The 144,179-nt window shown below is 41.9% G+C and overlaps 1 protein-coding gene across 1 annotated transcript; it reads left to right on the top strand.

Annotated features, from left to right (window-relative positions):
* The first annotated feature begins 33,958 nt into the window (after positions 1-33,958).
* Positions 33,959-102,221, top strand: ngfrb (nerve growth factor receptor b). The gene is made up of 6 exons (XM_024387193.2): positions 33,959-34,399; positions 41,731-41,872; positions 53,506-53,868; positions 91,798-92,038; positions 96,677-96,843; positions 99,633-102,221. The coding sequence occupies exons 1-6, from the start codon at positions 34,364-34,366 to the stop codon at positions 99,974-99,976; spliced, it is 1,293 nt and encodes a 430-aa protein (XP_024242961.2). The 5' UTR covers positions 33,959-34,363; the 3' UTR covers positions 99,977-102,221.
* Positions 102,222-144,179: the final 41,958 nt, after the last annotated feature.

The raw sequence follows: 144,179 nt of genomic DNA on the forward strand, positions 1-144,179 counted from the left end.
ACAGAAATAAACACTTTTCAAAAACAAGGTCTAAATCATGTTTGATGCAGTCTGGATGTATTTTTTTTTTGCTGTACTGTTTATTCAGGATGATATGAACACTGTGGACAATTTTCAGCAAATTTCAACATTGAAATACTGAAAAAACACTTTTCCAAAAACAAGGTCTAAATCATGTTTGATGCAGTCTGGATGTAATTTTTTTGCTGTACTGTTTATTCAGGATTATATGAACACTGTGGACAATATTCAGCAAATTTCAACATTGAAATACAGAAATAAACACTTTTACAAAAACAAGGTCTAAATCATGTTTGATGCACTCTGGATATAATTTTTTTGCTGTACTGTTTATTCAGGATGATATGAACACTGTGGACAATTTTCAGCAAATTTCAACATTGAAATACAGAAAAAAACACTTTTCCAAAAACAAGGTCTAAATCATATTTGATGCAGTCTGGATGTATTTTTTTTTGCTGTACTGTTTATTCTGGATTATATGAACACTGTGGACAATTTTCAGCAAATTTCAACATTGAAATACAGAAATAAACACTTTTCCAAAAACAAGGTCTAAATCATGGGTGATGCACCCTGGATAATTTTTTTTGCTGTACTGTTTATTCAGGATGATATGAACACTGTGGACAATTTTCAGCAAATTTCAACATTGAAATACAGAAATAAGCACTTTTCCAAAAACAAGGTCTAAATCATGTTTTATGCAGTCTGGATGTAATTTTTTGCTGTACTGTTTATTCAGGATGATATGAACACTGTGGACAATTTTTGGCAAATTTCAACATTGAAATACCGAAATAAACACTTTTCCAAAAACAAGGTCTAAATCATGTTTGATGCACTCTGGATATAATTTTTTGCTGTACTGTTTATACAGGATGATTGGAACACTGTTTACAATTTTCAGCAAATTTCAACATTGAAATACCGAAATTAACACTTTTCCAAAAACAAGGTCTAAATCATGTTTGATGCAGTCTGGATGAAATTCTTTTTGCAGTAGTTTATTCAGGATGATATGAACACTGTTTACAATTTTCAGCAAATTTCAACATTGAAATACAGAAATTTACACTTTTCCAAAAACAATGTCTAAATCATGTTTGATGCAGTCTGGATGTAATTTTTTTGCTCTACTGTTTATTCAGGATGATATGAACACTGTGGTCAATATTCAGCAAATTACAACATTGACAAACAGAAATAAACACTTTTCCAAAAACAAGGTCTAAATCATCTTTGATGCACTCTGGATATAATTTTTTTGCTGTACTGTTTATTCAGGATGATATGAACCTGTGGACAATTTTCAGCAAATTTCATCATTGAAATACTGGAAATAACACTTTTCCAAAAACAAGATCTAAATCATGTTTGATGCACTCTGAATATAATTTTTTGCTGTACTGTTTATACAGGATGATATGAACACTATGGACAATTTTCAGCAAATTTCAACATTGAAATATAGAAAAAAACACTTTTCCAAAAACAAGTTCTAAATCATGTTTGATCCACTCTGGATATATTTTTTTGCTGTGGTTTATTCAGGATTATATGAACACTGTGGACAATTTTTAGCAACACTTTTCCAAAAACAAGGTCTAAATCATGTTTGATGCACTCTGGATATATTTTTTTGCTGTACTGTTTATACAGGATGATATGAACACTGTGGACAATTTTCAGCAAATTTCAACATTGAAATACAGAAATTTACACTTTTCCAAAAACAATGTCTAAATCATGTTTGATGCAGTCTGGATGTAATTGTTTTGCTGTACTGTTTATTCAGGATGATATGAACACTGTGGTCAACATTCAGCAAATTTCAACATTGACAAACAGAAATAAACACTTTTCCAAAAACAAGGTCTGAATCATGTTTGATGCAGTCTGGATGTAATTGTTTTTGCTCTACTGTTTATTCAGGATGATATGACCACTGTGGACAATTTTTAGCAACACTTTAAAAAAAAAAAGGTCTAAATCATGTTTGATGCACTCTGGATATATTTTTTTGCTGTACTGTTTATACAGGATGATATGAACACGGTGGACAATTTTCAGCAAATTTCAACGTTGAAATACAGAAATAAACACTTTTCCAAAAACAAGGTCTAAATCATGTTTGATGCAGTCTGGATGTAATTTATTTTGCTGTACTGTTTATTCAGGATGATATGAACCTGTGGACAATTTTCAGCAAATTTCAACATTGAAATACAGAAATAAGCACTTTTCTAAAAACAAGGTCTAAATCATGTTTGATGCACTCTGGATGTATTTTTTTTTTTGCTGCACTGTTTATTCAGGATGATATGTACACTGTGGACAATTTTAATCAAATTTCAACATTGAAAGACAGAAAAAAAACTTTTCAAAAAACAAGATCTAAATCATGTTTGATCCACTCTGGATATATTTTTTTGCTGTACTGTTTATACAGGATGATATGAACACTGTGGACAATTTTCAGCAAATTTCAACATTGAAATACAGAAAAAAAACACTTTTCCAAAAACAAGATCTAAATCATGTTTGGTCCAGTCTTTATGTAATTTTTTTGCTGTAGTTTATTCAGGATGATATGAACACTGTGGACAATTTTCAGCAACACTTTTCCAAAAACAAGGTCTAAATCATGTTTCATGCACTCTGGATATATTTTTTTGCTGTACTGTTTATAGAGGATGATATGAACACTGTGGACAATTTTCAGCAAATTTATACATTGAAACACAGAAGAAAAAAAACTTTTCCAAAAACAAGGTCTAAATCATGTTTGATGCAGTCTGGATGTAATTTATTTTGCTGTACTGTTTATTCAGGAATATGAACCTGTGGACAATTTTCAGCAAATTTCAACATTGAAATACTGGAAATAAACACTTTTCCAAAAACAAGGTCTAAATCATGGGTGATGCACCCTGGATATTTTTTTTTGCTGTACTGTTTATTCAGGATGATATGAACACTGTGGACAATTTTCAGCAAATTTCAACATTGAAATACAGAAATAAGCACTTTTCCAAAAACAAGGTCTAAATCATGTTTTATGCAGTCTGGATGTAATTTTTTTGCTGTACTGTTTATTCAGGATGATATGAACACTGTGGACAATTTTCAACAAATTTCAACATTGAAATACAGAAATAAACACTTTTCCAAAAACAAGGTCTAAATCATGTTTGATGCACTCTGGATATATTTTTTTGCTGTACTGTTTATACAGGATGATATGAACACTGTGGACAATTTTCAGCAAATTTCAACATTGAAATACAGAAAAAAAACACTTTTCCAAAAACAAGATCTAAATCATGTTTGGTCCAGTCTTTATGTAATTTTTTTGCTGTAGTTTATTCAGGATGATATGAACACTGTGGACAATTTTCAGCAACACTTTTCCAAAAACAAGGTCTAAATCATGTTTCATGCACTCTGGATATATTTTTTTGCTGTACTGTTTATAGAGGATGATATGAACACTGTGGACAATTTTCAGCAAATTTATACATTGAAACACAGAAGAAAAAAAACTTTTCCAAAAACAAGGTCTAAATCATGTTTGATGCAGTCTGGATGTAATTTATTTTGCTGTACTGTTTATTCAGGATGATATGAACACTGTGGTCAACATTCAGCAAATTTCAACATTGAAATACTGAAATAAACACTTTTCCAAAAACAAGGTCTAAATCATGGGTGATGCACCCTGGATATTTTTTTTTGCTGTACTGTTTATTCAGGATGATATGAACACTGTGGACAATTTTCAGCAAATTTCAACATTGAAATACAGAAATAAGCACTTTTCCAAAAACAAGGTCTAAATCATGTTTTATGCAGTCTGGATGTAATTTTTTTGCTCTACTGTTTATTCAGGATGATATGAACACTATGGACAATTTTCAGCAAATTTCAACATTGAAATATAGAAAAAAACACTTTTCCAAAAACAAGGTCTGAATCATGTTTGATGCAGTCTGGAAGTAATTGTTTTTGCTCTACTGTTTATTCAGGATGATATGACCACTGTGGACAATTTTCAGCAAATTTCAACATTGAATTACAGAAGAAAAAAAACTTTTCCAAAAGCAAGATCTAAATCATGTTTGATGCAGTCTTTATGTAATTGTTTTCCAGTGGTTTATTCAGGATGATATGAACACTGTGGACAATTTTTAGCAACACTTTTCAAAAAAAAGGTCTAAATCATGTTTGATGCACTCTGGATATATTTTTTTGCTGTACTGTTTATTCAGGATGATATGTACACTGTGGACAATTTTAATCAAATTTCAACATTGAAAGACAGAAAAAACACTTTTCAAAAAACAAGGTCTAAATCATGTTTGATCCAGTCTTTACGTAATTTTTTTGCTGTGGTTTATTCAGGATGATATGAACACTGTGGACAATTTTCAGCAACACTTTTCCAAAAACAAGGTCTAAATCATGTTTGATGCACTCTGGATATATTTTTTTGATGTACTGTTTATACAGGATGATATGAACACTGTGGACAATTTTCAGCAAATTTATACATTGAAATACAGAAATAACCTTTTTTCCATAAACAAGCTCTAAATCATGTTTGATGCACTCTGGATATCCAATTTTTGCTGTGCTGTCTATTTGAGATGAAATGAACATTGTGGACAGGTGTCAAACACACCTCATCTGTGGCAATCTCGAAGAAGATATTGAAGTCCTATGGTCACTGAAGCCAGGGGAACTGAAGACTGATGGAACTTGAATCAACTAAATGAATGTCACTGTGTGAATAAAATGGTCATGTTTATATTGTTTGAAGAGTTCATAGGTAAAACAATTGTAAAATGTTTCATTGCACTGTAAGTACGATGGACTTATTGTTACAGAGACACTGTTTTATTCTGTTCGTCGGACGGCGCATAGTTCAAAGAGGAGCGACACAGGGATGCACACAGGGATGCACACGTATAATTTAGATTAACATTGTGATGATTAGATCCAAGACTGTATGTGTTATTTTCATGCCTTTGTTTTCATGTTTTGGGCCATGTAAAGGGATTTTAATTATATGATGGGCGATACTAATATCGCAAGACGCAAGATATTAGCTCTTTGTTCATTAGCCTCTTAATAATTGCATAACGATTAACCTAGACACCTGCATCTTATAGCATTCTGAGTGGTGACGCAAGGCTCGCAACTTTGGCTACACCCACTGGATACAATTAGGGGCCTATAGCCTTCGAATAATAATGGAGTCAGTTATACATCATATTTTAGGATATTAGACCCTGTACACTAATTCTCTGTCATCCTCAGTTTCCCTGGCTAATTCCCTACTTTTCACACTGACACGGTATAAACAGCTATACAGGCTTCACTGTCATGGTGCACAGTAAGTACACAACACTATGATCATCATGTCTTAGCAGGATCATCATTCTGTCTGTACAGAATAAAGTGGAAAAGTGGACAAGGCAGAAGCTTCAAAGTTTGAAACTACTGTATTCTAAGGAAGTCTGACAAACCTCTAAAGTTTATTTCCAAACTGTATCAAGGGTTGATAGAGGCTTTTCCCGATGACACAAAACATGTCAAACAAAAATGTGAGGAAGACCTGGGAGATCCTATTGATGATGATGAATGGATCCTCATTTAAAAGTTGCGAGCTTACACCGCAGGACTTAGAGGTACCCAGCGCCATGGCTTCATTGCTCCAGACCACCACAAGGAGGAGTTAGAGCACTCATTCTGGATTTGGTTCCCAATGTTTTTATATGACCAATCATATCGAGAGGTTCCAATCACGAATTTGACGCGAGCCACCCATCCCTGGTGACTTTCTTCAGCAAAGATGGCTGACAAAACACTATGGTGGAAGCAAATGTAAGTAGTTATAACGTCGTAATGAGTGAAGCAAAACATTTACAATTGAGAGGAATATGTTAGTTAATGAAGAGACAAACATTTGAGCATATTGTTTTGTCATAAAGTTAATTTATGAAAATCGCTATACAGCAAGTTGGCTGACTAGCTAACATTAGTCAGCTAGCTAGCTAGTGTTATGACATGACAATGAATTTGTAATTCGTGTTGTTTAATGTTTAAGGGACTCCTGAGAAAACCAGCAAACCAGGCTGTCGTGAAACAGTGGATGTGAAGAATCTATCTAGCTGAAGCATTTACTGCAAATTGAATGTACAATTGTGTTAACTTGCCTTACTTATATTTTCCATGCAATACAGCTGAAGTAGCATAGCTAGCTATCTATTCGTTTGCTTATTGTGTAGTGGAGGATAAAAATAACTGTATACCTAGCTTCACTTTGAAATTATGGAGTCCTTTGTGCAATTCAGATGTCAATGTAGCCTGCATAAACCCAACCTCACTCTGGATTTCCTTTAAGTTAAAGGAGTTACCTTCAACTATTCAATGTTATTTAGTTAGTCTACACAAATGAGTATGGAAGCTGATCAATGTCTGAATGTGCTGACATGATAGCTCAGCAGAATTGAACACAGCTTGTTTCAAAGCTAAGCAGTGTACATACAGGAAAGCTAAGCAGTGTACATACAGGTAGGCATCTGTATGGTAGACTTGTTCTCACTAAGTGTGTTACCCTGCATATACCAGTAGGAGTCCATGTCTAGTCAAACTCAACATCATTTCAACCACCAAATATATATGGGATTTTCAACATGAGAGAAGAGGGATAAATCACATCATTCGTAAAGGTACGTAGAGGGACGAGTCTTGTTCCTCATAGGCCATGGCATTGCATTGGAGAGAGATAGACCTAAATTTAAATGGAATTCTGTTTTTACTCTTCCTCACGTGACTTACCACATCGAGCGAGAGATCTGAGAGCTACTGACATGTTTCTCAAGTTCTCAAGTCCTCTAGTCCGTCAGTTTTTGACAAGTCAGCAATTTTTTCATATACTTGCAATACATCACAATATATGGCATAGAAAAGAGCGGGAAATCAAAGTGACATTACATTTTTTTAAGTGAATCTGAAAGGCAGGGGTTCTACTTAAGGCCCCTATCAGCGTTGAGCGCCCCTCAGCCCATCATAAAACTGTAATCTACAGTACATGCAGCCTCTGTCAGTGATCTCACACACAGAACAACATACAATTGTCACCTGACATTGTAGATAAATGCTGGAGGAAAAATGAACAAACATGTTCTCTGAGCCTACACCACAATTGTTTTACTGACTATCGGTTGTTGAGGTTTGTGTTATCAGGTACTTATTAAAAATCTAAAAGCATAGGTTTTAAGGAAAATAATAATAGGTTTAAAATAGTAAACTAATATAGAGCACGGAATATTTTAAGTATCTACACACTGGGAAAATGTCTCATGTTGAGGGTATTTCAATAATTACACCAGATTATTAATAAATAGTTACAATTTGGTTTGAGAGATATTCAATTAGACATTAATTTGCAAGTCATTAAATAAACAGATCATTCTGCGTTCTTTAGATAATTCATAATTTGCCTGGAAACAATATATAATATATTATTACACTTTTGTCATAGAACAGAATCATGAATTTACAGGGCTTCAGACTGCACTTCTACAACCCAAAGGCTTAATAAGTAAATAATACAATTAGATCAAATTGATCCCATCTTACCCGGTGAGAGGTAATCCAGATGTGGCAAAGTGCCAGAACGTTCAAATGATTCAGAAGGCGCAAGTCTGTGATCAACGACCATAATGCACAAGGGTAGAAACACCCACCCCTGGGGTATTCCTCTCCAACTTTTACATTATGCACTGACCTACAGTCAGTTTATAGTCTTTTGATCCTAGATCAGTGCTCAGGGGGATCTTTTCAATAGCCTGGGGCTCGTGAAATGGTAACACCCCCCTCGACCACTTTGTTCTTCCCACCCCCATAGCCATCCATGGATGAGGACAAGATAAACCTCTGTCCAGGGTACACAGTTTTATCGCCCATCCACATCTGGTTGAGTCAGGGGGATATCCCACCACAGATCATCCCCTCCCTAACCCCTCCAAGGGGCCATAGGTTGGACCCCTACACGACAGACGCACAACTGAGTGACAAGAAAATAGGCCAACAATGTATTCGTTTTAGTCAATGGGGAGGTTAGATTGAGAAATGGGGGTAAAGTAAAGAGATAGTTACATCTTAATGTTTGGTTATGACATACTTTGGCACTGGCCCATGTTTTTGGGGATTCCCTTTTTGAGGTGGACCAGGGGCTTAATTTAGCAACGGTGCACTTGCACTTAAAACACTCTACTGCCTCGAACACACGTACAGTGTCATTGCGCAAAATGGTACGCAGCATCATCTGGATATGTGTGCAACAAAAGTTCAACATTCACCTTCTACTACCATTTCTGTCAAGCCATACAATTTGATGCATACATTTGATTTATACAACGTATGCATCACACAGAACATACTGCAACTGCAAAGCAATGCTACAAGGCAAACACAGCGTTACATTGGAAATTAATGCACTGCTGGTGTACCAAAAGGCAATGATGCTGTAGGTGTGATCGAGGTGTAAACCTTGCGTGTGCCAGTTTCCCCTCAAAGGTTGGTATTTATACATTTTGTGCATGTGTGTGTATCTCCAAGCACAGCTAAGACCATGGGTGTGTCGCGATACGAAACCTTCAGCCCCGCCCCTTGGCCGGCAGCGGGGTGCCAGAGGTGGTTAGCGTCCCAGTTCCCTGGATTGGACAGGGCACTATAGATACTTCAGGCTATCTCGGTATGAACAGGACCGCTCGCGTATCCCTGCCTCTCTTTCTTTATCGATACGTTGTCCGCGTAGAGACAACGTGTTGCCTTGTCACTCTCAACAGTCTAGCTCTAGCTGGGATGTGTGAACCCCACGTTTATCCTCTAGACTCCTTTTACACCACTAATGGATCATTGAGTTGTTATTAAGCCTTCTTCCTACCAGTCTCTATATGATTTCCCTCAGGTTGAGTATTTCCCTTCTGTGATGTATCTAGTTTAAAGTGTGAGGACCTTTAGTCAACTTAGTCTCACTACTCTGCCCGTCAGCTATGTATCGCTTGGATAATAAAACTTAGATAGATCGATAAGACAATTAATGAATCACTACTGGACACACCTTCCTCCTTGTCTTTTATTGGTAACTCACTTTGTCATAGAGTATTAGTCTCCGTTTCCAGTGTCCCGGTAGGGGGGAGTGTCAGAGTTGTTATCTCCCGTGCCGTTAACTGTCTTGGGAGGGCGTTTTACTCGAGACAAAATATGGCTACCGTTTATTTTTGGAAACACTCTGTTTTTTGTCTTTTACAATCAAACACACTTCAAAATACACAATTTGTTACTTGGTTACACACAGCGTTAATCAAAAACATGCAACTGCCTTAATGCTCTATAATGCCTGGTACAATGATAACACTTATCTCCAATAAAATTTAATATTTCAACTTAATTACCTTTAAAAGATGACAGGGAGACCCACGGTGTCCGGAGCAGAGTTTCAGTCGGTCAGAGTTCTTTTAAGAATTTAGGTAGGTGGTGACTCCCCTCTACTGGCTGAGAGGTTGAATTGGAGTCGGTGCTTTACTAAATTTAGAGATTCAAGTTTGGACTGGATGAGAGAACCCGCTGGTGATTCCCTGCCCCACTGGAATATCGAATAGTCTGTGCCATGCAATGAGGGCGAGGTACTGAGCTCAATCGAGAGGTTAAGTTTCTGAGACTTTCTCTGGATGTAATTTGCATCAGTATACACACACCAAGGCCGCAGGCGACAGAACAGCTGTTCAATAGTTAAACGGTATATCGGAGAGACACTTCTCAGATCCAACAAGTTAGAATCTTTAAGTAATTTGAGTCAGGGGGCAATTACCCGAAGTCAAATGGTTGTCTAAATGAATTCAGAATTCAAGAAGGCAGCGCCAACGTATCGACAGTTTCTCTATATATACCTTTTTTATCTCTCACTCGAGGTCACGTGAGTGTCCTCCCCTCTACAAACTTGGAGGACACACAGCTGCATTACCACATATTAACAACAGTTGATATATGGGCATCCGTTTATGACAGTGCCCTTACTCTATCACCAATGAGTCTAACAGCTGTTCCCATTCAGAGGTGTCACTTGAGGCAGAGGGTGGTTCTTCCTGACACCAGTCTTGTTCAGTAGTGGGTTGGCTTGAGTCATCTTCTGGTGACGCTGTCCAATCCGGCATTTCAGTAGGCGTGGTCATCTCTGTCTCTACCATTGGTGGGTAAGGCAGGGGAAGAGGACCAGGAGGTAGATCCATTTGGCGTTTTACTACAGGTGCACACAACTTCTAATGGTTGATCAATTGTATTGCAAGCAAATATGGTTCTCATGGGGTAAATGGAGGTGTTTGATGCACAGGAAATATAATAATGGTATGCTAATAAAAACATTAAAACATGGGCCTAATGATTAAACAGATGCATTTGCCATTGCCTGTACTGAACAAAAATATAAATGCAACATGTAAAGTGTTGGTCTCGTGTTTCATGAGCTGAAATAAAAGATCCCAGAAATGTTCCATATGCAGAAAAAGCTTATTTCTGTAACGGTTCTCTTCTTCCTCTTCCTCTGAAGAAGAGGTGTAGCAGGGATCAGACCAAGACGCAGCGTAGTTATAATTCATGGTTCTTTTTAATAACAAAGCTATACATGAAATAGACTACAAAACAAGAAACATGAAAACCCGAAACAGTCCCGTGTAGTACAAACACTGAAACAGGAGACAACCACCCACAAAACCCAACACAAAACAGGCTACCTAAATATGGTTCCCAATCAGAGACAATGACTAACACCTGCCTCTGATTGAGAACCATATCAGGCCAAACATAGAAATAGACAAACCAGACACACAACATAGAATGCCCACCCAGCTCACGTCCGGACCAACACTAAAACAAGGAAAACACACAAGAACGATGGTCAGAACGTGACAGTACCCCCCCCAAGGTGCGGACACCGACCGCACAACCTAAACCTATAGGGGAGGGTCTGGGTGGGCATCTGTCCGTGGTGGCGGCTCTGGCGCTGGACGTGGACCCCACTCCATAATTGTCTTAGTCCACCTCCTTAGCGTCCCTTGAGTGGCGACCCTCGCCACTGACCTTGGCCTAGGAACCCTAACAACGGGCCCCACTGGACTGAGGGGCAGCTCGGGATTGAGGTAGCTCGGGACTGAGGGGTAGCTCGGGACTGAGGGGAAGCTCGGGACTGAGGGGAAGCTCGGGACTGAGAGGAAGCTCAGGCAGGTTGATAGATCTGGCAGATCCTGGCTGGCTGGTGGTTCTGGCAGATCCTGGCTGACTGGTGGTTCCGGCAGATCCTGGCTGACTGGCAGTTCTGGCAGATCCTGGCTGCCTGGCAGTTCTGGCAGATCCTGGCTGACTGGCGGATCCTAGAAGATTGGTTTGATTGCATAATTTCTTTACATTTTTTATTAATTTATTTGCCAAGTATATTATTTATTCGATGACATCCACAAATTAATTGTGAGAGCCAATAATATAATTTCCCTCCAAAATGCGGTTTTGGAGCGAAATGCAATAATAAATAGTCAAGATAGCAGAGTAGGCTCTTTCAACAATGAGACCAACGTTGAGGAAGGTGGTCTTGATCGCGCTGTTGGGCCGGGACCAGCCCCGCCAAAAGCGCAGGTCTGTGTGGGTCCAGAGATGGTTAAAGTCCCGAAAGCAGGCAGGGGAGTTCCACCGTCTCATTCAAGAGCTTCGACTGTTTGGAGAGGAATTCCGAAGTTACTCTCGTCTGGACCGAAGCCAGTTCGATCACCTGCTCCAGATGGTTGGAGCCAGGATCACCCGGATGGATACCAACTACCGGGAGTCCATCAGCCCAGTTGAACGCCTGGAGATTTGTCTCCGGTAAACTACACTCTAGTACATTTTTAAAGCCTTTGATACCATAATTGATTGATATGATACATTGTTTTTATGTGCAACTTAGCTAGCTAAAGGGCTCTAGTTAACAGTCCCTATTTGACATTAGATGTATTTTTACAGAATGTTCATTGGGACTATAACTTTTCCCAAAGTTGGTTTATAATCCTTTTTGAATTATGCAATGTTACCAAATGAAAAGAAAGGTGCCTTCTGCCCTGATGAAGGTAGGCTAGTCTTCTCCAGGACCCATTGTTGTTCAAGACAGTTACAGTAATTCATTACATTCTTATTGGACTCACATAGACTCGTAGAGAAAAAGGTTCCAAAAGTGTCCTTCTGCGTTCCCCATAGGATAACCATTTTTAGATCCAGGTATAACCCTTTGGGGAAAATGTTATACATGGAACCCAATAGGGTTCTACTTGGAACCTGGAACCAAAAAGGGATCTCCTATGGGGAGTATATAGTACTAGTTGGCCTGGGCTACAGTTTATTGATATAGTCATAGACTAAATTGTACTGTTTCAAGGCATTGTTAATGATGGTTGATGAGTAATACAATATAATTAGTAGAGCATAATAAACAGTAATGAGGTGGCTATATGAGTAGATATAATATGCGGGTGGAATTCAAGTTACACACAATATTGATAATTATATTTCAGATTCTTGGCGACAGGGGACTCCTGTCCTACAGGACCATTGGATTCAGCTTCCGAGTTGAACGGTCCACGGGGGCAGGCATTGTCCCCTCTTTGGCACAAGCCATTTGGGACTGTCTGGTTGGTGAATACATGCCTGTCCCCAAGGAGGAAGACTGGAGGACCATCGCTGCCGAGTTCCTGGAGACGTAGAATTTCCCCAACTGTCTTGGCTCCATTGATGGGAAACATATAGTAATCCAGGCTCCACCGTGCTCAGGTTCGCAATTCTACAACTACAAGGGTACATATTCAGTTGTATAGTCGTTGAATGCGCCTTTGGGATTCTGGCAGCCCGGTGGAGAATGTATTGGAGAGTGCTTGGTCTCAGCCCCTCAAATGTCAATGCCTGCGTGAAGGCCACATGTTCTCTATAACTACCTGCGGAGGTCATTCCAGGAGCCGCTCTGGATGGAGATGGGGAAGCCAAATGGTCACCTACCTGATGTCACCAGGGCAGGTGCCAATAACGCCCCCAGACAGGTACTCCAGGTGAGGGAGAAGCTGACCACCTACTTCTCATCGCCAGCAGGTGAAGTCCCATGGCAGTATGCTAATGGAGTGAAACGGCTCTTTTAAGAGCCCCATAACACAAAGGTTATTTTAAGAACCATCCACCATTGTCCATAACGTTGCATTTTTCCCCCAGATTACTTTTTGTATCATTGTCTCTCTTCATTTGGAAGTTATATTTAAGTGAAATTGGGGAGTAAAGACCACACCTTAACCCCTTCCCTCTCCCATTAACGTCAGTATTATACACACCTGGCATGGTACACCAGGTGAGCGGGAGCACTAATTACAGTTATACGACATACAGTTAGTATGATAACAAAGGGAAAGGGTAACCCAGGGTCCATACAAATAGTACAGTTTACCACCATGTTCACTGGCCTGACAAAATAAAGGTGGAAAAAAGACGAATTAGGAAGAGAATGTGTTTTTACTTTCATCTTGTCTTAGATCTGCAAAGGTGTAGGGAAGAAATAAACAGATTAAGTCTAAATGAGATATTAATAAACAACTGACTATGAAAACTGTCACGAATATTACCGAAGGTGACTCCCCTTCTTGTTCGGGTGGCGCTCGGCGGTCGTCGTCACCGGTCTACTAGCTATCGCCGATCCGTTGTTCTGTGTTCCTTTGGTTTTGTCTATTTGGTATCACCTGTTTCTCGTTTGGTTGTTAGGGTAGGGTTATATATAGTTTGTTCAGCCCGCTTCTGTTTCGTGCGGGCTTGTTAGTCTGTTTTGTTGTTTGAGTGTATTTTTGTTTGTATTTGGGTTTCACGCTGTCTGTTTATATTTCTGATCATTTGTTTTTCTACTTTTGGTTCATGTTATGTTTCCGGGACATTAAAGCGTGTTTTTTCCCACATCTTTTGCTCTCTGCGCCTGACTCCACACCTCCTCACTCATTTATCGTAACAAAAACATAATTTAATAAGTATTCAAGTACAGGAAAGAACATGACAGGTATTGTAAAAATGTTTTTTTTTAAATTAACTATTGAAAGAGATGTGTATGTGCGTGTAATTTTTTTTTAAATGAATGCCTGTAATCTGTAAGAGAACAACAAGAGCATGTATTTTTGGCACAACTGCAGATCGATACAGGGACTACTCATAAAGCCTAGACGTAGTAGGGGAACTTCAGACATGGCCATACAGAGAAAGAGGGCAGGGCACTGGAGATCTGAGGGACAGAGAAGAGTGGATAAGAGGTGTGTGTCTCTGTAAAAAATAGAATAATGTGTAGCCATAACACAGCTAAACAAACAAATTGCCCCTGGACGTCACGGACCAGTCAATGGAACATAACTTCACAAACAGTTTCAACACCCTGGTTTTAAGTGGTTTTAAATTAAAGAAATATATTGACCTTTAGTCTCGTAAGACACCAACAAGAGCATCTGAATTCTCCGGTGTATGAGTTTCAATTCAGAAATCTATGTAACACTAATAATGAATGCTATCCTAAAACTTTATAAACAAATGACTTTATGAATTGACTGAATTGAAACAGAACTGACGTATGTAAAAAGAAAGGTACACTGAGGGAGGTCAAAACAACAACCAGACAACTCCTCTCCTCTTCCTGTCCTTCCTGTGAGCTGGTCGGCTAAATTGACTCCATTTCTGAAAGGGAAGAGAAAAACAACACATACAAGCTTAACATAATATGACACCATAAAAGGTGAGATTTATGTTAACTAAATACTGCTTGTATAGTGTAGTTAGTGGCATAAATAGGAACAGTGTGATAAAGTTGGTAATACTTGCTGTTAACTCATGGAATTTGTATTTCCGATCAAAAGATGAATGTGACAGTCAAATATTTAGACAGCAAATTGTTGCTTTAGGATATTTTCTAACCCACAAACAGCTATACATTTGCCTCATATTAATACTTTGATCTGAAATACCAATGAACCTACATGACTATACTGTAAAAATGACCTACTTTACTCGAAACATTTATGGTGTTGTGGAGAAAGAAAAGAAAGTAACCTTGAACTCGGCTTCGAAAAGCAGCTGATACATTTGAATCTTGGCTGCTGTTTTTCTTTGCTGAGGCAGCCTCTTCAGTGTTGGCACCAAGCTCATGGCAAAGAGGGTCTCTTCATCCTCCTTCCCGTGAGCATCAGGTTGGGCTGCATCCCTGTCGACGGCTTGGAGGAGCCTCTGATGAAATGAGGTGAGTGGATCTGGGGGCTGGTACCTCCGATGACGCCTGGTGTGACGTTCCTCTTCGTTTCTCTCTCTGTTTCTCTCCACGGCCACATCCTGTAACGATTGTCTTCAGGTGAAAGAGAGGAGGACCAAGATGCAGCGTGATGATAATCCATATTTAATGGGAATACTTAAACACCGAACAAAAACAAGACAACCGAAATTAATAATAAATGTATGTATGTTATATTAAACATAGAGGAGGGAGTCAAATGTTGGCAAGCAATAAACATTTCAGAACAACTATGGCTGAATTATTATCCTTACACTTAAAAAAAAAATTCTAGTCAAATAAGACATGAGAGAGATGACGAATTTTGGCAAATACAAAATTAGTAGCGGGTTTAAGTACGGGCGACATGCGCAGCCGCCCAGGGTGGCATCTTGCCGGGGGCGACACCGGGCGCCCCCAGGTGCACGCGGGGTCGGGCGCAGGCGCGGGCGAAATACAAGTTAGAACAGCCGCATACACTTGAAACAAATAGCCAAACCGACAACTGCAGACAAAAATGCTTTCTGCTACTAAGATCAGTGAAATGTAGGCTAAACTGACAACTGACTGAAGAGCAGAAATCTCAACTAGCGAGCAAGCAATGAAGAACGCGAAGGGGGGATAATTCTGTCAGCGGGGAGATTTTCGGCACAACACCGGCTGGTGTTTTTTGTTTGCGCGACATTGTAGCCTGTAAATACCAATGCCTGGCCATTGCTGTGGTTAGAGAGAGAAGCGCGCCTGTATCTCTCACAGAACTAGATTGAGATTCATTTTCTATGTTCTCCTTTTTCCTCTCTCTGCTCTGATAGACATGCTCTTGCAATTTTTTATCTCTCCAGCGTTGCACTTCATAATTGATTTTAGAATCATACATTAAGAAATAAGGGTGCTATCTACAACCAACAAGGCTTCTTCGGCTTTCCCCATAGGAGATCCCCTTTTGGTTCCAGGTAGAACCCTTTCCACAGAGGGTTCTAAATGGAACCCAAAAGAGTTCTACCTAGAACAAAAGAGGGTTCTACCTGGAACCTAAAGGGTTCTCCTATGGGGACAACCGCAGAACCCTTATGCTGCGGGAAGGGTGCTGGAGGTGCTGCATCACCCCGGGAAAAAGGTTTACATTTGCCAAAGTTGTAGAATTACTGCTGTCTGTTGGGAAAGAAATGAGATCATTTAGAATACTACACCATGGGTATGCCTATAATTTAGCCACAGAGGATCAACATTTATTTTATTTTTAAACAGCCTAGCTGCAGATTGTGTGTAGCCCAAGCACAAGGCACGCCTACAGTCTGGAACGCCCTGCAAATCTGAGTGAACAGCTTGCAGCCATAACAGGCTTTTGCAATATTTCAAATAGCCAAATATCACTGGAAAACACAGGTTTGAAAGCAAATGGATTCTGCTAAAAAGAGAAGACTAACCTGTCTGTAATATATTATCAAAATATGTGTACAACTTTCAAATAGGCCTACTGACCGAAAAGCATGGCTTTACAAAGTAAACGATGCGTTACAAAGTTAAACAAGAAAGTTAGGCTTTTGGCACGAGCGCATCCGTCATCGCTGTGTCTGAAACTGGAAAGCTTTTTTAGGACTATAATTTCCTTCTCATTTTGTACAATATGTGTGTCTCCACACACCTAGGCCTAGGCTATTGATGGATTCAAGACATGTTCGTTTTTATTGATCTCAGATTCTCAATTTGTGTGGTATTAAAAAATATTCAGCTAAAATCTCCAGTCATCTAAAATGATGTAGAATTGCATGTGTGCATCTTCTGCAAACGCTTATACCCTACTGCTCTATGCCGGCACGCAAATGATATGCAAATGGTGATATGCATGCAATGCTCTGTTATAAAGGAGATTTTTTTTCCACTTCATGCGTTCCAGTACCTCTGAACCCCCCAGGTCAGCCCTCTCTCGGCTCACTTTTTGTTCCGGCACCTCCCAATTTACAAATTAAGCGCTGAATATCCGAACAACTTAAAAGTAGGCTAAAGGTAGGCTAAAAGTTGACTACAGCCCACACTTCTATGCAAAATATGAATTGCTGTTCAATAATTTGTTTATCAATATATGATTGTGTTTCTATATCCTGCCTTTGTTTAGGCTCTGATATTAAATTGGCTATGATGTTGAGCTCCTACCGCACAGCAATATTGTAGCCTACCCATACTGCCAAATATTTGAAATAGGCTCTGTCTATTTAAATTTGAGCATGGTTAGCTATTTGTAACTTTGTCTCAGAGACTTTCGTATTATCATGTACATAAACCAAGGCACGCCATTTAGTATGAACTGTTATGTTTCATATAATATGTCACGTTTTGTATGGTATGTATTCATTTGTGGATGTCTATCACTCATTTCATATAAAGTTGCAAATTACAATTCGGATTATATGTTCCGAATTTGCAAAATGTACAATATGTTACGAATTTTAAAATTGTACTATATGTTAGGAATTCTAGCTAGGTGGCTAATGTTAGCTAGCTCGCTAACGCTAGCTGGGCTAGGGGTTAGGGGTCTGTCTAATGTAACCATACCAAATGTAACATATCATACTGCAGCGTCTCGAATTTACTTACAGAATAATACGACATGCTCTGAGACCGGGCTGCTATTTAATGAGCAATGGATAAATGGTAGCCTGATTTTTATTGTGTAGTGGGAATAAAGCAGTCATGTCAGAAAAGGAGAGCCATGCCCTGCAATATGATTATTATTTAGGCCTATATAATGAAAGTAAAATAAATAGGCCCATATGAATTAGACAACATGCTGCAATATACAGTATATGCAGAAATGCGATCTCCTCACCAAAGGCAAATGCGTCTGTTTTATCATTAGGCCTACATGTTAATGTTTTTAATAGCATACCATTATTATAATTCCTGTGCATCAAACACTGAAAAGAAGGTATGGCTTGTGGAGAAGAAGCAGACATGAAAATATGATTGAGAAATTGTTCTTACGGTGACTAAGTTACTTCATTACGCCATCACATAACATATTCATTTCATTATCATTGGACCAACCCTTGAAATAGTGTAATTAGGCAACTCCTCCATCTTGAAAACTGAAGATTTTGTAAACAATACTGGTTACTGTCAATTGGGGCACATTTAAATTTTTGTTTATAGCTACTTGTTTTATAACCCAGGGCTACAATAGTTACTAGCCCAGCTTTGAAAGTCAACATGAAAGCAGGCCTGTCCGAGATTTCAGTCAGAAAAAAACATATTGGCATGATATCAGTATAACTGTGTGCATCATACTGATATGAAGGCCTAGTAAAGTTATTTTGGGAGCATAGTTGCAGAGACATCTCACCTAAACATGCTAACATGAGCTAATTGGCCAAGTGCCAGGGCAGAGACTATTTGTTGTCCATTTACAATAAATAATAGATGACTAATTTTACTACTGCTTTTATCACATAATAGAAAATTCATTATTACAAGGTGCATGGTAAGTAAATAACAGAAAATTATAATCAAATAATTGAAAAATCTAAATGATTGGTGTCATAGTCCAAGTGTGGGTGGCAGGCCAACCAAATTTAGGCCTACTATTTGAAATTAGATTTTGATATTGTGGAACCCTTGTAGAAGTCTTCATTGATGTGTTGCATTCCATTTATTTCCAGTAAAGATGAATGGACATTTGATGATATAGCCACAGAATAGAGGATTTGATATAAACATTTATGGAAATAGTGATGATTGAAAGCTGCTGATATTGTTCACTGGAACACCATTTCCCCTGCAAGTTGTAATGCAATTAGACTTTAGGTTTAAAAACATGACAGAGACGTTGCTCTGCGTTAGAGAGGAAAGTGGGTTTTGATGAGTGCACTAGTGGAAAAAAGACATGTGTTATCACTGGTGATGAAAAATGTGAGTTGGCTCTCAGTACCATGCATGTGGTGCTTATTCCAAAGGACACTATCTGGCACAGAAAGAGGGTGTGTGTGTGTGTGTGCGTGCGTGCGTGCGTGTGTGTGTGTGTCACAACACCAGAGGTCTACACACTCAACTCCAAGACGACCATGTGGAGACCATGCTTGTTTCCATTATACAATTACAATAGCAAAAAATGCAAGATACAGTATATGTTCCAAAATTGCCGTTTGAATGTACTATGCTACAGTACTATACATTACAGTACATTACACTGTTATCCTATTAGGCAATACCTTTGCACTACCCATTCAAATGTACTGAACATAACATTTCCATAAATTCTATTCCATGTGTGATCATTGAAGACATCTTTCACAATCATTAATGCAAAAAATAAATGTATTGTTCAGATATAATTACAACATGGGTCTACTGTAATCAAAAAGACCCCATCAAAAAGTCCCCAGCGACATGTAATGTAACTTATCATTTCTAAAACTACAGAACTACAGAACAACAATCTTTTTATAATCTATACACAAATGTAAAATATGGACAGAGTTTGATATGCTAGTTCTGATTTGCTGATTCCTTTCATGACTATAGGAGGTAAACTTTTCCCCGGGCACAGAAGACGTGGATGTCGATTAAGGCAGCCCCCCGCACCTCTCTGATTCAGAGGGGTTGGGTTAAATGCGGAAGATACATTTCAGTTGAAGGAATTGAGTTGCACAACTGACTAGGCATCCCCGTTTCCCTTTAAACATACATGATTACTAGTGGGTAATGGATTCTATCCATAAAAAAAGAGGGGACCAAACAGCAGAGGGCAGTACCGTATTACTAATACCAAAACATGACATTGTCATGAGCAACTGGAGGGATACACACAAACGGCAGTTAGAGTGGTGCGTTCATAACATGTTGGAAACCTGGAAATACGAGCTTCCAAGTGGGAATAATCAATTTGAACGGCCCACCAACTCATAATTACTTCTCCGACATGCTGAACTCTGACTTCATCTACTAAGGAAATTACTTTGACGACAGCATTTTCAGCAGTTAAATACAACAACAAAAGGTTATTTTATTTTTAAAAAATATCTATTTATATGATTATTGAACACTATAATTTGTTTAAGAGCATATTAGCTGTACTTTCGTTAATGGTTGACTCCGCTAGTTTGCGTAGGTACGTCAACCACTCTGACGTAGCTAGAATTCAAGCAAGTGAATACACACAGTTTGTTGCTACGAGTTTAGAAGATGGATTTCCAAACATTCTGACTGATTTATAATTATATAGAGCAATATTTCCATTGTGTACCTTTCAGCAATCAAAACACAGGAGAGTTACTTGAAGGAAGGAAGGCAAGAAGGATTTATGTTAAAATAATTTGATCTGGGCCCCAATTTAGCCGTTCGGGGTCGTTTTTTGGATTGTTGAAACAAAACAGACACAGTTTCCTTGACAATGATGACAAAAGACATTCAAGCCAGTGAAAATGGACGGAAAACTGTTATAAATAAATGCTCAGTGTTGCAGCTTTTGTACTAAATATTATTTTGTTTTGCAGATATGATATGAAGTGAAGTGTCACTACTTTGTACTTTGGAATAAAAACATTATTTGTGAGTCTGTACGATTTCAGCATGTTCTCATCTGACAGGGGAATGTGGTGTACAGCATCTCTCTCTCCTCCCCTCTTTTCTCTCTCTCTCTCTCTTCTCTCTCTCTCTCTCTCTCTCTCTCTCTCTCTCTCTCTCTCTCTCTCTCTCTCTCTCTCTCTCTCTCTCTCTCTTTACCCCTGTCTCTCTCCAACCACCCCATTTCCTGGAACACAGAAAGATTGCGGTTTGGTCACTAGGTCATAGTGAACTCTGATATCCTCCTGGATCACAATGCGCTAATGCAACCCTGATTAACTTTGAACCTTGAACCCCAACCTCAGTAAGAGGATGGAATCAATGACGCATTGTGGGCCATACCAAAGGCCACTGGCTGATGGGTCAACGTGGGGATGGCAAGAGCGTCACATCATCATTTGACATTTGTCTCATCCTGTTGTCCCTCTATCTCTTTATCCATCTCCCACTCCAACTCTCTTTCTGCGCTCTTCTTACCGCACACAGTGTCTCTTGAAATTGTCCCTAGCCATGTCATACATACAACAACATATGCATCCCACTGGGCACAGACGTAAATTCAACATCTATTCCATGTTGGTTCAATGTAATGTAGTTGAAATGATGTGGAAACATCGTTGATTCAACCAGTGTGTGCCCAGTGGGATGAGTACACAAATTCAATCACAGGAATAGGACTTTGAAATAGGAAAAGGAAAAAAAAACAAATGAATCTTGTCTAATGAAAGAAGGATGGATGAAAAGAGAAGAAGGGATGAAAAATGAGAGAACAATAATGGGTGTTGGGGGAGCTCCAGGTACAAGATGAACAGAGGAACAGAACAGGAAGAGGAAGCTGTAATCAATGCTGATACATTTTTTATAGCTGCAGCCAGGCTTCAATCTACTGTTCCATGTATTGATTCTGAGGGTTGAAACACTGCCTTGAAGCGGAAAGGTGCTTCTTGTAAGTAATCGTGTCAAAATGGTGAGGAATAAAAGGGAGGGGACGGGAAGTTAGTCTTTGGTGCATCTGTCTACTGTATAACAATCACCTCATGGCCAAAGAGAAAGGCAAAAAATACAGTGAAATATAACAATAAAGAGTATAATATATACTGTACTTTCTTTATATGTAATCTACAACAGTGTGTATACATACAGGTAACTGCCAAAATAAAGGAAACACCAACATAGTGTCTTAATAATAGGGTATTGACCGCCAAAACAGCTTCAATGCTGTTGGAGGGATGCGACGCCATTCTTCCACAAGAAAGTCCATCATTTGGTGTTTTGTTGATGGTGGTGGAAAACGCTGTCTCTGGCATCGCTCCAGAATCTCACATATGTGTTCAATTGGGTTGAGATTTAGTGACTGAGATGGCCATGGCATATTGTGAAACATAAGCAAGTTGAGCAGTCTTTGTCACTGAAACTCCTGCCAAACGTGCCCCAAAGATCACCCCTCTTTCAAAGTTGAGTGACTCTTCTTCTAGCCACGATAGCCAAAATTATGGGTAACTGGGCCTGCCTAGCATTTTTTACATGACCCTAAGCATGATGGGAGGTTAATTCCACACCTGTGTTGAAGCTCCTGCTTTCAATATACTTCGTATACCTCATTTACTCGTGTTTACTTTATTTTGGCAACTACCTGTAAACAGTACGCTGCATTCGGAAAGTATTCAGACCCCTTGACTTTTTACACATTTCGTTACTTTGCAGCCTCATTCTAAAATGGATTTAAAAAATTCATCAGCAATCTACACACAATACCCCATAATGACAAAGCGAAAACAGGTTTTTAGAAATTTTTGCACATTTATAAAAAATAAAAAAAATAACAGAAATGCATTATTTACATAAGTATTCAGACCCTTTGTTATGAGACATGAAATTGAGGTCAGGTGCATCCTGTTTCCATTGATCATCCTTGAGATATTTCTACAACTTGATTGGAGTCCACCTGTGGTAAATTCAACCAAACTGAGCAATCGGGGGAGAATGGCTTTGGTCAGGGAGATTACCAAGTGTTACGTGTGCTCCCTCTCCGGACTCATGGTCACCAGGCTGCTCGTTATGGCGCACACCTGTCACCATTGTTACGCACACCTGCACATCATCAGACTCACCTGGACTCCATCACCTCCTTGATTACCTTCCCTATATGTCACCCTTTGGTTCCTTCCCCAGGCGTTGTTGTTTCTGTTCCAGTTTCCTGTCTGTGCGTTGTTCGTGTTTCTTGTTTCGTTCATTAAATTATACACTCCCTGAACTTGCTTCCCGACTCCCAGCGCCCACGTTACACCAAGAACCCGATGGTCACTCTGACAGAGCTCTAGAGTTCCTCTGAGGAGATGGGAGAACCTTTCAGAAGGACAACCATCTCTGCAGCATTCCACCAATCAGGCCTTTATGGTAGAGTGGCCAGATGGAAGCCACTCCTCAGTAAAAAATAAATAAGGAAAAAAAAGCTAAGCCCCTCGTTTGTGTGGCCGTTCAAGGTTTTCGGGAGGATCAACGAGGTGACGTATAGGTTACAGCTTCCCAGTGACTACCGTATCTCACCTTCTGTTCATGTTTCCCTTCTCAGGTTCCTGGTCCCCTAGCTGATGCTGGCCTATGCCGCCATAATGGGGTTATATGCACGACCACATAATGACAAAGCAAAGCATTTTAAGAATTCTTTGCAAATTCATAAAAGAAAAAAACTAAAATCACATTTGCATAAGTATTCAGACCCTTTCCTCAGTACTTTGTTGAAGCCCCTTTTGGCAGTGATTACAGCCTCGAGTCTTCTTGGGTATGACGCTACAAGCTCGGCACACCTGTATTTGAGGAGTTTGCCCATTCTCTGCAGAACCTCTCTTGCTCTGTCAGGTTGGATGGGGAGAGTCGCCGCACAGCTATTTTCAGTTCTCCCCGGAGATGTTTGATCGGGTTAAAGTCTGAAACTCTGGCTGGGCCACTGGAGGATATTCAGAGACTTGTCCCAAAGCCACCCCTGTGTTGTCTTGGCTGTGTGCTTAGGGTTGTTGTCCTGTTGGAAGGCAAACCTTTGCCCCAGGCTGAGGTCCTGAGCGCTCAGGAGCAGGTTTTCATCAAGGATCTCTCTGTACTTTGCTCTGTTCATCTTTCCCTCGATTCTGACTAATCTCTCAGTCTCTGCCTCTGAAATACATCCCCAAAGCATGATGCTGCCACCACCATGCTTCACCATAGGGATAGTGCAAGGTTTCCTCCAGATGTGACGCTTAGCATTCAGGGGAAAGTTTTCAATCTTGGTTTCATCAGACCAGAGAATCTTGTTTCTCATGTACTGAGAGTCCTTTAGGTGCCTTTTGGCAAACACCAAGTGGGCTGTCATGTGCTTTTTACTGAGGAATGGCTTCCGTCTGGCCACTCTACCATAAAGGCCTGATTGGTGCAGTACTGCAGAGATGGATGTCCTTCTGGAAAGTTTTCCCATCTCCACAGAGGAACTCTAGAGCTCTGTCAGAGTGACCATTGGTTTCTTGGTCACCTCCCTTACCAAGGTCCTTCTCCCCCGATTGCTCAGTTTGGCCAGGTGGCCAGCTCTAGGAAGAGTCTTGGTGGTTCCAAACTTCTTCCATTTTAGAATGATGGAGGCCACTGTGTTCTTGGGGACCTTCAATGCTGCAGACATTTTTTTGTACCCTTCCCCAGACCGGTGCCTCGACACAATCCTGTCTCGGAGCTCTCCAGACAATTCCTTCGACCTAATGGCTTGGTTTCTGCTCTGACATGCACAGTCAACTGTGGGACCTTGTATAGACAGTTGTGTGCCTTTCCAAATCATGTCCAATCAATTGACTTTACCACAGGTGGACTCCAATCAATTTGTAGAAACAAATGATCAATGGAAACAGGATGCACCTGAGCTCCATTTCGAGTGTCATAGCAAAGGGTCTTAATACTTATGCATGTATGTTTTTAATTAATACATTTCCAAAATGTTACATAAAATAGGTTTTCGCTTTGTCATTATTGGGTATTGTGTGTATATTGATGAAGAAAGAAAATGTTTTCAATCCATTTTAGAATAAGGCTGTAACGTAATAAAATGTGGAAAAAGGGAAGACGTCTGAATGCTTTCCGAATGCACTGTATATGCCACATAGCAGACGTTTTTATCCAAAGCAACTTAGTCATGCGTGGATACATTTTACATATGGGTGGTTTAAGGAATTGAATTCACTACGCTGGCGTTACAAGCTGAAATGGAAATGTACAGTACACATCACACATATTGAAAATGCATATCGTATTAATAATGTACTAATACAATACATATTGTATTCATGTAATTTAAACACATTTTTTGTACTGCAAACACAAAGCTGTTTTGAAATGTATTTTCTAAGAGTGTAAATTGAAATGATGTTGTGAACACATTGGAATGGCAAATGGAACATATTCATCTTGTAAAGTTCAGAGGGGTACAGCAGGGTAGTGAGTGCAATAAAGCATTTTCAGCCAGTATCTTCCCACAAAAGTCCCCAAATTTTCAAGAGGTGAATGAATTTGCCCTTTCAATTTGACCACTCATGAAACACCCTCTTAGGCGCTGACCTCGTCTGAACCTCATAACTGTCTCAGTGTCCCGCTTCACTTTATTTCCATAGTGACTATGTCATACTCATAGGGGGTGAGATGACAGGGGAGGAAGATAGACCAAGTATACTTACTAGACAAGAGGAGACCTCTTTCTTTCTCCCCAGTTGAAAACAATAGGGAATGTGTTGTTTTGGGCCTGTGGTGTCTCTGCAGTCTCTGGTTATGTCCCAAATGACACCCTACTCCCTACATAGTGCATTAAAGGTAGTGCACGATGTAGGGGATAGGGTGACATTTGGGATGCAAAATCTGCATAATCAGGGGCTAGTGGGGCTCCTGACTTGTAGCTTTGTCAATGAGTAGCATTTTGGGGGAACAGCCACAGGCATTGATCAGATATCATCATCAGACACAGTGCAGTTTAACACGTTGCCCAACACTGACCCCTCAGGCACTGAAGAAGGCTGGCTCGGACTGGGAGAGTCAATGCAGCCCTTTATACACATGCAGAGTCACACACCCTGGCACACAAGTATATGAGTGCACAGGAGTACACACACACACATATGCTCATGACCGCATTCGTAACCATGTACAACATGCACGTGCGTGCACGCTCAAACATGTATGACACACATAAACACAAGCACACAGCCACACATGCATGCACATTCACTCACTCACACACACACAAACACACACACAAACACACCCAATTCATATAGGCACACACCCAACACATGCTAATGACCTTCAGTGCACTGACAGTGTAGAACATGGGTCAAGAATGTTGCATTTGTATTCATCCCCCATGTCTTCGTAAGTGCTTACTAGCACAGCAGTAGTGGCCCGGACATAACATTCCATTCCTTGTAGTCCGTGTCATGCCAAACATGTTTTGCATGACAAGGAGTGAAAAGGAGTGGAATGATAGCTAAACAGACTGGTACCCAGGCTACTGTTCAGTTGGCTGTTGAATTGAACAGGAAGTATTTTATGTTACATCATTGCACAGGAGTAGGAGCCACTAGTGCATGGTGCTCTTTGTTTTATAACTTCCAAAAAGAAAGAGCTCTGCTTCTGCTCTCAGATTTGGCATGGGTCCCCATATCCTTAAAGTTCTACAGCTGCACCATTGAGAGCATCCTGACCGGTTGCATCACCGCCTGGTATGGCAACTGCTCGGCTTCTTACTGTAAAGCGCTACAGAGGGTAGTGCCATCCAGGACCTATATAATAGATGGCGTCAGAGGAAAGCCCATGCAATTGTCAGTCTTCAGTCACCCAAGTCATAGACAGTTTTCTCTGCTATCGCACAGCAAACAGTACCCGGAGAGCCACGTCTAGGACCAAAAGGCTCCTTAACAGATTCTAACCCCAAGCCATAAGACTGCTGAACAGTTAATCAAATGGAAAATGTCAAATGCAGGTAGCCTAGTGGTTAGCACGTTGGGCAAGTAACCAAAAGATTGCTGGATCAAATCCCTGAGCTAACAAGGTAAAGCTCTGCCGTGCTGACCAAGAACAAGGCAGTTAACCCACTGTTCTCCAGTAGGCTGTCATTGTAAATAAGAATTTGTTCTTAACTGACTTGCCTAGTTAAAACTTCTTGCGTCGAGCCATCCCGGATCTGGGATCGTGACTACAGCCTCAAGCCCATTACCATAACGCAACGTTAACTATTCATGAAAATCGCAAATGAAATGAAATAAATATGCTAGCTCTCAAGCTTAGCCTTTTGTTAACAACACTTTCATCTCAGATTTTCAAAATATGCTTCTCAACCATAGCAAAACAAGCATTTATGTAACAGTATTGATAGCTAGCGTAGCATTTAGCGTTAGCATTCAGCAGGCAACATTTTCACAAAAAACAGAAAAGCATTCAAATAAAATGATTTACCTTTGAAGAACTTCGGATGTTTTCAATGAGGAGACTCTCAGTTAGATAGCAAATGTTCAGTTTTTCCTGAAAGATTATTTGTTTAGGAGAAATCGCTCCGTTTTGTTCATCACGTTTAGCTACGAAAACAACCTGTATCCAGGAGTGTAAATCCATTCGCAAGCTCATTAGCATAACACAACGTTAACTATTCATGAAAATCGCAAATGAAATGAAATAAATGTGCTAGCTCTCAAGCTTAGCCTTTTGTTAACAACACTGTCATCTCAGATTTTCAAAATATGCTTTTCAACCATAGCAAAACAAGCATTTGTGTAACAGTATTGATAGCTAGCGTAGCATTTAGCGTTAGCATTCAGCGGGCAACATTTTCACAAAAACAAGAAAAGCATTCAAATAAAATCATTTACCTTTGAAGAACTTTGGATGTTTTCAATGAGGAGACTCTCAGTTAGTGTCACACTCTGACCATAGTTTGCTTTGTATGTTTCTATGTTTTGGTTGGTCAGGGTGTGAGCTGGGTGGGCATTCTATGTTACATGTCTAGTTTGTCTATTTCTATGTTTGGCCTGATATGGTTCTCAATCAGAGGCAGGTGTTAGTCATTGTCTCTGATTGGGAACCATATTTAGGTAGCCTGTTTTGTGTTGGGTTTTGTGGGTGGTTGTTTCCTGTCTTTGTGTTTTCTGCGGTACATACCAGCTCCTCGGATCGGCCGGGCTAGAGTGGGCATCGAGCCAGGTGCCATGAAGCCGGCTCTACGCATCTGGTCTCCAGTGCGTCTCCTTGGGCCGGCGTACATGGCACCAGCCTTGCGCATGGTGTCCCCGGTACGCCTGCACAGCCCAGTGCGGGCTATTCCACCTCGCCGCACTGGCAGGGCGACCGGGAGCATTCAACCAGGTAAGGTTGGGCAGGCTCGGTGCTCAAGAGCTCCAGTGCGCCTGCACGGTCCGGTCTATCCAGTACCACCTCCACGCATCAGCCCTCCGGTGGCAGCTCCCCGCACTCGCCCTGAGGTGCGTGTCCTCGGCCCAGTACCACCAGGGCCGGCACCACGAACCAGGCCTACAGTGCACCTCGTCTGTCCAGCGCTGCCAGAGCCTTCCTCCTCTCCAGCGCTGCCAGAGCCTTCCTCCTCTCCAGCGCTGCCAGAGCCTTCCTCCTCTCCAGCGCTGCCAGAGCCTTCCTCCTCTCCAGCGCTGCTAGAGTCTCCCGTCTGTCCAGCGCTGCTAGAGTCTCCCATCTGTCCAGCGCTGCTAGAGTCTCCCGTCTGCCAGGATCCTCCAGAGCCATCAGTCTGCCAGGATCGTCAGGGTGAGGGTCGTCACTCAAAGGACGCTAAGGAGGTGGACTAAGACCATTATGGAGTGGGGTCCACGTCCAGCGCCAGAGCCGCCACTGCGGACAGATACCCACCCAGACCCTCCCCTATAGGTTAAGGTTGTGCGGTCGGAGTCCGCACTTTGGGGGGGGTTACTGTCATGTTCTGACCGTAGTTCTTGTGTGTTTTCCTTGTTTTAGTGTTGGTCAGAACGTGAGCTGGGTGGGCATTCTATGTTGTGTGTCTAGTTTGTCTATTTCTATGTTTGGCCTGATATCGTTCTCAATCAGAGGCAGGTGTTAGTCATTGTCTCTGATTGGGAACCATATTTAGGTAGCCTGTTTTGTGTTGGGTTTTGTGGGTGGTTGTTTCCTGTCTTTGTGTCTTCTGCACCAGTTAGGACTGTTTCGGTTTTCACGTTTATTGTTTTGCATTCTGTTCATGTTGAGTTACCTTATTAAAATAACATGAACTCTAACCACGCTGCGTTTTGGTCCGCCTCTCCTTCCCAGGAAGAAAGCCGTTACAGCTACACATGTTTTATTTAATGTATGATTTTATGCCCTGCTTTGTATGTACGCTATAGTGAGTTTCCAAGTGTATCTAAGGCTTAGAAAAGGAGCTAAGTTCCTCCCAGACCAAGGCATCCAGCTCCATGTGCTTTTTGGTCACTGGATGGGGCTCAGGGACAAGTCCAAGCACATGCTGTGGTCTGTACCATATGATGTCGTCTCTCATTGGCCATTTACACACGTAGTTCTCTGCAAAGTCAACATGCACAATGATCTCCTCTTTCCCCAGATTCTCTTTTAATTCTCTCCGTTTGGAGTATTGGTGTCGAATGTTGTACAAGTGTTTCCCCAACTTCTCTTTCGATCCTTTGGAGAAGTCCTCCAATCCAATCTGCAGTGTGCCACATACCTTTTCTTTTACTGTCAAATGTACAGTGAACTTCTCCATGTTTCCCTCTTTGTTTTTCTCCTCTCGCTTCAGCTTTGTTTTCCCACTCAAACCACCATGTCTGCTCACCAGCATCAATGTCAGATGTTTTAAGCTCTTTTTCTTGGCAAAGGCAGCACTCTCTATACATGCACTCTTTCTCCAGGTTCTCACAGCACAAAGACTCAATGGATTTCTCAATGTTGCTGCAGCTGATCACTTTGTGATGCTGTAGTTTGTCCGCCATGAACTGAAGGTTGGGCGTGGGTTTTGCAGAGGCATGTGTCCCTATCCTGGACTGTTGGCTTGACAACCCAAAAAGGACATCTTTTGCAGAATTCACAGTAGGAAATTTGAATTTCTGAATATTCCTTAAACTTCTGATAAAGGTGATGTGCCATTCATTTTCGCCCTGTTGTTGCTCTGCTGTTGTCATCACATTCATCGAATCTAGTGATTTTCTCTTCTGTGGCAGTGCTAATTCTGTTACACTGATTTATCCTTGAGTATTGAAGACTTGATGGCCTGTTTTCATTTGCCCTCATTGCTTTTGCTGAAAATCCAAATTCTTTGTTTGTGGCATTGACCAGGCCATACTTTCTCAGGATGTTGCCTCTGAGCATTTTTGAAGCCACTTGTTTGACCTTGACACTACACATTTTTTAAATATTTTTGTTTTAACTCTGCAATGATGGCATTTTGAAACAATAAAATCCTTGTCAAGTTCTTTGGAGTTCCCTTCATTTGCTGTTTTGTCTTTGTCTTTGGGGAATCTTGTCTCCATTTTGTTCATCAGTCGATCATACCTTTTTTTTCTTCTCAGCTTTCCGTAAAGCATTATCAAGTTTGACGTTTGTCATACTAAGATCTCTGTATGCTTTTCAGCGACCTCTTCCAACCTTTTTCCTTCCAGCAAGTATTCGACTTCTCATTCCTGTTGCAGACGATGAGGAAAGGGTATCAGGGTGTGCATCAGGGGCAGGTAAGTTAGGGGCAGGTATGTTAGCCTCATGTTCTGGCTGCAAGTCATCTGGTGACTGAGGTGGTGTGTTGCCTGATAGGTAGGTCTCCATTGCAACCGTTCTCTTTAAAGTTTGTCTTCTATTCCGTTGGTTCCATTTCCATTGCCTTCTCTTGTTTCTTTGTTCTCTCTTTGTAAGCTCAGAGATAGATATCACTTCTCCCTTCTCTTTGTTTCTTCCAGTATCTCTCCCTGTCTTTTTTCAGATGTTCCTGGTATCGTATAGGATCATTTTCTATTTTGTTTCTATATGTCTGTGAACCCTGTGCTGTTTTATGTGGCATATTCTAAGAATAAATACAAATACTACTTATTTTTCAACTTGTGAAACCTTGGAGCATTTTCTAGATTAAATTCATTTAAAACATGATTAAATAATCCTAAAGTTTTTTTTTAAGAGAAAAAAATGTAAAAATGAGTAAGATAATGGATTTGTGTCATTTCCACCACACTTAAGTTTGTGACGGAAATGACTGTGATGGAAATGACACTTTTACAGTGTCTGGAGAAAATTGACAGATTGCTAAGCACGCTTTGGTTAGGATTACAGCTAGCATATTGTTTACACTAAATGCATAAAATATAAAAACATTTCAAAAGTTCTACCACAAATTAAAGAAATTAAGGCCTGTTTGGAAATGACTGACAATTAAAATATTCTCTACACAAAGCAACATTTACCTCGATTTTTCTTAAACGTCTGGACATCACATCTGGAACAACTGTCCACTGCATCCATGTGCTTCAGTGTCACAATATGTTTCAATGGTAACTAAATTAACATTCTCTTGAAAATACTTGATTTAATGAGGAATTTGTCCTCAGTGGTGGAAATGACACCACTCCCAAAAGACAGGTATATTTTGTGTAAAAAACAATATAAAGGGCATACTCACAATAAATATTGATATAGATGTTATTTAATTGACTCTTTCTGTGGTACATAACATTATATAATGTGTAATTATTCATGTTTTCTCATAGAAAAACTGTAGAAGCTTAAGTCTGGGTCAGGGACAAGGCCAAAATAGTGAAATTAAGGTATAAAATGCACCTGAAAAGTAGCTAAAATACTTGATACAGAGGTGTTTAAAAAAATATGGGGTGATTCCAGTGTGAACTTAACATACAAATATTTGTTTTATTTTTAATAAAATCCCCAAATTTGACCCGAGGACATAAGTGCCCCTAGTTGAAGAATCACCCAGCTACTAAATCATTCTTATCTGTGTGCGATTTTAAAATCTGTTCAAGTACATACATCTTGTGTAATAAAAGCAATTATTCGTACCATGATTGTCTTTGAATTTCTATTTTTATTTACACAAAGATTGACTACGAAGATTTACATTTTCCCCTTCACTATAATGGGGTATCTTGTTTTCTGCAAACAATGCCTACAGTACCACGGTCGGCCTTGAACTTATTGGCTTCAATCAGAGGGGGCAGTCATTCTCCCCTGAGTTATACGCGTCATCAACACATGAACATCAGTGATGTACTGTACTGACAATCGTCAATAGGTGTATAATTATTTGAATCAATAAAGCATCAGTAATTTGGCACGAATAGGCACCCATCACTAGCCAATAGACTTCATAGCTGCACCGACTCCATTGCCAAGCTTTGTGGTCCCCCATCTAAAATAATTTTGGACGTATTCAAATTCCAATTGAAAGATTTGGTGTAGGCTGCATGTAGCCTATTATTCCGAGGGTCTTTGCCCCCTGCTAAAAAAGTTAAACGAATTGGAAACACTATCTTTCCGGCTGAACTCCAAATCAATCATTGGATGTGTCTGAAATGGCACCCTATTCCCTATGCAGTGCACTACTTTTGACCAAAACCACGTGCGAAACCTGGTCAAAAGTTGTGGACTACATAGAGAATAGGGTGTTGTTTTGGACGCACACGTTCTCTTTTACCTTATTAATCAGTGGGTTATGGAGGATATCCAACATACTGCTGGACATAGGATGTTGATGATACACTGCCTGAAAGGCTACAGGATCGATACTGAGTCTGTTCGGGCATCCATTGGCCCATGGAAGAAACCTGAACCTCTTCCTTCAGCATCAAAATACTTCCTTGTCCTTCAAGGGTTTTCTGTGAAGCTGCACAGCTGCATCTATATTCTTCACTCAGCTCCAACCTCAATGAGCCTCTTCAATCAACAACATCGCACGCAGATACTTTTTGTAGGGCATAAAGGGATGATAACTTATGATACTTGACTTCTCAGATGAAAATGCCCTTATTTTTAAAGATTGAGTAGGCCTCGCCTATTTTTGTATTATGACCATCGGCCAATTCGTGGTTAATTCGCAGTAGCACGCAGGTAATACACAATAGCTAACATAAACCACACGGGTAAATATTCTGAGCTGGAATGATGTTGAATGAAACAATTGTTGGTAAATATACAGATGTGTAATAGAATGTCTTACGTTGTACCTGACACATCTGGTTTCTGTGCTCAAAGGCATGGCTATGTGGTAAAATAGTGGTAAAATAGTGCACAGAAGACATTATTGATGCTCTGACCAGCACATGAGCTGAAATACTTCTTACCTGTGCTGTATGCACCTGTCTTCTTGTAGGTAAGCCTACGATGATGTTGGTAATGCCTTACTCACGAAGAACTTGTGTATTTAATACCCTGAAACGTGTTTTAAATCACTTCAATATTTGACCTGTGCACCAAGGCAAGTGAGTATTTAACCTATGTTGCCCTCTAGTGGAAGTCTTTATCAGACATTCATTTACAGGAGGCTAAATGGAGACAATACCTGTCAACAACAAACAAAAAAGTCTAGACAACGTTTATTAGGTCTCCTTTCATTAGGCAAGACACAAGTGCCTGTTATAACATCAATCACAAAGGTACAGCCTGAATAAAGGCGATAAATAATGTCACAATTGGTAAGCCTACACTACAGTAGTCTATAACCGTAGTATGTCAATTCCCCTATGATAAAGTTGTCTCTGCACTGAATGACCTAAACTTTAATTTGTTACGCAATTGGCAATAGTAAATTGGCATAGACTATTTGGGAAAATGGAGTCACAAGCCTGTAATTATTTACTTATGGGCGGTAATCTAATCAGACAATAAATATGTAAATAGCCGCATTTGCAGAGATGCCACGGGGCCGCTGGAAGGGAAAGGGCGGTGAAAAGTTCCAGGTTTGTTGTTTTGTAAAAGCAAAAAAAACAGAAAGTGTATGTTGGAGTAGTGGGCGTGCCCTTAGTCCATAAAACAAGCACAGCTGTCATATGAGAAGCTGCACTGGAGCGAGAATATACTTCCTATCAGTTGTACATCTCTCTGTTCCGCGCTGTGGGCTGTTCTCTCGCAAGTGCGCCCGGACTGCCCCGCAACATATGCTACTGCATGAGTAAATCTCTGCAGGTTGCTTGCTGAGGATAATTATTATACAGTGACTCCAATACATGGACTGACTCAGTTATTTTGGAGACTTCGGAAACATAAGAGAATTGGAGCCGGACGAGACGTATGAGGATAAAATAGAGACGTATATTTTTATGCATGGGCATTATGTATACTTTACCCGCGAAATAAATGATGTTCTTATTTTTTAGTGCTTTTCTCGTCAGTCCGTTGACATATTGGAAAAACACATACATTTCGAAGAAGTGACGGGGATTCAGAATGCGTACTCTGTTCTTAACAGTTCTACTCGGAGCGGTAGGTGTCAATATACTTCTGTAACATTCATCTTGTGTTTTTGCATGGTCAATTTTTTATTAAGTTGTTTGAACTACCTCGTGCATATTCACGCCGCTGTATGTGCGACAGCACTGTCACTTGCGCATCCAGGTAGGACGGTGTAGGCTAGGCCACTTGCGCATCCAGGTAGGACGGTGTAGCCCAGGCTAGAGTGCAGGCTAGAGTGCCAGGCTAGAGTGCCAGGCTAGAGTGCCAGGCTAGAGTGCCAGGCTAGAGTGCCAGGCTACGAGTTGTGATTTCTACAGGCTTCTTTGGTGAAGTAATTTCATCTTGTAGTACATGTTAAAGTTTGTTCATTCATACACTTTAACACGCACTACGTGAGTCTATCTCATTCATAGACTCTTTCATCCAATACTCTGGAAATAACCTCATTCACTCTGTCAAACCCACCCCATCGTCCTATTGTTCGCCTATTTGGAGACAACCCTCTTCGCAGATCCACCACGCACGTAAAGTAACCATTTAACATGATATCAACGTAATTATGAAGTGTATTCGGATCAGGGTCTATCAATTGACCATATTGAGCAGGGACTATCAATTGACCATACGTAAAATGTATGCACGCATGACTTTCGCTTTTGGATTAAAGCGTCTGCTAAATGGCATATATTATAGCCTATACACAGTTTCATCCTGCATATTAATTTTCCCGTTCCATTTATGCACAACGTATAGCTGCGAACCTTGGAAACAACATCCGTCTCGATTACATTATAGACACTCAAATAAGTATGTTAGGTTACATTTGGTATGGTTACGTACGACAGATGGTTACTTAATGGTGGGGTGGACGGATGGGCATGTAACGCAACACGTCTAGCAACCCGAAGGTTGTGAGTTTGAATCTCTTCACGGACAACTTCAGCATTTTATTTAATTAGCAACTTTTCATCTACTTACTACTTTTGTTTTGTTTTTGTTTACTTGCAACTAAACTCAGCAATAAAAGAAACGTCCTCTCACTGTCAACTACATTTATTTTCAGCAAACTTAACATGTGTAAATATTTGTATGAACATAACAACATTCAACAACTGAGACATAAACTGAACAAGTTCCACAGACATGTGACTAACAGAAATTGAATAATGTCTCCCTGAACAAAGGGGGGGAGGGGGTCAAAATCCAAAGTAACAGTCAGTATCTGGTGTGGCCACCAGCTGCATTAAGTACTGCAGTGTATCTCCTCATGGACTGCACCAGATTTGCCAGTTCTTGCTGTGAGATGTTACCCAACTCTTCCACCAAGGCACCTGGAAGTTCCTGGAAATTTCTGGGGGGAATGGCCCTAGCCCTCACCTTCCGATCCAACAGGTCCCAGACGTGCTCAATGGGATTGAGATCCAGGCTCTTCGCTGGTCATGGCAGAACAGTGACATGCCTGTCTTGTAGGAAATCTCACACAGAACATCAGTATGGCTGGTGGCATTGTCATGCTGGAGTGTCATGTCAGGATGAGCCTGCAGGAAAGGTATGACATGAGGGAGGAGGATGTCTTCCCTGTAACGTACAGCATTGAGATTGACTGCAATGACAACAAGCTCAGACCGATGATGCTGTGACACACCTCCCCAGACCATGACGGACCCTCCACCTCCAAATCGATCCCGCTCCAGAGTACAGGCCTCGGTGTAACACTCATTCCTTCGATGATAAACGCGAATCCGACCATCACCCCTGGTGAGACAAAGCTGCGACTTGTCAGTGACGAGCACTTTTTGCCAGTCCTGTCTGGGCCAGGCAATGTTGTTGCCGGTGATGTCTGGTGAGGACCTGCCTTACAACAGGCCTACAAGCCCTCAGTACAGCCTCTCTCAGCCTATAATCCCTGATGAAGGGATTGTGCGTTCCTGGTGTAACTCAGGCAATTGTTGTTGCCATCCTGTACCTATCCCGTAGGTGTGATGTTCGGATGTACCGATCCTGTGCAGGTGTTGTTATACGTGGTCTGCCACTGCGAGGACGTTCAGCTGTCCATCCTGTCTCCCTGTAGCGCTGTCTTAGGCGTCTCACAGTACGGACATTGTAATTTTTTGCCCTTGCCAGATCTGCAGTCCTCATGCCTCCTTGCAGCGTGCATAAGGCACGTGCATGCAGATGAGCAGGGACCCTGGGCATCTTTATTTTGGTGTTTTTCAGAGTCAGTAGAAAGGCCTCTTTAGTGTCCTAAGTTTTCATAACTGTGACCTTAATTGCCTACCGTCTGTAAGCTCTTAGTGTCTTAACAACCGTTCCATAGGTGCATGTTCATTAATTGTTTATGGTTCATTGAACAAGCATGGGGAAAAATGTTTAAACTCTTTACAATGAAGATCTGTGAAGTTATTTGGATTTTTACGAATTATCTTTGAAAGACAGGGTCCTGAAAAAGGTATGTTTATTTTTTTGTTGAGTTTACTTAGCATGTTAGCTAACCCTTCCCCTATTCTTAACCCTAACCTTAACCCTTTTAGCTAACCTTTCCCCTAACCCTAACTTAACCTTTTTTTAGCTAATCCTTCCCCTAACCCAAACCTTAACCCTTTAACTAACTCCTAAACTTAATCCTAACCCCAAGCCTAGCTAATGTTAGCCAGCTAGCTAATGTTAGCCAGCTATCCAATTTTTTGGCACCTAGCCAATCTAGCTAGAATTTGTAACATATCATACGTTTAGCAAATTCGTAACATATTTTACACTTGAAAAGTCATAACATATTGTACGTTTTTCAAATTCGTAACATTTAATACTAATTGTAATTTGTAACATATCATACGAAATGGGTGATGGACATCCACAAACTGGTACATACCATACGAAATGTAACATATAATTCTGAATGGAGTGTCTCGGATAATACTAAATGCTCTGACACCAGGTTTTACTCTCTACTCTTTTGGCTACAGTTATTTTGTGAATAAAGGTTATTTGACCAAACTACACCTGGAACAGGCACTCCATCACTAATTTATGTCCAGTGTCGACTGGTACACACAGTTTGTGCATTGTGTGTGCGTGCAGGCCAGTGCATGTGTATCCTCCACCAACCTGAACTCAGGGGTAAACGTAACATAGTAATAAGTAAAGCTGTCTCCCTTCATTTAGTATGACACGTTATGTTTCGTATTGTTTGTATTCATTCGTGGCTGTCCATCATCCAATTCATATGATATGTTATGAATTACACTAAACAAAAATATAAGTGTTGGTCCCATGTTTCTTGAACTGAAATAAAAAATCCCAGACATTTCCATACACCCAAAATATTTCTAGCAAATTTCTGTTAGTGAGCATTTCTCCTTTGCCAAGATATTCCATCCACCTGACAGGTATGGCATATCAAGAAGCTGATTGAACGGCATGATCATTACATATGTGCACCTTGGGCTGGGGACAATAAAAGGCCACTTTAAAATGTGCAGTTTTCTGTCTGTAATATAGCCCTTTTGTGGGGAAAAAAACTAATTCTGATTGGCTGGGCCTGGGCCTGGCTCCCAATAGGGTGAGCCTGGCTGCCAAGTGAGTCGGCCTATGCATTCCCAGGCCCACCCATAGCTGCACCCCTGCCCAGTCATGTGAAATCCATAGATTAGGGCCTAATTTATTTATTTAAATTGACTGATTTCCTTATATGAACTGTAACTCAGTAAAGTGTTTGAAATTGTTGCATGTTGCGTTTAGATTTTTGTTCAGTATACAATTCGTATGATATGTTACGAATTGCAATTACTACAATATGTTACGAATATGCAATACGTATTATATGTTACAAATAATTCAAATTTGTTGTGGCTAACATTAGCAAGCTGGCTAACGTGAGCTAGGTTAGGGTTAAGGTTGGGTTTAGGAGTTAGGGGTTAAGGTTAGGGTTAGGGAAGTGTTAGCTAACATGCCAAGTAGTTGCAAAGTAGCTTAAATGTAGTAAGTAGTTGCTAAATAGCTCAAATGCCAAAGTAGTCCGTGATGAGATTCAAACACAACCGTTGGATTGTTTGCCTTATACGACCGCCCGACCAACCACCCTCCTTTAGTTTGTGCCTTAATAACCATACCAAAATTAACATAATACTAATTTGAGTGTCCTGGATGTTACGTTTAGTCTTTGAGACCAGGCTGCCTCCACTGCTTCCTCGGCGCATGCAATACTGATATGAGTTTAAGTCCCTTTCACTCCTCTTTCCCTCTCTCTTTTGTTCCCTTTCTCATTTAGAGAGGATGATTCAGCATCGGTTATCCCAAATGGCACCCTATTCCTTACATTGTGCAATACTTTTGATCAGAACCCCCTAAGTCTCTGGCCAAATGTAGTGCACCATATAGGGAATAGGGTGCCATTTGGGACACAGCCCATACATTTGTCATATTACCGACACTGACATGCCCAAACCGCTCCCAAAACGAAGAAATTATTTACCTGACATTTAAAAGCACTTGTCTTTGTCGTCGTTATTTGATAAAGGCTCAGAGAGTAGCTACCTTTAAATTAAAGCCAGCTTTACCGGAATAGCTACTGTTGTCCTAGTAGTAGATGTAGTCAATGTCTAATGGCTTAACAGCTGTTGACAGGCTGAGGTTGAAAGGTTAAGTGCATCCAAGTGAAAATGTACTCAAATAGTAGCTTGGTGGAACGTTCAAGTTTTGTTCCCTAAAAAATAATTTGATGTGTGTGTGGTTGGCAGACTTGTGTGGGCATCAGTGTACGTGTGTGTGCATACTGTATGCGTGTGTTCGTTTGTGCGTGTGTGTGAGAGAGAGAGGGACAGAGAACAGCCTCGAGTTCCACACTTTCCGTTCCAAGCCTTGTGATCAACCTGTGCTCTTGACTCTCCAGGGATAACTGACTTGATAAAAAAAAAAACACAACAATAAATGATAAACTAATGGAACTATATGCGAAGTCAAGCAATGACTCACTTGTGTCATGAACCAGGTATCCTTTGGCATTTTCTAATTGCTAATAGCTAATTTTCCACCAATCCAACTGAGCGCACAATTACTTTGTGTGACTTTCTGTACTTTTTGGCCATTGAAACATGTTGTACTACACCCATTCCTGAGGCTATAAGAAATCTTGAATCAGAAGAAGCAAGGGCTGCTTCCCAAATGACACCCTATACCCTATAGTGGTCAAAAGTAGCACATGCCATATGAGACACAGCCAAGTAGATTGAGCAGGTTAACATTTTTCATCTTAAATCTTGTTCTCGAGGCAGTTTTACAGAGTGGTCACTAGCTGGCACAGCCACAAAATCAGATTTTAAACCTAACCCAAACCCTAACCCGAACCTTAACCACACTGCTGACAATAATGCCTAACCCTAACCTTAAATTTAGACCATGAAGCACATTTTTGATTTCATAAATGTTTACAATATAGCCAATTCTGGCCTTGCAGCTGGCCTATCTAAGAGGAAATTGCTCAGTGACAATAAACGTGAACTGTGAACATTTTTGGCAAGTCCAATTGTGGTTTTTATACATACCGGTAATATGACTACCTTCAACTACAGGTTAACAAGTAAACTAAAACATTTGCATTGCAAAACTTGCTCCAATAGCATATCACGCAAAAATAAAACCTGTTATCAATGTAAGTAATATATTTTTCAATACCCCGCTATAGAATGTTGAGCAAAACTCAAGAAACTGTCAATTGTTCCAAAGTAATCTGTCCGTCAACTCAAGTGTTACCACATCACAGTGGACTTGAGCTCTGAGGGTTTAAATGGGACTAGCAGGGACTTAGAGGTGGATGGGGCACGGAATGAAATGGTCAAGGGACTGAAAGGAGAGGGGTAGGAGGAGAAGAGGAGGAGCAAGGGAGAGGGGAAGAGTCTGAAACGGACAACCTTTTTCCTGAAGGGAGAATGCATTGGGTATGTAAATTGGTGTGGATACACACACACAATGTCACTGACAAGAGAGCTGCTCTAAAAAGACAGCAAATGTCCCCTCAGTCGTGGTGTGTGTGTGTGTGTGTGTGTGTGTGTGTGTGTGTGTGTGTGTGTGTGTGTGTGTGTGTGTGTGTGTGTGTGTGTGTGTGTGTGTGTGTCCACACACAAACTGGTTCAAATAGCATATCATGAAAAAAATGAAACCAGTTATCAATGTAAGTAACTCAAAAAGCCTGAGGGGACATTTGCTGTCTTTTTAGAGCAGCTCTCTTGTCAGTGACATTCCACACCTGAGTACGTTGGATTTCCGTCGACAACATCACTCTGCGTACCATGCATACCCCAGTATAGTTTAGGGTGAAGTTTCCCATATACACTGATCCTGCGTCAGTTTTACATTGTCCTACTAATGGTGAAAGTTCGTATTGGGGGAGGAGAAAGGGAAACTTCACTCCAGAGGACCCAGAATCCTCTCTACTCCTGTTTTAACATTGCATAAAGTTGCTCACACATGAGTTTGTTCATTCTATTTTAGCAATAATAATAATTTTAAATAGCCTAGAATATTTTCCATACAGGATCCCACTTCTGACACCAGTATACACAGCATTCATAGAATCAGCTCAAACAAATGGAGACAGTACTCTCCCACCAATTGTGGTCCATGGTTTGAAACCAATTTCTTTGAGGGAAAAGCTAAATCCTAGGAACCATGCAAATTTAAAAAATGCTATTGCTACATGCTACCTTGCTTTCAAACCAAGGTGCACGGACAGTGAAGCAAGCGAAAAAGATTTCTTCAAAAAGTTACAATTTCGGCTAATTCCTTGTATCGAAAGAGGAAGTACGGAACCATAACATGCTACCTTCATAAGGGCTAAAGAGAGAGCTCTCTTGTCAGCTCTCATTAGCATTACTGTCAAAATGCATTTTGCTTTTCTTTTTGAAGATTTACTTTGGAGATTAAGGGTCGTATGGAGTGTGCTAACACACACACAAACAACTCCCCCACAGACACACAGACACACAGACACACAACTCCCCCACACACACACAAACAACTCCCCACACAGACACACAGACACACACACAGACACACACACACACACACACACACACACACACACACACACACACACACACACACACACACACACACACACACACACACACACACACACACACACACACACATTAACCACCAGTGCATTCCCTTGCCTTTGTGTGTGTTCTATAAGTGTTATAAGTACACATTCATGGCTCTAGAGTCTACAGTGAGCTCTCATGTGTTCTCCCTTCATTTGTGTGTGTGTGCGTGTGTTTGGCCTTTCCATGTGTCTGTTGTTATTGTTGTTCGTACTTAGTTTTTTGATCAAACCTCCTCATCTGTGTCTTTCTGTTGATTGACAGGTCGGAGCTCTAGCCAATAAGGAGGCCTGTAGCTCAGGTAAGTTCACCACCACTGGGGAGTGCTGCAAGCAGTGCCAGCCCGGGGAGGGAGTCATCAAGCCATGTGGAGCAACACAGACTGTCTGTGCCCCATGCCTCGACAGTGAGTACACACACACACACGCACACGCACACACACACACACAGACACACACACACACACACAGACACACACACACACACACACACACACACACACACACACACACACACACACACACACACACACACACACACACACACACACACACACACACACACATGCCTTGATAGTGATTTACAGATTACACCCCCTTCAGCCATAAATGTCTGGACATTCATTACATTGTGATGTGGTCACCTAAGGGTTATGACCTCCTCATAGCAATACCCCACTGTACTTATTGTCCATAGTACAGTACAGTACAGTTCAGTTCAGTACACACAGTACTGCTGTATTGGACATGAAGTAAGTCTTGGCCGGTATTCATAAAGCGAAGAGAAGAAGCTAAGTAGTGCTGATCTAGGATCAGTTTAGCCTTTTAGATCATAATGAATACAATTATATGGACAGGGAGGGCCTGATCCTAGATCAGCACTCCTCTGAGACGTTTTATGAATATGGGCCCAGATGAACAGTGAGTTCTGTTATCACGGATTCCCAACTTCCCAACAGTAATTATGCTGTACACTAGACCGAGTAAACACTTTTCTAGTCAAGACATACTTTTGAGTGAATACATACTGTACTTATGAGTGCCAAAGACAGTGCCCTCTCCACGTGCCCTTGTTTGCCCGTGCTACAGGTGGCTATGTTGGTCCGCTAATACAGGAATAGTGAAGTCCCAAGTGCACTCCTCTTGCACTACTTTTTTATTCATCAATATTTATTATTATTATTTTTTATTTTTTGATTCAGGGGTGCTGCAACACGCTCTGCACCCCTACTTCCCACAGCTATGACAGAAGAGTATGTACTATATTTTCTTTACCTGGATGCTGGATGCTAATTTTCTCAAAACAAAAACAATAACAAATGTGTCCTCCCCGAACAAATAAGACCCCTTTTTCGGTCTTATGTTCCAACATTTTAAATTGTGTTTTTTGACGTTGGATAAAAGTACAGAGTCAGAGCTTCAAAATGGTATATCGTACGCTGCAATAAAAAAAGCAAAGTTACTTTGAAAGTTGATCAACTTGTAACCCCACATTTGAGAAATGGCCCTTGAAAAGTTGTGGTTTGGTTTTTACACCTCTTTGTTCCTACTCATTCAGCATTGTTCACACCCTCTTATGCATAGCCCCACCCATCTCTTTAAGGCCTGAGGCCATGTGCTAAACAAAGTGAGTAAGGTAGTGTAGTAAACAACCAGCCTTCCGTAAGAAAAACTCAAGGTAAAAGTACACTTTATCTAGTTATTGGCCTATATCCTAATCTGACTTTGGTGTAGGTCATGTTGTTCTTCACATTACTGTCTCTGGGAAACACACACTATATCAAATCAAAGTATATTTGTCAGATGCACAGGATGCAGAAGGTGTAAACGGTACAGTGAAATAGTTACTTGCATAGTAGCAAAATCAAAAATAGGAAGTGTCAATATAAAAGTGTTAGGTTCTGAACAAACTCGAACGGACATCTGGGAAAAGCTCAAACCAAGTTGATTCAACTCAATGGGTGCTTGAGCTGCAAACACAACATACAAGTCACTCAAGCACATATTTATAGCTTACAACGAGGCGGAGTCATCTCCTTGCATGTCTAAGATAACTAATCCTTCTCTGGTGTTAGGCAGAGACACAGTAGGTTCCTCTTACTGGTATTATCATGGCCCTGCCTAAGTCCCAGGACTCTCATGGGTGTGGAAATGTGTGTGTGAGATAGGACTATAATCAGATGGTCATCGGGGTGAGCCCCTATGGCCCACCTCCCCGCAGTGTCTTCTATCTTCAACTGCTGATCTTATCCCGAGTTGAGGTCCACATCTCTCATGGTCCGAGTTCCTCAGAAACTGGCCTTCCTTATCAGGAATTGTAACTAGACTGTTGCCCTTTGCCTCTCTCCTTAGGATCATGAATATATTTCAACAGAATATGAACTTTCTGCACTTCCTCTCAGTAACTTTCAATACCCAGAGTTCCTACACACCATTTATTGACCCCAAACATATACAGTTGAAGTCGGAGGTTTACATACACCTTAGCCAAATGCATTTAAACTCAGTTTTTCACAATTCCTGACATTTAATCATTGTAAAAAAAATCCCTGTCTTAGGTCAGTTAGGATCACCACTTTATTTTAAGAATGTGAAATGTCAGAAGAATAGCAGAGAGAATTATTTATTTCAGCTTTCATTTCTTTCATCACATTCCTAGTGGGCCAGAAGTTTACATACATTCAATTAGTATTTGGTAGCATTGCCTTTAAATTGTTTAACTTGGGTCAAACATTTCGGGTACCTTTTCACAAGCTTCACACAAAAAGTTGGCTGAATTTTGACCCATTCGTCCTGACAGAGCTGCTGTAACTGAGTCAGGTTTGTAGGCCTCCTTGCTCGCACACGCTTTTTCAGTTCTGCCCTCAAATGTTTTATGGGATTGAAGTCAGGGCTTTGTGATGGCCACTCCAATACTTTGACTTTGCTGTCCTTAAGCCACTTTGCCACAACTTTGGAAGTTTGCTTGGGGTCATTGTTCATTTGGAAGACCCATTTGCGACCAAGCTTTAACTTGCTGACTGATGTCTGGAGATGTTGCTTCAATATATCCACATAATTTCCTCCTCATGATGCCATCTATTTTGTGAAGTGCACCAGTCCCTCCTGCAGCAAAGCACCCCCACAACATGATGCTGCCACCCCCGTGCTTCACGGATGGGATGGTGCTCTTTGGCTTGCAAGACTCCCCCTTTTTCCTCCAAACATAACGATGGCCAAACAGTTCTATTTTTGTATCATTAGACCAAAGGACATTCCTCCAAAAAGTACGATCTTTGTCTCCATGTGCAGTTGCAAACCCTAGTCTGGCTTTTTTTATGGCAGTTATGGACCAGTGGATTCTTCATTGCTGAGCGGCCTTTCAGGTTATGTCGATATAGGACTCGTTTTTACTGTGGATATAGATACTTTTGTACCTGTTTCCTCCAGCATCTTCACACGGTCCTTTGCTGTTGTTCTGGGATTGATTTGCACTTTTTGCACCAAAGTAAGTTAATCTCTAGGAGACAGAACTCGTCTCCTTCCTGAGCGGTATGATGGCTGCGTGGTCCCATGGTGTTTATTCTTGCATACTATTGTTTGTACAGATTAACGTGATACCTTCAGTCATTTTGAAATTGCTGGATGAACCAGACTTGTGGAGGTCTTGGCGGATTTCTTTTGATTTTCCCTTGATGTCAAGCAAAGAGGCACTGAGTTCGTAGATAGTCATTGAAATACATCCACAGGTACACCTCCAATTGACTCAAATTATGTCAATCAGAAGCTTCTAAAGCCATGACATAATTTTCTGGAATTTTCCAAGCTTTTTAAAGGCACAGTCAAGTTAGTGTATGTACACTTCTGACCCACTGCAATTGTGATACAGTGAATTATAAGTGAAATAATCTGTCTGTAAACAATTGTTGGATTTTGTTTTGTGTGTCATGCACAAAGTAGATGTCCTAACCGACTTGCCAAGACTATAGTTTGTTAACAAGACATTTGTGGAGTGTTTGAAAAATGAGTTTTAATGACTCCAACCTAAGTGTAAACTTCCAACTACAACTGTACATTCCTTATACATGTAAATATATCAATACGTTTTAGTATGGCAACATGAATAGGTACATTTCAAGCTAGAATCCAACCGTGTCAATAAAAAAAAACAAGAACAAAAAGTGTCAATGCCAGTAGAGACAGAACAAAATCATGTACAGTATGTCAAAGAACAATGTCATTAACGATAGCAGTGGTGTGCGTGAGTCATGTGAATGCGCATAGAGGCAGTGCAGATAGTCCGGGTAACTGGAAACTCACCCCCAGTGACGACCTGCGTCGTCTACACCCCACATGAACCAGGGAATATATATATTCGGGAAAGCCTGTTTCTTGCCCTTGACTTTGGCACAGGGCATATGATGTCCATGCCCTCTTCATCGCAAAACTCTCAGATCTTCAAATAAAATATATACGTTTTGGTGGGTGCTTGTACAGGCAGACCATCTCTGTGAGGAAGGGTGTCAGCAATGCGCCGCAGCTGAAACCTGCTCCCGACTGAGTCTGAACGCTCATTGGCAACGACAACACCAAGCTCCAGGGCTTTGAGGCTGTAAAACATGAAAATAAACAAAAAAAATAGACAAGACATTATAACCTTGCATAACATCTTAACCTCTTAACCTCTTAAGTTTAGATAAGAAGACGTGCTGTTTATGCTTAACAAGTTGATGGGCCATGTAATCATCTGGCAAAGTGGAACCCGGGTCTGCCACTCGGGAGGCCAACACTCTGCTTCTAACCCATCACTGAGTAATACATATAATAATATATGTCCTCCAAAATGTTTAATAAATTACTTCATCCAATTCGTATGCTATTGTACGAACAGGTAAGATGTATGATACTATAAGTTATCTAATTCATATGATAATGTACGATCACTATTCAATTAATAACGTAATGTAATGGAGGGTGTCAATTTAAATACCAAATCCTACGAATTGCCCCGAGACCAGGTTGGCATGATAGGAAAATAATAGGCCAATAAAAGAAAAAAGAGTTTGAGACTGTTACTTGGTAGCCTGGTCCCAGATATGTTTGTGCTATCATGCTTATCACTCATTGTCTTGCCAAACATGCCAGCAGAACTGGGACCAGACTAGTTTCTTGGATCAGAAGCTCCAAAATGAGAATGTTCTACATCTACTAAAATGACGGACCCGTCTCCCATGTAGGATGAGCCCATATTTAACTTCTTCCCCTGACTTATTGCGTGTCAGACTTGTTCGAGGTCAGGAGGTCCTAGTTGAGTTTGGGGCTGCGTTTCAAATGCCCTGGTTATGGGCCAGTTCCTGTCGGGTTCCCAGAGTCCTCTCTGGCCATATTTGTGTGTGAATCCCATGGCTGGTCAGGGCCACCCTGTCAAGTCAGCACTAATCTTTCCAGTGTGTGTGAGTGTGTGCATGTCTCTGTCTGTGTCTCTGTCTGTATCTCTGTCTGTGTGTGAGCCAGAGAGATATACAGTAGAATCCACAGGGCAGACAGACACACAGACAGGGTCATAAGAGTGTTTTTAGGTTTTAAGGATGAGGAGGACAGGATTGGTCTGCACTTTGTAATTTATTCATGGGTAGTTTCTGGGAAATTATGTACATCTATTTCTGTAAGACCATAATGCAACTCATGACATGAGTTAGGTTACTTTAAGTGGTCATGTTGCTTCTCAGAGAAATAATATCAGGGTTGCGTCCCAAATGGGCCCTGGTCTAAAGTAGTTCTCTATATAGGGAATAGGGTGCCATTTGGGATGCAAAGTGAGTGCTTCTCTGGTTCTACTTTTTCAAATTCCTTTTTTGGTAATATAAACACATGCTATAGACTTTAAAGGATTTCAGGGCTTTCCACACATTTGTTTTTGATTCCAAGAACAAGGTATTTCGTTAAGGAAAATATCTTAATTTTGGGGGGTTTGTTGCTTTCTGGTCTGGTTGCATACGAAGTACAACATTTATTTTGTGTGTTGTGTTGTGCCTGTCTTGTCTGGACTTGAAAGGCATTGAGTCGCAAAGACCCAAATTCATCACGGGACTACACAAGTTTAGTGACTCATACAGAAAACGTAAAAAGAAGATAAATAATGTGATGCCTGTCAGATGAATGATTAAATCACATGACTGATTGAAGCTTATCGCATTAGTACATTTTGCTTCAATTTAAAACTCAATTCAAACCATATTTGTTTATATTCACATAATATTGAACTTGAATCAGACATAATACAACAGGTTTCAGACTTTACCGTGAAATGCTTACTTACGAGCCTTTTCCAAACAATGCAGAGTTAAAAAGTAAGAAAAATGTGTTAAACATTTAAAAGGTAATAGTAACACAAATAATATATATATTTATCTATATACAAGGAGTACCGGTACCGGTAGACATACAGTAATGTATGTATAGATACATATGAGTATTAAACTACTATTTCATATGGCCAAAACTTTATGCAAGGGGAATGGAGCACATTGTTCTATCTAAGCCCTAAGACACCTTATCCAACTTAATTATCAAGTTGAATAAGATATATTGCTGGGCTTCAACCAAAATGTGCACCACTTTAGGTCCTCAGGACCATGATTGGGAAATACTACTGATTGTGGGCTTTGAAGCAGCACTTCATTCATCAAAGCCATTTGTTCCTCCACTTGTCAATCACAGCCAACTCAAAGCGTTCCATTTCCTGGAACACATTTTCTTGCCCCATCTATAGGGAGGAACTCACCCCCAAAGGCATGTACTGATCTAGGATCTGTTTTCCTGACCCCCAAGCTTAACCTTCACCATAATCAGCCCAGAGAAAGCAAACTGGCCCCAGAACAGGTGTGCTTTCCTTGAAAAAAACGAACCTGACCTTACCATTCCTCTGGTCCAGAGATGCTGAACAGCTAACCTGATTAACAGCTTCCAGCTGTTAATCAATCTGACAGGCCCAATATACCACACCCTGTAAGTTGTTTTCCTCCCTTCTCTTGACCCCTGCCTTGCTCTTGCCCTCTTTGTCTTTCTTACCACCATCACCTTAACCTTTAAACAGTAGTTCAACTCCTATGCAGGTTGGTTATTTAACCTCTACAGGATCGGTAGAGCTAACATGTTCTAATGTGATTAGCATGAGGTTGTAAGTAACAAGAACATTTCCAAGGACATAGACATAACTGATATGGGCATGAAGCTTAAATTCTTGTTAATCTAACTGCACTTGCCAATTTACAGTAGCTATTACAGTGAAATAATAACATGCTATTGTTTGAGGAGAGTGCACAGTTATGAACTTGAAAATGTATTAATAAGCCATTTAGGCACATTTGGGCAGACTTGATGCAACATTTTGAACAGAAATACAATGGTTCATTGGATCAGCATAAAACTTTGCACATACACTTCTGCCATCTAGCAGCCAAAATCTAAATTGTGCCTAAAATGGATTAATACATTGTGGCTTTTCTCTTGATTTCAAAAATAATTTTAAAAAATCATGTTTTTTTCTTTGTATTATCTTTTACCAGATCTAATGTGTTATATTCTCCTACATTAACTTCACATTTCCACAAACTTCAAAGTGTTTCTTTTCAAATGGTATCAAGAATCTGCATATCCTTATTTCAGGATTTGGGTTTGTCATTTTAGGTGAAAATTGGAGAAAAAAAAGGGTACGATCCTTAAGAGGTTTAAAAGGCCTGTCTCATCCATGTTAATGATCGCATATACGCATGACAATGTTGTGCTCTTTTGGCCATAGACAAAAAAATATGGACGAAGCTATCCATGACGTCACCCCATTGTTTCTTATGAGAATGCTCAGTGGCGCATTTGATAATGTGTGTCATTTCAACGTGTCGCCATCTTGCTACATGGATGAGTTTTTGGAAACATTGCATGTGCAGTTTGAGCTACTCTAGGAAGTGATGTTGCAGGCTAGCTCAGTGCCGCCCCCTCTCATGGAGTATCTCAATTTGAAGGCCAACCGAGCTACTGCAGGCTTCCATTAGCAACTAAATGATCCTTATAATTTCATCTGTGTGTGATTTTAAAGTCATCGGTTCCAGGACATACATCTGGTGAAATATAATTAATCATTGGTACCATAATTGGGTTACAATTTTTTTTTTATATCAACAAATATTGACAATGAAGATCACCATTTTCCCATTCACTATAATGGGGCATCCTGTTTTCTGGAAGCAATGCCTGCAGTACCACGATCGGCTTTCAACTTGAACTCCTCAATGCAAGGGGGCAGTCGTTCTCCCCTGCTTTAGGCCACCAGACTGCTGTGTCAGTTTACAGTGCAAGACAGACTCAGTGGTTACTTGAGAAGAAAAACTTAACAACAGCCACACACCATTTTGTCTTGGAACGTGGAACTGATCAGGGCTGATCCGGGCCAACTGAAACATGAGTTCTTGGGAGTGGATAGATAGACAACACAAGATAAAACAAAGCTAACCCAGCTGTGTGAGAACTTCAAGAAGAGACATCTCGCCAAGCGAAAAACATGTCAGACTCACACAAGTATGCACGCAGATACACAGGCACGCACGCACGCACACACACACACACACACACACACACACACACACACACACACACACACACACACACACACACACACACAACTAAACATTGGGTTTAGTTTAAGAAGTGTAAGAAGTGCCCAGAGTATTCAACCTAACTAACACACACAAACAACTCACCAACACAGACACACAGACACACACACCCATACACACATGCCTGACACACACACACGCACACACACACACACACACACACACACACACACACACACACACACACACACACACACACACACACACACACACACACACACACACACACACACACACACACACACACACACACACACACACACACACACACGTCAGCTGTGTGAGAAAAATACAGATCTCATTCAGTGAAAAACACTCCATCCTAACACACATGCTCATCTATTGCCGGCTGGCCAAAGTCGGAGTCCTTTTATGGGAGTTCAAAACAAAAGAATGCATTGAATGCTAGCTTCAGGCTAATGTACCGCTTTTATATTATCATAATGCTGAGCCAGGCAAAGACAGCCTATACTCCCTCCACTCCACCTCAGCTGCAGGCTAGCTTTATTAATGTATTGACTACTTGAATTATTGATGTGTGGCATTATGATAATGCATTTGAGAGCACTGATGGGGCAGGGGGGGGTGGCAGAGGGGCTGAGTGGACACATATCTGACACACAGGCAGGCACACATATACACACATACTGGCATGCACCAACACAATCCAAATAGATGCCAAATTTGGCCTCCATTCCCATATACCCAAGCATTCTCTTAACAGTCCATTAGGTGCAGTGCCGTGCAAACGTATTCTGACTCCTTGGATTTCTTCTTTTCCTGTGTTGAAAAGTGGGATTCAAATGGATTGAATTATCTTGTTTTGTCAACAATATACACAATACTCTGTAATGTCAATGTGGATTTTTTAAAAGATTGATTAAAAAAATTCTATAACTAAAATATAGTAGAAGTATTCAGCCCATTTGTTTAGGAAAGCCTAAATTAGTTCAGGGGTAAAATTTGGCTTCACAAATCACATAAAAAGTTACATGGACTCTGTGTGAAATAATAGGGGTTGACGTGTGACTAATCTTCACTCTGTCCCCAAATTCGACTACAAAGACTAGGAAGCTTTTTGAGAACCTCGTAAAAAAGGGGAGTGATTAGTAGATGGGTGACAATAGCCAATCAGGCATTAATTATCTCTTTAGGCATGGTTTAGTTAATAATTATGCTTTTCATTATGTATTAAACCACCCAGACACCTCAAAGACACAGTTGCCTTTCTGAATTGAGATGCAGCACAGGAATGAAACTGCTCAGGGATGTAACCATAAGGTCATTAGTGATTTTAAAGCAGCTACCGAGTTCAATGGCTGTGATGGGAGAGAACTGAGAATGGATCAACAACATTGTAGTGACTCCACAAGAATGACTTCAATTACAGAGTAAAAAGGCAAAGGAATACACTTTTTGGTTTATGTTTGGGGCAAATCCAACACGACACATCACTGAGTAACTGCCTCCTTATTTTCAAGCATGGTGGTGGCTGTATCATGGCATGGGTACTTCTAAGGATACAAAAACATGGTATAGGGATAAGCTAAGGCAACATCCTAGAGCCAAACCTGTTTCAGACTTCTTTACACCAGACACTAGGAGATGACTTCACCTTTCGGCAGGACAATAATCTACAACACAAGGCCACGTCTACACCGGAGTTGCTTACCAAGAAGATGGTGAATGTTCTTAAGTGGCCAAGTTACAATTTTGACTTAAATCTGCTTGAAATATTAAGACAAGACTTGCTCACCAACATCCTAACAGAGCTTGAAGAATTTAGAAAATAGTAATAGGAAAATATTACACAATCCAGGTGTGTAAAACGTTTAGAGATTTACCCAAGAATACTCACAGCTGTAATTGCTGCCAAAGGTGTTTCTAACATGTATAGACACGGGGAGCCGAATACTTATGCAACAACTATATATATATATATATATATATATATTTAAACAAGTACACATTTCTTCCACTTTGACATTAAACTATTTGGGGTAGATTATGACAAGAAAATGAACATTAAATCAATTTTAATCCCACTTTGTAACACAATCAAGTGTGAAGAAATCCAAAGGGTCTGAATACTTTTGCAAGGCACTATCTATTGAACCATAAAGCAATGGTCTATGGATGATGGTCACCAGCATTGTAACTTGCATGGCAATAAAGAGACAGGGTAGCATTTCTGCAACACTTCCTTGGATACTGTAGCTGGCAGACACTTTATGACCTTAACGCTTTATCAGGATAGGTTCTCTTTCTCCAAAAATGATGTATTTTTTATGTTTCTGCAAAATAACAAAGTTAGTATGTCCAGTGTCACCTCCCGACTCTTTTCCTTTGGGCTTCTGCAGTACACAGTACGTCCTGGTTGGTGTGCCAATGGCGCAGAAAGAAAACACTTGATATGCCAATGGGACATTGAGCATACAGACCACAGCACAACTGTCCTTGCTCTACACTACACCCCAACACACAACTGTACTGTACATCCTCATTCATTTTCAACATGCTCAAAACTTGCCATTTAGTCGAACACAAACAGACACACACTCAAGAAGAACAAGAACATCACGGCGGCTCTGACAAATAGGTCCGTTGCATAATTTAGTGTGTTTCCGAGTTTTCTATCCAGTCCAACTACAGCTAAACACGCAATATTGATGGATACCTTTGAAATAATATAGATTCATACAACTTTCTGAATAGACCTCACACATGTCAAAAATAAAACATTCTTAATATCACAGGTGAAAATGTTTTTACATTTTTTATTCAGACATTTTTGTTGAGCAGATCCTTTCCCCAAGTGGCTTACATCGCCTTTGCTAACACTTATCCCCATTCATGCAGCTGAATATCTACCCACTTGAGTAACATAGGAGGAATTGCCTCAAGGGCATAGCACCTGGGAATTGAACTATTGACCTTTGGGTCACCAGTAAGATGGATTTCTAAGAACATGCATAATAGTCACCTCTGTCAGACTACAAGACATCTCGGGATGGATTCATGTTCAAAGAAGGTCTTGGGGTTGAAATGTGTTTTTCTTATTGATTGTATTCACATGACAAAATGAGGGGGTGGTAGTAGGACGTGACATATCAAATGGGTGACGTAGTACACAATTGTGCAATTTTCAGGGACCGGTTTTGGCTCATGAGCACTACTTTCAAAACTACTGGCTGAAATTACTATACAAAACCTCTGGAGCATCACTAGCTTTCCCAACATTCCCAGGTTTTCCAGAAATCCCAGTTGGAAGATTCCCGGAATAAGTAAGAAAACTGGAATCCACCGACAAGGATTTCTGGAAAACCTGGGAAATTTGCCAGAATATTGCAACCCTATTTAATTATATTATTTTCTCCATTTTCTCCAAGGCGAGACGTTTGCGGAGAACTTAAGCCACACCGAGACGTGCCAGCCGTGCACCCGCTGCGTGGGCCTCCTCCGCATGCAGACGCCCTGCACCGACTCCAACGATGCCATCTGTGTTTGCGACTACGGCTACTACCTCAACGAGCTGACCAACCAGTGTCAGAGCTGCACCAAGTGCCCTGAGGGCCAGGGCATGCTGTACAGCTGTGAACACGACCGCGACACCGTGTGCGAGGAGTGCACCAGAGATACGTACTCTGACCAAGAGAGTTCGCGGGAGCCCTGCCTGCCCTGCACCATCTGCGACGAGGACGAAGAGCTGGAGATCCAGGCCTGCAACTCCATCAGTGACACCGTTTGCCAAGGTAGGAGAGACAGAGCTAATGTTACAGAGAGACTGAAAGCCAATGTTAATATAGCATGCGGAACTCTGGAAGCAGATAGAGCTAGTGTAAAAAAAAACAAGGTTATTTAGGATCCATAAACCTCGAACACAGGCAGGAGGCAGACAGTCAGAGTTACAGTTCTTTAATATGTATTTTCTCTTTTCGTTTTGAAGAGGATTACAATCAATTAAAACATTTACATTTATTCTTAGTAGACCGCTTTGGGTCCGTTCGACAGTCGCGGTTGTCTCAGTCGTTGCATCTTGGTTCCGCTGGAGAGAGGGGAGAGCTGAAATCAGTAACATAGTCGCAATGAAAAGGTAGCAGTCACACAAGAGCTGCAGTTGACGTCGTTCAATCGTTTGGCTCTTTCCAAGCAGGGTCTCATTCGCCTCAGTAGCAGCTCCCCTCTCCCCAGGTAGTGTTGATGGTTTGATTGAGCCCTGTCATCTGCTATGTAGCTGGTCTGCTGCAGTGTCGAATCCCCAGCACTGACTGAAGAGCTACCTTTACGCCAGTGGCAGCTTGTTAATGCTATGCTCATCATGTGTGTTGGGCAACTACTTGACTCGCTCATTCCCTCATTCACTTCACCAGACAAACACAACAAAAAGGCTTATCAATTTCAAACCAAATATGTGATATATGAATAAATAGTTTAGGCCTATTTAAATAGTGATAACTGTAAAACAAACCACACATGTAGACTAAATAAATAAAGCACAAATCAGGAAAAGGGAGAAAACTAAACACACAAAGCCATGGCCCACATATGACTAGCTCACATCGAGTAGCTTGCAATGTCAAGGTAGGAGAGATGGAGAGCTAACATTACTGTACGTCAGCTACCTAATGTTACCGGGATGCATTGTAATATGGGGAGATCGGGAAGCGATTAGAGTTAGCTCACACACCGAGCGAGAGACCAAAACAGAGGCCACACGCAGTCAGGCGCAGGCACACACACACACACACACACACACACACAGAGACCGTACATCGGTTCCTATCCAGCACATACTTTTCTTGACATTCAGAGATGAGTTGTAACCATTGTATTGTGTTGTCAATCAATGATACCTATTGTATGAAGAACCACCACCAGTGCCAACCCTAACCCTACACTATATCAGCCCTATATGACTCTATCAGATAATATCTCTATCTCCCTCACCACAATATGCACATTGTTGGGCTAGAGATGTAACTACCACTCCATACTCGTCTCAATGTCCAGATAGACTCATCCCAAACAAAGACCACAAAGACCTCCCTCTGTGTCTCCTGGGGCCACTTGAAAGGTCATGATCGCTATTGGCTCTGAATTACTTTTATATAATTTCGCCTCGTGGCCATCACAGTCCTCCGAACCTGGAATTCCCCATGATCAGCATCACCGCAGATTTCAATGTCTTCATGCTTCCTCCCTGGATTAAATCGATGCTTTATGTGAGCTTATTATAAAGGGAGTCTATTGAACAGTCATGGAAAGGCCTTTAGGGAGGCTGGTGGATGTGATGGCGTAATTTCGGTAGCGTACTGCAGACGGAAGGAGACCAGGACTAAATCGAGTCTTTTGTGCTCTCCCATGATCCCTTTTGGTGCGACAGGCTCTTTGATGGCCCAAGAGGCATGCTGGGCTATTTCAGGGACCTACAGAAGATGAGTGAACCCTTTACACTCGTGGAATTGGCCTGTATGTATAGTGCTAGATTAAAATGTGTCTTACAGAAGAAATGCGAAAGCATATGCATACGCATGGTAGCAATTGAAAGGGGATTATGGGAAAATGATTAGACTAAAGGTGAGGACACAACAGTTCATCTGACACAAGACTGAATCCAAACATGTGCATTTTATATTGACTGTACTTTTCGCCACACTTGAAATCTGAAAATACTCTGGATATATTCAGTAACATGATAAGAATATTCCTGGAAAATGTGGGGTAGGTGCAACAAAGGGTTTAAGTGAGAGGACTAACTGCTGTCTCCAAGTGGCCACACCAAAGTGTGCGCACTTCTTAAGCCATTGCAATGCACTTTTATGGCTCTAACTACAAGGTGCTTTTTTGAGCTCTCCTAGCCGTGTCTTTGAGGAACTAGGGCAAGCACACTTGTTTTGTTTGGAACACAGCCCTGCATCCCCGCAATCACACAATTACTTTTGTTGTTAATCCAAAAACGGCCCATTACAAATTCGAAATCTGGGTCAGGTGGGCATCATTTGAAAGCGTGTTCTATTGCCAACATGAATAGCTAAATTATAAAATATGATCTTAGTGTTAGGCTTTCACAGGCCAAGTCAGAGAAACAGATAGAATTTTCACAATAGACAACCACAGGCTCATTCTGTTCAGAACAAACCAGGGTATGGAGCCATGTCATCTTGTAACTATACTTCTAACATAGTGATCATAAACGTTGGCAGTGTATACGACATGTGTTTTATTATATGAAAATGTGAAGTGCTCATTTAGACTCTCGGGTGTTTGGCTTGCTTGTAGGACATCAAAGCTGTGTTTATTATAATCCTCAACGTCTCACCTTTCAAAATACAGAGTCCTGATTTACAGCAGTTCCCTCACTCAGACAGCAGAACATTTGCAAAAGCTTCCCGATTTGCTGGAGAGATGGGGGAAACTTCTTGTACTGTGTGGTGCTTAACTTCAGAACGGCTGTCAGTCAAAACCCATACAGCGCTGTGAAACGCATGGTCTGAGCTCCGACGTCATTTATAGCATGACACTGCACAGCCACGCTGTTCCAATGTAGGTGCTTATCAATGCCTAAATCTGCTATTTAAAAAAATTGCATTCCTTTGAAATTGACATATAGTTATGCTTGAGTTTGCGTAAGAGGAAGCTATATCAGCATGTACAGTTGAATAATGTTACATTAACCTCGGGAGTCAGGAAGCAGGTGCAGAATGTAAGTTTCATAATGATAATTACAAATGAAGAAAACATGAGAAGTGTACAGAATGTGAATGAAAGCAATACTACCTAGAGACTGATTTCTACTGAGGGCTAAATAAAGGGAGAGAAATAAAGGAAATAATGATGTCCAAGTGTGCGTAATAATGGGGAGCAGGTGTGCGTAATGATGGTTACCAGGGACGGTGGTTAGTAGACCGGCGACGTTGAGCAGGAGTAGGCGTGACAGTAAATGGCAGAATTTAGAGAATCTGTCAACAACAACCGTAATAGTAGTAAAACCATCAGAAAGGGGGAGATCAGTGACGAAGTCTATGGACAGATGGGCCCAAGGCCGCTGAGGCACGGGAAGGGGAAGGAGTTTACCTGCTGGAGCGTGCCGGGGAGATTTGGTTTGAGCACATACGGAGCAGGAGTAGCGGGCGTAGCGGGCGACCCCCCACGTCAAGGTGGGCCACCAGTACTTGGTGAAGAGAGATTGAATGGTACGGGTAATATCTGGGTGTCCAGAGGCGAGGGTTGTGTGTTCCCAGGACAACAGCCAATTCCTTACCCCCGTAGGGATGTAGGTGCGTTCCAGAGGGCAGGTAGCAGGCGCATGTTCCCTCTGAAGAGCCTGGCAGATGTCCACGTCTACGTTCCAAAGCACGTGAGCAACGATTCGAGAGGGTGGAATGATGGGCGCACTCAGGATCGGTACCTCTCCCGAGTCATGGAGACGGAACAGGGCATCGGCTTTGATGTTCTTAGAACCTGGGCGATATGACAGTGTGAAATTGAATCTAGTGAAGAAAAGGGCCAACCTTGCTTGGTGCGGGTTCAGCCGCCTTGCCGTCCATATGTACTCCAGGTGGTCGGTGAGATTGAGGAATGGCTCCTTGTCGCCCTCCAAGGAGCTCCTGGTAGCCAACGTCATAGTTCCTCTCTGCAGGAGACAGTTTCTTTAAGAAGTATGCACATGGTTACAATTTCTGTGGGTTACCTTGGCGTTGGGACAGGATGGCTCCCATGCCGACTTCTGAGGCATCCACTTCCATCACGAAGTGCATCATGGGATCTGGGGTTTTTGGGCTACGGGGCGGAGGTGAAACACTTCTCCGCTTTATCATAAAGGCGGTTATCCAGGAGGCGTCTCAGGACTACTCAGACGTGGGCGACGTGATCCTCCAAGGTGGCCGAGTAGACCAGGATGTCGTCGATATACATAACCACCTGGGGCCCGATCATGTCCCGGACCACCTCGTTCGCGAATGCCTGAAACACTGACAGAGTATTGGCATAAGGCATCACCAAGTACACGTAGTGCCCAGACGTCGTGCTGAAGGCCGTCATTCTTGGTCCCCATCATTCTTGGTCACGAAGAAGAAGCCTGCCGACGCAGAAAATGTGGATGAGTGGTCAAAACCCTGTTGGAGTGCCTCCTGGATGTACTCCTCCATGGCCTCGATCTCAGCCACCAACAGAGGGTAGACGCGGCTGTGCGATGGCGCAGGACATTCTAGCAGGTCGATGGCACAGTCCCAGAGGCAATGAGGAGGGAGACAGGTGGCTTGGGTCTTGGAGAACACCTCCCAGAGATCCTGGTAAACCTCCGGGATGTCGGGCTCGAGGGCAACCACAGGACTCTCAACCGACGTGAAACATCAGGGCAAGGGAAAGCAGGTCCTCCGACATCCGGGTGCCCAATCTGTAATGTCCATCCTTAACCAGGAGATGGTGGGGTCATGACGTTGGAGCCGCGGGAGGCCGAGGATGACGCTGTGCACTGGTGCGGTGATGATGAGGAAGGGAAGGCTCTCCTGATGTATGGATCCCACGGTGAAGGTGAGTGGTGCTGTGACGTGTGTGATGATGCCTGATCCCACAGGTCGATTATCCAGGGAATGGACTGGAAGAGGAGAGCGGGTATGAGGAGATATTCATGGAGGAGACGAGGGCCTGGTCGATGAAATTCCCCGCAGCACCAGAATCCCCTATAGAGGTAGAAACAAGACATGAGTAACAGCCAACCAGTGAAATGGAAACCAGGAACGGTTTGGTGGAAACCATATCTCCATTGGTTCAGGCTCTGCCTCAGGACAGCCAAAGGAGGGAGGCGAGTGGCGAGGTGGGCTCAAACAAACACTCAATATTTGAAAGAAAATAAATACTCTGTGAACCCACGTCCTATATGAACATGATTCAGAGTCTGATGTAATTTTGCAGTCTGCAGACGGCTTATACAGTAGTGCACTTACCAGTAACATCTTAATCTAGATTTTCATTCCAGGCATGAAGTTTCACAGACCACTGTTTTGTGTTTCGTCCTCATCATCATATATTACTCTTGAATCTAACCTAATCATGTACTCTTACTATCTGATCTAATCGTTTTAAGGAGCACATGATTCATCATTACTTCTCAATCTGTATCCCTGCCAGATGTCCTCATCCATTAAGGATGTGGAGTGAGTTGATGCAGCCTTAAGGCTATAGAGTTGATGCAGCCTTAAGGCTATATACTGCCAGAACCTAGTTAGCAGGGTGGAGAGAGAGAGAGAGACGTAGAGTGAGTGAGAGAAAGAGAGACCCGAGAGAGCGAAAAAGAGAGAGAGAAGAGAGAGAGAGCCAGAGAGAGAGAGAGAGAGAGTAGGAAGGGTAGACACTGCTTCTTGTTGTAACTCTAGCGGTGAGAGAGATCAGTGCATTTAAGAATGGAAGGCGTCAGGAAAGCCGTTGTGTCCGTCCATTGACATTTACACTGTATCCAATTCATTATTCTGTATGTCTTGCGAAGTATATTTTTGTCGGCCATTGGGATGATTCGGCATTCTAGCAGCTCATGAAAGTGGAGGGAGTTGAAAAAAGATCTGCGATTGGTTGAGAAATGGTTGTGTTTACCTTAGTGCCGCCAATAGCTGCTGTGAAAATCCAATTTTCCCTCTCATTACCAAAGGGATTACTGTTAGTGTTATATCGGAGATTTGAGAAGGAATACTCTCACCAGTCCTCTCCTTAGAACACAATGATGATAATATAGAACATACTCTGAGTGTGTCACAAATGGCATCATATTCCCTATACTGTACCGTGCACTTCTTTTGGCCAGGGCCCAATGGTTGGCTTTTCCTGTGGGTCCTGCTTTTTGTTTCACATCCATGGGCTTATTAAACACTAAAGATGACAATGACATTATTAGTAATATATTCTTTCTTTTTTAAACAATGGCAACACTAGCTATTCTATCTTGGAATTTGAGAGGCCTAAACTGTCCCATTAAACGTTCCAGCTGCGTTGGTATCTTAGCAAGAAACCATGTTGATATAGCAATGCTCCAAGAAACACACCTGCTTCCAAAAGGACTCACATAGAAAGAAAAAAAAACATTTGTACAAACGGGCTGATTTTTGATCAACCCCAGACAAAACTAAAAGGGGTGATCATAACGATACATAAATAAACTCAAAATGCATCTGTTGGGTAAAGGTGAAGACCAAGAATGCAAAGTCACTTTCTCTAAATGGAAAGAAAAATTGCCTTTATTAATGTGCATGCTACAAATTCACATGTTTCTATGTTTTTTTGTATTCTCTGAACAGCATCTTGTTAGGATTAACTGAATTCCATCTGGTTCTTGGGACAGTCATGAATGCCATTTTGGACATAGTAAGACTAACTACAATCCACACGCAACCAAGGCTATCCAGCATATACTCTCTGGTTACAACCTCATTGATGCCTGGACGAGCACATAATCCTGAAGCAAAAGAGTACAGTTAATCAAGCAGGGCGTAAATCATTCTCACAAATCGATTTCATACTATTATCTACTCCGCTATTGTCTTTAATTAAGAAAATAGAAATTAGACAGAAGAGCTTGTCGACCACCATGCTTAATACCGCCAAACTTCAAATTTCCGAATCTGATAAACGATCCACAAGATGGATTTCTGCGATCAATTCGAAATTGAACTAAATCAATTCATAATGATCAATACAAACTCATTAGGACCCCTGTATTCTATGGGATGCCACCAAAGTTTTTACAAAAAAAAGAATGCAACTGCATTTTCATCTGGGTTGAATAAATTATTATTAGAGAAGATATCACCTCGCTGGGAGACCAAATCTCTCTCAATTAACTCAATAGAGCATTGGATATCATGAATAAAGGCAAATCACCTGGATGGAACGGCTTTCCTCCTGATGTATATTTAAAATGTTGGAATCAATTAGGTCCACTATTGCTTTAAACAATTAATACAGCCGTTCACAAGGTTCATTTGGGAGAGATGTGAATACAGCACTAATTTCGCCCCCCCCCCAAAAAAAAAGTTAAGATGCCACCCAGTGTTCTCACTATCGTCCCCTACCTTTTGATAAACACAGATATTAAACTGTTTTCTAAAATGCTGTCATCCCGTCTCGAGACTTACGTACCCAAATTGGTCCACATGGACTAAATTAGGTTTGTTAAAAAGCGTTTCTCCTCGGATAACCTCTGTCGACGTTTACATATCTTAGATGCTTCATCAGAAACTATTGTCTCTCGATGCAGACTAGAATGGTTATATCTATGGTCTGTCTTGGAACAGATGGGAATTGCCTCCATTTTCATTAATATGGTTAAAATACTATATTCCAATCCCTCGTCCATAGTTATAACAGGCAATATCTGCTCTGCTCCATTGAAAATGACTAGAAGCAGCAGACAAGGCAATCCAATTTCGCTATTGCTATTCTTATTATCCACGGAACCCCTGGCCCAGGCGATTTGTCAATCGAAAGGAAATAACATAAATTTCCATAACATCTACTGATCACTTCATCTCATTATATGCAGGCAATATGTTACTACCTTACATCTAGACATTGTATCTCTATCGCTCCCAAACGCATTGAAGATTCATAAATACATTTAGCTTAACCTAAAGCCCTTACAGTACTGCTGCTCAAGACCCCGATGGAGGACTCCATTGCTACTTATGGAATCCCAATAGTTTCCCTTTTTAAATATTTGGGAGTAGATATATTTCCTTCCCTAGATAAAACCCTTGCCAGAAACTTTAACGGAACGCTCAGATCAATTAAATCCAACCTTGGTAGATGGAATAATATCCTAGTTACTTTTAACCAGCAGAATATCTATTATCAAAAGGAATATATTGCCACAGCTGAATTTCTGTAGAGGTGGGAGGCATCCTTTCTTCGAGGGGTGGGGGGGTGGGGGGTGGAAGAAGGCATCCAAAAGTAAGTTTGTTCTGAAGTGTCTCCCGTTTGAGACACACCCTCCTTGATGCTAGTCCCTTGTAAGTGGAGTTGACGGCCAGTAGCGTCTCAAGTGAAATGATGATGGTTATCTAAAGGAAAGTGCAACATGCCTTCGACTCTGATCCATGCCAGTGAGGCCACCGTGTAGAGGTCAAGATTCGTAGGCCATGGGAGGCTATCATATCGTGTGACAGAGGTCTGTTTGGGAGGTTAGAGTGGTTCAGAACCTCCCCAAGGGACATGACTGAGATGGAGAAAACAACAAAGGTTTAATCCCCCAAAATTCCTGCTGGGTTCAAATTGCTCCAGCGTTGAAGTTGATGAATGAAAACAGTCTAGTTAACCATAACCAAGCCTCAGTCATAGCGACATCTTCGGTGTGATCGTAAATCAACTTGGACAAAGTGATGTTACTGTGGAGTGTATGTGATTAATCCTCAATGGAATGCTGGTGCTGTACAATGCTCCGGGGTGAAGTTTCCCCTAGGTACAGATCTAGAATCAGATTCTCCTCCCCCAATCTTAATCTTAAACATTATTGGGGAAAATGCAAAACTGATCAGCGTCTAGAGGCAACTTCACTGTACATCGTGTACAAAGGAAGATGGGGCCATGAAATTGCTGTGTAATATGGCTAATAACAGGATCGGTTTACAGGGTGACAGATGTGTTTGTCTGTTGAGCCCTGGGGGTTACTGTTACATGCATACACGTGTGCTCACATACTGTACATGTGTGAATATGTGTGTGTGTTCTATACAATAGCTAAAACAGGTTGGTAAAGCTAGCCTTATTGTAACAGCTTTCTCTTGGACCATGACTGGGTAAGCAGTTCTAAAGGTCCTCATGTCCAGTTCTTATCAATTTCAAGCACTGGCTGAGTACCTCAAGGATAGTGGGGGAAGAGGAGGACACCATCCATGGCCTCCCTCCCTCCTTAGGATCATACACCAGACACGCTGCACATGTTCTGGGCTGGCCCCTAACCCAAGGCTGCGGCCCCTGGATGTATGGCCTCAGGGCCAAGGGTAGTGGAGAGGCTGACGACAAACACACACACGCGTATATTAACATAGGTTCACAAACAGTGGTGTAGTGGAGGCACCTTTTTTGGTGGGGCGCAAGCGTTTACCCACCTTTTGCGCAAAAATGTATTGAAAGTTTAGGGAGTGATACAGTACTTTACTTACTGTGAACAGCGGATATTTTTTACCCACATATATTTTTTACCACTACTACACGCACACACACGCACGCACGCACACACACACACACTCACTCACTCACTCACTCACTCACTCACTCACTCACTCACTCACTCACTCACTCACTCACTCACTCACTCACTCACTCACTCACAGACAGACGCTGAGGTTCAAGGGCTGACTTATTGGACATGACAGAGCATTGTACACAAGGTCAGGTGGGGATCAGAGGAGAGGGGATGGAGGAAGCATTAGTTGGGTAGGTGGGGGAGTAGGGGGGTGGGCTAAGGCTGTTTCCTTCCTGTGTTTGGTTGACATTAACGATTGACAGACTGCCCTCAACAAATCGGGAAAAGGAGTGATCAACTAACCAGCACCATATACCAACTAGGGTTTTTTAGTGGAAACCGGGTTACAGAGATTTACAGAGACTCCCTGCCCAAACCCACTCCCGTTTTCCAGGATAAATAAGTGCAAGAAACTGGTCAATTATAATCCATTATTTATATGAACAGCATGACGTGAAATTGAACTGTTAAATTATATTCAATGTCTAATTCTGGCTTCTCTATAGCCTTCTTTGCTCTGCTATCTGATCAATAATGATCGATAATCATGGCTCAGTGTATGCTGTTGTAATAGCCTATCGCATTTACTATATTGGTTATGCATATTGTTTATGCTGAAACTGTATACACAACCTTGAAGTACAGTTAGTAGGCCTACGGTAAAGTAATGCCACTGAGGCAGAATGCAAATATGCAAGCGCAGACTAAAATGTAGCCTATAGGCAGTTCGACAAGTGGATTGATCCGGCATGCAGGCCTACACCCCCAACACTTGTGAGGCAAGTGCAGAGTGGGCTTCAGCAAGTGCAGAGGGCGCTGTAGCAGCCAAACGTCCTAGAGTGATGCAGTCTTACCTCAAGCTGACGCAAGCACTGAATGAAATTCTAGCAAAAATGGCTGCGAGCGACGGATTCTCCTACCATGCCATTGCAAACAGCATTGTGCCACACACAATCTTCCTCACTTTCTCCAATGTGCTCCGCAGCTCCCCTCTCAGCTCATACCGGGGTGTCTGTTTCGTCATACTATCCATCTTCTTCAGCATCAATACAAACTTTGTGTAGCCAAAAGGCTCACGTTTCATTTATTTTATGCTGTGGCTATATTTGGATCTCAATTATTGTTTTGTTGCTCAGAATTTTCCTGCAGGAAATGCAAACTTGTAGTGTATTGGAGGTTTTAAAAGGCTTGTGAAGTTTGTAATTTCGACGTAAAAATGTCAGACTTGAATTGCCTTAACAAAAAAATATATCAATCCCTAAGAAAATGCCAATTAATTATAATCCACATAATAATTCAAATTTGCTTAAAGCAAACGGGCTCAGATTAAGATGCTACTTGAGTAGGCTAGCCTATGTGTTTTGACCAACATATTATTTTGTGAAAAGCAAGATTTATTCGAATGAGAGAGAGAGAAAGAAAGAGAGAGAACAAGAGAGAGATTTTATGTTCCATAGAATTACCACATCATTAGCTGAGGCGACTGGTGAGACCCTCACCCGGGCCTAATAACTTGAGACTATTTTGTCTGTCTGCCCCTACATCTGTCTGTCCGTCCATCCGTCTATCTTTGTAAAGTGTGCCATTGTAAGGCCATAGTGCGGGCTACCCTCTTTGAGTCCACTTTTGGCTTCTATGGCCTTGCATCAGTTCTATTGACTTGGGCTATATGGCCACAGTTGACCTTCTCTCCTGAACCCCATTGCTCTCTGTTCAACACAATACAAGCCTTGTGCCGACGAAGGGAGTTTTAAGTCTCCAAATTCCACCCATGTAGATGCAAAGAATTGTCTCCTTGTGTTAAGGACTCATAACAAATAACGAATGGAGCAGTGTGGGCATTTTCTGGAATGTTGTGTAATTCAGCCCTTCGACATTCCAAGAAGAATTCTTGGGAGTTGCTTTTTTAATTGCAGCGTTGTGTTCCGGTCCAGGGATGACCACAACACTTGTGGCGGGGCTCGTGCCGCTTCCATTCATGGCCAATTTTCCAGTTGGTAGACAAGTCCCTGTGATAGATGGATGATGTGTTGGAAGCTTGTATGTAGGCTTGCTTGTAGCATGGCCAACCCTTCCCAACGGTAATTCTTATCAGCTATATGCTATAGTTATCAGATATCTGCATTGAGCATGGCATAAACGCAACATGCAACAATTTAAATAATTTCACAGTTAATATAAGGAAATCAGTCAATTGAAATAAATTCATTGGGTCCTAATCTATGGATTTCACATGACTGGGAATGCAGATACCTTACAAAAAAGAAAGGGGCATGGATCAGAAAACCAGTCAGTATCTTCTGTGACCACCATTTACATCATGCAGCATGACACATCTCCTCTGTCAAAGCTATATATTCAAGTTAAATGAACTCTTGTCTTTATTTGTAGTTATTCCTTGGTACTCTGAATCTTGTCCAGCAGTCCAAATCTAATGGGGAGAAAAGGCTCTTAGTTTTCTTCAGTTTTCCCCCAGCAGGTTATTAACGAACACATTTTATGAGTGATGTATATCAATACCTTTGTTTAATAGCACTGCCTGACTTTTTTAGACCTTATTCCTCAATTTGACCATTTGGGTGAAAGGAGGAGCAGAGGTTGCAGATGAACACAACAAGAAAAAGACAGGTAGAGGAGGGAGGGACGGCGAAGAGAGAGGAAGAGAGACAAGAGGGGGTGGTGCAGAAGCAGAGCGAAGGAGAGAGGCTAAAAGGGGAGAGACGGAAGAGAGGATAGGAGAAAGGGGAACAGATGCTGAGAAGAGTGTCCCGGTCGATAAAAGCGATGGAGTTACTCCTCTGCACTCTCAGGTTTCGGCGGGTGACCTCTAGCAGTGCCTATCACATTCTGCCGCAGAGCAGACACTCACACACGCGTGCAAATATGTACACGTGCAAGCACGCACGCACGCACACACACACACACACACACACACACACACATACACACACACACACACACACACACACACACACACACACACACAGCAACACCTGTGCACAAGTCCATTCGCACATGAATAAACACAGGGGTATGTGCACAGATAAATGAGAAAGGTCAAGGGGAGCGAGAGAGAGAGAGAGAGAGAAAGAAAGAAAAAGAGAGGCACCCAAGTAAGAGCTAGCCATATAGCCAGAGAGAAAGAAAGATCAGGTAAGGAGAGAGGAAGCAACGGCACCGGTTTGTTATGAAGTCCTTCACAAGCAAGCCTTGTAGTATTTGTATTGGCAGAAGTGACGTCATCACATGAGGAAGTACATTTTTGTCACCGAGTCTGAGCAATGAATGAACATCACAATTTCTGAAATACTTTTTTAAGCAACTGTTACGTTACTTAACTGGATTCTAGGACAGGACTGGGCTTGTGGTTGGCAAGGTTACAGTTTTGGCACCACTCAAGCGTAGTGACATGTAATAAAAACAGAGTTGTGTCGGAAACCCCTCTTTCTCCAGCCCTGAAACCATAAACCTCCACTGTGGAGTCTGTAAAATACTAGGAACACTGTTGACTACAGTATTCAAGAGGTTGGAATGCAGAATGGTCATTGCTTTTTCAGGTGTGGCCAGCTACTGAAATATATACACACACACACACACATTTATGAGTGCCTAGTGAAAGTATACCCACCCCTTGCAGTCTTGACATGTTGCTGCCTTAAAATGTTATCTTAAAATTGATTCAACTGGATTTTTGTATTTCTTTTTTTTCAAAGCCAGCATTCTTCTTTTCACTGCGTGGGGAGAGATTATCAGGACACACCTGATTCCCAAATTGATAACGTTTATCGCGCATCGAGAGTCACGTGGAGACGAACAGATTTGGTTCAGTCGGTTCAGTTCAGTCAGTCATCCTGAAGAGCCCTTCCCATCTAGCTAGTTTATGCTTGTGGCTAGAAAACATCAGCGAGAATTTGTCTGCCGAAGTTGGGACTTTGGGAGTGTTCAGAATCATTCTATTTTTATCTGAGTAATGTTTTATTATACAGTACCAATCAAAAGTTTTAGAACACCTACTCATCCAACGGTCTTTTCTTTATTTTTACTATTTTTTACATTGAAGAATAATAGTGAAGACATGGAAACTATGAAATAACACATATGGAATCATGTAGTAACCAAAAAAGTGGAAAACAAATCAAAATATATTTGAGATTCTTCAAATAGCCACCCTTTGCCTTGATGACAGCTTTGCACACTCTTGGCATTCTCTCAACCAGATTCACCTGGAATGCTTTTCCAACAGTCTTGAAGGAGTTCCCACATATGCTGAGCACTTGTTGGCTGCTTTTTCTTCACTCTTCGGTCCAACTCATCCCAAACCATCTCAATTTGGTTGAGGTCGGGGGATTGTGGAGGCCAGGTCATCTGATACAGCACTCCATCACTCACCTTCATGGTAAAATAGCCCTTACACAGCCTGGAGGTGTGTTGTGTCATTGTCTTAATAAATCACAGCCAGCACAGCACCCCCACACCATGACACCTCCTCCTCCATCCTCCATGGTTATAAATACACATGCGGAGATCATCTGTTCACCCACACCGCATCTCACAAAGACATGGCGGTTGGAACCCAAAATCTCAAATTTGGACTCCAGACCAAAGGACAAATTTCCACCGGTCTAATGTCCATTGCTCATGTTCATGGCCCAAGCAAGTCTCTTCTTCTTATTGGTGTCCTTTAGTAGTGGTTTCTTTGCAGCAATTTGACCATGAAGGCCGGATTCACGCAGTCTCATTTGAACAGTTGATGTTGAGATGTGTCTGTTACTTGAACTCTGTGATGCATTTATTTGGTCTGCAATTTCTGAGGCTGGTAACTCTAATGAACTTATCCTCTGCAGCAGAGGTAACTCTGGGTCTTCCATTCCTGTGGCGGTCCTCATGAGAGCCAGTTTCATCATAGCGCTTGATTGTTCTGGGATAGTGGCGCACATGACCACCTCTCTTGTATCCATCCACTTCACAAAGAGCAGGCCATCTTGTCGAATCCATCTCATGGTACCCCGATTAGCCCGCTTAGGCATGTCATTCACCTTGGTTTTCGGAAAGCCCACTGTTGGCCCGAATGGTGCCACAAGCCCACACATCCTGCTCCCTCAGGTCTGTGAACAGGGTAGGGCATGTGTAGAAGTTGTCCACAAAAAGTTTGTTGCCCTTCCCCAGCAGTTGAAAATCGAATAACTCCATAACGGAATCATAGCTAAGTCCCTTACCGGTCGCACAACTGCTCTTCCCCTCATAAACAAAAGAATTGCACTTGTATGCACGCGCAGAATCAACCAAAACAAACAGTTTGTAACCCCATTTAGATGGTTTGTTACGCATGTATTGTTTTAGGCCAATTCTGGCCTTTGAGGCTACCATCCTCTCATCGATGGAAAAGTTCTGGGCGGGCTGAAAATAGGTCTTGCAGGCCTCAACCACACTGGTAGAGAGGTTTTATTTTGCCGAGCCTATCAAACCATGCTGTGCCTCGCTTCTTCTCGTTGTCCTCATCAACTTCTGGGTCATTGATATGTGGCGCCCGTGAGATTGTCAGACACCTTTTGCATGACATGACAGTGGAGGGGGAAAGGCAGTTGATAGAGGGGAGCAGTTTTCCAGTAGTCTTTAGCTTCACAAGACCCATGTAAATGACCATTGACAGGTAACAAAAAAGATCTGGCGTGGAAATGGGCTTCCATGCCTCTTTCTTGCTTGCCTGCTTCTTAGCACCATACTTATTAGTGTTCAACACCATCAACAACTGACAAGGTGAAAAACAGCTGAAAAAGTTGAATGGGGCTGTACTTCGAGGTCATGTCCAGCTGAGGTCCTGGTGGCCTTCTCTGTCTGAATGTTGGAGGAAGTGGCTCGACATCCTCCTCCAGCACAGAGTGCCAACGACCCTCTTCTGCTCGTTTCAAAAACGTCATGAGAAGTATTTACCAGTCCAACACTGCATCTTCTCCGTACAAAAACATCTCCTCAGTTTGCGAGTCAAAACTGTTCACTATCTGACTCATCTTGTAGTAACTCCGTCTCACTTTCCCTATCAATTTTGTCGATAATTGCCTGTATATCTGTATACCTAGAGTTTGCCTTTGATTTTCCAGATTTAGTTGCCATAATTATTCAGATAAAACTGGGGGAAATGCTCTCGAAACAATACTGCTATGCGTAACCAGCGTGGCTGGTTCAGGTAAAATTTTCAATGGCAAATTAGTGTCTTTACGCTCGACTTTCAAGGAAGGGCTAGTCTTTCCGAATATAACCATTACACATTGCCGTTTACCTCAGGTCATTGGCTATCTACCATGACGATCAGTGGTCATTGGGCCGAAATACAGTCAATCAACGAAGCACTGGTCATATCATTGGTGCGCAATGAGGTCATTGTTTGGTGTTTTCAAATCAGTTCCTTTCAGTCAATACGTCCCGCGAAAATAACCATGAAGTCTGGTTGTGTTACTAACAAACAGAGGATTGCAATGAAACCAACCATGAGTTGAAAAACTTAAGTTTAGTGTGAGTAATTACATCGAATGTTTCGTTGAAAGTTGAAGGAGACGAAATTCATGACACAAGCCGTTTACAAAATGTTTCGTATTAGGCTAGATTGGCCCTTTTGTATTACCAAAAGATGATCTTGAAAGATAAGTGATTATTTTATTGCTATTTCTGACTTTTGTGACTCCTGTCCTTGGATGGAAAATGTATATTATGCATTTCTACATGGGGCGCTGTCCTCAGATAATCACATGGTATGCTTTCGCCGTAAAGCCTTTTTGAAATCTGACATGGTGGCTGGATTAACAAGAAATTAAGCTTTATTTTGTTGTATAACACTTGTTATTTTATGAATGTTAAGTATTTATCTTCCTGTAATTTGAATTTCGCGCCCTGCAATTTCACCGATGTTGTCGAGGTGTCCCGCTAGCGGCATGCCTTTCCCAAACAGGTTTTAAATGATAGGTATGTACAATCCTGTTACTCTGGTTGTGTAAATTGCTGTTTCCACCTAACTCTGTACCTAATCCACAACGGCTGTGCACATCTCGTCTTCTTACCCCCACCCTCTGTACTCTGAAACTTGCACATTCAGAACGAGGTATCTCCTCTATTCTAACAACAAACAGTTCTTAGTACTTGCAGGAGAACACAGAGGACTCAGAATATTTGGCACCCTAATCCAGTAGATATCAGTTAGTTTGACACATTGAGACAGTTGTGGTGGATTAAGGAAATGTAACAAGGTTGGGCTATATAGGCAAACCCCAACTCCGAATCGCTGAGTTCTCACTCTTCTCACTTGTGTGTGTGTGGTGTGACCTGCTCCCTTATTAATAGGTTTTGAATAAAGAAATAACTTGATTGCTCCCCTTGTCTCTCCTCGTTAATGAATTATCATTTCCACGACACGGTCTTCATGAGAGCTAGTTTCATCATAGCGCTTGATGGTTTTTGCGACTGCACTTGAAGAAACCTTCAAAGTTCTTGACATTGACTGACCTTCATGTCTTCAAGTAATGATGGACTGTCATTTCTCTTTGCTTATTTGAGCTGTTCTTGCCATAATATGGACTTAGTCTTTTACCAAATAGGGCTATCTTCTATATACCAGCCCTACCTTGTCACAACACAACTGATTGGCTCAAACGCATTAAGAAGAAAATAAATTCCACAAATTAACTTTTAAGAAGGCATACCTTTTAATTGAAATACATTCCAGGTGACTACCTCATGAAGCTGGTTGAGAGAATGCCAAAAGTATGCAAAGCTGTCATCAAGGCAAAGGGTGGCTATTTGAAGAATCTCAAATATAAAATATATTTTCATTTGTTTAACACTTTTTTGGTTACTAAATCAAATCAAATTTATTTATATAGCCCTTCGTACATCTGCTGATATCTCAAAGTGCTGTACAGAAACCCAGCCTAAAACCCCAAACAGCAAGCAATGCAGGTGTAGAAGCACGGTGGCTAGGAAAAACTCCCTAGAAAGGCCAAAACCTAGGAAGAAACCTAGAGAGGAACCAGGCTATGTGGGGTGGCCAGTCCTCTTCTGGCTGTGGAGGGTGGAGATTATAACAGAACATGGCCAAGATGTTCAAATGTTCATAAATGACCAGCATGGTCAAATAATAATAATCACAGGCAGAACAGTTGAAACTGGAGCAGCAGCACGGCCCGGTGGACTGGGGACAGCAAGGAGTCATCATGTCAGGTAGTCCTGAGGTATGGTCCTTGGGCTCAGGGAGAGAGAAAGAAAGAGAGAAAGAGAGAATTAGAGAGAGCATACTTAAATTCACACAGGACACCGGATAGGACAGGAGAAGTACTCCAGATATAACAAACTGACCCTAGCCCCCCAACACATAAACTACTGCAGCATAAATACTGGAGGCTGAGACAGGAGGTGTCAGGAGACACTGTGGCCCCATCCGAGGACACTGAACTGAATCCATTCGTCTCCACCCTCGACTCTGAACTCTGTGACATACGTCATACATTTGGGCACCAGGCTTATCCGTACAGCTTCTCCCCACTGTGGAAATCATCAATGTGTGTCTTGCTAGCTGTCAATCAAATGACGAGGTGCTGAAGCTCATTGGTTGGAACTCTAATTGCTAGGAGGCTTGCTACATGGGCCCCGCTTGCAGTACTCAAAATGGTGCCACACAGCTTCCAGAAAACCGTAAGACAGTAATTCTGCTAATGGATTATGCATGTGTGAACTACACGTAGACACATCCAGCCCAAAGCAGGAAGGTAAAAAAATACATACCTAGTTGCCGAAGTTCCAGAACATCTCTTTATTACTTGGTGGAAGGTGGAAGCACCTTGCTTTTCAAGTATTGTGGTGGCAGTGTCATGTTATGGGGTATGCTTGTCACAGGCAGAGACTGGGTAGTTTGTTAGGAACAGAATAAATATTAAATATACCACGGCTAAAAAATAAATGTTCTTTTGCTAGTGGAAATGTTTTTAACATCCACTGAAGTAGCTAGCAAGTTTACTAGTTAGCTAAGGTAAGCTAACGCACTTCTGTACATCACGCTGTAACATACAATTTACCTTATTTTAGCACCTCAATAACGAAATACTTCCAGGTCAACTGTAATATGAATACCATTGTAAAGCACAATTTCTCCCCTTTCCAGCAAAATCAATGACGAGCCCTTCATGCTGCCCATCTCTGAATGATTGAAGAAGGCAATGAGCTCCGTCGGGTCTTTAAAAAAATGACGGGTGGGGAAGCGAAACCTACTTTGTGATAGGGAAAAGGGGGGGATAAGCTTTTTTCATATCCGATCTGTCCAACGTATCACCTCTAAAATGTAAATAAAACACTATAAAGAGTTTATATAATGTGTCATTACACACCGATTTGAAGGTTTATGTCGAATTTGAATCGGGTCTTTAGGGCGGCGCTGAAGTTATCTTCAGAAGTAAACAGCGGCTGTCGCGGCTTTTGAGAGTGATGGCTACACAGACCTCTTGACTTTTTCCATATTTTGGTACGTTACAGCCTTATTCTAAAATGGATGTTCCTCGTCAATGACCCGTAAATGACAAAGCAAAAACATTTTTTTTGCAAATATATTACAAATAAAAACTGAAATATCACATTTACCTCTGCAGATGCTCTCAGGCTCTGTCAGGTTGGATGGGGAGCGTCGCTGCACAGCTATTTTCAGGTCTCTCCAGAGATGTTCGATCGGGTTCAAGTCCGGGCTCTGACTGGGCCACTCAAGGACATTCAGAGACTTGTTCCGAAAACCAGTCCTGCGTTGTCTTGGCTGTCTGCTTAGGGACGTTGTTCTGTTGGAAGGTGAACCTTCACCCCAGTCTGAGGTTTTCATCAAGGATCTCTCTGTATGTTGCTCCGTTCATCTTTCCCTCGATCCTGACGAGTGTCATGACTCTCCTGTGAGGATAAGAAGGATCAGGTTACAGTGAGTCCACTCTACAGCACCCTCTCTCTCCCACAGAGGGGTATACGTGCAGGGCGAGCTGAATACATCACAAATGGTCAGGAACTTTCGATGAGTGAAGAAGATAAACTACACATTCATAGTCTGCAGCTGTATATGTAAAATAGTCTAAGAAACTTGACCGAAGATGAGAAAAGATTAACATTTCCCTATCGGTCGACCATTGGAATGTCTGGAAGATCCGTTCTAACGGACACTCCGAGACCAACCTACTACAACTACAAAGGACATGGTGACCTCTGGTGGACAACCAGAGACTTACAGAACCAGAGATGTTCTGTCGAATTACTCCCCGTAGATGGATCGAGTGTTTTCAACAGAGAGACAGCAAAGACATTCACACGTATATATGTACATTGCAATTGTTTTCGAATGAGCGGCCATTCATGTGCAAAGTATTCACATTTCCTTGAGCATAGTAATCAGCTGTATGTACGATATTGGAATTCCTTTGTCTCTCGCTTTCCCTCTCTTTTGAATCCACCATTTTGTGTAACAAGCCGTCATATCGGTTTAGTCCACTAGGGACTTTTCATTGCATTGTGTAGTAATCAATGTGTAAGCTATCCTGTTTGTGTGTTTATGTAATTCTGTGTGATTATTTAGTTAGTTAGTAAATAACAAAGCCAATTTGTATATCGCTGATTCATCATTTATGCTAGGGTTTGTGCAGATTTATAGGATATTATGGCACGTTCAGAATTAGACTAAGATATGAGGTAATAAAAATTCATTAGTGACTGCTATGAAATCGATATATTCTGATATTCTTTGAGTTAATTCTGGAAACTGTAAATCATTAAACAAACTTTTCCCGTGGTGCCACAGGTTACTGAATTAATTGTTATAGAATGAATTTAATCACGGAATAATAACATAGTGAATTATTCTAATAATAGCATGTCATCACATTAATGATAGTCATGACATGACACTAGTCTCCCAGTCCCTGCCTCTGATAAACATCCCCACAGCATAATGCTGCCACCACCATGCTTCACCGTAGGGATGGTGACAGATTTCCCCCAGATGTGATGCTTGGCATTCAGGCCAATGCGTTCAATTTTGGTTTCATCAGACCGAAGAATATTATTTTCTCATGATTTGAGAGTCCTTTAGTTGCCTTTTGGCAAACTCCAAGCGGGCTGTCATGTGCCTTTTACTGAGGAGTGGCTTCTTTCTGGCCACTCTACCATAAAGGCCTGATTGGTGGAGCGCTGCAGAGATGGTTTTCCTTCTTGAAGGTTCTCCCATCTCCACAGATGAACTCTGGAACACTGTCAGAGTGACCATATGATTCTTGGTCACCTCACTTACCAAGGCCCTTCTGCCACGATTGCTCAGTTTGGTCGGTCGGCCAAAGAGTCTTGGCTGTTCCAAACTTCTTCCATTTAAGAATGATGGAGGCCACTGTGTTTGTGGGGACATTCAATACTACATTTTTTCAAATCAAATCAAATTGTATTTGTCACATGTGCCGAACAGGTGTAGGTAGACCTTACAGTGAAATGCTTACTACAAGCCCTTAACCAAACACGATTTAAGAAGTGTTAAGTAAAAGATAGATAAGTAAAAAATATAAATACTTTCTGAATGCACGGTTTGCTGGCCCGAGACGAAACAACACCCCTGTGAATATATCCTCCAAACACAGGATTTCTGGCATTATCACTTAAATAATGCACACTCTAGAATTTCCTTCATGCTAATCAGAAATGAGTATTCAACAATTCCATGATATAAAGTAGTGTAGTGTACTCTACAGAAATATACACTATCACAGAGATATGCATAGAAATATGCATGCATTTATACACTTATGTTCAAAAATGTAACCTTGGAATGATACAGAGAAGTAACCAACACTTCAAATTTTTACAGTTGAGTAACATGGATGAATGTCTATTTCTATTTTTTGGGGGGGGCCGGAACGGATTGAATCGGCCCGGAATCGGGTGTTGGACTCGGCCCGGAATCATAATGAATGACTGCCCAGAATCAGCCCAAGTACATCGGGCCGTTTCCATCTACCGGAATTCAGCTGACTTTGCCGGCATCTTTACCAGAGTCCCCCTAGAAGCGGTCCAATGCAAATTGTACTTGATTTAGTCATTTGAAATATTACTATTATACATTTTATACATAGAAATTATACCCAATCAACTAAAAAACATTCTGTGTCAGAGGAAACACCATACACCTGGTGACGTGTCAGTGTGCATGCGCCTGGCCCGCCACAGGAGTCGCTACAGCGCGAAGGGACAATGACATCCGGCCGTCCAAACCCTCCCCTAACTCGGATGCCGCTGGGCCAAATATGCGTCGTCTCATGGGTCTCCTGGTCACTGCTGGCACAGATCTCGAACCAGCATCTGGGCCAGATAACTCTCACCGGAATCGGCCCAAGCCCCAAGTAATACATTTGGGCCAGATAGCTCGCACCGGAATCGGCCCGAGTGTCGGCCGTGTCTGACTCTCAGCCGAGTGCCCCGACTCTCAGCCGGAATCGGTCCAGATTCACAGATCCACTGTGCTAGCTGGGCATGCATTGTTTTCTTAACCACGACTCGATGGATCCATAAAGAATTACTTTGGGCATAAATATAATTGAATTATGAAAATATTGGAATAAAGTAGGCCAATGCAATTGAAGGCATCAACTTGTTGCTTACTAAAACTCCAAACGTCATTAAATTGTTGTAATACATTTTTAGCAATAGCCTAGTGTTCAAGTATTTTGGCACCGTTTTATGCTGGTTTGAGACAAGCGTGGGGACGAGTCTTGATAATTCAATCAATGTCCGATTTGTCTTTTTACTGAATCACCGTTTGGATATTGGTTAGGCTACAATTAGGCTGTAGAAATGTTAGCTAAGTTGAGGTGGGTGCTGCTCATGATCATCTTGTCTAGTAAGCTCATTTATTATCAGAACATTGTTGTTCTGTTGTGTAGCTTAACAATTTGATTATTTTGCTCTTCACTCCCAGTCGTTTAGTAGCCTAGGCCTACTCCCGACCAAAACCCGGTGACTCGTCTTAATCAATCAATGTGTTTTTGTTTCACTGAATTTCCATCTGTATATTTGGTTAATTCTCTGGCTGGGGAAGTAAGTGGAGGTGGTATAGCTCATCTATTTGTTTGCTCATCTATCACTGATCAGAAACATTTAGCATGCAATAATGTAGCCTAAATCAAGTGTAGGCCTATTATTTTGTTTGATCGCTTGAAGGCAACTTCGAAAGCCACGGAGGTTGTGAAATATGAACACGAGACTCACATGCTTTTGAAAATACAGATTGCTAGTATTTTCTATCGCTATCATGATGAAGATACTCTAAATGTAAAACCCTGCGCCTACTCCCTCACAAAGCGGAGTGAGGGTAGGAAAGAGATTAAACGTTGATCAAAAAAGCATGGGCTTGCCTCTGGCTCTGTTTCAAATGATTACTTTTTGTTTAGGATTGTGCTTCCACATGTTGCCGTGAGGGAAGTTGTATGGGAATAATATTATTTGTATTTTATTCTGTTATATTTAATTATATTCTTACTAAAAAATACAGTATATGTGTGTTGACTGTGATCGGGGTGTCTCGTCTGTTTTCATGAACAAAATAATTAACTATTGATTTCATTCATTTGGATGTAACATAATTCAACTCAAAATATGCCATTCTATTGTTTTGAAAATCAATTGTATTAGTCTTATAATGTTTCTTAGGATCTGCATAAACATATTAATAATGGATTTTCATGGTGTATATTCAATGGATTTATTCAAATAGACACCCACCCACAACTGCACACCACTACTACCACTTATGCCGGTATGTGCACGGGAGGTATACAAGGAGTATGCAGGCAAGAACGTGGTAAATATTGGCGGTCATACATTATAAATATTGCCCATATCTTTTTGCACTCACTTCAGAAAGAACACTTGGCTCTTTACAAGTGTAATTACAGTAGCTGCTTATGAGTTATGGCGCTATTTAAGTCTTTCACAAACAGACAAAACCAGACAGGATTTTTTTCAATCATTCCAATAACAACTGGCAACGCATTTAAATGTATGATGTTGACATTCACTGTGTAATCATCTTTGGGTACAGAGGCTATACTGTTGGTATAGTACTTGCACTGTAAGAACTACTTCGCACCCATGACCTGTGACTTGACTGTCTGTATTTGTAATGGAATATCTGTGTTTTTGTGCATTTTTCTGTGTGTTTTGGGTATGTTTTGTGTGTTTTGGGGTGTGTTTGAGTATGTTTTTTGGCTGGTTTTCAGAGGGGTTTGGATGTGTTTTGGGTATGTCATGTGTGTTTTTGTTGGGGTTTTGGTGTGTTCAGGCCAGGGTGTGTTTTTGTGTGCATGTATGTACCTTATAACTTGAGCTTTATCAAGACAGGCTCTGAGTTACAACATGAACATGTTCACATCTGTCCTTGGGGTTAAAACGTAATAGAATAACTCAAATCAAATCAAATTGTATTGGTCGTACACACATATTTAGCAGATGTTATTGCGGGTGTAGCGAAATGCTTGTGTTCCAACAGTGCAGTAGTATCTAACAATACACAACAACACACACAACATCTAAAAGTAAAATAATGGAATTAAGAAACATATACATTTTAGGACGAGCAATTTTGGAGTCCGGAATAGAAATATATAGACAGTATGTGGATAGAATATGTAGTATATCTCAAGAATATGTTGGATTGAATAGTATATGTGCAGCAATAGTTGAATAGGATGGCCTTGACTGGAACACAGTTCATACACATGAAATGGGTAAAACAGTATGTAAACATTATTAAAATGACCTGTGTTCCATGTCTATGTACATAGGCCAGTAGCCTCTAAGGTGCAGTGTTGAGGAGCCGGGTGGCAGCCGGCTAGTGACAGTGACTAAGTTCAGGGTAGGGTACTGGGTGGAGGCTGGCTTGTGATGGCTATTTAACAGTCTGATGGCCTTGAGATAGAAGCAGTTTTTGATGCACCTGTACTGACCTCGCCTTCTGGATGATAGCAGGGTGAACAGGCTGTACCTCTGGTGGCGGAGATGGCTTAGGTCCTTGATGATCTTCTTGGCCTTCCTGTGACACCAGGTGCTGTAGATCTCCTGGAGGGTAGGCAGTGTGCCCCCAGTGATGTGTTGGGGGCCCCAGACCACACTACCCTCTGGAGAGCCCTGCGGTTGTGGACGGTGCAGTTGCCGTACCAGGCGCTGATACAGCCCGACAGGATGCTCTCAATGGTGCATCTGTAAATGTTTGTGAGAGTCATAGGGGCCAAGCCAAATGTATTCAGCCTCCTGAGGTTGAAGAGGCACTGTTTTCTTCCCCATACTGTCTGTGTGAGTGGACCATTTCAGATTGTTCGTGACGATTACGCCAAGGAACTTGAAGCTATTCACCTTCTCCACTGCCTACAAGATAATCAACAACTCTTAAGTAAAGAAGAGATTTTGATGTGTCTTAGATGTTTTATATCCCTTTAAGTGCTTGAGAGAAAGTTACATGTGCCCTTGGGTGTGCACAGTCTAAAAAACAGTTTGAGCTTTAAAGTGATCACTTACAATATGTTTTGACCAGAAGCATTGCCTCCGCTTGACAACGCTTTCGCATCAAAAGGATTGGCCGCTTCGTGGGCGTAGGCGTGAACCTATTCAAGTAAGTAAACACATTTTGAAAAGTATAAAAAACGATGTATTATTAGCTAGTTGTTTAGCTAGCTGACTACAGCAGGCCACTGTGTGTAGGCTAATGAGCTGGCCAGCCAACTTTAGAACTTTACAGTACATACGTTAAGTGGAATATCATCAACGAGCTAACTTCATATTAGCTTGTTATCTTGATGTAGGCCTATTTATCATTGTAAATTAAAAACACATGCTCCAAATATATTTGTAGATAACAGCAATGAAAACTGGTCAAAGGGAGAAAGTAGGCTACTCGTTAGATAGTGCAGGTACAGTGCATTTGGAACTTATTCAGACCCCTTGACTTTTCCCACATTTTGATATGTTACAACCTTGTTCCAAAATTGATCAAATTGTTTTTTCCCCTCATCACACTACACACAATGCCCCATAATGACAAAGCAAAAACAGTCTACTGTTGAAGCACTTTTGGCAGCGATTACAGCCTCAAGTCTTCTTGGGTATGACGCTACAAGCTTGGCACAGGTGTATTTGGGGAGTTTTGCCCATTCTTCTCTGCAGGTCCTGTCAAGCTCTGTCAGGTTGGATGGGGAGCGTTGCTGCACAGCTATTTTCTGGTCTCCCCAGGGATGTTCCATCGGGTTCAAGTTCGGGCTCTGACTGGGCCACTCATTGACATTCAGAGACTTGTTCTGAAGCCACTCGTGTGTTGTCTTGGCTGTCTGCTTAGGGTCATTGTCCTATTGGAAGCTGAACCTTCACCCCAGTCCTGAGTGCTCTGGAGCAGGTTTTCATCAAAGAACTCTCTGTACTTTGCTCCGTTCATCTTTCCCTCGATCCTGACTAGGCTCCCAGTCCCTGCCTCTGAAAAACATCCCCACAGCATAATGCTGCCACCACCATGCTTCACCGTAGGGATAGTGCCAGATTTACTCCAGATGTGATGCTTGGTTTCATCATACCAAAGAATATTTTTTCTCATGGTCTGAGAGTCCTTTAGTTGCCTTTTGGGAAACTCCAAGCGGGCTGTCATGTGCCTTTTACTGAGGAGTGACTTCTGTCTGGCCACTACCATAAAGGTCTGATTGGTGGAGCGCTGCAGAGATAGTTTTCCTTCTGGAAGGTTCTCCCATCTCCACAGATGAACTCTGGAACTCTAGATCCTTGGTCACCTCCCTTACCGAGGCCCTTCTCCCCCGATTGCTCAGTTTGGCCGGGCGGCCAGCTCTAGGAAGAGTCTTGGTGGTTCCAGACGTTTTCCATTTAACAATTATGGAGGCCACTGTGTTCTTGGGGACCTTCAATGCTGCAGACATTTTTTGGTACCCATCCCCAGATCTGTGCCTCGACACAATCCTGTCTCGGAGCTCTACGGAAAATTCCTTTGTCCTCATGGCTTGGTTTTTGCTCTGATATGCACTGTCAACTGTGGGACCTTGTATACACAGGTGTGTGCCTTTCCAAATCATGTCCAATCAATTGAATTTACCACAGGTGGACTCCAATCAAGTTGTAGAAACATCTCAAGGATGATCAACAGAAATAGGATGCCCCTGAGCTCATTTTCGAGTTTCATAGCAAAGGTTCTGAATACTCATGCAAATATTTTTTATACATTTAATACACACATTTTTAAAAACTGTTTTTGCTTTGTCATGGGGTATTGTGTGTAGATTGATGAGGAACATTTTTATTTAATCACTTTTAGAATAAGGCTGTAACGTAACAAAATGTGAAAAAATGCAGTGTATGTTCGTGGGAGGAAATGGAAAACTATAGCAACATATTAGGGACTGTTTAATTGTAATATAATGAAGCCTGTCTCTTTGTGATGTTGTCTGTCATCAGATATGGAGAGCTGTGAAAGCCTGTCTGCAGATGAAGAGGTCCCAATGATTGGCGTAAGAGACTGCTGGCAAATACTTATATGCCATGGGTTGTATGTGTACTCATGTTAGCAAATGTTATATGAAACAAAACAGTTAAAAATCACACACAATGTAGGCTATAAACTTATTGCAAGTGGAACAGGCCAATCCTGCTCCTAGAGCTATGCTGGGTGTGCAGGCTTCTATTCCAGCACAGCACTAACACACCTGATTCAACTTATGAAACCTAATGAGTTGATAATAATGTGGTGTTATTGCTGGGTTGGAATAGATGTCTGCTCACCCAGTAGATCAGGGAGGGTAGCAGGGTTGGTCACCTTTGAAATGATGCTTTAGTATTAATAGCCTACTTACTAAAATGTCTATAATTTACAAACAAGTTCACTTATTTGTACATTTTGAAATGATATGTTGATTCATTCAATGTGGATTCATTGACGTGAAGGGTTTAAACTTATCTGGATTGTTAACTTTTTGAATAATATTATTCAAGATTAACTAGTGTCAACGTTCACAGATGAGAATTCTGCAATAAAAAGGGATGAAGAGGATCTGTCTCCAATTTGTCTGTGTTTCTATGTTGATTTCTCTGACGAACACAACTTTTTGGGGTCCTGTTATGTGCTCTCCAATCTGTTTTTTTCTCTCGATTGTTTACTCTCTCGGGATATCAGGCATGTGAACGTATCATAATGGCATGCATCACCAATGCAGCCATATGCCTTCAGTATGATGGCATTTACTGGCCTTATGGGCATGTGCAATGCGTCCCTTGTCATTGTACATCTGAAGCAAAGAATTACTAAAAACTCACACTTTGTTTGTTGATCTAGCGAAATATTTTCAATTTAGAATGATACCAGTAGATATGAGGCTAACAAAAAGCCAGATTTTTCGATGTGATTCTTCTGACATAATCGAATTGTTAAGTGCAAATCCAACCCTTGTATTCTGGGTACAGCGCTGTATGTGAAAATAAGGATCTGAAATGTGTAGGCTAATTATAAATGATTTTTTTAAAAGGAAATAGTGGGGCGTCTTGTAATTCTACCTTGTTTATTTGCTGAGAATGTTTTTACAATACTGAAACAAAATCAGAAGATCAATTGCATGGAGGAGGTTTGCAGAGATTGTTGGTGTTGATGGTGGGTAAATAGAGATTTTCTCACAATTTACTTTACCCAAAGTACCCATTCATGTGTATTTTACATGCAGGCCCATGGACTGTAATTTATAGGAAGTGAGCTCTAATCATCTATGTCATTACACAGGTATAAGAGCCATGAGCTATAACTTATAAGAATCATAATGTTAAGATACCATAATCCAATTGGTAGCATATTGCATGGGAAATTCATGCTTAGAGCTTTATTTACAATGTTATAGTTTGTGTTACTGTACATTTCTATCATTTGGTGGGCAAATTTCAGAATTTAATTTAGTTAACACATTCACAAATGGTGGCTTTGATCACAATTTTGAAGTTTAGGTCTAGGTTGATTGAGGTTCATAACTAGCTAGCAGCACAAGAAAACAATGTTGTGCAAACTTCTCTTCATTCACCATCAACACCAACGATCTCTAAAATCCTCCTTCATGACATTGACCTTTTGATTTAGTCTCTGTATTCTAGCAAAGCCAACATCATATATAGTTGAAAAACAGAACTGATGATTAGCTTTCTTCCATCCCTTTAAAAATGTTGCTTGCTCGGAACAAATGACTGGCGGAACTACTATATGTTTTATGAACTGAAGATTTTCAAGCAAACATCTGCTCCTCATCTGATTGGTTAACAGCAGCGGTGGCCGTGTGAAATTTGAATAAAGTAGTTGAAGCGCTCAACTTTTTCTGCCGCGCAGGGTTCTCTTCGCTCACCTTCACACAATCCATTCACATTTCTCTTCATGCCCTTGTTGAAAATGAAAGGGGGTCGGAGCTTCTCCTGCCGTACTGTCTGTACTGAGTGATACAATAATAGGGCTCAATCCTAACTTGAGGTTACACACACAAGCTCTTATAAGTACAAACCAAGGGCCACTTCTCCTGCTCTAGGGATACTGTATGAGCTGAGCTCAGCAGAATGCTGTGGAAGAGGAGGAGGATAAGGTCACTCCCAGTGTGGCCATTCATTGCACTGTGAGCAGCACTCAGTCACGCTAGTAAAGGGCACTTTAGAGTGTACGGCTTCCTCTCTCCATCATACAGAGATAAAGAGAGAAATAGAGAGAGAGAGAGAGAGGGAGATGCAGAAACAGACAGACAGCGAAAGAGAGACAGAAATACAGTATAAGAGAGAGAGAGCCAAAGAGGGTGTTTGTGTGTGTGTGTGTGTGTGTGTGTGAGAGAGAGAGAGAGAGAGAGAGAGAGAGAGAGAGAGAGAGAGAGTGAGAAAGAAAGAAAGCGAAAGAGGAAGAGAGAGAGACTGTGAGGTCCAAGTGAGTTGGGGATGGAGACAAAGGAAAGTGCATATGGCTTGATAGAGAGGGAGATAAGGAATGGACAAGGGGGCAAGTAAGAGAGATGGTATATTCTGATAGAAAGAGAAAGAGGGAGTGAGGGAGAGAAAGAGAGGGCACATTTGTGCCCGACAAAGGGGATCTCTGTCAGTGTAGGGTGTCTGGTGTCCTTTCTTGTCTGGTGTCCTTTCTTGGAGGGGTGTAATGAAGGGAGTGGTGGGTGTGGTGGGGGAGGGGGTAGTAAAAGAGGGAGAAGTCATGATGATGAGAGAGGAGGAAATGTCATGAACTAGTAGTAGAGACAGGCAGCAGGTAGCCTAGTGGTTAAGAGTGTTGGGCCAGTAACAGAAAGGTCTCTGTTGCAAATCCCCAAGCTGACTTGGTAAAAAATCTGTTGATGTGTCCTTGTGTAAGGGTTGGGGGGAAATAGCAATTATCAAAAGAAGTGAAAAAAAGTTGTCAATTAGGGAGTCAATCAGCTTAGTTCCCTTTAATGATACTCTATTTGTTTAGAAATCCAATCAAAACATTTGCGTTTTTTCCTGTGTTGCGTATTAGCGTTAACCTATCATTGTTCTCGAAATGTTCATTTTTCTGTGTAGTGGTGGTCGGTTGCTAGCAATTGATTTTGAACGCGTGAATTATTGAAAAAACAACATCCTCAAATGCTACAGGGTTAAGCTACAGAAGCCAGGTTAGAGTAATGCACATCAGTAGAAAGGGGTAAAGAAAGGGTAACCAGAAAGAGAGAGAAAAAAAGAGCTGGCGTCAGCCACCTGCGTCTAAGCTGTGTTCTGCTGAGTAGGCTGAACCCACGGAGAGGCCACTTGACTGGAGCACAAGGCTCATTGAACACAGCAGGTGGACCATTCACTGACCTGGCAGTCACAGGAGGCCATAGTCAGACCACCTAGCAGTCAGAGAAACAAGCATCAGCCAGAAAAAGAAACTTTAACACACCTGCAATCTACCAGTAAACTAGCGGCCAGACAAAACAATCAGACTAACTGTCTGTTATTAACAAGACCTGCAATTGAACATGCACCACTAGAACTGATCTGCAGTCAGACAGGATAAATAAGTTTGAACAAACTCGGCCTAAATCAGTAGACTGGCTAGTCAGTCACGCAGTCACACAAGCCTGTAAATTGCACAACAAAATAAAAGAAAGGATCTGGTTTTTTTTGTATTCATGGTCAGAGCTGCTATGAAGTTATGACTAGGACCCTTAATAACATGAGATATATGAAATATGGGAAAGCAGTCAAAGATGTAAATAAAATGTATGCACAAATGTGACGTTCAATGTATTTCTAATTTTAGAATTCTGAACAGTTCAAACGCAGCGGGCTCATGAAGCAAAAACCCAGTTACATGTCAAACTAATTGAACACTTCTGGTCATTGACATTGGTCACACTAAGACAGCATACTAAAAATGTATCCTCTCCTTCCACACTACTGACCCCTCCACTGACCTGCTCCCCTTGAGTCGCAATCACAACAAGGTCTCACTAATTATTTCACCACATTAGCGTAAAAAAACGACTACCATCTCCTTCCCCAATGCAAAGCAACTCTCCTGAGTAATTTAGTGCTGTCGGATGAGTTCCTGTTGATGTGAGTAACTGTAAGTAAACGACAGACGTGGATAGTTTTCCACATCAGCAGCCAGCGCTGAGGAGTGAACATGCCCGCTAGGTGTTAATGGTGGAGAGAGAGGGAAAGTAGGCCGGATGTATGGAAGCACGGTAATGACTCCTTGGGGGTATGGGAAATGGCCAAGTGATGTGGGATGGATAGGAGGAGGAAGTCAAGTGTGTGTGTGTATGTGTGCGTGCGTGCGTGCGTGCGTGTGTGTGTGCGTGTATGCGTGTGTGTGTGTAGGGAGATGTTCTCTGTTAAGTATACCCACCTTCTCCTGGGTTTTCGAGCTACTCCTCAAAATGGAGTCAATTACTGACAGTTACAGGACAAGAGAGAGATGAAGCATGGTGTGTGTGTGTGTGTGTGTGTGTGTGTGTGTGTGTGTGTGTGTGTGTGTGTGTGTGTGTGTGTGTGTGTGTGTGTGTGTGTGTGTGTGTGTGTGTGTGTGTGTGTGTGTGTGTGTGTGTGGGGTGCGTGCATGAGGTTAAGCTTAAGGGGGATTGTCTACACTGTCAGGCCCGGGGCTACTTGTGCCGTATTCAACTCCTGTAGGCTCACTCCTGTTCCCATCCTTGGGGCCTATACCCACCCCACATCTTAGGTCCCTAAAATCTCCATATGGGCAGGGTATCAGGACTCACAATATGTTTCTCCATCTGCCACCACCTGTGACAGAGGGAACAGTCTCCATATTGAGGCTCCAGGCTGGGCTTGTAGAGGTGGGGGGTGACCCCCTTATCAGGCCCTTATCAGGCCTCTCCCTGAGTATCTACGGGTGTTTGTATGAAACTCAAACTGATAACAATACTTCAAATATGGAGATAGATACAGAGGGCTAAATCCTGTTCTCAATGCATTATCTGTCTGAAAGTTCAAGTGGCAAATGTGTATTTCAAGACAGGATTCGGAAGAAAACTGAAGTAGATGTTGATTGTATGGTGGATTAAGATAGTGTGGGAAAGGACTTAATATTTCATATTGTACAAAGGAGGGGGTTTAGCAGTAAGTCGTCGTACAATACATGTTAACTGATACAATATCAAATCAAATCAAGTCTTATTTGTCACATGCGCAGGTGTAGACCTTACAGTGAAATGCTTACTAACAACCCCTAAACACTAGGGTAGCCTAGTGGTTAGAGCGTTGGCCTAGTAACCGGAAGGTTGCAAGGTCAAACCCCGAGCTCTGTCGTTCTGCCCCTGAACAGGCAGTTAACCCACTGTTCCTAGGCCGTCATTGAAAATAAGAATTTGTTCTTAACTGACTTGCCTGGTTAAATAAAGGTACAAAAAACAACAATGTAGCTTTAAGAACAGTAAGTGTGAAGAAAGTATTTACTAAACTGAATTAAAATGTTTTTCAAGAGCAACAATAAAATAACAGTAGCGAGGCTATACAGGGGGTACTGGTACAGAGTCAATGTGCGGGGGCACAGGTTAGTCGAGGTAATTGAGGTAATATGTATATGTAGATAGAGGTAAAGTGACTATACTTAGATAAGATAGTGGCTGGGACTTTCATGCAGGGAAACAAATCAGTTTTATCTAATTTCTGTCAGCATGTTAAATGTAAATAAAAACTCTAGACCACCTTTACTCCACACACAGAGACGCGTACAAAGCTCTCCCTCACCCTCCATTTGTCAAATCTGACCATAATTCTATCCTCCTGATTCCTGCTTACAAGAAAAATTAAAGCAGGAAGCACAAGTGACTCAGTCTATAAAAAAGTGGTCTGATGAAGCAGATGCTAAACTACAGGAATGTTTTGCTAGCACAGACTGAAATATGTTCCGGGATTCTTCAGATGGCATTGAGGACTACACCACATCAGTCACTGGCTTCATCAATAAGTGCATCGATGACGTCGTCCCCACAGTGACTGTACGTACATACCCCAACCAGAAGCCATAGATTACAGGCAACATTCACACTAAGCTAAAGGGTGGACCTGCCGCTTTCATGGAACAGGACTCTAACCCAGAAATCCCGCTATGCCCTCCGACAAACCATCAAACAGGCAATTAGGTTTGCACCTTTTGGGGAATATTCAAAGGTGGAAACTTTTCGTGGGAATTAACAGGAATATATGGGAATTAATGGGAATATATTTGGATTAAAGGAAATATATGCAAAGACATATTAATCCCATTTAAATGTAGACGTTTTTTGCATTGGATATATTTACCATATCATATGGAGAGAGAAACATAAACCTTTTACCTTATCATAAGTAGACATAATTGCAAATTATGAAATCCTTCCAATAGAAATTTTAAAAACTATTTAGTTACGAATTGAACTTAAATTAAATGAGTTGACTCTTCACATGGGATGATTTCACTGAACAACAAAAGAAAGGGAATATTGAACTTTCCCCAATGATCCATCGCGTCTCCCAAAAACATTTTCAACATACATCTGTAAAACTTTGGTTGTCTTCCGCTCAGGCTTCCATATCTTCTCCCTGGACCTCCTCAATGTCCACCTCTTGACCATCAGACTCTGAGGTCTCCTCTTCACTGCCACTTTCCAACCTTGTTGAGGATGGCTCGTTGTCAGGCTCAAAAAGCCTCAAATTTTCCCAGATGGCCACCGATTTTTCAACCCTTGTATTGGTCAGCCTGTTACATGCTTTGGTATGTGTGTTCCCAAACAAGGACAAGTTGCGCTCTGAGGTGGCTGATGTTGGTGGGATTTGGAGGATGATGGAGGCAACAGGAGAAAGAGCTTCAGATCAACAAAGTCCCTTCCACCAGGTGGCTGATGAGATATGTTGGCACAACTGCCATATTGCATCTCCATCCCAAAGCCCTTGCTTGGAAGTGTACTTCGCCAGACAGCCTATGTACCTAGTCCTCATCCAGGCCAAGGTGGCAAGACAAGGTAGTGATGGCACCATAGGCCTTGTTGATCTCTGCACCAGACAGGATGCTCTTGCCAGCATACTTGGGGTCCAACATGTATGGGCTTCAGGCAGAAGTCTTCACGCTTTTTGATGTATTTAGAACTCTGCTTGGAGCAACAGTGGGCAGGGCAGTACGGATTTCTTATCTTACATCTGCAAGCAGCGTCTGAACATCAGACAGGATGGCATTGTCTCCCTCAATCTGTGCAATGGCTACTGCTATAGGTTTCAGGAGTTTCAGGCTGCATGCCACTCTCTCCCAAAATACATCATCCAGGTGGATCCTCTTGATGGGGCTGTCCATATCGGCAGACTGCCAAACATGATGACAGCTTCAATGTGGTGCTCTAAATCTTCTCACTTTCCTTGGTTAGGTAGATTGCTGCAATAAATTACTGACCCTTCACATACCTAACCATTTGCTTGCCTCTCTTGTAGAGTGTATCCATTGTTTTCAGTGCCATAATGTCCTTGAGGATCAGATTCAATACATGAGCAGCACAGTCAATGGGTGTGGTGTGAGGGTAGGACTCCTCCACTTTAGACCAAGCAGCCTTCATGTTTGCAGACTGCCTTCAGCTCATCTGCAATGTAGAGACCGGTGTGTCTGTTGTCCCTTGTGTCTGTGCTCTTGTAGAATACTGGTTGAGGGGTGGAGAGGATGTAGTTTATTATTCCTTGCCCACAAACATTCAACCACCTATCAGAGATGATTGCAATAGTCTGCTTTCTCTATGATTTGCTTGACCTTCACTTGAACTCTGTTGAACTCTGCATCCAGCAAATTAATATAATAAAGCATGTCTGGTTGGAGGGGTGTATTCTGGGCGAAGAACATTCAGAAATCTCTTCCAATACACATTGCCTGTGAGCATCAGAGGTGAACCAGTTACATGCACAGCTTGAGCATCAGCATTTCTCTGACTACGTTCCTCCATTGAGTCAAAAAATCTTCTGATTCCAGGAGGAGGGGTGAACTGTTGCTATCGATAAGGTGTCTTATTCATCATTTTCACCTCGAATAGAAGTAGAGGGACTTTTGTCAGATGTTGCTAGTTGTGAGCGCTGAGGGAAATGAATGCACTTTGCCTGATGATTCTGCATCTTTGTTGCATTCTTCACATATGATTTGAAACAGCATTTGCAAATGTACATCGCTTTTCCTTCTACACTAGCTGCAGTGAAATGTCTCCACACATCAGAGTGCCCGTGGTATTTTCCTGTAACGATGAGAAAAAAATGAGTAAAAAAAACAACAAATACAATTCCATGTACAGATCAATAGTTAATCAGTTAGATTAAACAAGTCGTTTGTAAGATACATGTTTTAAAATGAAACATGTATGGAAACCCACATGGTAGTAAATACTAACTAGCAGAAATTGTGAACAAGTTAGAAATGATTTAAACACACTTTACTGAATGCTACTATTTACTAGTTAACAATAAATCATGTATGTCGTATAAAATATATTCACCACACCCAATATTGTAATCAAAGCTTACCAGAAAGCATGTAGTCCTTGGCTCAGACAGTGTAGTAGTTTGGGCTCAATAGCATCTCATTAGTGCGTAAGATCTTGAGAATCAGATGTACATGTGATGGAAGAGTGCACTGCACATGTGATGGAAGAATGCACTGTGCATGCAGATGCTTGCAATTCCATTGAATTGGGTATAGTTTAACCGAAATATACTACAAGACCTAGAATTGCCTTATGTGTATACCACAAAAAAAGGTTCACTGTTATGAGCTAACTTTTTGGAGGAACTTAAGCAAAATTTCTCTTAATTTCTCATGGGAAATTTCAAGAAAAATTCCCTAGCGTCAATACGGGACTAAGATCAAATCGTACGACACCGGCTCCAACACTCGTCAGATGTGGAAGGGCTTGCAAACTATTACAGACTACAAAGGGAAGGACAGTCGAGAGCTGCCCAGTGACACAAGCCTACCAGACGAGCTAAATCACTTTTATGCTCTCTTCGAGGCAAGTAACACTGAAACATGGATGAGACCATCAGCTGTTCCTGACGACTGTGTGATCTCGCTCTCCGCAGCCGATGTGAGTAAGACCTTTAAACAGGTCAACATTCAAAAGGCCGCAGGGCCAGACGGATTACCAGGACTTGAACTCCGACCATGCGCTGACCAACTGGCAGGTGTCTTCACTGACATTTTCAAACCTCTCCCTGTCTGAGTCTGTAATACCAACATGTTTCAAGCAGACCACCATAGTCCCTGTGCCCACGAACACTAAGGTAACCTGCCTAAATGACTACCGACCGGTAGCACTCACGTCTGTCGCCATGAAATGCTTTGAAAGGCTGATCATGGCTTACATCAACACCATTATCCCAGAAACCCTAGACCCACTCCAATTTGCATCCCGCTCCAACAGATCCACAGATGATGCAATCTCTATTGCACTCCACACTGCCCTTTCACACCTGGAAAAAAGGAACACTTATGTGAAAATGATATTCATTGACCACAGCTCAGCGTTCAACACCATAGTTCCCTCAAAGCTCATCACTAAGCTAAGGGCCCTGGGACTTAACATCTCCCTCTGCAACCGGATCCTGGACTTACTGACGGGCCGCCTCCAGGTGGAAAGGGTAGGTAACAACACATCCGCCATGCTGATTCTCAACACGAGGGCCCCTCAGGGGTACATGCTCAGTCCCCTCCTGTACTCCCTGTTCACTCATGACTGCACTCCAACACCATCATTAAGTTTGCTGATGACACAAGAGTGGTAGGCCTGATCTCCGACAATGAAGAGACAGCCTATAGGGAGGAGGTCAGAGAACTGACCCTGTGTAGTGCAAGGAACACAACCTCTCCCTCAACGTGATCAAGACAAAGGAGATGATTATGGACTACAGGAAAAGGAGGCCCGAGCATACCCCATTCTCATCAACTGGGCTGTAGTGGAGCAGGTTGAGAGCTTCAAGTTCCTTGGCGTCCACATCACCAACAAACTAACGTGGTCCAAGCACACCAAGACATCGTGAAGAGGGCACGACAGAACCTATTCCCCCCCAGGAGACTGAAAAGATTTGGCATGGGTCCTCAGATCCTCAAAAGGTTTTATAGCTGCACCATCGAGAGCATCCGAGCATCTGGTTGCATCACTGCCTGGTATGGTAGAGGGTAGTGCGTATGGCCCAGTACATCTCCAGGGCCAAGCTTCCTGCCATCCAGGACCTCTATTCCAGGCGGTGTCAGAGGAAGGCCCTAAAATTGTCAGTCCCTAGCCAACCTAGTCATAGACTGTTCTCTCTGCTACCGCACGGCAAGCGGTAACGGAGCGCCAAGTCTAGGTCTAAGAGGCTTCTAAACAGCTGCTACCACCAAGCAATAAGACTCCTGAACATCTAATCAAATGGCTCCCCAGACTATTTGCATTGCCCCCCTCCCCTTCTACTCTCTATTATTATTGCATTGTCACTTTAATAACTCTACCTACTTGTACATGTTACCTCAATTACCTCGACACCGGTGCCCCCACACATTGACTCTGTACCGGTACCCCCTGTATATAGCCTGTATATATTGTTATTTTTCTGCTGCTCTTTAATTATTTGTTATTTTAATCTCTTACTTTTTTTGTTATTTTCATAAAACTGCATTGTTGGTTATGGGCTTATAAGTAAGCATTACACCTGTTGTATTCGGCGCATGTGACAAATACATTTTGATTTGATTTGATCATCTCCGGCACCATCTCTCATGAAATTCCTTAACGGATTTGTATGCCTCTATCTAGTTTCACATCAGATATGTTCACAGTTCACATATATTTACTCATACATGAATACACAACGGTCAATTATATTTACTCCATTTCTCTCCCACTTTTTATTCTCACCACGATCTTGTTCTTCTCTTCTCCTGCAGATCTGAACCCGCCGCTCTTCTCCTCCATCTCGCCCCCTCCCTCTGGGGGCTCGTCCCTGCCCTCGTTCACTGACGATGACGCCCTTTTCCCCTACGGCCCCACGGAGACCGCCACCACCACCACCACTACCAGTACAATCAAGTTCATAGGCGACGAACTGAACAAGAACCTCATCCCCATCTACTGCTCCATCTTGGCAGCCGTTGTGGTGGGCCTCGTAGCCTTCATCATCTTTAAGAGGTGAGGAAGAAGGGCAGATGGGATGGGACTTCAATGAGGAATGGTGTTGTATTGTAATATTTAAGGGAACCAATCTACAGGAACGCAATGTTCGATAGATGAGATTTTCAAGACATGAGGTATACATAAGAGTCAAGAAACCTGATCTGATAATAGAGTTAATCTATTTCATATTTCATGAAGTAATCTGGCACTTTTTCTGGGTGAGGGCACAAGCCCCTGACATTCAGCCTGGGGATCCCCAACGTCTGTTCAGAGAAAAACGGCCTATTTGGTGCTACCATTTGAGTTGCGATCCTTTTAAACCTTTTACACCCACTCCCCACTGATCCCCGCATAATATTGATTGCTTATTTTCCCAACTCTACACTCTTGACACGGCACTGCTAGCTTTAGTGTGATGATCCGATGCACTTTCAGCTCAAGACAGGGGCTTCAAAACAAACAGACCAGAACACGGTTGGGCTAGCATCGATGCTGGCAGCAGTCAGCACCGGGGACAGAAGGGGTGCTATGAAATATTCAGATACCCCATCAAATGGTGTCACTTTGACCCACTTCCGCCCCATGAGCATGAAAAGCAGACTGGGGACATAGACAGGGCGCACAATAGGTCAGTTACTATTGACTTATCTGTGAAATTGACATTTCTTTCATGGTTTTTTAAAATGTATAGCCTTTATTTATCTAGATTAGTCTCAATAGCTAGGATTCCATCCAATTTACAACATATTTTCATGTGAATATTATATAACTTGCCAGATCTGGTTTTCACACATGCTCTCTAAACAACAGTTCGCCTGATAACGTGGACAGGAACATTTTTATTTGTAATTGGCAGCTAAGCACCGATCATCATGTCACTATACAAATTAAGACCCTCAATGTTTACAGGAAAGGAGTATCAAGCTCATCCCCATGGACTTTCACCACCCTGGGAAGTTCATTATAACTTATTTCATCTGTAGCCTAATAAACTGCGCATGCGTTTTCAAGTCATAGTGAGGACCACACAAAATACCTCGACAGGATGGATATCTTATCAGCAATTGCACAATAAATAGTTTCCCCCACACAAAAAGATCCCACCATGTCGAACAAACAAATTGCACATTACATTATTGATGTTTAAATGTTTTATTGAACCTTTATTTAACTAGGCAAGTCAGTTAAGAACAAATTCTTATTTACAATGACGGTCTACCCCGGTCAAACCCTAACCCGGACGACGCTTGGCCAATTGTGCGCCGCCCTATGGGACTCCCAATCACGGCCGGTTGTGATACAGCCTGGAATTGAACCAGGGTCTATAGTGACACCTCTAGCACTGAGATGCAGTGCCTTAGACCACTGCGCCACTCAGGAGCCCAACATTACAGCTGTTGTGTTTTTTTTTTGGTACGTATGACTTTACTCACACAAAAAACTGTGGATCGAAATGTGGCTATTGAGATGAAATCTTGTTGGCAAGAGAGACCTGGTTAAAATAGCAGACAGAAATTATGTTCGAATGGGGGTCTGAAGTGCCAGCAACTAAAGGGTCAAAAGTTACAAAGTGTTTTTTTAACATTTTGATCCACTTCAAAGCTTGTTGAGTCTAGGATGAAATGTGTTTTGTTCAAATGTGCTTTGTTTACTCATTCAAGTAACTGACAGGTGTTGACTAATCAGAACAACAGGAGACACATTGGTATGGAAGATGACAGGATTAGATTGAATGTAGTTCAATCAGATAAGGGTGCACAGTATGGAACGCCATTTGGGTCTTTGCGTGTGAAAAAAGATACACCTCAAATAACAGTATTTGACATGTCAAACAAGCTTATTTACCAATCAGGACCTGAATATGACTGCACGTCACATAATAATTTCACGCATTCATAATTTTTTAACGTAGTTATTACACATTGATTACACTATCACTGGTATTTCATATGTCACAGCGATTCATCGATATGTATGCTATGATGCTGGTGAAGTTGTCTTGCGCACCTACAGTGCTGGATATAAAAAAAGCTAGCTAGCTGATGGATGCAAACAATGTTCTTCCCCAAAAACATAGCGAAACGACATAATCTGTTTCAGGAGCTTTAGTTAGCTAGATAATTATATAGCTAGGTATCATCATCTAAAATAACCCTAATTTATAAGACAGTTCTTATTTGATTAATGGTGGTCAAACCAATCTATGTGAAGCTAGCCACAATAAGGATTAGCCACAATATTGGACTTTGAGGTTAGCCTTCAAAATAAAAGTATGCCATTGACAGTGATGCAAACGAAAACAAATAGTAGAATTTTGCCATAATTGAATAGATCATAATGAACGAGGTTGAAATGTTGTCATATAAAATCAACAAAAGACAATAATTTGTTAATTTGACAAAAATTGGTTGAAATCACACTGGATGTAATTCGACTTTAGAATTGCATTGGGGGCATACTTATTTCACTGTACAGCCTTACCTATGGATTGTGGATCAATGACATGGGGTATCAGTCTACTCAGTGACACCCAGAAAACATTAGCTTTGTAGCTCTTATTGTGGGACTCTGAAACAACCTAATTGAGCCACATTTATTGTCAACCTACTATGTGTATTGAACATTATCCCAGAGGAAAAACAATACTGCGTGGATGTTTTGGAGTCTGATAACTCTGAGGAGGGCATTGGGAAGAAATATCTTGGGTATTCAGTAGACTGATACCCCATTTCATTGATCCCTAATCCTTAGGTAAAGCTGTACAGTGTAATATGAACGTCAATACACACAATAGTCTGACTGTGGAGGTGATTTCACACAGTCACAGTCCCGCGATAAGAGCTACAATGTTAATATTTGCGTAAACTCTTCCCAGTTGTGTTCTGTGGGTGTCACCGAGTAGACTGATACCCCATTTCATTGCTTCACATTCCAACCTTGTTTAACATTATCTAGTTTAAATATGGCATGATTCCACCAATTGTAACCTTCTGCATTGCTTTCAAATAGGTACTATTATTTTGAAGGCAAACCGCAAATTCCACTATTGTGCCTCATCCTTATTGTTGCTAACTTCACAACACATAACCCGGTCCGGTCGAGCTTCACTAGCCAGATGAAGCTAGTTGGCTGCTTATAACGTTAGCTTTGTGCAACAGGGTTAAGTGGTTGGCAAGCTATTTATTTTCATGAACTGAAGTTCAATCTCAATAGGTGAACAACAAGTGACTATCTAGCTAATACTTACTGTGGTGGTTAATTTCTGTATTATCAAATGAGGAGAGACAGTTAACCCACTGTTCCTAGGCCGTCATTGAAAATAAGAATTTGTTCTTAACTGACTTGCCTACAAAAAATAAAGGTAAAATAAAAAATAAAATAAAAAAGACACATTCACATATGAAGATAATGTTCCCTCCTGTCCTCTTCCCTTTCTGATATTCTGTGTAGCACCAGGGACATGTGAAAGACAAGCCTGACTTCTCCACTCTCTGGGCCCCAAGTGACTGAGCCCCAGCTGAGGGAGGAAGTGCAACTGCCAACACCAGAGTCCAAAGGGATACATTCTAATAACAAGTATATCACATATATGCAGATAAGACATCCTAATTATCTATATTACCCAACTAATTCTGATTCATCCATCACATTACTCACTAGGATTGCTGAATCATTGCTAAGAATAATGAAAAGGACTTCATTTCCTACTGGTCATTGTTTTCAGGTACCGAGCTAAAGCTAGCTAGCTACCCCAGAAGTACCGGTCAAACAAATGATGCCTTATTACCAACGTGGTATTATAAACACATAGTTCGTGGCCAGTGTATGCTTGTTTGCAGACTTTTTTTTGTACAGCTTTGACAGTGCTTACTGATAGTAGTGGTGGCACTTGGAATGCACGTGCAAATTCAGCACACACAACATTCTACAATAGAATTGTATTTTTTGACGCGCATCTTTTTTTGACACGCCAAGACCCAAACGGCGTTCCATAGCTAAGGGAGCATGTGGGAATGGCAGTGGACTGTGTAGAATATGAGGTGACTTTTGAGAGTTAGTGCCAGCAAGAGAAAATTGTGGGTAGGGTTCTATCCTCTGCCAAAGGATTCAACATTCTACCTGCTCATCATGTATGTTGTTAATTGATAGTGATGGGGATGGGGTGAGCTTGTCTCCAGGCGGGCACGAATGGTGGGTGGGATTATCATGATCAATTAGTCATTTAACCCAATAGAGTCGCTCTTGGCTCTCCAAATTTCCTCTGCATGTTTTAAAATAACCCACAATTACTTTTGTAAAAAAAAAAGTGTTATTACTATTGCATAGTTGTATGATTAGTCCTGATGTACCAATGGGTATCTGGATAAACTGAACTTTACAACACCATACAAGGTAACTGAACACGGGTATTCTTGAATTTAACAAATGTTTCTTGAAATAACGTTTCATTTCATTAGACCTTCGGCTCTGTGAAGCTGCAAGGGTCATGGCCGGTATTCATAAAGTGCCTCAGAGTAGGAGTGCTGATATAGTATATATACTTTGATATGCTTTATGAGTACGGGCCCTGACCTTCATCAGCGCCAAGACCATTTAAGGCATTTATTAATCCATTTTTATATAATGAGTACTTTTTTTTTCATCTCTGTCCAGGTGGAACAGCTGTAAGCAGAACAAGCAGGGAGCCAACAACTGCACAGCAAATCAGAACCAAACTCCTTCGCCAGAGGGGGAGAAGCTGCACAGCGACAGTGGCATATCGGTGGATAGCCAAAGCCTACAGGAGCAGCAAGGCCAGGGGCAGACTCAGGCACAGACAGGTAGGCCTGCACAGAGATACTCACACACAGGCGAGCACAGATGTATGAGCACGCACGCACACACACACCACACACACACACCACTCACACATACACACACACACAGGTGGCGCGTCCAACAAGCAAAGCTAAGCTTCCTCTGAAGTAAATTGAATTAAACTTGCCCAAATTATATAATTACCACTGCCTATACAAAAATAAATGAAATCCTTCAAAACACTAGCTTCTCTTTTTTTAAAGCGTGGATTGTTTTCAATCACAAGGCCAGGGCATAACCTATAGTCAGGAAGCGTGCAATTTTGGCAGTGCGCAGCATGTCAAATAGCTGATTGCTGATTTGCGGCAGTCAGTGAAAAGCATCTAAAATAGGTCTAGGCATATCTCAATATTTCTAAATACAATCGTTGGAAAAACAAAGAAAAAACTCTAACCTGTCTTTAGTTAAGATATCAAAATGTTCAACTCCCAATAGGCTATTGAGCAAACAACACTTAGCCCAAAGGTGGACATGTGCCGATATTGAGTCATTTCATCTTATTGTCTTACTTAGCCGCTACAAACTTGTGTCCGTCATTGACCGTCATTGACATAAAACATTCTCCATTGAAGGCTGCAAAGGCACCAATTTCCTCCTTAACTCTATTTCATCTCGAAAAGGCAGAAAAAAATGGAAAACATACATACTTTCTTTATGAAAAAACATTTTCCACCACCATGCTAGTCCCAGAAGTTGTGTATCACGTTCAGCCAATCAGGATGCTGCAGTCTGTTTTTTCACCCAGGGTCTAATTGATTCAAAATAAAAGACTGCCACAACCTGATTGGCTGAAAAAAACACGCAACATCCTGGACTAGCTTTAGCTACTCTAGCATGGCGGTGGAAAATGGAGAAAGTATGCATATTTTTCCAGTTTTCTGTCTGCCTTCTTGCGATTAAATAGAGTTAGGGTGGAAATTGATGATTTTGCAGCCTGAATAGGGAATGTTTTATTTACGAACCGGTCCACGGGGGATACGATTGTATAGCCGGCTGTATACATTCCCTATGGACAGTAAGATGAAACGACTCAATATCGCCATCTGCCAGCCTTTGGGCTAATTGGTACTATAGCGGAGCGCATCGGCCATATCCCTGTGAGTGCGCACATTCACTGTCTTTATCATTGGGTGAGTCCGTGCTCCCGGAAAGTTTTTTTAGGATAACATTTTCCTCCCCCAGGCTAGATGGACGTCATAGCCTACAATATGTGTCTGCCCTTTTCATAGGCCTTAATAATTAGATGGTTGTATTCAAGACAAGGTTGTTTTTATTTAGCTCAGTTTGTCAGCAGAGTAGCCTACCCTGTCATTTTTGTTGTATTAAATATTCTGCTATTGTCTCCAGTCATAGAGAGTAAAGTGTCTTAGAATTGCACGAAATGTGTTTATAAAAGACAATTATTTTGCGAACAGTGAGTCAGTTATATTATTAGCCTTGTGACAATCCAATCTACTCCTCACATTAGGAATAGTAGGCTAGCTTACATTTGTCTGCAAATGCCATAATAGATGCATGCAATACTTTATCATAAAGGTTAAAAAAATTGTTGTCGATTTTTTTAGCTTCCCCTTACTTGAAGCTCACGCACAGCATACAGTATGCACATACACACATACTTTAACACACACACACCTGTATGCAGAGACAAGTCAACCCAGGGACAGACAGGTACAGACGGGAACTTTTACTACAGGTCTGTGCACCCGACACCTAATGTACTGTAACACAAAATATAGATTAATGTACCACATCCACAATAGCACACCTAGACAAGCTCCCCCAAAAATATAATGAAAAGATCCATTCATGAATTCACATTTAAGTCAGCATTCAGGTCAATTATACCATGTGCCACACAACAAAGCAACTCCATAGAGGTACCATGCATTTGATGGCTACTTGTACTTTGAGGGCAGTTTTCAAAATGGAGCAAAGTGCATAATTAAGCTATTTAGGTTGAACCGTGATACCACTCAACAGAACACTACCACAAATAGGTTTGATGGACAGTAAGCTGGTATGGAGTAGCTTTTCTAGATGCCATGTTTGTTAACACCCTGAGGGCCTTCACACAGTAAGACAAGAGGATAGGAATTTCCCTTTGGGGAGAGTGGCATCTCGTGGCCTCGTAAGCTCCACTTTGAACACAACCTCTCAAACCTACTGTAGCAAATCAACAACAATAATAACAAACTTCTGTTAGGGGCCACAGTTAGTTCACCAGCGGCATGCGCTCCTGGCGGTTTGGAGTCAAGCCCTGAAGAACCCGTTTGGAAGAATGTAGACCTTTCAAAACACACACTTGGCTGAGACTAGACCAGATGGCTGGTTTGTCTGTGGAGTCACGTGATTCTCTTGAGATTAACAGGTTCCTTAGAAAACCTTCAGAGAACTAGAACTAGTTCCAAAGAACTATAAGCAACTGGAGCAGAGGAAATAGTCAGTCAGGAAAGAGCACTCCAGCTGGCCAGAACAAAGTCCTACAATATACTGTCTATAAGTGTAGTGAATCAATATTATTTGCTGATGTGCATTTCTGTTTAGTGATTCCATCTGGAAACAAAGCCAAATTCAAAGTCAAAGCTATGATGTAATGATGATCCATTGACATTAATGTATGATTGACAAAAAGTCCACACAGATCCTGAGTAAGGATTTGGAGCTCACTGACCAGTGTGATTAAACATTACTTCAACAGATATTAATGTAACCTCAGACTAACGCTCATGTAACGTCTTTCTCCCTGCAGTGGTCACTGTGGATGAGGAGCCTTGTCTGCTCCTTCCCCTCCACACGCGAGAGGAGGTTGAGAAACTCCTCTACAGGGGCGGAGAAGGGGAGGGCTACGACCACACGGAGGACAGAGATTGGTGCAGCCTGGCAGGGCTGCTGGGATACCAGGAAGAGCGCATCGCCACATTCCGGCAGCAGGAACATCCAGTCCGTGCACTGCTCTCTGATTGGGCCAGCCAGGATTGCGCCAGCCTGGACACGCTCTGCACGGCACTGTGCAAGATCAACCGCGAAGACATCGCACAGAGCCTCGTGCTCAGCCCCAACACCGTCAAACCCACTGCCACATCTGCAGTGTGACCATTTAACCATTACCGCCAATGCTACGAAAATCTCACTGCAACATCACAGCCAAACCCCCCCCGCCACAGTCCATCCATACTGTGACTATTTAACCGACTACACCAACCATCTGAGCAATTACACCAATGCCAAACCATTCAGATCGGCAAACCAAAGTCTGATCATCCACACCTGATGCCAAAACTACTGCTATCGATCCACCAAGACTCGGCCCCAGACCTAAATCGAACATTTCTGCGAGACTTCGGCAGCCACTGCATCCCTTACCGCCTTTATGGTCCTTCCTAAGCGTGCCGCATCGTGTAAAACCTATCGCTTCCAATTCCACTTGTGAACCTATGTCAAACTCTGTGGCTGGTGCACTTTCAAGATACACAAACCCATTATGGTCAACTGTGGCCTTGTAACCATACTACTGGATGTTCCACTGTGTCTTCAGTGTGCCCAAATTTGCTAGTCAATCAATGACTGTCGGTCACAGCTGAATGGTGGTAATTTTCAGCTGAGATCAAGGACTGGAAAGATATAACGAGCTAGACTACAAAAGGTTAGCACTAAATCCAAACCAATTCTTATGTGAAAAAAGCTAATGACATATCAACCTGCATCGTTGCCTCTATTATTTTCAACACAACACAAATGGAGAAGCTCAATTATTTGAGCCGTTTCCTCCATAATATTTTGTGAAAGGAAATATTAAGGAGAAATATCCCCTTTCAAACTTAAGTTATCGTATGCATTATTATTATTTCTTTAGACCTGACATAAGAACAGTTCCCAGTATCTATATATCTACTGGAACAAAGTCAGAGTAGTGGACTGGCTGGCCTGTGCTGGCTAACATGGTAGTCTGTGGAGCAGGCAACCTGACTCCAGCTTCTATCTGGCCAGGCCCATCTGCATAACACTGGGGCTCTCACACTAGGCCTATACTCTGACCTAGATAGAAAAGGACTAGGAACTTAAAACTCACTCACACATATAGGCCTATCTACACACACAAACATCCATGAATGCACGCACACGCACACGCACACAAACACACACACACACACACAAATGTATATCTACACACACTTACATGCACATGTACACAAACACACACACACACACGCACACGCACACACACAAATGTATATCTACACACACTTACATGCACACGTACACAAACACACAGATGCATGCATGCCAGTATCCACACACATGTATTCATACACATACTGTATAAGAGAACAAACAAACAAAAAAGCCTGTGCTGTGTCAATCAAGTGTTGTGTCAATGATAAGGGACAACAGGACCAAGGTCATTGGACATGAACCTACACCCTTTCAGGGACCACATGCAGGACACCTTATTGGACATGATGGACGTAGGCCAACTTGCAGTCAAAAATATTGCAGTCATTCACACCACAACTGTCTTTCAAAACATCTTGCTTGGAATCTGTATAAATCATGTAATCCTTTCCTGTGAGGTCATCCACTGCTGTGTTAGCAAGAGGAACAGCACGTACACACGAGCGAGTCATATAACCGATACACATCATATTCAAAATACACATACAAGTACTGTACATAAAATAACTTACGACTGAACAACTAGCCATTATTTCAGGCTAAGATATACAAATCCAGGGTTATCTATTTCTGTATAGTTTCTCAGGGTCTTTTGTGTGGCTTTAGTGATTAGCTGGATGTTTGTCTAATGTTGTTTCCTTTTCCTAATCAACGTTCAGACAACCTGGATTAGTTGTGTATAGGTTGAGGAAGGTGAGGGAGGCCTTGTGGAGGGATTCAATACTAGCTAGTGTTTCAGGAAAGGCCCTTTGTAGAACTTACTCAGGCAATGATATCAGTGGTGTTCCAGGTTGTCTTTCTATGCAGTCGCGCTGCTCGGAGGATCAGATCTCACATTGCATGGAAAAGTGTTTAAATGTCTAAAGTAGCAGGGACCATATTCATATGATATCTAGTAGGGGACTGCCAAAAAGACGACCCGGTGGCCATTGTGACTGACAATCCTTCAGACAAAAGAATAGGGATGGACGCAGATCAGAGGAAAAACAGGGGTGTCTAGTTTCCCCATTGTTCACGACAACAACCTTCGAATGAAAGGCTAGTGCTTAGAGATTGGAGACGAGCAATACGGGAGGACTTCCAACCACTGAGAGTTGAAAAGATGAAAAGAAGCACGCCAATTAGACCTTTTGGTAACAGTTACTTACAGCTGACGGGTACAATGCATTAAGATGTGGTGAATAATGCATTATAAAAATTGTTATAGGCATTTATGACCCATTTATAATGTCTTATTGTCATGCCATGGTACCTACATATTATAAGCCTCATAAGCCTCATTGTATGCTTATAACAAGTAATAAATCACTATACGTGTTAGCTCAAAGTAAAAATGTTAGCACATCGGTGCATTCATAAAGCCTTCGTAAATGCTTCAAAATGTGTCGTAGGCATGCATAACCATTACAGGCAGCTATGAATTAAGAACTGAGGGGGATGTTCCCTTATTTTTGTTGTGCTTTGTGGGGTCATATTTCTTAGCTTATTTGAGGGTTAAAATGCCAATGCATGCTTATAACAAATGTAATTGCAGCATAATACATCCTAAAGTGAAGCGTTTCCCCATTTATTCTCATTGTCAACTTGATTTTTTTTTTAATATATATATATGTTTTTCTATTTCACATTGGGAAACATTTTTTGGGGGGGACAGGGGTTGAATGACAGGAGTTCGGAGGAAGTAACAGTGGTCGCTTGCTTTCTGTCCATCATTTAATGCAAAGAGATCTGTTAGGGCTGTCTTGTTAAATTCTTGCATTACTGACATATAGGTAGGTTCAAAGAGAGCGAAGACAATATTCATGCTTTTCTGGATTTGAACCAGTCTATGTCACAGAATTGATCCACGCCTGGTTTAGCTTGCTACTGCAAGAGTCTGGCCTGAGTCTATAGGTACACGTGCCTATTGTAAGTACTGTACAGAACGTTTCACCAATAGTTTACTGATCTTAGTTCAGTGGCTTAATTATGAACAAAGGTATTCTCAAGGGATTTCATGTGTTACTAGCAGTAATAAACGGTATTATAGGTTAGATTGTAGAGCACCGTATGTATTCGACATCACAAGTGACCTGGGAAATGTTTCAGGTCCCTGATGATGATGTTGTGTTTGTTTTGTATGTATTTTTATTTGATTTTGATAAGTGTTCATTTGAAGTTTGTGTTTTTGAGCCCTCAAGGCTTATTGTAAAATATCATAGTCCGACAGGACTTCTGACTCAGATGCAGTCACTAGAGTCTATTGACAGTGACTCAATCCCACTTTACCTCAATGACCTGACTCTAAAGAAATAGAATATTTGGCCAAAATGTTTTCACTGTATGCCTTAGCCACAGTCAGTAGGACACAAATTAAGCATAGTCCTGAACTAAAAAGCTATTTCAAAGAAGATCCTCTGTTGATGCTTTTTAGTCCAGGACTATAATTAATTTTTTGTCTAGGAAACCAACCCCAGATGTCTGGATCAACGGTATTGCATGGTAAACACTGCTGGGACTAAATGTGGTATATCCCTGTATAGTGTGTGTGTGTGTGTGTGTGTGTGTGTGTGTGTGTGTGTGTGTGTGTGTGTGTGTGTGTGTGTGTGTGTGTGTGTGTGTGTGTGTGTGTGTGTGTGTATATATATATATATATATATATATATATATATATACTGAGGGAACAGAACATTAGGAACACCCTCCTAATATTGAGTTACACCACCTTTTGCCCTGAGAACAGCCACAATTCATGAGGGTATGGATCCTACAAGGTGTCGAAAGCGTTCCACAGGGATGCTGGCCAATGTTGACTCTCAATGATTCCCACAGTTGTCAAGTTGGCTGGATGTCCTTTGGGTGGTGGACCATTGTTGATACACACGGGAAACTGTTGAACATAAAAAAAACAGCAGCGTTGCAGTTCTTGACACACTCAAACTGGTCCGCCTGGCACCTACTACCATACCCCGTTCAAAGACACTTAAATCTGTTGTCTTGCCCGTTCACCCTCTGAATGGCACACATACACAATCCATGTCTCAGTTGTCTCAAGGCTTAAAAATCATTCTTTAACCTGTCTCCTCCCCTTCATCTACACCGATTGAAGTGGATATAACAAGTGACATCAATAAGGGATCATAGCTTTCACCTGGATTCACCTGGTCAGTCTATGTCATGGAAAGAGCAGGTATTTTTTATGTTTTGTATTCTCAGTGTATGTACTGAATGTGTACAAGTAGGTTAGGTAAGGGATGAAATGAAAACCTATAGGATGATAGCTCTCCACTACGAGGGTTGGGCATGAAATGACAGCAGGCTGTTCAATACTGAGCCATACTGACTGACGGGTGGCGTGGATTGGTACAGCTCGGCTCAGTCCCACATGTTATCACTTATTTGGCTAAATTATTATCCATAGTTGCCTCTTTTGATACAGCAGCAGTCTTGGACTGTTACCTTGAATGCAACACTACGATGTAAAAGCTATTCAACTCCAATTAAACTCTGTCTATGACATTTCCTGACATATTTTTACTCTCACTCTCTCTCACTGCAGTGGTTCTCAGGAGACGGGTCAGTTTGTGTGGGGAGAGCATATGTCAGACAAGGTTGAGTCAGGCGTCTAATGTTTTGTACACCCAGTGTATAGCCATGACTGTAACAACAAAGTTGGTTTCCCCTACAGACACTGACGAGGAATGTGCTAATATGATATGAAAACTGAACTGAGGACAGAATTGTTTCCCCCCAAACAGTATTCCAACAGTATTCACTTAATTTCTTTATTTTTATTTTTATTAGAGGACAGCTGCATAGTTTTGTATAGTTGTGAAGCAGCACACCTAGTAAGTACAATAAAATACCAATGAAGGCTTATATTCAACTTAACCTCGCACTTGGCCGCATACTGTTTGGTCAGAGGAAGAGGTGGGAGTTTGACAGTGAAGGGATTGTTGAAAATATATGAAAATAAATTGATGGAGATGTGTCACCAAGCCCTGATGATGTGGTCCATAGTGAAACAAGACGGATTCTTAATGCGCCAAGATGTACAGAAGTGAGAAATACTGAATGTTCCTTGTATTTACTAATATGTTCACTGTATTATACAAATGTGAATTTGCTATATAAACAGTACAATCCACAAAATAATAAAGTCCTTCAATCAACATAATATGGTCTTGTCAAAAAGCAATGATTTCAAATATGGTCCTAAAAGTAATTATTGTGTCTCTATCGCTGTCACTCTCACACACACACACACACACACACACACACACACACACACACACACACACACACACACACACACACACACACACACACACACACACACACACACACACACACACACACACACACACACACACACACACACACACACACACAAACATTCACACACAAACTCATGCACACACACTACCCCCATTAACAATGTGGCTAGCTTGTGTAACTTCCATGGATTCACACATTATCTCCTTAGGCTGCAGGACTCTGGGCATTTTCCCACAAAGCCACTTCAACGTCCTTCTGACATGTAACTCGAGGCAAATGAGACAGATTGATTACCGGGGGCTTCAAACATAAAGAACACACAGAGAGGAGGAGGAAGGAGGTGAGGAAGAGTTGTGTATTACTTGTCCCTCCTTATTGGCTGCTTTACAATGAGTGTAAAGGAAACTTGGTGTAATTTTCTAAATGTTATGGCCAAATCAACTGGAATTAGTTTGACCTTAGTTAAAAATCATTTGACCATTTAAAAAAGCAAACATTGCATGGTTGTTTAGTTAGCTGAAGTTTTTAGTGGCTTATTAAAGAAAACTCAACCGTGGATGACAGTTTCTGACAACTTTTAGGGTGAAGAAGCATCAAGTTGTAAAATACTGGAATCCCTAACACCAGCTAAGTTGGTTGAGAACGCATTCACATCAACATGCTGGGGAAGCGTCAACCGTAGGTCATTTGCTGTGTGAAAAAAAACATGCATTGCAACTCATGCTACTGTGAGACCCACATGATGTTGAGGCCTGTGTCAATTGACCATAACATGACCGTAAATATGTTCACAACCGTTTAATGTCCAATTTGAAACACAGCAACCCCTACATAGGGCAGTGGCTCCAATCACTACTGCCCTGGGGCATAGGGTCACCTTAGACCAGAGGGATGAGTGTCCCCTATTAGCCCTCCAACGCCACTTCCAGCAGCATCTGGTCTCCTGTCCAAAGGTCGACCAAGCCATGCATGGCTTCAGAGGCAAACCATCAGTGGGATGCATGCAGACAGAGTCGTATGGCTGCTGTATGGCTGTATGAGTTATTGTTGGCCTTTGACATGGGGGTTGCTGTCATGAGGGTAACATAATGCTATCATAACAATGGCATATAGCTTGTCAAAACAAGTAACCTCAATTTGGCGAGTGACATAGCTCGGTAATGAAGCGGAAAATGACACGTGCTTGAACATTTCAACGTTTCACTTTCGCAACAGTTGTGCCACTTAATATTAGATGTAGTAGATATTATGACTGTTGACATTCGGTCAGGAACTATTATCCCAAGTGTTATATAGTTCTTATAGCAGTTACTAATAATGTAAGCATTGTTAATTGAAAAAATGTACGTTTTTCATCAGCATATGTATAACAATTCAATTCGACGTGAACTATCTGACAATTACCTGTCACATATTGTACACGCTTAACTACCAGAACTGTAATTCTTCTGTTAAACTGTCAATGATGTTTTATCATTATAGAAGACCGACTATGGTGTAGAGGAGCGATTAATGCATTTGCTTTGGCAGTCAATAAATGTATTTTTAAAGTGAAACCAGAACTTTTAGGGGGTAGATCAGCTTTAATATTGCAGATAGACTGTGGCTTCCATCAATGTAATTGTCTGCATCATTTCCGATACCCGATATATTTATTTTGGTAAAAATATATATATATTTATATATATACAGTACCAGTCAAAAGTTTGGACACACCTACTCATTCCAGGGTTTTTCTTTATTTTTACTATTTTCTACACTGTAGAATAATAGTGAAGACATTAAAACTATGAAATAACACATGTAGTAACCAAAAAAGTGATAAACAAATCCAAATATATTTATATTTGAGATTCTTCAAAGTAGCCACCCTTTGCCTTGACAACAGCCTTGCATACTTTTGGCATTCTCTCAACCAGCTTCACCTGGAATGCTTTTCCAACAGTCATGAAGTAGTTGATAATCCTTAAGATGTTTCTACAACCTGATTGGAGTTCACCTTTGGTAAATTCAATTGATTAGACATGATATGGAAAGGCACACACATTTCTATAAAAGGTCTCACAGTTGAGAGTGTATGTCAGAACAAAAACCATGCCATGAGGTCAAAGGAATTATCCGTAGAGCTCCGAGACAGGTTTGTGTCAAGGCACATATCTGGGGAAGGGTACGAAAAACTTTCTGCACCATTGAAGGTCCCCAAGAAAATAGTGGCCTACATCATTCTTAAATGGAAGAAGATTGGAACCACCAAGACTATTCCTAGAGCTGGCCGCCCGGCCAGACTGAGCAATCGAGGTAGAAGGGCCTTGGTCATTAAGGTGACCAAGAACCCGATGGTCACTCTGACAGAGCTCCAGAGTTCCTTTGTGGAGATTGGAGAACCATCCAGAAGGACAAACATCTCTGCAGCACTCCACCACTCAGGCCTATATGGTAGAATGGCCAGATAGAAGCCACTCTTCAGTAAAAGGCACATGACAGCCCGCTTGGAGCTTGCCAAAGGGCACCTAAGACTCTCAGACCATGAGAAACAAGATTCCAAGAATAGGGATTGAACTCATTTGCCTGAATGCCAAGCGTCACATCTGGAGGAAACCTTGCACCATCCCTACGTTGAAGCATGGTGGTGGCAGTATCATGCTGTGGGGATGTTTTTCTGCGGCAGGGACTGGGAGACTAGTCAGGATCGAGGCAAAGATGAACGGAACAAAATACACAGAGATCCTTGATGAAAACCTGCTCCAGAGCACACAGGACCTCAGACTGGGGTGAAGGTTCACCTTCCAACAGGACAACGGCCCTAAGCACACAGCCAAGACGACACAGCAGTGGCTTTGGGACAAGTCTCTGAAAGTCCTTGAGTGGCCCAGGCAGAGCATGGACTTGAACCCGATCTAACATCTCTGGAGAGACCTGAAAATAGCTGTCCTGCGATACTCCCATCCAACTTGACAGAGCTTGAGAGGATCTGTAGAGAAGAATGGGACAAACTCCCCAAATACAGGTGTGCCAAGCTTGTAGCGTCATACCCAAGAAGAATCAAGGCTGTAATCACTTCCAAAGGTACTTCAACAAAGTACTGAGTAAAAGGGTTTATGTAAATTAGATATTTCATTTATTTTTATTTTTAATTAAACTAGCAAAAATTTCTAAAAACCTGTATTTGCATTTTCATTATGTGGTATTCTGTTTTGATTTATCAGTGCGAAAAAACTATTTAAGCCATTTTAGAATAAGGCTGTAATGGAACAAAATGTTGAAAAAGTCAAGGGGTCTGAGTACGCACTGTATATATAGTACCAGTCAAACGTTTGGACACACCTACTCATTCAAGAGTTTTTCTTTATTTTTACTATTTTCTACATTGTAGAATAATAGTGAAGACATACAAACTATGAAATAACTCACATGGAATCATGTAGTTACCATAAAAGTGTTAAACAAATTAAAATAAATGATATATTTGAGATTATTCAGTGGCCACCCTTTGCCTTTATGACAGCTTTGCACACTCTTGGCATTCTCTCAACCAGCTCCATGAGGTAGTTACCGGGAATGCATTTCAGATAATTTCTTTCCTTCTTAATGCATTTGAGCCAGTCAGTTGTGTTGTGACAAGGTAGGAGTGGTATGCAGAAGATAGCCCTATTTGGAAAAAGACCTAGACCATAATATGGCAAGAACAGCTCAAATAAGCAAAGAGAAATGACAGTTAATCATTACTGTAAGACATGACAAGAACATTTAGAAATTTGAAAGAACTTTGAACGTTTCTTCAAGTGCAGTCGGTACCTCTGCTGCAAAGAATAAGTTCATTAGAGTTACCAGCCTCAGAAATTTCAGCCCAAATAAATGCTTCACAGAGATCAATTAACAGACACATCTCAACATCAACTGTTCAGAGGAGAATCAGGCCTTCATGGTCGAATTGCTGCAAAGAAATCACTACTTAACCTCTATGGGATTGGTCCGCTAATGTGATTAGCATGGTAAGTAACAATAATATTTTCCAGGACATAGACATGTCTGATATTGGCAGAAAGCTTATATTATTGGTAATCAAACTTCTTCAGGATCGGTGTGTCCCCCACGGGACGGTTGCGCTAACGTAGGTGAATGCGATTAGCATGAGGTTGTATGTAACAAGAACATTTCCCAGGACATAGACATATTTGATATTAGCAGAAAGCTTATATTATTGGTAATCTAACTGCACTGTCCAATTTACAGTAGCTATTAGAGTGAAATAATACCATGCTATTGTTTGAGGAGAGTGCACAGTTTTGAACTTGAAAAGTTATTAATAAACCATTTAGGCACATTTGGGAAGTCTTGACACAAAACTTTGAACAGAAATGCAATGGTTCATTGGATCAGTCTAAAAATGTGCACATACACTGCTGCCATCTAGTGGACAAATTCTAAATTGTGCCTGGGCTGGAATAATACATTATGGCATTTCTCTTGCATTTCAAAAAATGATGGTACAAAAAAATACAAAAACTTTTGTTTTTTTCTTTGTATTATCTTTTACCAAATCGAATGTGTTTTATTCTCCTATATTCCTTTCACATTTCCACAAACGTCAAAGTGTTTCCTTTCAAATGGTACCAAGAATATGCACATCCTTGCTTCATGTCATGTGCTGCAGACAGTTAGATTTGGGTAAGTCATTTTAGGCTAAACTTTTTTTTATTTAGTTGTCTGAAAGCGTTCAAAATACACTGAAAAAGGTCCAAATACATAATCTATACGAACAAAATGTGATGTCAAAATAAATTGATATTGAGGTGTGTGAAAAATCAACATGTGAAAATCCATGTGAAACTTCACATCTGAAAACCACGTGTCTGACTCATGGAATTTGGAATTTGTATGACATTTTTCTTCTATTCTTTCACATTAAGTTTTCAAACGTGTGCTCATATGTGTTTTTGAAAACCATATGTATTTTTTTTCACTTTCAAGTTTTCAATTGTATTATTATTTAAGGAAATCCTTTTCTATTTCACTGTTCTGGAACCTGAGGAAAGGTATTTTATTTTTCTAAGGGGTGACTGATGTTGCTCTGTCCCAATGTTATGGACTATTTTGGGACCATGTGAAAAGGTCATTTTCGAGGTGACCAAGGTTGGGTCTCCTGATGTTGCTCTGTTCAGGGACCTGCTCAAACCAGGGTTCGGCTCAATTCAGAATTTTGGAATTGACTCCCAAGTATCCATTTCAATAGAATGACACTGCAACAACTGTTTCAGAGCACAGAGTAAATGTTGAATTTACGAACGCTCAACACCTGTTGAATATGGCCGGTGTTAGTAAACGTCAGCAAAAAAAATGTTATTAAATTGTTGCCAGGGTCACAGTTAAAGTCACCAACGCTCTGGATAACATGAAAACAGCCTAACCAGCTCTGTTGAGAAAAATTGTCAGAGTTTGGGTGGGGGCTGAAGTTTACGATGATTCTTGTGGTATTGCACACGGTCAGTAGTGTGAACCAGAGTGACTTGACGCAACGGGCCAAGCAAGCTGTACAAACAAAACGGAAACGACACAGGACGTCTTGGGGTTGCAGTCTGCCGTGAAGTGTTCATCCATGTGTACGGGTAAGAATCTAGCTACAGTTTCAGATATTATATGTTTAGATTTTTTTCAGAAAGTTGATTTCATTGCAAGTTAAGCTTATTGTTAGCTAGCTAGCTGATGTTAGATGACTGGCTCTCTAGCTGACATTACCTTTATGATCTATGTGTAGCAATGTTATCTCAGAATGCCATTTCACATGGCTAGTTATTGCTTAATGTTAACTAGCTAACACCGAACCTATTTGGTTAACTTTAGCTATCTATGACAATTGGTTTGTATTGCTAGTACTCTATGAATTGGGATTATGGTTAATTGTTTAGCTAGCTACATGTCTAAACCAAAGACCCCAAGTTAAAGCTTATTGTTAGCTAGTTAGCTGACGTTAGATGGCTGACTTGATAGCTAACATTACGTTTATGATCTGTGTGTGGTGAGATCTCAGAATGCCATTTCGCATTGCTAGTTATAGCCTAATGTTAACTAGCTAACGTTGAACCTGTTTGGTTAACTTTAGATAGCTATGACAATCATTTTGTATTGCTAGTACTCTATGGACTGGGATTATGCTTCATTGTTTAGCTAGCTAGCTACAAATCTAAACTAAAGAACCCAAGTGAAAGTTTACTGTTAGCTAGCTAGCTGATGACCCATCAAGTTAGCCAGGCATGTCTGAGGGTGATTATGGCTATCTATTGGAATTTGTCTTTCAGCAACAGTAGAACAAGCATGACTCTCCTCTACCAGTCATTCAAGGAGAATGGTCTAATCTAATGCCCCACATCAAAAAGAGAGCTGGTCCAAGCAAGCACAGGTTACACATGAAGCATAAGGACTTGCAGCGAGTAGTGAACTTCATCAACAATGACGCAGAGGATAATGTAATAGTATTACCAGGACGCCACCCAGGACACAAACACTTTGGTGGAAAGCTGCTGCCATGCCATGTGACAAAAGCAGCATTGTGGCATCTCTACAAGGAATCGATGACAGCACTCGGTATGTAAAGCATAAGCAACACATTTTGATTATTTAATTGACCAACATGATTGCCACTACCTTTATTGCTCTCACATTATTTTGTATTTTCCAGAGGGCTGTCTTCCTTCAGGAATCTGTAGAGAAAATTGCTGCCCCACATCTCAAGCACTAAGCCCAGGACAGACCTGTGCTGGCAGTGCCAGAGGAGCAACTATCAGGTCTTCAGATCTGCCAGAATTTGTTAAGTCAGCCAAGCTGAAGAATTAAGAGCTGCATCTCCTGCTTGTTCAGAGTGTGCAGTCTGTCTACCGGAAGATATTTGCTGACTGCAAGACCACCTGTCAAGACATGCAGTTGTCTCTGGGGGCCCCTACTGAACCAGTTGTCTGTGGGGGCCCCTACTGAACCAGTTGTCTCTGGGGGCCCCTACTGAACCAGTTGTCTCTGGGGGCCCCTACTGAACCAGTTGTCTCTGGGGGCCCCTACTGAACCAGTGTCTCTGGGGGCCCCTACCAGTTGTCTCTGGGGGCCCCTACTGAACCAGTTGTCTCTGGGGGCCCTACTGAACCAGTTGTCTCTGGGGGCCCCTACTGAACCAGTTGTCTGTGGGGGCCCAGTTGTATCTGGGGGCCCCTACTGAACTGTCTCTGGGGGCCCCTAAACCAGTTGTCTCTGGGGGCCCCTACTGAACCAGTTGTCTCTGGGGGCCCCTACTGAACCAGTTGTCTCTGGGGGCCCCTACTGAACCAGTTGTCTCTGGGGGCCCCTACTGAACCAGTTGTCTCTGGGGGCCCCTACTGAACCAGCAAGCAAAGACATTGGGATGCATTACAGCTTTGATTTTTTTCTCAACAAGTAAGCAACATTTCCAATGTATACTGATTAAGGACAGAGAGAAACAGAGAGTGAGAGAGAGAGCATTTCACTGAGCTGTGTAATTAATTTACATTTTGTTGTTTGCAGGTGCACTATCATTCTGACCCTATGCAGCCAGGTCCCATCTACTTTTTAACTCCTCGCAAGTGGGGCTTGTTTGGTGTCTGCTGTGAAGGAATACCACAACAAGTCAATTTACTTGATTGATGAAGGCATGTCATCCGGCAAAGGCAGCAGCACAGTCATCAACGACATGCATCATTTATTCACCAACTACGGAGTTGGGGAAACACGTGTGTACCTGAATTCTGAAAACTGCAGTGGCCAAACAAGAACAAGTTTGTGCTCTGGTATTGTGCCTGACAGACCATGCACAAGCTCCACCATAGTCTGGACCTTGGACTTCCTGGTCACAGTCCACACCAAGTTTGCCCCTGACTAGTGCTTCAGCCTCATCAGGCAGCACTTCAGAAAGACCAGATTGAACACTTTGTCTAAGATTGCTGGTGTTGTGATGGACAGCACTGTGACAGGGGTCAACATCCCACAGCTGGTTGGACAGGAGGATGGTACGGTGCTGGTGGAAAGCTGTTTGGGACTCAATTTCCGCCTGAAGACATACCCTAATCAAACTGCCTGTAGCTCAGGCCCAGAAGCAAGGATATGCATATTCTTGATATCATTTGAAAGGAAACACTCTGAAGTTTGTGGAAATGTGAATTGAATGTAGGAGAATATAACACAATAGATCTGGTAGAAGACAATACAAGGAAATAAATATACATTTTCTGTTTTTATTGTTGTTGCATCATCTTTCAACTGAACAAGAACAGCCAAACATTCAGATAGGATGCTGGGGATAATTTCGATGCAGAACATAACAGGGCAACTGTATTTGAGCAAAGTTTCAGACAGATATCTTCATGAATGAGCAAGCTACATGACATTGAGCATGTAGTCACCCAGGTGTCCCACACAAGTTGCCCAAATGTACCCAAGTGGCCAAATTGGTACAGTGATACATTTTGATGCAAATAACTATATACAAAATAACCCCCCCAAAAAATGTTTTTTATAAAAATTAAATATTGAAAATTTGAAAAAAATGAAAAATTACAAGGGTAACAATTTACACACATTCAATGTATAATGTACAATATTGTGAAGACTGCTGATGCCATAGCCCATAGCAGTCTCTTTCTGGTGTAAAACAGAGGGTCACCGAACAAGTGGTGCAGGTGACGGGGCATTTCATGTGGCAAAGAGCACAACGACGCCTCCCTACTGTGCCCTTTTTGCCCTGAGGCAAATTCATGTCTGCAGAGATGAACTTTGGCATGTGAGCACCACTGGTTGAAGCAGCAGAAGGTACAGAGGTAGAGGGGACAGAGGTGCAGCGGACTTGCTGTAGCTAGCAAGCTCCTGGATGAGCAGCTCCCTGAAGGCTAGCTGTGAGATGGGGGGCTGTCCACAGCTCTTAGCCATTTCCTTCTGGAGGATGAAGGCATTCACCACAGCAATGTCGATGAAATGATAAAACAATGTCTTGTACCATTTCATTGTCTTGTGGAGAACATTGTAGTGACCTATCAGCGCGTCTGACAGGTCCACACCTCCCATGCCCTTGTTGTAATCCTTTATAGCTGCAGGAATGGGGACATTTTTGGTGGTCCATGCCCCAGTAGCGTCCTTCACACGCCTGATGACGTGATCGCCACTGAAGGACTTGTGGATAGTGGTGCACATGACCACCTCTATGGTATCCATCCACTTCACAAAGAGCAGGCCATCTTGGCGAATCCATCTCATGGTACTCCGATCAGCCCGATTACGCATGTCATTCACCTTGGTTTTCGGAAAGCCCACTGTTGGCCCGAATGGTGCCACAAGCCCACACATCCTGCTCCCTCAGGTCTGTGAACAGGGTAGGGCATGTGTAGAAGTTGTCCACAAAAATGTTTGTTGCCCTTCCCCAGCAGTTGAAAATCGAATAACTCCATAACGGAATCATAGCTAAGTCCCTCACCGGTCGCACAACTGCTCGTCCCCTCATAAACAAAAGAATTGCACGTGTATGCACACGCAAAATCAACCAAAACAAACAGTTTGTAACCCCATTTAGTTGGTTTGTTACGCATGTATTGTTTTAGGCCAATTCTGACCTATGAGGCCACCATCCTCTCATCGATGGAAAAGTTCTGGGCGGGCTGAAAATAGGTCTTGCAGGCCTCAACCACACTGGTAGAGAGGTTTTATTTTGCAGAGCCTATCAAACCTTGCTGTGCCTCGCTTCTTTTCGTTGTCCTCATCAACTTCTGGGTCACTGATATGAAGTGCCCATGAGATTGTCAGAAACCTTTTGCATGACATGACAGTGGAGGGGAAAGGCAGTTGATAGAGGAGAGCAGTTTTCCAGTAGTCTTTAGCTTCACATGACCCATGTAAATGACCATTGACAGGTAACAAAAATGATCTGACATGGAAATGGGCTTCCATGCCTCTTTCTTGCCTGCCTGCTTCTTAGCACCATACTTATTAGTGTTCAACACCATGGAATCAACAACTGACAAGGTGAAAACAGCTGACAAAGTTGAATGGTGCTGTACTTCGAGGTCATGTCCAGATGAGGTCCTGGTGGCCTTTTCTGTCTGAATGTTGGAGGAAGTGGCTCGACATCCTCCTCCAGCACAGAGTGCCAATGACCCTCTTCCTCTCATTTCAAAAACGGCATGAGAAGTATTTACCAGTCCAACACTGCATCATCTCCGTACAAAAACATCTCCTCGGTTTGTGAGTCAAAACTGTTGTCACTATCTGACTCATCTTGTAGTTACTCTGTCTCACTTTCCCTATCAATTTCATCGATAACATCATGTAGATCTGTATACCTAGAGTTTGCATTTGATTTTCCAGATTTAGTAGACATAATTCTTCAGATAAAACTGGAAAATGCTCTCGAAACAATACTGCTATGCGTAACCAGCGTGGCTGCTTCAGGTAAAATTCTCAATGGCAAATTAGTGTCTTTATGCTCGAGTTTCAAGCAAGGGCTAGTCTTTCCGAATATAACAGTTACACATTGCCGTTTACCTCAGCTCATTGGCTATCTACCAAGCTAGATTTCAAGACGATCAGGCCCGAAATAGGGCCGAAATACAGTCAATCAACGAAGCACTGGTCTTATCATTGGTGCGCAATGAGGTTATTGTTTGGTGTGTTCAAATCAGTTCCTTTCGGTCAATACGTCCTGCGAGAATAACCATGAAGTCTGGTTGTGCTACTAACAAACAGAGGATTGCAATGAAACCAACTATGAGTGGAAAAACACAAGTTTAGTGTGAGTAATGACATCGAATGTTTCGTCGAAAGTTGAAGGAGACGGAATTCATGACACAAGCCGTTAATAAAATGTTTCGTATTAGGCTAGATTGGACCTTTTGTATTACCAAAAGAAGAAGATATTCAAAGGTAAGTACATTTATATTATGCTTTTCTATGTGGGGCGCTGTCCTCAGATAAACGCATGGTATGCTTTCTCCGTAAAGCCTTTTTGAATTCTGACACGGAGGCTGGATTAACAAATAAGCTTTATTTTGTTGTATACCACTTGTTATGGATGTTTATGGATTTATGAATGTTAAGTATTTATCTTCCTGTATTTTGAATTTCGCGCCCTGCAATTTCACCGGATGTTGTCGAGGTGTCCCGCTAGTGGCATGCCTTTCCCAAACAGGTTTTAAATGATAGGTATGTACAATCCTGTTACTCTGGTTGTGTAAATTGCTGTTTCCACCTAACTCTGTACCTAATCTACAATGGCTGTGCACATCTCGTGTTCTTACCCCCACCCTCTGTACTCTGAAACTTGCACGTTCAGAACGAGGTATCTCTGTTCCGAACTAAGTTCTTAGTACTCGCAGGAGAACACAGAGGACTCAGAATATTTGGCCCCCTCATCCAGTAGATATCAGTTAGTTTGACACATTGAGACAGTTGTGGTGGATTAAGGAAATGTAACAAGGTTGGGCTGTATAAGGCAAGCCCCAACTCAGAATGTAAGGGTTGTCGTCGGTGGAAGAATGAGAGGACCAAAGCGCAGCATGGTTAGTGTTCATCTTTTTAATAAGAAACTGAACACTTCAAAAATACAAAACAACAAAGTGACAACCGAAACAGTTCTATCTGGTGCAGACACACAAAGACTGAAAATATAGAACAACTAACATAGACTGAACACCCCAACTCACGCCCTGACCATACTAAATAAAGACAAAAGAAAGGAATAAAGGTCAGAACGTGACACAGAATCGCTGAGTTCTCACTCTTTTCACGTGTGTGTGTGTGTGGTGTGACCTGCTCCCTTACTAATATGTTTTGAATAAAGAAACAACTTGATTGCTGCCCTTGTCTCTCCTCATTAATGAATTAGCATTTCCACGACACGGTCTTCATGAGAGCCAGTTTCATCAAAGCGCTTGATGGTTTTTGCAACTGCACTTGAAGAAACCTTCAAAGTTCTTGACCTTTTCCAGATTGATTGACTTTCATGTCTTCAAGTAATGATGGACTGTCATTTCTCTTTGATTATTTGAGCTTGTCGTGGAAATTCTTACTGAGAGAGACTTTGTCATTTATTCAAACAATCATCTTTATTTATTAATATCGATTAATTATTGCAATAATGAGGCTGGTCGACCCCACACCCTTGAGTGTTGGACCGAATAACCTAACCTTTACACAAATGCAAAGTACTACATATAGCTGACACTAAAAATGAGTTTCCCAGTTCCAAGGATGATTTTGAGACAATGAGGGATTGTTCTACTTCTAAGCTAGTAAAACACATTCTTGTCTATGTAATGCATTTTTTAAACTCAGATTAGCTGCAAGGAACTAGAGTGGAGATTATAAAAACACAGACACTGGTAGGACAGAAATGTCTTACTATTAGTTCAATATTAATTGTTAACCATTAATATTAAATAGATCAGGTAAATACATTCTTTTTTTATCACAAGCTTTTCTTGCCATAATATGGACTCTTTTTTTTACCAAATAGGGCTATCTTCTGTATACCATCCCTGCCTTGTCACAACAGAACTGATTGGCTCAAATGCATTAAGAAGTAATGAATTCCACAAATTAACTTTTGACAAGGCACACCTGTTAATTTAAATGCATTCCATGAAGCTGGTTTAGAGAATACCAAGAGTGTGCAAAGCTGTCATCAAGGCAAAGGGTGGCTACTTTGAAGAATCTCAAATATAAAATATATTTTGATTTGTTTAACACTATTTTTGGTTACTACATTATTCCATATGTGTTATCTCATAGTTTTGATGTCTATTATTACTTATTATTATTATTATTCTACAACGTCAAAAATAGTAAAGATAAAGAAAAACCCTTTAGGTGTGTCCAAACTTTTGACTGGTACTATACATTTTGACTGTACCACATACTGTAAATGTTACAACAGTGAGTGCCCCATCCAACAGAATATAGATTCCAAATGAGTCAGAGGTCAAAAGTCGATCCAGATTTACTGCAACGAGGTGACATCCCACTATGAAACAGAACAGACCTGACTCTTATGATGATGTATGACATTGTGCCTGTATCCCAAAAGGCATCCTATTCCCTATATAATGTGTTACTTTTGACCGGAGCCCCAGTTGGGATGCACCCTGTGTGTACCTTGCCAGATAATTCCACACGTATTCTGCTTTGTCATGGTTGACTGTAACAACAGATCAAACGGCAACAGCAGCTTTGGGAAGAAGAAAAGGAGTGATTAGTGTGAGGGGGGGAAAGGAAGAAAGGGGAAAGGAGAAGGTATTTTATAGAAATGACCGTTTCTATTGCTTTAATATAATAATGATGATATCATACTCATTTTGATAGCATAGCTTAGATTATGTATTGGTCAAATCAAAGTAGATGTTGGAAAACCCCATCATTTAAAATGTGCTCCTCTGGTCTTTCTGTCCTCCTCTCGCACACACACACACAGGCACGCACATAAGCGCACACAGAGAAAAGTGTTTGTTCACCTTTTACACTCTCCTCTGGTGGGAATCTGGTTGCATGTTGAAATGAAGGTTTATGATACCAAGACTATTGTGTTTCTGTTTCTCTGGTTTCAGTTTGTGACAACTGTTGATGTTGAAAGGGTTTAATAAATACATTTGATTGGATCTCTAGTGATATATTATATACAACTACTAAATGGATATTGATGAATTAACGTTGATGTATTTGCTTATCAATTATCCTGTTCATGGTAACCTTCAATGTGAGATTTGAATTAGCAGGATAATAGTACTGTTAATTCATACCATTTTCATGAACTCCTTACACACAATTACCATAATGTTTGACCTCGGGCTGGGAAGGTTCATGTGTTTTTGAAAGCTGTCACTTAAGGTCAATGAAATTATGTGGTTGTCAGGAACAGCTCTACTCCTGCTCTACATCCATACCGCCACCTGCTGCCGCCCCCATCATGCTTTGCTGCTGTTGTTCTGTGGCAGAGAGGCAGACAGTCAGAGGCTCTGGGAGTGATGCACGCAATTATCTGCAGAGTGATGAAATTATATCTCCAACCCTAACAGATGGAGGGAGGAGGAGGAGGGGAGAGTCCATTCTACTTCCCTCTGGGATCAGGGGAAATTCTATTATGCCTGATAATAAGGCCATTTGTCACCTCTCTCCTCCACTCCCCTCCCTCCCTCCCTCCATGTCTGTCTATCTGTCCCTCCCTCCTCTCTTCCTCCCTTTCGGAGAAGCTATCTCTGGCTGTCTGCTTCTCTCTCTCTCACTTACATCCGTAGTAAAAAAAACTTATCTTTCTGTCTCTCTGATTCCCTTCCTTTCTTTCTCTCCCCCTCTCTTCCCTCCATTCCTCTGTCCTCCTGTGCCATATGGTCTGATTAGAGTAAAAGCTACGGAAAGAGAGCGAGAGAGAGAGAGAGCAAGAGCGAGAGAGAGAGAGAGTGAGAGAGGGATAGAGAGTGAGAGAGCGATAGAGAAAAGGATAAATGAAATAGCAAAGGGAGGCTAAGAAAAAGGTAGTGAATGACTTAGGCTACTTATCTAAGAGCTCTTTAGTGGTTTCGACCCCAAATGTGGTGGGTCCCATCACTCAAACGCGCAATGTTTTACTGGGCACTTGATAACCATTTCACTTTCTATTTCCTTTGATATCAAATCAACTCTAGTAATGTTAATTATATAAGCCACATCATCATTGACTGAACAGTAATAAACCATTTGTGGTCTGAAAGCAGGTGATTAAAAGTTAATGATGTTGATCTGCTTCAGGGAAGCACTGGATGCTTTTATCGTCCACATTGATTTAATTTTCAATCATGATCATTCATCTTATAGTGCATTGAAGCGAAAATGTAGAAAAGTCGCAAAAGTTTTCCTGTCTTGGAAAGCAATAACTAGGAGGATGTCCGGTTGCCCGTTTTGTGGTTAATTTGCATTTGTTTTCTTACAACCGTTTGTTGTTTGGAAGAAACACCAATAAATCACTATTTGGATAATTTAACTGGCCACATTTCACATTAGGCATGCATATGTCTTCGTTAAAGTCTCTCTATCTTCTAACAAGGAGCATTGTGTTGTGCAATTTAACTTTGATGGTGATATGTTGAAGCTGTAACAGTCACAGGTCCATGATTAAAGTATTGTAACAAAATACACCAAAACATACTATACTGATTTTAATCCAATGGTGTTGGGTTGGGAATGTAATAGATAATAGGCCAAAACCTTCCACCCAATGACAGACAACCTATTGTTTACAGTAGCCTATTATATCAGTTTACTCTTCAAGTGTAGTTATTATACAAGAGTATTACATACATTGCCTTTGGAAAGTATTCAGACCCCTTGACTTCCTTCACATTTTGTTACGTCACAGCTTTATTCTAAAATATAAAATATAAAAAATCCTCACCAAGGATAAACACAATACCCCATAATGAAATTTTTGCTAGTTAATTAAAAAATAAAATAAAAATGGAAATATCACATTTACAAAAGTATTCAGACCCTTTACTTAGTACTTTGTTGATGCACCTTTGGCAGCCATTACAGCATCGAGTCTTCTTGGGTATGGCGTTACAAGCTTGGCATACCTGTATTTGGGGATTTTCTCTCATTCTTCTCTGCAGATCCTCTCAAGCTCCTGTCAGGTTGGATGGGGAGCGTTGCTGCACAGCTATTTTCAAATCTCTAGACATAATGGTGCCAGAGGAGATGGCCAGAGGACATGGCTGACGTTTTATGGGCTCCTTAACCAAATGTTGTTATTGTGTTCGTTTATTTTATTTGTAACTTGTTTTGTACATAATGTTTCTGCCACCGTCACTTATGACTGAAAAGAGCTTCTGGATATCAGGACAGCGATTACTCACCTCATACTGGACGAAGATTTCTTCTTTAACAAGTCTGACACGGAGGATTTACTTCAGACACCCGTCAAGGCCCAAATCCCTGTCATTCACATGAAGAAGAGACGAAGATATCGGAGAGGTAGGTTGGGGTGCCCCGTATAGGATCCGACTGCGAGGAATCGCTCTCTACCATCAGTCCTATTAGCCAATGTGTAATCATTGGATAACAAAATGGATGAGCTCCAATCAAGACTATTCTACCAATGGGACAATAAAAACTGTAATATCTCAAGTTTCACTGAGTCATGGCTGCACGACGACATGGATAACATACAGCTGGCTGGGTTTTCAGTCCTTCGGCAAGATAGAATACCTGCCTCCGGTAAGACAAGGGGTGGCGGTCTGTGTCTATTTGTAAATAACAGCTGGTGCAGTAAATCTAATATTAAGGAAGTGTTAAGGTTTTGCTCATCTGAGGTAGAGCATCTCATGATAAGCTGTAAGACCACATTATTTACCAAGAGAGTTTTCATCTATATTTTTCGTAGTTGTCTATTTACCACCACAAACCAATGCTGGCACTAAGACCGCACTCAACGAGCTGTATAAGGCCATAAGCAAACAAGAAAATGTTCATCCAGAGAAGGCGCCGGCGACTTTAATGCAGGGAAACTTAAATCCATTTTACCTCATTTCTACCAGCATGTTAAATGTGCAACCAGAGGAAACAACTCTAGACCACCTTTACTCCACACACAAAGATGCGTACAAAGCTCTCCCTTCGTCCTCCATTTGGCAAATCTGACTATAACTCTATCCTCCTGATTCCTGCTTACAAGCAAAAACTAAAGCAAGGAGTACCAGTGACTCGCTCAATAAGGAAGTGGTCAGATGACGCAGATGCAAAACTACAGGACTGTTTTGCTAGCACAGACTGGAAAATGTTCTGGGATCCTTCCGATGGCATTGAGGACTACACCACAATAGTCACTGGCATTATCAATAAGTGCATCGATGATGTCGTCCCTACAGTAACCATGCGTACATACCCCAACCAGAAGTTATGGATTACAGGCAACATCCGCACTGAGCTAAAGGGAAGAGCTACGGCATTCAAGGAGCTCAACTCTAACCTGGATGCTTATAAGAAATCCTGCAATGCCCTCCTATGAACCATCAAACAGGCAAAGCATCAATACAGGACTAAGATAGAATCGTACTACATCAGCTCCGAAGCCCGTGGATGTGGCGTTGATTGCTAACTGTTACAGACTACCAAGGGAAACAAAGCCACGAGCTGCCCATTGACACAAGCCTATGAGACGAGCTAAATAACTTCTATGCTCGCTTCAAGGCAAGCAAAACCGAAGCATGCATGAGAGCATCAGCTGTTCCGGACGACTGTGTGATCAATCTCTCCGCAGCCGATGTGAGTAAGACCTTTAAACAGGTCAACATTCACAAGGCCGCAGGGCCAGACTAATTACCAGGACTTGTACTCTGAGCATGTACTGACCAACTGGCAAGTGTCTTCACTGACATTTTCAACCTGTCCCTGACCGAGTCTGTAATACCAACATGTTTCAAGCAGACACCATAGTCCCTGTGCCTAAGAACACCAAGGTAACCCGCCTAAATGACTACCGACCCATAGCACTCATATCTTTAGCCATGAAGTGCTTCGAAAGGCTAGTCATGTATCACATCAACACCATTTTCCCAGAAACCCTAGACCCACTCCAATTTGCATCCCGCCCCAACTGATCCACAGATGATGCAATCTCTATTGCACTCCACACTGCCCTTTCCCACCTGGACAAAAGGATCACCTATGTGAGAATGTGATTCATTGACTACAGCTCAGTGTTCAACAACATAGTGCCCTCAAAACTCATCACTAAGCTAAGGACCCTGGGACTAAACACCTCCCACTGCAACTGGATCCTGGACTTCCTGACGGGCCGCTCCACAGGTGGTAAGGGTAGGTAACAACACACCTGCCATGTTGATCCTCAACACAGGGTCCCCTCAGGGGTGCGTTCTCAGTCCTATCCGGTACTCGCTGTTCACCCATGACTGCATGGCCAAGCACGACTCCAACACCATCATTAAGTTTATTGACGACACAACAGTGGTAGGCCTGCTCACCGACAAGAATGAGAAAGCCTATAGGGAGGAGTTCAGAGACCTGGCAGTGTGGTGCCAGGATAACAACCTCTCCCTCAACATGATCAAGATAAAGGAGATGATTGTGGACTACATGGAAAGGAGGACCGAGCACGCCATCATTCTCATCGACGGTGCTTTATTGGAGCAGGTTGAAAGCTTCAAGTTCTTTGGTGTCCACATCACCAACAAACTATCATGGTCCAAACACACCAAGACTTGTGAAGAGAGTACGATAATGCCTTTTCCCCCTCAGTAGACTGAAAAGATTTGTCATGGGTCCTCAGATCCTCAAGACGTTCTACAGCTGCACCATCAAGAGCATTCTCCACAACTCCTGGTATGGCAACTGCTCAGCCTTTGACAGCAAGGCACCACCATTTTTTTGTTGCTCCTAAATTATTTGTTATTTTTCTTATTTATTTATTTATATATATATTTATTTATTTTACTTACATTTATTTAAGTAAATACTTTAACACTTATTTTTCTCTTCTTAAAACTGCATTGTAAGTAAGCATTTCACTGTATTCGTTTTTTTATTTGATGTTCAGTCAGGTTTAATTCTGGGCTCTGGCTCAAGGACTTTCAGAGACTTGTCCCGAAGACACTCCTGTGTTTTCTTGTGCTTAGGGTCGTTGTCCTGTTGGAAGGTGAACCTTCGCCCCAGTCTGAGGTTCTGAGCGCTCTGGTGCAGGTTTTCACCAAGGTTCTATTTACTTTGCTATGTTTATCTTCCTTTGACCCGGAGTAGTCTCCCAGTGCCTGCCACAGAAAAACATCCCCACAGCATGATACTGCCACCACCATACTTCACCGTAGGGATGGTGCCAGGTGTCCTCCAGATGTGACTCTTGGCATTTTGGCCAAAGTGTTCAATCTTGGTTTCATCAAACCAAAGAATCTTGTTTCTCAAGAATCTTGAGTCTTTAGGTGCCTTTGGGCAAACTCCATGCGGGCTATCATGTGCCTTTTACTGAGGAGTGGCTTCTTCTGGCCACTCTACCATAATGGCCTGATTGGTGGAGATGGTTGTCCTTCTGGAAGGTTCTCCCATCTCCACAGAGAAACTGTAGAACTCTGTCAGAGTGACCATCGGGTTCTTGGTCACTGTTCTTGGGGACCTTCAATGCTGCAGACAATTTTTTGGTACCCTTCCCCAGATCTGTGCCTCGACACAATCTTGTCACAGGGCTGTACGGACATTTCCTTCAACCTCAAGGCTTGGTTTTTGTTCTGAAATGCATTGTCAACTGTGGGACCTTATATAGACAGGTGTGAGCCTTTCCACATGTTTTACCTTTATTTAACTAGGCAAGTCATTTAAGAACAAATTCTTATTTACAATGACGGCCTACTGTAGAACAGTGGGTTAGCTGCCTTGTTCTGAGCTGACAGATTTTTACCTTGTCAGCTCAGGGATTCGATCCAGCTAACTTTCGGTTACTGGCCCAACGCTCTAAGCACTAGGCTACCTGCCGCCCTGCCGCCCCAAATCATGTCCAATCAATTGAATTTCCCACAGGTGGACTCCAATCAAGTTGTAGGAACATTTCAAGGGTGATCAATGGAAATAGGATGCACCTGAGCTCAATTTCGAGCCTCCCAGAAAAGGATCTGAATACTAATGTAAATAAGTTATTTCAGTTTTTTATTTTTTATGCATTTGGCAAAAATTCAAATAATCTGTTTTTAATTTTGGGTTATTGTGTGTAGAATGCTGAGTATTAAAAAAAAGTTTTAGAATAAGGCTGTAACGTAACAAAATGTGAAAAAGTCAAGTGGTCTGAATACTTTCCGAAGGCACTGTAAAACCGCCCATCCAGGAAATTGTTCAATGAGTGCAAATCCATATTTGTAATTATAACAACACAGCATGTTGTAAGAATGTTTCAATGCTGGAATACCCCTTAAAACATTGATAATGTATTTGTGTCTATATTGTCATTACAGTTAGACAGTCAATTCAAGTTATTTTTCTTCCCCCTCCTATTTATGCTCTATTGATATTTGTCAGCAAGTTGACATTGAATCATTAGAACCTGCCATGTCATGTCAGAACTCAAAAAGTAGGTTTGATTGGCTTGAGAATCAGGATTTGAATTTACATATCACTGTACTGTAGGCTGCCCGCATCAATAAACACTCACACACCAGTTGACTGTCGTCTGTGGTTAGATGACTCTGTAGTGCTTCATATTTCATAATCATACTTACAATGCTTTCAGAGAGTATTCACACCCCTTTACTTTTTCCACATTTTGTTGTTACAGACTGAATTTAACATTGATTAAATTGAGATTATGTCTCGCTGGCCGACATCGGCAGGGACTGGGAAACTGGTCAGAATTGAAGGAGTGATGGATGGCATTAAATGCAGGGAGATTTTTGAGGGAAACCTGTTTCAGTCTTCCAGAGATTTGAGACTGGGACAGAGGTTCACCTTCCAGCTGGACAATGACCCTAAGGATACCGCTAAAGCAACACTCGAGTGGTTTGAGGGGAAACATTTACATGTCTTGGAATGGCCTAGTCAAAGCCCAGACCTCAATCCAATTGAGAATCTGTAGTATGACTTAAAGATTGCTGTACACCAGCGGAACCCATCCAACTTGAAGGAGCTGGAGCAGTTTTGCCTTGTTAGAATGTGCAAAAATCCCAGTGGCTAGATGTGCCAAGCTTAACAAGCGAGTCGGAGTCTGAGGCCGAGCCTTCTCTTGTCTCTACTCCTCCCGTTACGGGGTCTGAGTTGCCGAAGCGTCCCACCATTAGCTCTGACAAATTGAAAACCTTAGTAATTGGCGACTCCATTACCCGCAGTATTAGACTAAAAAAGAATAATCCAGTGATCATACACTGTTTACCAGGGGGCAGGGCTACCGACGTTAAGGCTAATCTGAAGATGGTGCTGGCTAAAGCTAAAACTGGCGAGTGTAGAGAGTATAGAGATATTGTTATCCATGTCGGCACCAACGGCACCAACGAAGCGCAACATAGCTTCAGCGTGTAAATCAGCTAGAAAGATGTGTCGGCATCGAGTAATTGTCTCTGGCCCCCTCCCAGTTAGGGGGAGTGATGAGCTCTACAGAAGAGTCTCACAACTCAATCGCTGGTTGAAAACTGTTTTCTGCCCCTCCCAAAAGATAGAATTTGTAGATAATTGGCCCTCTTTCTGGGACTCACCCACAAACAGGACCAAGCCTGGCCTGCTGAGGAGTGATGGACTCCATCCTAGCTGGAGGGGTGCTCTCATCTTATCTACCAACATAGACAGGGCTCTAACTCCTCTAGCTCCACAATGAAATAGGGTGCAGGCCAGGCAGCAGGTTGTTAGCCAGCCTGCCAGCTTAGTGGAGTCTGCCACTAGCACAGTCAGTGTGGTCAGCTCAGCTATACCCATTGAGACCGTGTCTGTGCCTCGACCTGAGTTGGGCAAAACTAAACATGGCGGTGTTCGCCTTAGCAATCTCACTAGGATAAAGACCTCCTCCATTCCTGACATTATTGAAAGAGATTGTGATACCTCAGATCTCAAAATAGGGCTACTTAATGTTAGATCACTCACTTCAAAGGCAGTTATAGTCAATGAACTAATCAATGATCATAATCTTGATGTGATTGGCCTGACTGAAACGTGGCTTAAGCCTGATGAATTTACTGTGTTAAATGAGGCCTCACCTCCTGGTTACACTAGTGACCATATCCCCCGTGCATCCCGCAAAGGCGGAGGTGTTGCTAATATTTACGATAGCAAATTTCAATTTACAAAAAATATATATGTTTTCGTCTTTTGAGCTTCTAGTCATAAAATCTATGCAGCCTACTATATCACTTTTTATAGCTACTGTTTACAGGCCTCCTGGGCCATATACAGCGTTTCTCACTAAGTTCCCTGAGTTCCCTATCGGACCGTGTAGTCATAGCAGATAATATTCACATTTTTGGTGATTTTAATATTCACATGGAAAAGTCCACAGACCCACTCCAAAAGGCTTTCGGAGCCATCATCGACTCAGTGGGTTTTGTCCAGCATGTCTCTGGACCTACTCACTGTCACAGTCATACTCTGGACCTAGTTTTGTCCCATGGAATAAATGTTGTGGATCTTAATGTTTTTCCTCATAATCCTGGACTATCGGACCACCATTTTATTACGTTTGCAATCGCAACAAATAACCTGCTCAGACCCCAACCAAGGATCATCAAAAGTCATGCTATACATTCTCAGACAACACAAAGATTCCTTGATGCCTTCCAGACTCCCTCTGCCTACACAAAGATGTCAGAGGACAAAAATCAGTTAACCACCTAACTGAGGAACTCAATTTCATCTTGAGCAATACCCAAGATGCAGTTGCTTCCCTATAAACGAAAAACATTTGTCATAAGAAACTAGCTCCCTAGTATACAGAAAATACCCGATATCTGAAGCAAGCTTCCAGAAAATTGGAACGGAAATGGTGCCACACCAAACTGGAAGTCTTCCGACGAGCTTGGAAAGACAGTACCGTGCAGTATCGAAGAGCCCTCACTGCTGCTCGATCATCCTATTTTTCCAACTTAATTGAGGAAAATAAGAGCAATCCAAAATGTATTTTTGATACTGTCGCGAAGCTAACTAAAAAGCAGCATTCACCAAGTGAGGATGGCTTTCAATTCAGCAGTAATAAATTCATGAACTTCTTTGAGGAAAAAATCATTAGAAAGCAAATTATGGACTCCTCTTTAAATCTGCGTATTCCTCCAAAGCTCAGTTGTCCTGAGTCTGCACAACTCTGCCAGGACCTAGGATCAAGAGAGACACTCAAGTGTTTTAGTACTATATCTCTTGACACAATGATGAAAATAATCATGGCCTTTAAACCTTCAAGCTGCATACTGGACCCTATTCCAACTAAACTACTGAAAGAGCTGCTTCCTGTGATCCTATGTTGAACATAATAATCGGCTCTCTATCTACCGGATGTGCATCAAACTCACTAAAAGTGGCAGCAATAAAGCCTCTCTTGAAAAAGCCAAACCTTGACCCAGAAAATATTTTTAAAACTATCAGCCTATATTGAATCTTACATTCTCTCAAAAATGTTAGAAAAAGCTGTTGCGCAGCAACTAACTGCCTTCCTGTAGTAGTAGAAGTTGACTTCCGGCGCCGACAGAGATGGCCGCCTCACTTCGCGTTCCTAGGAAACTATGCAGTTTTTTGTTTTTTTACGTGTTATTTCTTACATTGGTACCCAGGTCATCTTAGGTTTCATTACATACAGTCGAGAAGAACTACTGAACATAAGAGCAGCGTCAACTCACCATCAGTACGACCAAGAACATGACTTTTGCGAAGCGGATCCTGCGTTCTGCCTTTCACCCAGGACAACGGAATGGATCCCAGCCGGCGACCCCAAAAAACGACTTCGAAAAAGGGGAAAACGAAGCGGTCTTCTGGTCAGACTCCGGAGACGGGAACATCGTGCACCACTCCCTAGCATTCTCCTCGCAAATGTCCAGTCTCTTGACAACAAGGTTGATGAAATCCGAGCAAGGGTAGCATTCCAGAGGGATATCAGAGACTGTAACGTTCTTTGCTTCACGGAAACATGGCTCACTGGAGAGACGCTATCGGAGACGATGCAGCCAGCTGGTTTCTCCACGCATCGCGCCGACAGAAACAAACATCTTTCTGGTAAGAAGAGGGGCGGGGGCGTATGCTTTATGGTTAACGTGACGTGGTGTGATCATGACAACATACAGGTACTCAAGTCCTTCTGTTCACCTGATTTAGAATTCCTCACAATCAAATGTAGACCGCATTATCTACCAAGGGAATTCTCTTCGATTATAATCACAGCCGTATATATTCCCCCCCAAGCAGACACATCGATGGCTCTGAACAAACTTTATTTGACTCTTTGCAAACTGGAATCCATATATCCGGAGGCTGCATTCATTGTAGCTGGGGATTTTATCAAGGCTAATCTGAAAACAAGAGTCCCTAAATTGTATCAGCATATCGATTGCGCAACCAGGGCTGGAAAAACCTTGGATCATTGCTATTCCAACTTCCGCGATGCATATAAGTCCCTGCCCCGCCCTCCTTTCGGAAAAGCTGACCACGACTCCATTTTGTTGATCCCTGCCTACAGACAGAAACTAAAACAAGAAGCTCCCGCGCTGAGGTCTGTTCAACGCTGGTCCGACCAATCTGATTCCACACTCCAAGACTGCTTCCATCACGTGGACTGGGATATGTTCCGTATTGCGTCAGACGACAACATTGACGAATACGCTGATTCGGTGTGCGAGTTCATTAGAACGTGCATTGAAGATGTCATTCCCATAGCAACGATTGAAACATTCCCAAACCAGAAACCGTGGATTGATGGCAGCATTCGCGTGAAACTGAAAGCGCGAACCACTGCTTTTAATCAGGGCAAGGTGACTGGAAACATGACCGAATACAAACAGTGCAACTATTCCCTCCGCAAGGCAATCAAACAAGCTAAGCGTCAGTATAGAGACAAAGTAGAATCTCAATTAAACGGCTCAGACACAAGAGGTATGTGGCAGGGTCTACAGTCAATCACGGATTACAAAAAGAAAACCAGCACCGTCACGGACCAGGATGTCTTGCTCCCAGGCAGACTAAATAACTTTTTTGCCCGCTTTGAGGACAATACAGTGCCACTGACACTGCCCGCAACTAAAACATGCGGAATCTCCTTCACTGCAGCCGACGTGAGGAAAACATTTAAACGTGTCAACCCTCGCAAGGCTGCAGGCCCAGACGGCATCCCCAGCCGCGCCCTCAGAGCATGCGCAGACCAGCTGGCTGGTGTGTTTACGGACATATTCAATCAATCCCTATCCCAGTCTGTTGTTCCCACATGCTTCAAGAGGGCCACCATTGTTCCTGTTCCCAAGAAAGCTAAGGTAACTGAGCTAAATGACTACCGCCCCGTAGTACTCTGTCATCATGAAGTGCTTTGAGAGACTAGTCAAGGACCATATCACCTCCACCCTACCTGACACCGTAGACCCACTCCAATTTGCTTACCGCCCAAATAGGTCCACAGACGATGCAATCTCAATCACACTGCACACTGCCCTAACCCATCTGGACAAGAGGAATACCTATGTGAGAATGCTGTTCATCGACTACAGCTCGGCATTTAACACCATAGTGCCCTCCAAGCTCGTCATCAAGCTCGAGACCCTGGGTCTCGACCCCGCCCTGTGCAACTGGGTACTGGACTTCCTGACGGGCCGCCCCCAGGTGGTGAGGGTAGGCAACAACATTTCCACCCCGCTGATCCTCAACACTGGGGCCCCACAAGGGTGCGTTCTGAGCCCTTTCCTGTACTCCCTGTTCACCCACGGCTGCGTGGCCACGCACGCCTCCAACTCAATCATCAAGTTTGCGGACGACACAACAGTGGTAGGCTTGATTACCAACAACGACGAGACAGCCTACAGGGAGGAGGTGAGGGCCCTCGGAGTGTGGTGTCAGGAAAATAACCTCACACTCGACGTCAACAAAACTAAGGAGATGATTGTGGACTTCAGGAAACAGCAGAGGGAACACCCCCCTATCCACATCAATGGAACAGTAGTGGAGAGGGTAGTAAGTTTTAAGTTCCTCGGCGTACACATCACAGACAAACTGAATTGGTCCACCCACACAGACAGCATCGTGAAGAAGGCGCAGCAGCGCCTCTTCAACCTCAGGAGGCTGAAGAAATTCGGCTTGTCACCAAAAGCACTCACAACCTTCTACAGATGCACAATCGAGAGCATCCTGTCGGGCTGTATCACCGCCTGGTACGGCAACTGCTCCGCCCACAACCGTAAGGCTCTCCAGAGGGTAGTGAGGTCATCAAGGACAACAACCACCCGAGCCACTGCCTGTTCACCCCGCTATCATCCAGAAGGCGAGGTCAGTACAGGTGCATCAAAGCTGGGACCGAGAGACTGAAAAACAGCTTCTATCTCAAGGCCATCAGACTGTTAAACAGCCACCACTAACATTGAGTGGCTGCTGCCAACACACTGACTCAACTCCAGCCACTTTAATAATGGGAATTGATGGGAAATGATGTAAAATATATCACTAGCCACTTTAAACAATGCTACCTAATATAATGTTTACATACCCTACATCATTCATCTCATATGTATACGTATATACTGTACTCTATATCATCTACTGCATCCTTATGTAATACATGTATCACTAGCCACTTTAACTATGCCACTTTGTTTACATAATAATCTCATATGTATATACTGCACTCAATACCATCTACTGTATATTGCCTATGCCGCTCTGTACCATCACTCATTCATATATCTTTATATACATATTCTTTATCCCCTTACACTTGTGTCTATAAGGTAGTAGTTTTGGAATTGTTAGCTAGATTACTTGTTGGTTATTACTGCATTGTCGGAACTAGAAGCACAAGCATTTCGCTACACTCGCATTAACATCTGCTAAACATGTGTATGTGACAAATAAAATTTGATTTGATTTGAAGACAAACAATGTATACGAAATGCTTCAGTCTGGTTTTAGACCCCATCATAGCACTGAGACTGCACTTGTGAAGGTGGTAAATGACCTTTTAATGGCGTCAGACCGAGGCTCTGCATCTGTCCTTGTGCTTCTAGACCTTAGTGCTGCTTTTGATACCATCGATCACCACATTCTTTTGGAGAGATTGGAAACCCAAATTGGTCTACATGGACAAGTTCTGGCCTGGTTTAGATCTTATCTGTCGGAAAGATATCAGTTTGTCTCTGTGAATGGTTTGTCCTCTGACAAATCAACTGTAAATTTCGGTGTTCCTCAAGGTTCCGTTTAAGGACCACTATTAGTTTCACTATATATTTTACCTCTTGGGGATGGATGTCTTTCGAAAGAAACAAAGAGATCTTCTGTTGAATCTGACAATTAATCTTAATGGTTGTACAGTCATTTCAAATAAAACTGTGAAGGACCTCGGCGTTACACTGGACCCTGATCTCTCTTTTGACGAACATATCAAGACTGTTTCAAGGACAGCTTTTTTCCATCTACGTAACATTGCAAAAATCTGAAACTTTCTGTCCAAAAATGATGCAGAAAAATGAATCCATGCTTTTGCTACTTCTTGGTTAGACTACTGCAATGCTCTACTTTCCGGGCGACCTGGACAAAGCAGTAAATAAACTTCAGTTAGTGCTAAATACGGCTGCTAGAATCCTGACTAGAACCAAAACATTTGATCATATTACTCCAGTGCTAGCCTCCCTACACTGGCTTCCTGTCAATGCAAGGGCTGATTTCAAGGTTTTACTGCTAACCTACAAAGCATTACAAGAGGCTTGCTCCTACCTATCTCTCTGATTTGGTCCTGCCGTACATTCCTACACATACGCTACAGTCACAAGACGCAGGCCTCCTAATTGTCCCTAGAATTTCTAAGCAAACAGCTGGAGGCAGGGCTTTCTCTAATAGAGCTCCATTTTTATGGAATGGTCTGCCTACCCATGTGAGAGACGCAAACTCGGTCTCAACCTTTAAATCTTTACTGAAGACTCATCTCTTCAGTGGGTCATATGATTGAGTGTAGTCTGGCCCAGGAGTATGAAGGTGAACGGAAAGGCTCCGGAGCAACGAACCGCCCTTGCTGTCTCTGCCTGGCCTGTTCCACTCTTTCCACTTGGATTATCTGCCTCTAACCTATTACAGGGGCTGGCTTACTGGTGTCACTGGCTTACTGGTGCTCTTTCATACCGTCCTTAGGAGGGTTGAGTCACTTGAGTGGGTTGAGTCACTGATGTGATCTTCCTGTCTGGGTTGGCGCCCCCCTCTGGGTTGTGCCGTGGCGGAGATCTTTGTGGGCTATACTCGGCCTTGTCTCAGGATGGTACGCTGGTGGTTGAAGATATCCCTCTAGTGGTGTGGGGGCTGTGCTTTGGCAAAGTGGATGGGGTTATATCTTTCCTGTTTGGCCCGGTCCGGGGGTATCATCGGATGGGGCCACAGTGTCTCCCTCCTGTCTCAGCCTCCAGTATTTATGCTGCAGTAGTTTATGTGTCAGGGGGCTAGGGTCAGTTTGTTATATCTGGAGTACTTCTCCTGTCTTATCCGGTGTCCTGTGTGAATTTAAGTATGCTCTCTCTAATTCTCTCTTTCTCTCTTTCTTTCTCTCTCTCGGAGGACCTGAGCCCTAGGACCATGTCTCAGGACTACCTGGCATGATGACTCCTTGCTGTCCCAAGTCCACCTGGCCGTGCTGCTGCTCCAGTTTCAAATCAAATCAAATCAAATCAAATTGTATTTGTCACATACACATGGTTAGCAGATGTTAATGCGAGTGTAGCGAAATGCTTGTGCTTCTAGTTCCGACAATGCAGTAATAATGAGCAAGTAATCTAACTAACAATTCCAAAAAAACTACTGTCTTATACACAGTGTAAGGGGATAAAGAATATGTACATAAGGATATATGAATGAGTGATGGTACAGAGCAGCATAGGCAAGATACAGTAGATGATATCGAGTACAGTATATACATATGAGATGAGTATGTAAACCAAGTGGCATAGTTAAAGTGGCTAGTGATACATGTATTACATAAGGATGCAGTCGATGATATAGAGTACAGTATCTACGTATGCATATGAGATGAATAATGTAGGGTAAGTAACATTATATAAGGTAGCATTGTTTAAAGTGGCTAGTGATATATTTACATCATTTCCCATCAATTCCCATTATTAAAGTGGCTGGAGTAGAGTCAGTGTCATTGACAGTGTGTTGGCAGTAGCCACTCAATGTTAGTGGTGGCTGTTTAACAGTCTGATGGCCTTGAGATAGAAGCTGTTTTTCAGTCTGTCGGTCCCAGCTTTGATGCACCTGTACTGACCTCGCCTTCTGGATGACAGCGGGGTGAACAGGCAGTGGCTCGGGTGGTTGATGTCCTTGATGATCTTTATGGCCTTCCTGTAGCATCGGGTGGTGTAGGTGTCCTGGAGGGCAGGTAGTTTGCCCCCGGTGATGCGTTGTGCAGACCTCACTACCCTCTGGAGAGCCTTACGGTTGAGGGCGGTGCAGTTGCCATACCAGGCGGTGATACAGCCCGCCAGGATGCTCTCGATTGTGCATCTGTAGAAGTTTGTGACAGTTTCAACTGTTCTGCCTGCGGCTATGGAATCCTGACCTGTTCACCGGACGTGCTACCTGTCCCAGATCTATTATTTGACCATGCTGGTCATTTATGAACATTTGAACATCTTGGCCATGTTCTGTTATAATCTCCACCTGGCACAGCCAGAAGAGGACTGGCCACCCCTCATAGCCTGGTTCCTCTTTACGTTTCTTCCTAGGTTTTGGCCTTTCTGGGGAGTTTTTTCTAGCCAACGTGCTTCAACACCTGCATTGCTTGGGGTTTTGGGCTGGGTTTCTGTACAGCAATTTGAGATATCAGCTGATGTACGAAGGGCTATATAAATACATTTGATTTGATTTGATTTGAGATTGCAACTCCGCCCCCTTTGGTGGTTCTATCTTGACAGAAAATGTTGTAGTTGGGAATGGACACTTCAGAATTTTTGGTGGCCTTCCTATGCCAGGATTCAGACACGGCTAGGACATCAGGATTGGCGGAGTGTGCTAAAGCAGTGAATAAAACACATTTAGGAAGGATGCTTCTGAGATTAACATGCATGAAACCAAGGCTTTTACAGTTACAGAAGTAAACAAATGAGAGCGCCTGGGGATGCTGGGGGGCTACAGCACCTGGGTTAACCTCTACATCACCAGAGGAACAGAGGAGGAGTAGGATAAGGGTACGGCTAAAGGCTACAGGAACTGGTTGTCTAGTGTGTTGGGAACAGAGAATAAAAGGGGCAGATTTCTGGGCGTGGTAGAATAGATTCAGGGCATAATGTACAGACAAGGGTGTGGTAGAATGTGAGTACAGTGGCGGTAAACCTAGGCATTGAATGACGATGAGAGAGCTTGCATCTCTGGAGACACCAGCTAAGCCAGGTGAGGTCTCAACTTGTGTGGGGTGTGTGACAAAAGAGCTATCTAAGGCATGTTGAGCTGGACTAGGGGCTCTACAGTGAAATAAAACAATTACTAACCGAAACAGCAGAAGACAAGGCATATTGACATTAGAGAGAGGCATGTGTAGCCAAGTGATCATAGGGTCCAATGAATATCAATAGGTGAGTCCGGGAGCCGTTCGGTAGTTGCTACTATGCTAGGCTAGCGGGAGGCATGTCGGCAGACCAGTCGTGATGGATCGGCGGGGCTCTGTGTCGGAAATAAAGGGTCCAGGCCTATTGGCAAAAGAGGTATTGAAGCCCATGAATTAGCGGGTATACCTCTTCGGCTAGCTCAAGGCTAACTGGTGCTTGCTTCAGGACAGAGGTGTTAGCCAGGGGTAGCCATTCGATCAAAGCAGCCACCTACTTGCGATGATCCAGTGTAATGGCACAGAGCTTGCGGCAGGAATCCAGTGATGTGATGGAGAAAAGCAGTCCGATATGCTCTGGGTTGATATCGCGCTGTGCAGACTGGCAGGTATTGACCGAGTCAATGCTGGCTGGTGACTGAGCTAAAGATGAAGACCGCTAGCCGTGGCTAACAGTGACTACTAGCTAGTAGCTAGTTAGCTGGCTTGCTTCTGATGGAGGTTCCAGTTATAATGTATAAAAATATCAAATCCGTACCACATTGGGTGAGGCGGGTTGCAGGAAAGTATATTTAGATCGTAGGTGGAAAGTAAGATTAAAATAAATTTAAAAACCCTGATGAAACCGACTATTTACATGGGACAAGACGGGAAAAGACAAACACGCGTCCGACTGCTACGCCATCTTGGTTTGCAATCGAGACTGTCCAGGAGCGGGGGGGTTGGTAAAGTCAGTGTAACCATCCTCCGTATAGAGCCATCTTTCTAAATAGACAGCAGTTGGCCATGTCATCCTTGTTACGTGACAAATAACAATGCCTCCATTGAGCGTTAAAGCAATTAGAGGACCTCTCAGTACCACTAATGATTAAGTTATGGGCGGGATTGATAGAGGTCATGGTTACCTGCAGGAAGTTCCCAGACTGCTGTACTTAGAGGAGAGTCAAGGTACTTGGAACAGATTGGACTCCTGTATCTCCTATCTCTTTCAGCTTGTAGAGAACAACTTCCCCCACCACAAAGTAAAAGTAAAGAAAAAGAAGGATGGAGAGAGAAAGTGATAGATGGTTAGAAGTCATTCTCTTTTAATGTAACAGCACAAAAACTGCAGGAGTAAAAGTAATCAAATCTGTATTTCAAATAGACTGCATCTCTAAGTATGCAGTTAGCAGTTTACAATATTGGCTATTTAGTTAGGAGTTTGATCTCTCTTGGCTCCCCTTCACCCCGTCTCAATCAATGTTTTAGTGGTTTCAATTTAATGATGATGGAAGCCACTGTGCTCTTGGGGACCTTCAATGCTGCAGAAATGTTTTGGTACCCTTCCCCAGATCTGTGCCCCGACACAATCCTGTCTCAGAGCTCTTTGGACAATTCTTTCTACCTAATGGCTTGCACTGACATGCACTGTCAACTGTAGGACCTTATATAGACAGGTGTGTGCCTTTCCAAACCGTGTCCATTTACCACAGGTGGACTCCAATCAAGTTGTAGAAACATCTCAAGGATGATAAATGGAAACAGGATGCATCTGAGCTCAATTCGAGTCTCACAGCAAAGGGTCTGAATACTTATGTAAATAAGCTATTTCTGTTTTAATTTTTATTAAATTTGCAAAAAAAGATTTTTGCAAACAAAAAAACAGTTTTTGCGGCATCATTATGGGATATTTTGGGTAGATTTATGGGGAAAAAAATCACATTTAATCCATTTCAGAATAAGGCTGTAATGTAACCAAATGTTGAAAAAGTCAAGTGGACTGAATACTTTCCGAATGCACTATATAGTGTAGACTGTGAGTGAATTTTTAATTAGGCCCACAGTTGCATAGGCCTACACATGATGCAAACATACATAAAGCAAGCTCAGCCTTGTGAGTTTTATTGTCTATCAGTTGTTGTCTGTGTCTGGGTACCTCCCTTTAAGTCTACTGATTAATCATTGTCATACCCTATAGGGTCCAACGTCTTCCTGGTTAGGTTATCAGGTTATCTCCCTCACCAACTTCAAACATCTGCTATCTGAGCAGCTAACCGATCGCTGCAGCTGTACATAGTCTATCGGTAAATAGCCCACCCATTTTTACCTACCTCATCCCCATACTGTTTTTATTTATTTACTTTTCTGCTCTTTTGCACACCAATATCTCTACCTGTACATGACCATCTGATCATTTATCACTCCAGTGTTAATCTGCAAAATTGTAATTATTTGCCTACCTCCGCATGCCTTTTGCACACAATGTATATAGACTCTCTTTTTTTTCTACTGTGTTATTGACTTGTTAATTGTTTACTCCATGTGTAACTCTGTGTTGTCTGTTCACACTGCTATGCTTTATCTTGGCCAGGTTGCAGTTGCAAATGAGAACTTGTTCTCAACTAGCCTACCTGGTTAAATAAAGGTGAAATAAAAATAAAGAAAAAATAAAGAAAAACTCTGGGCATCACAGGGAATTAATTGCCCCTCCACTCTGAGACATACAGTTGTCAGTTACCGTCCGGTATGTGGATGATCAGGGCTTCATTCAGGCACGTTTCTTGGGCTACTTTGATGTGTCAAATGTTTGACTTTGTGAATTCTGAGGTGTCTTAGTTAAACTTTATGGAGAAACTTGTTATCCAAACCTATCATGGCGCTGCTGTAATGGAATATATCTGCTATTTGTATTTACTGCTAAGTCCCCTCCTGTTCCCAGGTTAAGAGGTGATGACCACTCCACTCCAATTGTCAACTCTCTCCTGACATGAACTGAAGCCACGTATCATGTGCCCACTCATCTACTGGCACATTGAATGTTTCCCCTCCAAGCACTGAGTACCCCTATCAATTTTCTCTCATTACAGTATGTAGAGTCAATCACCTGCACAAACACAATCACATTATTAGGGATCAATGACTTTACTCCTTGCTTGGACTAACTCATTCTTAGCTCTTTTGTTCAACTGTGTAGTGTATTGTGTTATTGTTTTTTTTCTTTCCAGTCCAATTCTGTCCTGCCCTCAGTGGAAGAGTTGAGCTCTTCTCCAACACCATCCACCTATGATGAGCCTGTCCTGCACTGAAGCTTATGAACACCTCAACCCCTGTCCTGCACTGAAGTCAAGCCTCTGAACACCTCAAGTCATGCCTCATACCCTCATTAAATCACTGCTGTGATCCCTTCCCAACACTGTGTAAGTAGCCCTCTCATTCCAATTCCCAATAATTCTGTACTGTAAATGTATTTATGAAATGCTTTAGGTTAAAATAATTTCCCTTTGACGATTTTTGAAACACGCTTTGTCATCAAATCAAATTATTTGTCACATGCGCCGAATAACAGGTGTAGACCTTACCGTGAAATGCTTACTTACAAGCCCTTAACCAACAATGCAGTTCAAGAAATATTTAATAACGTATTTACTAAATAAACTAAAGTATTTTTTTTTTTTTAATCAATCAAAAAGTAACACAAGAAATGTACATAACAATAACGAGGCTATATACAGGGGGTACCGGTACCGAGTCAATGTGCGGAGGTACAGGTTAATCCACTGTGTCTCCGTGTGCTGTGTGCCTATTACCCTGGGTCTCCCATCCTCCTCAATGTTTCATACCACCAGCCTCCACTGGATTCAGCGGGCGAATTCTACATGCAGGCAGCAGAGCTCTGGTGGACATTACTTTTTCTTCCAACCAATCAGGTCAGTCTCGAATGCGCTTTCACGTTTCACAAAGTTCCGGTCTGGGAGCAAGCTTTCCACTGTGCTAATATGGATGAAATTTGTAAGAATGTACTAGCTAGCTTAAATGATATTCACAGAACTTGAACGCTACAACAAGGCATTGGTGAGGAAGGTGAAGGGAAGAATTAAAATGAGTGTTTCCACATAGCATAACAGCTACAAAGCTGATGCTCTCTAGTTAGCTAGCCTCTTTTCGTGGCTGGTTATCTATCTAGCATTACAGCTTTCTGGCAAGCCTGTATCTAGTGGTTCTTACAATGTGTAACAGAGCAATCGGTCTAGGTATGTACTTGTCATTTGGTTAAAACTCTAGTTTAGAAAATAATTGTTTGCTCTATGTATATTTATTTGGTGTGTAGTTGCTTGGATTTGCTAGATACAGTGAGGGAAAGAATAACAGCAAAACAAATCCAGAAAACCCCATGTTAAAAATGTTATAAATTAATTTGCATTTTAATGAAGGAAATAAGTATTTGACCCCTCTGCAAAACATGACTTAGTACTTGGTGGCAAAACCCTTGTTGGCAATCACAGAGGTCAGACGTTTCTTGTAGTTTGCCACCAGGTGTGCACATATCTCAGGAGGGATTTTGTCCCACTCCTCTTTGCAGATCTTCTCCAAGTCATTAAGGTTTCGAGGCTGACGTTTGGCAACTCGAACCTTCAGCTCCCTCCACAGATTTTCTATGGGATTAAGGTCTGGAGACTGGCTAGGCCACTCCAGGACCTTAATGTGCTTCTTTTTGAGCCAGTCCTTTGTTGCCTTGGCTGTGTGTTTTGGGTCATTGTCATGCTGGAATACCCATCCACGACCCATTTTCAATGCCCTGGCTGAGGGAAGGAGGTTCTCACCCAAGATTTGACGGTACATGGCCCCGTCCATCGTCCCTTTGATGCGGTGAAGTTGTCCTGTCCCCTTAGCAGAAAAAAACCTCCATGTTTGACGGTGGGGATGGTGTTCTTGGGGTCATAGGCAGCATTCCTCCTCCTCCAAACACGGCGAGTTGAGTTGATGCCAAATAGCTCCATTTTGACCACAACACTTTCACCCTGTTGTCCTCTGAATCATTCAGCTGTTCATTGGCAAACTTCAGACGGGCATGTATACGTGCTTTCTTGAGTAGGGGGACCTTGCGGGCGCTGCAGGATTTCAGTCCTTCACAGCGTAGTGTGTTATCAATTGTTTTCTTGTTTTCTATGGTCTCAGCTGCCTTTAGATCATTGACAAGATCCTCCCGTGTAGTTCTGGGCTGATTCCTCACCGTTCTCATGATCATTGCAACTCCACGAGGTGAGATCTTGCATGGAGCCACAGGCCGAGGGAGATTGACAGTTCTTTTGTGTTTCTTCCATTTGCGAACAATCGCACCAACTGTTGTCACCTTCTCACCAAGCTGCTTGGCGATGGTTTTGTAGCCCATTCCAGCCTTGTGTAGGTCTACAATCTTGTCCCTGACATCCTTGGAGAGCTCTTTGGTCTTGGCCATGGTGTAGAGTTTGGAATCTGATTGATTGATTGCTTCTGTGGACAGGTGTCTTTTATACAGGTAACAACTGAGATTAGGAGCACTCCCTTTAATAAGAGTGTGCTCCTAATCTCTGTCACGTTCTGATCTTAGTTCCTTTGTTATGTCTTTGTTTTAGTATGGTCAGGGCGTGAGTTGGGTGGGTTGTCTATGTTCGTTTTTCTATAATTTGGGATTTCTGTGTTCGGCCTAGTATGGTTCTCAATCAGAGGCAGCTGTCAATCGTTGTCCCCAATTGAGAATCATACTTAGGTAGCCTGGTTTCACTTTTGAGTTGTTGGTGTTTATTTTCCGTGTTAGTGTCTGTGCCACACGGGACTGTTTCGGTTTGATTTACTTCACGTTTATTGTTTTGGTCAGTGTTCGTTATTCATTAAAAAACATGAACACTTACGACACTGCGTTTTGGTCCTCCGATCCTTCATACTACTCCTCTTCGTCAGAATCTCAGCTCGTTACCTATATAAAAGACACCTGGGAGACAGAAATCTTTCTGATTGAGAGGGGGTCAAATGCTTATTTCCCTCATTAAAATGCAAATCAATTTATAACATTTTTGACATGCATTTTTCTGGATTATTTTGTTGTTATTCTGTCTCTCACTGTTCAAATGAACCTACTATTAAAATTATAGACTGATAATTTCTTTCTCAGTGGGCAAACGTACAAAATCAGCAGGGGATCAAATACTTTTTTCCATCACTGTAGCAAGATGATGTCTCTGCTCAAGTTGGCTAATGTTAACTAGCTTGTTAATAATGTTTTGAAGAGAACAGGCTAGCTCCCTGTAGAATCAAGACAAGAGAGGATGGGGAAGAAGATTAGATGTGCAGTTGCTTTATCTGGCTGATGCTATGCCCAGACGAGATGAAAGCTAACTGCTACAGAGATAGAATCTGAGGGATCTCACCTTTTTTATCTTGATTAGCTAGCTAGATGTCAATGATGAACCAATGTATTGATATTTATTGTATTGGCTTGCTATTTGAGCTGCATTTCCTGACCATGTCTATCTGATATAGCTACCTAGTTGTTCTAGTGCCCGTTAAATGTTGCAGCCACATCATCATGTAGTCATGTATCTGCAGACGTCCTTGGAGGAGAAAAACCTGCTTTGGGTGAGCTAGCTACAACAACATCAACTAGCTAGCTATACTATCAGATAGACATTTTCAGGAAAAGCATGAATAGAGCTAGCTACCTGTAGAAATTTTATTTTCAACCACCCCATGCACATCATTTGTATCTGTTTTAATATATGTTTTTATATATTTGTACTGTATTTCTATCTGTCTCAAGTTGTACACATCAACAGAATGAAGAATACTACATTTTGTTTGAATTGTACTCAATTCTCATTCAAATAATGTTGTGCCTCTTTTTCAGATCTGCTAAGCACAACTCTGCCTCTGCTAGCCACACAACCACTGTGGTTGCGTAAGCTCCTTCCTGGCTGGTCCTGTCCATCAGTGACATTGGACAGAGCCACAGTGTCTCCCAACCCCCCTTTTTCAGTCCCCAGTTATTATTCTGCAATAGTTTATGTCCTGTGGAGCTAGGGTCAACTTTTCTTATCTGGACCGGTATTCACAAAGCATCTTAGAGTACTGTAGGAGTTCTGATCTAGGGTCAGTTTTTACTTTTAGATCATGATGAATTGAATTACAGTATATTGACTGGTAGGAAAATGGCTCTAGACCAGCACTCTAAAAGTCTCAGACTTTTCTGTTTCCATCTACGTGGGTCGGCAACCTTGTCTCACTGGGCAATGGCTCCGAGGGACCTGCACCAGAAGCTAGGCCACTGATACTTTTCAGCTGTCATTTGCATAACAATGGCTAACTGGGAACTTAACATCTTCTCCCAAAGCTGTTTTGATACTAGATGGGGGGGGTTGACTGGAGCTGAAAGCAAACAGAAAATAACTATTGTAAAATATACTGTGTCCGTAAAATGTATATAGTATGTATAAGCTAGAAACGTAAGCGTTGTCCATTAGTTTACTCCAATTAGGGGAAGGGTGGTAGGGCTAGGGGAAAATAATAAAGGAAAAAATATATATATATATATACATATATATACAGTACCAGTCAAAAGTTTGGACATGCTTATTAATTCAACGCTTTTTCTTAATTTAAATTTTGACTATTTTCTACATTGTAGAATAAAAACTATGAGATAACACATAGAATCATGTAGTAAACAAAAAAGTGTTAAACAAATCAAAATATTTTATATTTGAGATTCTTCGAAGTAGCTACCCTTTGCCCTGATGACAGCTGTAACGATCTTCTTCATCTGATGAGGAGTAGGAAAGATCGGACCAAAACGCAGCGTTGTAAGTGTCCATTTTAATGAAATATAACTGAACACTGAATACAAAATAACCAAAGTGAAACAATGAAAATCGAAACAGCTCGAAACACAGACACAGAAAACAACTACTCACAAACCATAGTGGGAAAACAGGCTGCCTAAGTATGGTTCTCAATCATCACTGTGATGCAGTGCCTTAGACCGCTGCACCATTCAGAAGCAAAAGGCTTGTAAGTGAGCTTTTCAATGTAAGGTCTAGACCTGTTGTATTTGGCATATTTGACAAATACATTTTGATTTTATTTTATTTGTAAGGGCTATTTGACCAAGGAGAAGGATGTAGTACTGCATTTGATAACCTGGCCTCCACAATCACCCAACCTCAACCCAATTGGGATGGTTTGGGATGAGCTGGACCGCGGAGTGAAGGAAATGCAGCCAACAAGTGCACAGCATATTTTGGAACTCCTTCAAGACTGTTGGATATGCATTTCAGGTGAAGCTGGTTGAGAGAATGCCAAGAATGTGCAAAGCTGTCATCAAGGCAAAGGTTAGTAAATGCATTCATTGTCAAATGTACGTATTTGCATGCTTGCAAATCTTACTGAATTTATTCACATATCACATACCTTAAATGTTTGCAAGTGTTGTATTTATTCACACATCACGTTACATGTTTGCAAATACTTTTTGCAGCTACAAACCTGATTGTACAAGTACATATATGTACGTATATTTTATATGGGCAAATCATACTTTACGTGCTTGTACACTTAAGGCAATATTTGACCTTCATAGAGCTCCACCACCACACTCTGAGAGGCCCATCATTCACACCTGTGGTGTTCTCTTCCCATCCACTGGCTGAAAATAACCGACTCTTTCTGTCATACCCTGATCTTTTTCACCTGTCCTTGTGATTGTCTCCATCCCCTCCAGGTGTCGCTGATTTTCCCCAGTGTATTTATCCCTGTGTTTCCTGTCTCTCTGTGCCAGTTTGTCTTGTACGTTTTTCCAAGTCAACCAGTGGTTTTCCTGTTGTCCTGCTTTTTGCTATTCTCCTCTTTCTAGTCCTTGCGGTTTTGACCGTTGCCTGTTTCTGGACT

Source organism: Oncorhynchus tshawytscha, linkage group LG24 (genome assembly GCF_018296145.1).
Source record: "Oncorhynchus tshawytscha isolate Ot180627B linkage group LG24, Otsh_v2.0, whole genome shotgun sequence".
In the NCBI taxonomy this organism is placed as follows: Eukaryota; Metazoa; Chordata; class Actinopteri; order Salmoniformes; family Salmonidae; genus Oncorhynchus; species Oncorhynchus tshawytscha.

Bases quoted from the DNA above. Each gene is read 5' to 3' on its own strand.
- ngfrb (XM_024387193.2), top strand. From the start codon at position 34,364: ATGCGTACTCTGTTCTTAACAGTTCTACTCGGAGCG. The intron at 34,400-41,730 runs GTAGGTGTCAAT...GTTGATTGACAG, and splicing joins TAACAGTTCTACTCGGAGCG to GTCGGAGCTCTAGCCAATAA. The intron at 41,873-53,505 runs GTGAGTACACAC...ATTTTCTCCAAG, and splicing joins CTGTGCCCCATGCCTCGACA to GCGAGACGTTTGCGGAGAAC.